Source organism: Enhydra lutris, unplaced genomic scaffold (assembly GCF_002288905.1).
Source record: "Enhydra lutris kenyoni isolate GAN:26980312 unplaced genomic scaffold, ASM228890v2 scaffoldscaffold66, whole genome shotgun sequence".
In the NCBI taxonomy this organism is placed as follows: Eukaryota; Metazoa; Chordata; class Mammalia; order Carnivora; family Mustelidae; genus Enhydra; species Enhydra lutris.
Window position 1 is genome coordinate 760,385 of NW_019154150.1, and position 141,064 is coordinate 901,448.

The 141,064-nt window shown below is 53.4% G+C and overlaps 1 protein-coding gene across 4 annotated transcripts; it reads left to right on the top strand.

Annotated features, from left to right (window-relative positions):
• Nucleotides 1-2,081: 2,081 nt before the first annotated feature.
• On the top strand, nt 2,082-121,645 carry LOC111159140 (IQ motif and Sec7 domain 1). 4 transcript variants are annotated; one of them, XM_022521566.1, is made up of 14 exons: nt 2,082-2,567; nt 76,528-76,822; nt 81,466-82,715; nt 94,868-95,029; nt 97,842-97,964; nt 99,299-99,465; nt 104,531-104,670; nt 105,147-105,176; nt 106,760-106,885; nt 108,331-108,430; nt 110,841-111,002; nt 111,751-111,927; nt 117,337-117,386; nt 118,695-121,645. In XM_022521566.1, the coding sequence occupies exons 1-14, from the start codon at nt 2,500-2,502 to the stop codon at nt 119,253-119,255; spliced, it is 3,411 nt and encodes a 1,136-aa protein (XP_022377274.1). In that variant the 5' UTR covers nt 2,082-2,499; the 3' UTR covers nt 119,256-121,645. The 4 variants fall into 4 exon arrangements, with proteins under 4 accessions (XP_022377274.1, XP_022377277.1, XP_022377275.1 ...); XM_022521567.1 differs by lacking the exon at nt 2,082-2,567 and adding an exon at nt 50,268-50,397; XM_022521568.1 differs by lacking the exon at nt 2,082-2,567 and adding an exon at nt 50,271-50,397 and having other exon boundaries at nt 120,885-121,645.
• Nucleotides 121,646-141,064: the final 19,419 nt, after the last annotated feature.

Below are 141,064 nucleotides of genomic sequence, written 5' to 3' on the forward strand. Positions count from 1 at the left end.
CAAAGAAGCAGGCTTCTGAGAAGCAGACGATGCCCTGGCTGCTGGGGATAGCCGCACCCATCCCTTCCCCGTGCCTTAGTTTCCCCATCTGTGAAGTCAGGGTGGGAAGCCCCAGTGTGCTGTTGTTGGAAAGGAGGGGCACATAGGAGGGCGCAGCCAAGGGGAAGAAGAGAGAGGCCTGGGACCCTCCTGAGGTTTTGGAGGCAGGCGTGTCTTCCAGGACAGGGAATTGGAAGTGTCCCCAACGGGGATCTTGGCCGCCTGTCCTGAAAATGACACCTCCCTCTGAGATCACGTGTTCTTGCTCTTTACCCTGTGGGGAGCCAGGTTCAGCCCAGGCCAGAGGGGAGTGAGTGAGGGGATGGATGGAAGGAAGAGGAGAGGATAGGTGGGTGGATGATTGGAAGGGAAGAGGGAAGGGACACGGGAGCCAGGTATGGATATGTGAATGGAGAAGTGAGTCCTTGGATGCTGTGGATAGACATGAAGGAGACGTAGACACTGCCTCCACCCACAGATGTTGAGAAAACTTCCACCAGTAGGACAGACCAGATAAACTCTTGAATGGAAGTCCCACTCTGTACGGCCCAAGGAAGTAAGGCTCTGCCCCAGGGAGAATTTCCTTAGGTCAGTGGAGGCTCTGGATGGAAGAGCAGCAGCCTTGAGAAGTAATGAGCTTCCCATCACTCAGGGGAGTTCAAGCCAGGGCTGGGCAGCCACCTCCCCAGGGTGCTGTGGAGGAGCTCCTATGACAGGTAGTGGGCCCCTGTGGTGGCTTCTGATGATAAGGAGAGGAGAACTGGTGTTCCCGAGCCCTCCAGGGAGGCCACGGCCTTTGTAGAAGCCAATGCTGCTTTCAGAGAAAAAGTTCTTTCCTGGCTTGGGGAACGGACAAGCATGCAGCTGCTAATCCTCACTGTGGGAATCAGGCTGGAATTCTGGACATCCTGCCCAGACCAGGGCAAGGGGCCCGAGGACAGAGCAAGGCTTTGACCCGCAGACCCAGGCTCGGGCCCAGCACCACCCTCCCTGACTGTCTGTGGGTAGGTGATGCCCCCTCTGAGCCTCAGTTTCCTTATAGGTGAAACGGGGGCCCTGATGGGCACAGGACAGAATGACACTGGCAGCTGCCCGTAGCTATACAGCTCTATACCCAGGGCCTCGCAGGGTTTGAGGATATGGGCCCACCTGACCCTGGGGAACTTCCTGGGGGCTGTGGGTGGGTAGAAGTAGGTTTGTGAGCACTGACCTTGAGCTGTGAGTCATTGTCTCTGGGGGCTCTGCCTGGGAAGCCCCAGCTGCCTGCCCTGGGCGGGCCCAGGAGCAGCTGGTGGGGGGGTGGAGAGCAAGGGTGGGGGCTCCAGCTGGGACCCCAGTCTGGAAATGCCCCAGACCCCACTCAGGCCTAGCCCCCCCGCCCCTCGGCCACTGAGAGGCCCCGAACCCCCTGCCCCCCCTCCACCCAGAAATGCAGCTCCCAGAGCCAGACTGCCACAGCACAAAGCCTGCCTCCCCTGCGTTCTAGGGCTGTGACTTTCCCCATCTGTGCCTCAGTTGCCTCACATATCAAACAGAGCCGATGATCAAAACTATTTCACAAATAAGACCATTGGGGGGATGGGATGTGTTCGTTCAGGCCCTGTGGAGAGCTTAGACCCGTGCCCAGGACTCCATGAGCCCAAAGTGGTCAGGGAAAATTAAGGTCTGTGGGGGGCCAGCCACACACATTGTCTGTCACACAGCAAGGAAGTGGCCTGGCCAGGTCTGGGAACTGTGTCTCTCCCAGCAAATGGAGACCCTCATGGGCCAGCTAGTCTCCCAGGAAGCCGCCGTGACTTTGTTTTTCTTTTGTCTCCTGGTTACCCCCAGGAGCCAAGCCGCCAGAGCAGCCCCTTTCCCTATCCTGGCCAGTGCCTGGCCTGCCACTTGCGGTGGGCCGGGCTGCGGGCGGGTATTGGGTTTAGGCCTCTGGGGAGATGGGGAGGATGTGGGCCCCGCCCTCGCCTCCCCGCCCACCTCCCTCCCTCTCGGGCTCAGCCTCTCCCGTCCCAGGCCAGCCTCTGGACACAGGACCAGCACTTTCCCTCACCGGGCAGACGCCCCTCACCCGCCCCGAGTGACTCACTGTTCCCCTGGCCCACAGCCACCGCTGTCTCCTGGCAGGAGGCAGGCGCAAGGTTGTGCCGAAGCCACGGGGTCTGGTGCGAGAGGGCCACTCGGCCACTTGGCCAGGAGGAGGGTCTGCAAGCAGCCGGACAGGCCGGCGCAAGGGGCTGGCCTAGGGACAGCAAGGCCAGTGGCTGGGACTTACAGTGGCCTGGGGGAGCCAGCACCTCCCCCTCCACCCTGGCTTTTAGCCTTGTCTTTCTTCTTCCCACCATGAAGAAGGAAGTGACCTGAGAGCCAGCAAAGACAGCCAGCCCCCGACAGGGAGGAGACCAGGGTCAGAGGGCCGTGGCCGTGGGTCCCTCAGCCGCTGGCTCTCCCAACTAGCCAGGCATGAAGGGTGGTGGCAGCGCCGTTTGGAACCTTATGTGGAAGTACTGCATCTCCGTGAGGACCCTCAGGTACCTGGAGACGCACATGAGCGCGCGCGTGTGTGTGTCTGTGTGTCTATGTGTCTGTGTCTGTCTGTCTGTCCGTGTGCGCGTGCACACACGCGCGCGTCTACGCGGCTCTACCCAGCCATCTCCTGCTGGGAGGGGAGGCTGGGTACAGGGCTGGCCGGTTTGCTCGGACTCTGAGAGCTCGGGGATAGCTCCAGCTTGGAGGAAGCGGGGATGGAAGGCAGGAAAGGTCATGCCTGGTGCCCTCTGGAGAAACTCAGAGTCTCTAATGGGGAGGGAGGGAGATGGGAGTGTGGAACAGTAGTGGGGAGTATGTGTGCATTTGGCTGGGACCCGACGTGGCCACTGGAGGATGCCAGGGGCAGGTAGGGTATGGCTGGCAGGCTCCCCAGCGAGCACGGGAACAGGCGTTTGTTACATAACGCACAGGCACTGGGCACAGCCCAGTGACCTTGGCTCTGTCCCCTAGCCTCTCTGAGCCTGTTACCCGTCAGTAAAATGGGGCTCCCACTCGTTCCTTCAGTGTGCGGCACGGGACGATCTCGTGCGACTGTCCGGGGCAGTTGCCGAGTGGCTGAGAACTCAGCCTGGATGCAGCCACTAGGCTGCCCAAATTTAAAACTGGCCTTGGCGTTATCAGCAGCTCGTAGTGGCCTCATTTCTGTGGCCAAAGCTTCCCACCTGCAGATCCTTACGGGATTAGTGGAGGCTTAAAGGAGGTGGTGTACAAAGAACAGGGCCTGGCTGGAGGCCCACGCTGGGTAAGTCTCAGGTGTGATTACCGCTGCTCTTGTTCTTGTCCCTCTCCTTTGGCCAGCTGGACGGTCAGGAAGCTGTGCCTAGCCCAGAGCCGCTGTGCACGGCCCAGAGCCGCTGTGCACGCCAGCCCCCGCACCTGCTGAAGGCATTCAGAAGGAGGAGTGGGGAGCTGGACCCTGTGCTGGACCCTGTGCTGGACCCTGTGCAATCACGGGCAAGGCTGGGTCTTGTCTGGAGAGGGGGATTGGGTGGGGCTGCAGCTCATGTGGGAGGGGCTTAGAGGCAGCCGCTTGGAAGGGCTCAGAAGACATCTTGCTTAGATATCACCGAAGGGCCTCTTTGTCACTTTAAGGGGAGGTTTTACAAAGGGTAAGGGATTGGGAGATGCTCTCTCTTTCTTCCCACCCTCATCACGTAGTTTACAAACTATATAAGCTTTCCCTCCTTTTTTCCTCCTTTCCTTTACAAAATATTTGTGACTGCTTATAGGAGATACCTACGATAAATGAAATAAATTGGGCGCCTGGGTGGCTCAGCTGGTTAAGCGTCTGCCATGCTCTGGTCATAATCCCAGGGTCCTTGGATCGAGCCCCAGGTTGGGCTCCCTGCTCAGCAGGGAGTCTGTTTCTCCCTCTCCCTCCCCCCGACTTGTGCACGCTTGCTCTCTCTCCCTCATCCACTCTCTCTCTCAAATAAACAATTTTTTTAAAAATCAAATAAAACATCAGGACCAGGATAAGCACAATATGGAACAGAATGTCATAACCTAGGAGGGAAAAAATAGAATGGGACAGAGCTAAGCAGGGTCCTGAGGTCCTTCTGTGGTGGTGAAAATTGCTGAGTTTCCTGGCAGCCAGAGTGAAAGGGGAAACCCAGCCCCTGAGCCACGCTCACTGTGCTAGGAAACCATTATTACAGTGGTCACAATTGTCTTCACTGCTGGGTGAGAGGGTCTAGAACCCTGGACCTCTGGGCCTGGATAGATGGGTGGGTGAAGGTGGGAGGCATGGCAGGGATAGGCCTTAGGTCTCACTTTAGAAAAAGAGGACAGAAAATGAAGGCGGAGGCATTCTCTTGAACGCGGATGTGGCTGGCTGTGGGAATAGAGAGGGGAAAGCTCACCCCAGGACTGAGTCAGTGGCCATCTGTCCCTCTTTAGACCCTGGGAGAGACCTCCTTGGGTTGGCACCTCGGCCAGGCAGGCCAAGGCAGGGGGTGAGTCTCCCAGCTACAGTGAGTGTGTTGCATGCCTTTCCCTCCAACCTCAGCTGGATTTCCCTGTGTCTCATTCCCTCCTGCGGTTTCCAGGGACAGGCACTATAGAAACCTCAAGGGTTGTTTACAGGACGCAGGGGGCCCAGCCCTGGGAGGCCCTGCCATGCTCTGCCAGAAGCTCGCCCAGCCCAAGGAGGAGTAGCACAGCCTCACAGGACCTGGTAGACCAGCCGCTCCACTGCTGAGTTCCCTGGTCTGCAGAGCAGGGATAATGGCACAGGGGATAATGACCCGTCGGGGCTATGGGATAGAGCCTTGCATGGCTCATGGTAAAGCTTCGAGAGTGTTTTGTTGGCCCGGTAAACCGTCAGCGGTGATGGGCAGGCCTGCATTGCAGAACCGATAGGAACACTTGTGGGGTGGTCGCCTAACCCTCAAAGACACCACCAGGTGGGTGTGGAGCCCATAATTGGCACTGGGTTAGCCCCAGACTCCCACTTAGCACCTTTAACTACAGGGCACCTCCATGCTTGGCTGGGAAAGATGGTGCTTAGGGGGCCCCGGGAGACTTGCTCTGCTCTCTGGACCCACACCCCCTATTGTTGGGAGGCCACCAAGAGGGCTGAGCTGACTCCCCGAGTCATGCAGACAGAGGGATGGACAGAGCCGGCCCTCAGTGGGATCTCAGTTCCCCCGCCCCACCCCCACCAGGAGCCAGGGAAGACCTGAGTCAGCAGGTCTGCAACCTGAGGCGGGGCGCGCGGAAGCCACAGTGACAAATTGGAGGGTTGCAGTCGGACAGCACATAGTTTTCTGCTTGCGTCTTCAGACTCCCCTCCGCCTGAGTCTGTCACCCCTGGCCCAGACCCGCCGACATCTGGAAAAGCAAGAAGTGTGTGTGGGGAGCAGGCTACTGGCCGGCCAGCCCTGGCCCTTTGCCTAGGGGTTCAGTGACTGCAGCCCAGAAGCTGGGGGCACGACACCTGGGAACTGCGCACGGGGGCCCAAAGCCAACGACGGTAGGTCCTATGATGTGCATTCGGGGACGAGTTGCTAAACCCCTCTGGGCCTGCTTCCTCGCGTAACGTGCCAGCTAGGAGGTTCTTGGGAAGATCATGAATGGGTTCCGTTGGCCGGCACCCGTGGAGCACCTCCCTGCCAAGCCTGCCCCCTTCTTCCCGCTGAGTCTCAGCATCACAGGGCTGGAGTAGGGAGAACGCCAGCTCGGCAGCCAGCCCTGCCCAAGTTCGAACCCCAGTCCAGCCTCTTTCTACTGGGTAAGCGTCTTCCAGGGCTGTTGTAAGATTATCGGAGTCAAGGCCATGGGCCTGCCCGGGGAAGGCTAGGTGCCACACAGTGGCTCTGTCTCTAAGCAGACACCTCCAAGCTCCTGTCTGTCACAGGCCTCGGTCCGTGGTATTGGTAATCCTCAGCCTCTGGGGCCAGGCTGGAAAATCACTTTTGCATCTGGTTGTTATTTTGGGAGCGACAGATCGTTTTGTGCCACGGGGGCCAGTGGGGCATTTGAACTGCCTGGTGGGCAGAGGCAGCCCGCTTGGGGTACTGATGGGGGTGGGGCAGGGGGTTTGCTGAGCCAGCCCCGCCCCCCACCCCACCCCTGCTGTGGTGCATCTAGGGAGGAGGGCTGGGGAGCAGCTGGCAGCCAGGCTCTGGGAGCTTCCAGAGAGCTTCCTGGACAATTAGCCATCTGATGCCCTCTGCGGGAGGTTGTGTGCACACACCTCCTGGGACAGGGAGCTCACCCCCACCTCCCAGCCTGGGGAGCTCTGATGCAAGGAAATTCTTTCCCACTTGGAGCTGACACCCCTGTTCCTATGACATGCCCCCCCCAACCGACACACACATAAATGAACACTGCCCTCCCCCACCCGCCCCGGCTCTGCTCTCCCAGCCCCCAGCCCATCTGCTTCCCAGCAGAGCCTGTAGTGGCCAGGATTCCCTGAGGCTGAGGACGGAGTGTTTAGTCCCCTCCCCACGTCCTTCCCCTTCTGGACAGGCCCCGGCTATCTCTGTCCCTCTCTGGGCAGGGTTGGAGCTGTGTATGGGTTGGGAGGGGAGCTCCTAGGCAGGGCTCAGCCAGTTGTCACCACCCCTTGCCTAGGCATGACCCAAAGCACACACAGATTCTTCTGGTGTCTTCTTTACCCTTTCATACGTGGGACTTATGGCCTCAGCTCCTAGGCCTGCTTTCCCCGCCCCCTCCTGCTTGTCCCCCACCCCCCTGCCCCTCCCCATGCTGCTCTATTGCCCATCACCCCCATCCAGTCTCTGTGCAGGGTTGAAGCCTTCCTCTGGCCCTGGCACTGTGCCAGGTGCTTGGTGTCCAGCCTCACATCTAGCCAGCTAATGTCCACTGTGGGAGGGCCACCATCCCACTGCACAGAGGAGGAGCCTGGGGCTCAAGGGCCTCAAGTTATTGGTCCCCAAGCTGGGTCACAGCTGAGGCCTTTCTTGGCGAGGGCAGCAGGGCTCCCCTGAGCTGGGCAAGGAGATCGCATGGGCATCTCGCTGGAAAAGTTTCGTTTGGTTGGCCAGAAAATATTTGCTGGGCCCCTGCTCTGCGTCAGACCCATGCCTGACCCTGGGGATGTGGCAAGGAGTAAGGCAAAGGGCCCAGGCCCCACGGAGCCCACAGTTCGGGGGAAGAGAAGCAGTAAAGCAAGCAAATAGACAGAGGGGTCTTGGGACAGGGATTACAGGAAAGAAGATTAAATGGGGAGGGTGGATTGAGCGACTGGGGCCAAGATGGCCTGTGACCTGGGTGATCGGGAAAGGCCTCTCCCAGCTGCCCACTGGCCACAGAGCACACAAACTGAGTCTGTCCACACAGTGGAATGCTACACAGCCACGAAAAGGAATGGGGTGCTGCTGTGTGGTCCTGGCATGAAGCCCCCTCGGGAACAGTACACTGAGTGAGAGAAGCCGGCCACAAAAGACCACTGAGAGTGAGCAAGCCTACACGGACAGGAAGTAGAGTAGTGACTGCCAGGGGAATAGGAGCTGCGGGGGGCACGAGAAGGGCTGCTTAATGCAAACGGGGTTTCTTTCTGGGGATGATGAATATGTCCGAATCTTAGATTGTGGTGAGGTATGCACAGCTCTGTGAATAGACTGAAATCGTGGTACACTTTGAATAGGTGGATTTTCTAGAACGTGCATTATATCTCAATAAAACTGTTTTAAGAAGAAGGGGGGAAGGCCTGTCTGAGGGAGTAGGGTTGAGTTGAGAGTGGCAGAGAGAAGGGAGCTTACAAAGACCTGGGGGAGAGCATGCCAGGTGGAGGGAACAGCAGGTGCAAAGGCCCTGAGACGGGAGCATGCCTGGTGGGTTTGAAGAACATGGAGGAGGCCCAGCCGGAGTCTAGGAGGGAAGGAACGTTCAGTCCTCAGAGCCTGGCAATGTCAGATCCTCGAGAGGACCTGAGAGTTGACTGGGGTTGGGGAGAGCCCAGGCAGCGTTTAAAGCCCGATAATGACACGATGTGCTTTCTGTTTCAAAACAATCATTGGAGCTGCTGTAAGGAAATGAGACTGCGAAGAGGGAGTGGTGTGGGCTGGGGGGACGTGACACTGATCAGGAGGTAGTGGCCACTGTCTAGAGGAGAAATGATGATTGATACCCAGAGGAGACAGCTTGGCAGGCGATGGCAGTAGGAATTCAGATGGGAACAGATCACTCCGGGCCCGGGGGCGGGACTTCCTGGAGGCGGGGCCAGGGCGGGGCCTCCGGGAATGGGGTGGGTCAGGCAGAAAGGCTTTCCAGGGGGCACCACCAGTATGGGGGTGGGGAGCTGAGAGGTTGGAGGCCGTGGGAGATGAGGTGTAACGTTCGGCCCCTGCCACCCCAGTCCCGGCTGCGCCCCAGCTGCTTTCAGAGGAAGTAGGGCAGCATCTCTCCAGGGCCACCTGTCCAATGCCTTTGTCCTGCCTGCTCTGGCTGGCCCTCAGCGAGAGTGTCAGCACCCCTGTGGCCAGAGCCCCAGGCTGGGCAGGCACTCCTCCGAACAAAACAGCCTCATCAGAAACTCAAGTGGCCTGAAACGCAATCCACCACACGAGACTGACCAGGGAGGGAGTTGTATTATTTATTGACCAAAGCTTCTGGGGCCGGCCTGCTGGGGCCATTCAGACTGGCTGGACCTCGAAGGAGCCCACTGGGCAGTGAGTGTCTGGGGCCCAGCCAGAGGTGGGCGGGGGCCCCAGGGGGCCTGGCACCCGTTCTCCAGGGCGTGGTTTCCTTGATGCTGGCTGAACAGGGAGGAAGTTAGACGTCAGGCCCTGCAGTGGGGAGGGCCCAGAGCTCGTCCCTGGGGGCCGTGGAGGCAGTCAGGGTGCTGGGGCTCCAGGAAGACCTCCTCCCTCTCCCCGTGACACTGTGAGTACCAACCATCTATCCTGGGGGAGGGAGAGGGTCTTGGCCCCCTGAGAAACCTGTGAGGGGTCGCTCCTGGTCAGGGCAGCCTGCTGTGGCAAGGTCTCTGGGGCTTTCATCGGGCTGTTCGATGTCTCTTGAAACTGCTTTGTGACTTGTCCTCACTGCCTGCATGGCACAGAGGCCCACCCCGGGCCCAGAGAACCTCAGGTGTTTCCCCGCAGCTGCCTAGAAAGGTGGCTTCAGCTGTGGGAGGGAAGTTCTTTCACTCCCCAGGGCATTGGCCCAACCCCAGGCCTTGGTGGGGGTGGAAGGTCTAGGGCCCGTCATCACCACTGTGAGAAGCAACCATGCCCATTTTCCAGCTGAGTAAACTGAGGCCCACAGGGGTCACACACTTGCCGAGGGCCCCTGTAGTGTAGTTGGTGCAGTTTCTTCCCCCACTGCTCTCCCCCCCAACACACAGAGCTTAAACTTTGAGCACAAGGTGGCCAGGGCAGAGGGAGCAGAAGCATTTTCCCGAAATGATCCAGAGTAGAACCTTGAGGGTCTGCATATTCCCCCAGGGCCCCGGGGGAGGGGGGGGACTCCGGAGACAGACCCCAGGTAGATGGGCAGCTCTGAACACACAGAATGAGAGAGATTCAGTGAGCCTCTTTGGTGCTGTCCCTTGGGAAATCCCCTTGAGCAACATGGGGAGCCTGGAGCCACCTGCCCCTCAGGGAGATTCCCCACTGAGCTCTGCTTCCCCATCTAAGCTCACTACAGCCCTGGAGAGGACAACAGCTCGCACCCTTGGTTATGCAGGAACTCAGGCACAGAGATGCTGGGGTATCTGTGCAATGTCCCCCCAGCAGGTATAGGTTGGGGAGCTGGGGCTTGAACCCAGAGTGACTCCGAGCCCCTCAGTGCATCATGTAGTCTCTGTCTGGGGTGAATGACCGCATGACTATCCCATCACTAGGTCTCCATTTTTCCATCTGTAGTGGATTGGTCCCCCAGTGCTGAGGAGGGGGGCTGTGTGCCCCACTGGCCTCCGGGAGCTGGGGCTGGGGTCAGGGTAGGCTTGGCCACACGAGTGGTAGCTCCCAGGGGGACTCTGTTCTCAGGTCAACAAAGCCTTCCTCTGACACATCGCTAGACCCCCTGATGATGCAAGTGAGCCAGGGGGCGGGGGGCTGTGGGAGAACCCTGGGGTTGTCAGGCTGCTCAGAACCCAGGGCTCAGGCCTCCAGTTCAGCGGTCTCCAGCATCTACGTGCCTTGGTTGGGCTCCAGGGTGCAGACTGGGGATCCTGGCCGATGGGTGCCAGCTCCTGTCCTGAAGGAAGGCCCATTTCGATCCTGAGGGTAGGGTAGAAAGAGCGGAACCAGGAGCCAGGACAGCTGGGCTCACCTGGGATCCAGACAAGCCCCTTTCTTTCCTGAGTCTTCTGTGCTCACCTGTGAACATCCAGGTGGAGTCAGGAGCCGTGAGGCATTCCGTGACTCTTTGCAGGGTTTCAGGCTCACCATTCATTCATGAATTTAATCATTCAACAGACTTACAGAGCACCTCCTGCAGGCCTAGCACCGTCTTGTCTCTGGGGCTACAGAAGTCATAAACGGGAGGCCACAGGAGGAGGGCGTGCAGGGCCGGGAGCGTACCTGGTTGGTTGGGTGTGTTTTGTTTTCATAGCTACATATCGCCTGTTAGGAAACAAAACCAGCCAGCCTACCAGATTCAGGATTTCACAGATGCCAATGCTTAGGAGGAAACAAACAAAAAAGTGAGTGGATTTGAAGTTGATCTGGAGAGCTCGCGGTGGGCAGAGATCGCGGTGGGCAGAGAGGGCCGGAATCATGCATGCTGGCTGTGGGTGCCTGGGGCTCTCAGCAGAGGCCAGCGAGTGGGGGTGCTGAGCTTTGTTGTATGCCTAGGGGGAGTCTAGGCTTTGAGGAGAGATGTGGGACTTCCAGAAATGTTCCTTCCCCAGAACCTTCTGGAAGTCCCCAGACCAAGTCCCACTTCTAACATGACAGTTTCAGCTTGGCTCTGCTCAAACAGGTCTCTCACAGCCAACAGTCACATTGGAACTCTGCTGACTGTCCTAGTGCCCCCCCCCCCCCCCCCCTACTGTGGAGATGTCAGCGGCCAACAGGCTCTGGTTTGGGTCCTAGCATCACACGCCCCCCTGGGTGAGTCTTGTGAAGCCACAGGCCTTCCCTGAGCTGCCAGCTGCTCGAGCATGAAAGACTGTTTGATGGCACCAAATAAGCTTAGGATGATGGGCCCTCTCCGCCTGCCACACCTTAAAGAGCCTGCATCCTTCTAGGCGTGAGGGTTTTGCTTAGGACTTTTCCAGGGGGATTGGGTTTGGGTGGGACTCAGAGTCCAGGAAGCCAGCTCGGGCCCTCCCATCTCCCAGGGTCCTGCCAGTCTCATCCTGTCGGGAGCCCCCACTCTGGGCTTGGAGCGGGCAGAGGCCATTCAGATCTCCTACCCCCATCATTAGGGAGCTAGAGCAGCATGGCCTTCAGAACCCCAGCACGGATGTGGGGTTACTGCCTAGAGAGGGGGCGCCTGACCAGACATGCCCGTGGTCCCCGAGCAGGGGAAGGGGTCTGCTGAGGACAGCACCTGCACGAATCAGACCGGTGAGAGCAGGCGGGATGGCCCACACTGCGGCCTCCACTCAGGGTCCTTTATGGGCCAGGCCAGTGTGAGGCGCTCTTGGGTCTTCTGCCTGGGTCTGCAAGGGAGTTTTTGTGAGCCCCATTTGAGGGCTGAGCCAACCAATGCCCAGGAATCCGTATCAGTGTGATTTCAGAGTGAGGTGTCCAGGCTGTAACCAGCCTGTGGGGAGCATCAGCGCAGCTGTCAGCTGGGGCTTGGACTCAGAGGGCCATGAGGCAGGCTTCTGGGAAGAGTCAGACTGTTGAAGTAGGTTGAGAGCCTAGACTTCGGTGTGAGTCTTAACTCTGCTGCTTTCTTAGCTATATGACCTTGGATTAGCCTCAGGTTAGCCTCAGTCTGTCAGTGAGGAAACCCTTCCAGTTGCTGGTGAGAGGAAATCCAAATCAAACAGGCTTAAGCAGAAGGAGGGCTTCATTGGTTCATGGAACCGAAAAGTCTGGGGCAGGGGGTAAACTAGCTTCAGGAATGGCTGGATCTAGGGGTTAAATTTATGTAACAGGTTTGGACTTCTCAACTCCCTCCTCCCACTGGCTTCATTTTGAAGCAGGGCTCCTCCAGGTGGGGTCCCCAGCTCTGTGCTTGGCATGCAGGGAATGCTTCCCAACCAAACAACAGACCAGCTTCAGGAACCAGGCTGCCATGAGCAACACCTTATCTCTGTTTTAGGGATGTTGACAGTACCCTGGGGGAGATAGGACAAGAAAAGAGGAAGTTGCCGTACAGGGTGATCAGAGCTGAAACCGGTGTGTCCTCAACACCTATGGGAGACCAGAGGAGGGATGTCAGAGATCACATCTGGATGGGTTCCCCAAAGTCTTCCTAGAAGAAATGACAGCTGAACTAGCTTTTGAAGGCGGAGGAGTTGGTCTGGGGAATGAGAAGTGAGGGAGCAGGAGCCCTGGGGTTCAGTGTGGAGTTCTGGTTGCCTCAGGACCCACACCCAGTGGGGCTGACCAGGCTGTGGAATTCCCAGTGGGACTTAGAGGTCAGACTAGGTGGGGGGGTGAGCAATGGAGGGTGGGAACAGCTGAGCTAACATGTGGGTGAAAGATGGCTCTGGCTTCAAGCCAGTGAGGGTGGGAAAGAATGAGCATTTAGTGAGCACCTACTGTGTGCCTGTAACTTTGCACACGTTGCCTCATTCTGGCTACACGCCAAGCCTGGAGGTACCTCACCCCCATTTTGCAGAGAATGAAACAGGTGCCAGGACAAAATCCCTTATCTAAGTCCATCAAACATATTTCCCCACAAACTTGGAATTTCAGACCTACCAGTTGGCCAGGCTCGGTGGCCTCTGGCTGGCCGCCGAGAGGCTACTAAGATACCACCCATGGCAGGGACATATGGGGAAGTTACAGTGTTCAAAACAGTTACATGTTGAAACACCTTCCCAGCACACTAACCACTAAGACTCCCATTGCACCGGCAGCCGGAAGCAAACACCGTGAATCTGAAACTTGATGTCCTCAAGATAGGAGACACGTCATAGCCAGGGGCCCCCATAGTGAAGCAGGTATGGAGAGTCACTTGTGCATGAGCAACCAGGGGAAACCAGCTGGATTTTGAGCTTGAAGCGGCAAATTTTTAAAACACTTCCGAGCTGCCCCCCACAGTGTGTTCACTTGTAGCTGAGGTAAGCCAGGGAGAGCATGGAATGGGAACAGGAGGACCAAGGGCCAGATCCTAGCTCCCCATTTGCTTGCTAGAACCCTTCTGAGCCTCAGGATATCCCCCTCTGTAAAGCGAGGGCATGCCCTATGCAACGACATAGAAAGAGCTCAATAAATGTCCAGGATTATTATCCCTAAGGAAAAACAGTCATCTTGGTTTGATTATAACATTTTAAAAATTGCTGTTTTTACAACCACAGACTTGAACCAAATGGGAAATCGTTTGGTTCAGACTATGACTCTCCCCCAACCCTCCCTGAGGGCAGGCACCTGCTTGTTCAGCCCTGTGTCTGCTGGTCAGGATTCAAGTTCAGGAAATGCACTTGATGACGTAAAACCAAATTTTGAACTTGTCAAATATTAATTGATCCAAGGTATTCATTTTTAATTTTTTTTAATTCTTTTTAAAGATTGTTCATTTATTTATGTGAGAGAGAGAGAGCAGAAGCAGGGGGAGCTGGAGAGGGAGAAGCAGGCTCCCTGCTGAGCAGAGAACCCAATGTGGCACTCGATCCCAGGACCCTGAGATCATGACCCGAGCTGAAGGCAGACACTTAACCCACTGAGCCACCCAAGCCCTCCCGGGATATTCGTTTTTTATTTATTTGTTTTTATTTTTATAATTTTTTAAAAGATTTTATTTATTTATTTGACAGAGATCACAAGTAGGCAGAGAGGCAGGCAGAGAGAGAGGGGGAAGTAGATTCCCTGCCGAGCAGAGAGCCCGATGTGGGGCTTGAACCCAGGACCGCCAGGATCATGACTTGAGCCGAAGGCAGAGGCTTTAACCCACTGAGCCACCCAGGTGCCCCCTGGGGTATTCACTTTTTAAATGAGATAGTGAGACAAAGCTTTTTGAAGAGGAAAAAGAAAAAAAACCAGAGGCCTATATCCCGGTGATAATAGTTAGCAGAAGGAGGCCAGAGGGAGACGTCATTGACATTTTGGAGTGCTGGAGGGATATTGAGAGGAGATTTCTTGGGAAATGACCTCTGAGCCAGGTTTGGCGTGTGATTGGGAACACTGGGCAAGTGGAGAGTGGAGGAGAATTTGGGGGAACCTGTCGGTTGAGTGTCCATGGTGTGTTTGAGAATAGCCATCAGTCTTGGGTGGCATGGAGTCTGGAAGGATGAAGCCCAGAGTTGAGGTCCAAATGAAGGGCTGGTGGGGCCCAGAGCCCAGAGTGCTAGACTCAGCGGACACAGAGGAGCCCTCCAGGGTTTTATTGTCTTCTACTTCTGTAACAGTAGGGCTTCAGGTACAGTTTGAGTCAGGGGCTAAACTCTCTAAACACCGTCATCTTTTTCTCCTTTTTCATCTCTCACGACTTTGACAGCAGAAACAGTTCCAACAGAACTCCCAGAACAGACTCTCACTGGTCTAGCTGGGGTCACCTGCCCCTCCCTGGACCTGTCACTCTGGCGAGGGGGTGAATTATTCTAGAGTTAGGGACGGAATCGGTGGATACAAACTAGATGGACTAAGAGTGGAGGAGGGAGATTCCCTAAAGAAAATCAGGGTATGTCTCCTGAAGTGAGAAGGAGGCTGGTCAGGCAGAAACATCCAGCATCCCCCCTTCGTGTCAGCCGCATGAGGTAGGATTTCTTATGATCCCTGTTTTACAGATGAGAAAACCAAGGCTTGGGGACAGAGAGTGGCTTGCCCAAGGTCCACCATTAGCAAATGGCCTCAGACCCCAAGTCTGCTGGACCCCAAAGCCTGGGCTCTTAACCATCTCCCCCACTGCCTTGGAGGCACCAGATCTGAGTTCAAAGAGGGTGCCTTTGGAGCTCCAGTGGTGGGTGGAGTGGCAAGGAGGAGACTGGAGGCAGAGGATGGGGCAGGAGGCTGGTGCCACACAGAGGGGAGGGGAAGGGGCCCTGAGAGATAGAGGTGTGGCATGTCCCAATGCACTGTCAGCCCTAGCTTTCACTGTTGTTTCCTTACGTGGATAAAGAAATTGATCTAATCAGCAATATATCACACACACAGCCATTTGTATGTACACAAATTATGTACATTAATGTACACACAGCCATTTGTATGCACACATGTGTATGTATATATACCCACATGTACAAACACACACACATAAGCGTGCAGGTTACTTTGCCTCCTGGTTTCTGTTTCAGGCAATCTTAGCAGGAGGATGCAAGGTGTGGGGCTTCTGAGCCTAGAGGCTGGACCTCTGCTGGGGCTACGGTCACAGGGGCATTTCCTGGGGAATTTCCGGAGGAAGTGGTCGAAGGGAAGTAACCACCCACCTGGCTCAGGGCCAGGGTGGGGAGCGAGTGGGATGGGGAAACAGCCACTCCTCACTTCCCTTTTCAGCCCTAAGGCTTCCCAGGCAAGAGTCCTGCCTCACTGATGACATCGTGTAGGTCAGGGGTCATTCTGCCCATACCTTCATTGCACAAAGGGAAAACTGAAGCAGCCGGGGGGGGGGGCAGAGCAGGCCTCGCCTTTGTCCTCACCATATGGGGAAGTCTGGCAGCCTGAGTGAATAGCCTAAAGGGGCTGCTGCTTTGCTGTATGACCTGGGGCAAGTCACAGAGCTGCTGTGGGCCTCAGTTGTATATGTGCAAAATGGACCTGTAATTACCTCCCAGAGTGGACAAATGAATGGAGTTTCAAAAAAGAGCTGGGTCAGTGTCTGGCAGGTGTCAGTAAATGTTGGCTGTTACAGTTTCTTCCTTTGCACAGCGAACTCTCCTTTGTGTGGCTATAGATTGTAAGAAAGCTGGGCCTAAGACCCAGCTCTCTTTCTCTTTTTATTTTTTTTTCCCCCTCTAAAGATTTACTTATTTCTTTATTTGAGAGAGAGAGAAAGAGAGAATCTCAAGCAGAATTCCCACTGAGCACTGATCCCACGACCCTGAGATCATGACTTGAGCCGAAATCAAGAGTCGGGTATTCAAAGGACTGAGCCACCCAGGCCCCCCAAGACCTGTGTCTAAACTGGGCAGCCTGGGGCAAGCCACTTCACTATTCAGGGCCCCCGGTTGCCTTATCTAGAACATGGATTACTAATTACCACCTCACGGGTTACTGCGAAGATGAACAGAGTGCCCAGCCCCCGGGATGGGATTTCCTGGTGTGTTTCCTTCCCGCTGGGCAGATGGACATCCTCTACCCCCGTGGCTCCTCTTCTTGCCCTGGGAGGGTAGCAAGTCAGTGATTCTATTAATAAATCATTCAGCTAGTATCCACGGAGCACCCACTGTGTGCCAGGCCCTGCTGAAAACAGTGAGGAAGTCAGATGCAGATCTCCTCCCCCTGGAGCTGCGGGGTGGGGGGGCAGGGAGACAGGAAATAAGTAAGCACACAACTGAACAAGATACTTTAAGACATTGCAGTGAGGAAGATAAATGGGTTGATGGGGGGGGTGGATGACTTGGTGGAGGCCCCTTTCAATTGGATGGTCAGCAAGTGGTCTCCAAGGAAGGCACAAAGAGGACAAGGAGGTGATCGGTGATCGGCAGAGATGGGGGATAGGTCTGGTGACAGAGGGAGGAGTGGGGTGGACGGCCACCAGGGAATTCAGACTCAAAGGAGAGAGGGGTCAGGGGCTTCTGGCACCTGCTCCCCAAGAGGGGAGTCTGGGTGGGCCCGTCTGAGAGCCCGGGGGTTGCGGTTGGGGGCTATTCCTTCTCATGCGGTAAGCATTTGCTGGAGGCAGGTATGGCGGAGGCCCACCTGTGAAGGATGATGAGGGGATGATGATGGGGGAGAAAGGGCACGTCCAACAGCCTGGAAGTTGCCAGCCACCTTTGGTGCTTGGCCCTGGAGCCCCAGACTGAGGGTGGCAGGTGGTGCTGGCAGAGGGGGACTGCAAGGAGAAACAGCTGGGGTCGGCCGCAAACTTTGGAACTCTAAGAACCACATAAGTAACCACATTTCATCCTCAAGAACTGTCATAACCCCAGCCCGGACTTCCGTGTGCCCAAGACAGGCCACTGGCCCTCCCTAGAGCCCTGACCTTTCTGGAGACACGGGGACACAAATAATGATATCAGCTGGTTTTGGTGGAGCAGCGGCATGTGTCCAGCATGGTCAGGCCATTTACACAGATCGTGTCATCTTCTGGTGTCTTGTGTTGTCACAGCGGGCTTTTCAGTGCTGGGGGTGGGGGGGGGTCTGTTGGATAGGACTGAGACCTAGTATGGAAAGACTCTGTAGCTGGATTCTAGGGTGACTTTATATAGGAAACACAGACTCTTAATGTAAAAAAAAAAAAAAAAAATTCTGGGGCTGAAATCCTAAAGCTGTCTGTCCCTAAAATGCGCTGTCCTTGTTTGGGCGCTGTCCACGGTGGCTCCTTCGTGGGTGTAAAAAGCAGATGCTGACCGTGGCCCAGAAATCCCCCGACTGAAGGGGAGATGCACCTGCTAACCCAAAGGGGGTCTGTTTTCCCGCAGCACTTGTAACTGCCCCACTTCATGGAGGAGGAAACTGACGTTGAGGTTAAGTCCCTCAGCCAAATTCATTCAGTAATGTCACGAACGGGATCTGAACCCAGGCTGGCAAGACCCAGAGCTCCCAAGGGCTCCACAACGTATCTCACTGGCGAGATCCAATGTGCTCGCAGAGGGACCGGCCCCTTCCTGGTCCACTGGATTTCTGGACAGCTGGTGTCCCCGCTCTCTCGCCTATGGCTCCCCAGCAGAGGTGGCAGAGACAGTCAGAGCTGGAAGGCCTTTAAGAAACCATCAAGCCATTCTTCCACAGGCCAGGGGATCCCGTGAGCGTGGCCGGGAAAGGGGTGTCACGGTGGGTCCTATGGCAAGCTCAACACACTTGGTGGAAGGGGCTCCTGACCAAGGGTGATGGGGTAAGAGGTGGGGCCCCAGAAACAACATGAGACATCAGAAGTCTGGGCTCGGCCCCAAACTTGAGTCAATAACCACATGACAAGCCACATTTCACCTGCACACGCAGATGCCCCAGATAAGCTGGCCACAGCGAGCACCCCAAGGCTGCCGCATGGCACCCTGACTCGCCCGCAGGTGACCCCGGAGTGCACGGGAAGGAGCCATGCGGCCCAAGGAGGCTTCCCGGCAGCCATCAGAATGACATGTCATTCTTTGGATGCCAAATGTGTGTCGGGCCCTACTTGGTGTTCATCAAATTCTCGTAGCAACCCCGTCAACTAGGAATATCCACCCTGCTTTGCAGATGGGGAAACTGAGGCCAGCCAGATCACTTGTCCGTATTCCTTGCTAGCTGGAAAGGGGCTCCCTACCTTCAGGAACTGGAGGGTTGGCTGACGTAGTGGGTCCGATAAGGGGAGAGGCGTTCACGTGCTTCCCACCCCAGGGTCTGCCCTCCTCCCAGGTGGCAGCCGGGACAAGTCCCACTGCAGAGGGGCCTGGGCACCAGGATGGGGGGAATTTGTGGCCATATTTTATAATCAGAGCACATGTATCATTAGGATTTTACTGGGTTCTTCTCTCACAAAGGTTAGGGTGAGCAAAGCAAGTTCTAAGGTCATTGTATTCAAAGCCCCAAACCAGCCTGGTGAATTACCCATGAAGACCCTTCAATGGCCCATAACATACAGGGTTCCTGGTTTGTATACCCAGCGGAAGCGTGTGGTCCCCGAGCCAGACCAGATGAGGGAACCAAGGCTTGCCCCAGCATTCCAGCCTTTGAGGTGAAGAGGGGACCCACAGATCCCTACTGGGAGTGCTAGGGAGTCCAAAACACTGCTCACCTTCAGCAGCCCTGTTCTGTATTACTGGTAAGCCCATAGAAATGCCCTGCTCCTGACGGAAGCCACCAGCCATATGGGACTATTTAAATTTTAATGCTTTCGATGAATTTTTTTTAGATTTCAGTTCCCCATCTGCACTAGCCACGTTCCAAGTGCTCAGTGGCCACCCAGCTAGCAAGTGGAGAGCCAGGAGTCAGCTGGCCTGAGCCCAGCTCCACCCCTTTTGTCCAGCTGCCCTTGTGCCTGCCTTTGTGGTCGCCCAGACCTCGCGCCGGCTGCTTGGGACCCAGAAAGTATTCAGCCTTTTCCTGGTTTCTGCTCTTGAGGGGTTCTCCCGGACAGGAGAACTGATAACACATGGTAACAGGGTGTGAGCAAGACCATCCCTCCAGCCCCAGCCCCTGGCTCCCACCCGCCCTGCACTCAGGTAGCCAGAACCCAGGGTGTGCTGAGCCGGGAGCAGGAGGGCCACCCCGCTCTGGTGCCAGCCCCTTGCTCCAACCCTGTCCTCCCCACTGTGAAGTAAGGTGGGGCGGGGGGGACTCTAGATCCACTCGCCAGGCCTTTCCAGTAAAAGCAGGGTGGCTTTACATCACCAAAACTCGGGAGAAACCTCCCCACCCCCCTGGTTAGTATCCATGGCTAAAAAATGACAATGAGCCACCGAGAACCCATTTCAGATGAATTTGAAGTCTATGAATTTTATTCGCAACAGCTTCTATTTTGGTTTGAAAGATGTTAATGTGTGAAACAGTATTTGTTTGGTCTACCAGCATTGGGTGTGCATATGGGTTGTAAGATCCCCTAAAATAAGTCAGGGGCTCTCAGCTTGGGAATCCCCGGAACTTCCAGGATCCGAATGGGGGGAGGGGGACCTCATGATAGCTCTATGTGGCCAGCACTTGTTCTGGGTTTTGTGGTGGGAGAGGAGTAAGGTTCTCCCTCGACACCCTGTCCCCCACCCCACTCTTACACCCCTCCGCGCTCACAATCTGCAGCCCCCCTCCCTAACAGCCATTCTTCTGATTCTGTTCTGAGCTCTGCCAATCTGAGGTGACCCAGGATTTTTGCCTGGTGCCTCTAGGCTGTGGGCCCCAGTGTCCAAAAGCTGGGATCCTCTCATCTATGGGGACAGAATTTGACTTCCTTATAAACCAGGGGAACAGAGATGATTCAGACACCACTCCCTGCCCTCCAGACTGGGGTCTCAGGTAGAGCTGAGGGGTTTGCACACCCCCTTCCTTCGCCAGCAGGACCCTCCTTGACCCCAGCTGAATGTCAGTGCCACAAGGGGAGGGACAACTGTGTGTGTCCCATCTGATTCCTGGCACATTGTAGACACTCAGATATATGTTGGACGAATGAATTACTGAATTAATAAATGCAAGCTGAGGGGCACACAGGCGTATGTCCCAACCCTGCCCTCTGGCTTCTGGCTGTGTCTTCTTTTGGTGGTGGTGGGGGGCGGGATCTCAGAGTCATGCAATGAGCAGGGAGGGGGCACCCCCTATGGGAGTTGTGTCCACGACTAGATTGGTGCTTTTTCTACCTTTGGGGTCCATGGATTTATTCGCAGGGGTCTTCAGGTTCCACACAATAATTTTTTTTAATGTGTGGATTCTTTAAGAGTTATAAGTTCTTTTGTAATAATTTCCATCTCCAAGAAGACTTGCAAGAATAATACCAAAAACAAAAACAAAAAACAACCTTCTCCCCTGTACCCTTCACCCAAATTCCTTATTACTAATGTTTCACCAAACTTTGCTCTCTCACCATATTTTTCCCCCAGAACTATTTGAGAGATCATCGCAGACATGCAACATGACTTTTACTCCTGAATAATGTTTCGAGGTCTATTTCCTAAAAACAAGAACATTCTGTTACATAAACATGGTTCAATAGCCAAATTCAAGAAGTCTAACTCTGACACCATACTGGGATCTAATATACAATTTATAGTCACCTTTACCAGTCGTCTCAGGAATGTCCTTCATGTCAATTTGTTCCCTCATCCAGATCTCCCATTGCATTCCGTCACTACTCATTCTCTTAAAGCTTTGTAAAGATGTCATTTACATCCCATAGAATCTCCTTGCTCAAGTGATTACTAGAGATATTTACGGAGTTATATAAACATCACAATTTTATTCTAAATTATTTCCAACCCCCTGAAAAGGCCTCATCTCTAGTTTCCATCAAGGCCTTGTCCCCCTTCTAGCCCCTGATAACCACAAATCTATTTTTTGTCTCTAGAGATTTGCCTTTCTGAGCGTTTCATTATAAATGGAATCATGCACTAGATGACCTTTGTATGTGACCCCTTTCACTTTAGCTTCGGGCTATCCTGTTCATCCGTAGAATGTAGCCATGGTTCACCCCTTTTTTGTGGCTGAATAATAGTCCATTGGCTGATGGACATTTGGGTTGTTTCCACTCTGGGGGCTATTATGATTAATTCTGCTATAATCATGCAAGTTTTTTATGTGGACATGTGTTTTCATTTCTCTTGGGTAGCTATCTAAGAGTAGAATCCGGGGGTCATAGGGTAACCCTCTGTTTAGCTTTTTAAGAAACACCCAGCAGTTTCCCAAAGTGGTAGCCCTGTAAGAGGGCTCGGATTTCTCCACACCCTCCCCAATACTTGTCTGTCTTTTTGATGCTAACCACCCTAGTGGTTGTGCGTGCTATCTCCTTGTGGCTTTGATTTGCATTTCTCTGATGGCTAGTGATGGTAAGCATCTTTTCATGTGCTTCTTGGCCACTCCAAATCTCCTTTGGTGAAATACCTATTCAGATGTTTTGCCCATATTTTAAGTGTGTTGCATTCTTATTATTGAGTCACAAGGGTTCTTCTTATATGCTCAATACAAGTCTTTGTGGGATGTTTCATTTTGTTTTGTTTTTCGGTCATATGATTTGCAAACATTTTCTCCCAGTCTGTGGCTTAATTTTTTGCTTTCTTGAAGGTGTCTTTTGAAGCGTAACATTTTTAAATTTTGCTAAAGTTCCAATTTGTCAATTTTTTCTTTTATTGCTTATGTGTTGGGTATCTAAGAAATCATTATATCTAACATTTTTTAACCTATTTTTAAGATATTTTTAACCTAAGAAATCATTTTAGGGGTGCTGGGTGGCTCTGTTGGTTGGGTGGCTGCCTTTGGCTCAGGTCATGATCTCAGGGTCCTGGGATGGAACCCCGTGTCAGGCTCTCTGCTTAGCGGGAGAGTCTGCTTCTCCCTTTCCCTCAGCTGCTCCCCCTGCTTGTGTTCTCTCTCTCTCAAATAAATAAAATCTTAAAAAAAGAGAGGATTAAAAAAATCATTTTATAGTTAAGAAATTATTGCTTAACCCAAGGTCACAACTTTATTCCTCTATTTCTATTCTATTTATTCCTCTCTTTTCTATTTAATTTAACTTATTCTATTTCTATTCTATTTACTCCTCTATTTTCTTCTAAGAGCTTTATAGTTTTAAGACTTACATTTAGATGACTGATCATTTTGAGTTAATTTTTGTGTGTGATGGGAAGAGTCCAAATGCATCCTTTTGCATGTAGATAGACAATTGTCCCAGTCCTGTTTGTTAAAGAAACTATCCTCTCTAGTAAGTTCTCTTGATACCTTTGTGAAAAATCATTTGACTATGATACAGTTTTTTAAATGTCACTTGCATGAAAATGACAACCCCCTTCCATTTTAACAAAATAATTTTCCCAACCACCTGGATGACTTTTTCTCTAAACTACCAAGGGAAATCAGTTGGATATTTTTATTTTGAGTAGTTCATGATTTTTTTTTCTTTTTTATTTGTAAGAACTCTTTATATATTGAGGAACCAAGGGAATAGTATGTGCAAATACTCAATGTCGTGAAATAGCACAGTGTGCTCAAAAGGCATTAAGTAGAGCTTGGCTCTGGAGGAAGCCACTAAAGATGGAGCTAGGCAGAAGGGCAGAAACCAGTTCTGATGCTAACCTGAGAAGAATGTGTAACTGAACCAAAGTGAGTTTGCTCTTTGGTGAGTCAGAAACTACACCAGGTTGAGTTGTCACACAAAGACAATTTTCATTTGTGGTAAATAAGATCATAGGGAATGGTTTCCAGAGCCATGACTCCCCAAGAGAGGGGTAAATGGGTTACATTTGTTTCAGGTTAGGATCAATATTTATATAGGGAAGCCTTGTTATCCTATGTAGTTGTGGGCATAGGTAGCACATGCATCTTGAGGAAACATGCTTATATATACATTGTATGTTATGTAAATGAGCCTGGGGCTCCTCCTTGTGCAGAGATTTTAGTATTATAATGAGGTAGAGGTAATGGTATGTCATACCAGAAGTCACTCCTCGGTCCATCTGCGCAGGGGCAAGTTGAGGGTTTAGCTCAAAAGGTCTGAGTTGTCTGGGCCAGTGAGAGGTCTCATCAGGACAGTCGCCATCACCTGAGGGGTGGTTTGGGGTTTTATTTGCCTAAGTTAAGAGGTAAACCCGAAAGAAGAGTTTAAGGGAAAATGTATGACAAAGTTCAGTGAGTACAACCAGGTGGGCAGTCAAGGTTAGGTCTTGGGGTCTAGCTGGTGACACTTAGACTTTATCATACAGGTCACTGGGCCATTGAAGGGTTTTAAGCAAGGGAATGATGTAATTAAATCTGTCTTGTTGAAATGGCTTTAAATAAGAGACATAATGGATGGAGGGGAGGACTGCAAGGGTAAATTGAGGCCAGAAAGTGCAAACACTTTGAATGTCCAGCTGAAGAGGTCAGCTAGGCTTGGTAGGCAATGGGGAGCCACAGAACATTCTGGGTAATGACTGGGGGCAAACCAGAGAGGCAGTGGGGCTGGAGAGCTGCCTACAAAAGTGGAAAGGACCAAGACTGAGGCCAGGGCTGATCTCTGGATGGGGTAAGAGATTTAGCTTCCCAGCATAAAGCTTTGCCCCCACTGACATCTCAATCCCACATGGTGCCCAGGACTGTGTCATCTGTCCTGGCTCCTCAGAACTGACCTCCAACCCAGACAGATGTGATGTTGCCAGGGGTAACCCAGAGAGGAAATATGAACCAAGAGTTTCCAGGCAGGGCACTGTGAGTGGGAGAAGGAAAAAGGAACAACATATTGGCATGCCAGGAGGGGTCTTAGAAGTCATTCACGCTGCCATCATTAGGACAATTGACCCTTGACCTCTGCTGCCACAGGTCCAAGTGTGGCGAGCCCTCTACCTCCCCACAGCCATTCTATAGCTGGTTGGCTCTTCTGGTGGGAAAGTTCTGGGGCTGGAATGGCATCAGAGGCGTAAGGAGCCTTGAAACTCTTATCTTGAGCTTCCTGTCCACTAGATAAAGGGGACCTTGAGGCTCAGAGGGACACCATCTTGCATTGAGGTCACAAAGGGAGTCAACCCCAGCTTATGTCAAAGCAGGCCCTAGAAACTCCCCACCCAGTTTCACAAATGACTATTTTTTTCAACCTACTTTTCAAAAACCAGTAGTACATGCATACAGCACACACACACACACACACACAAATCAACAGAACATCACAATGAAAAGCCAGTTTCCTTTCCACCCCAGCCCCAACCGTCTCTGCCATTCCTGAAGGCATCGCTGTTCCAGTTTCTTAAGCACACTTGTCAGAGATAATATATGCATGACCAGCATGTGTAGGAGACCCCCTTCTTTTTTACATGAAAAGGAACACACCATACCCTGTACCACTCCTTGCTTTTCCCACTTACCAGGAGTACCTCTGAGGTTGATCATTATCATCCCAGTCCTTCCCAGGACGAAGCCCTGGCTTATGTGTCTTCATGCCATTTCTTGGTCCCCTACTGTTGGACACCACAGGTGTTTCTCTGTTTGCTTACATAGAATACTGTTGACTGTCCTTGTATGTTTCCATTTGCCTGCTGCATAGCTTAAGCCAGACGACCCTTCAGAAGTATGGCACTATCTTACCCCTCACCCAACAGTGACTGCTTGCATTTCCCCCCACTTTCAATGGTAAAAGTGTTACCAAGCTTGTTCATTTTTGCCAACTTGGTCAGGTTACAAAAAGCGATGGGCATGTTATATTTTGATTTGTATTTCTCTAATATGCATTTAATTACAAGTGCGATTGAGTGTCTTCCCACGAAATCCTTGTTCATATCCTTTGCTCTTTTTTTCCTAATTGGTTCATCATCTTTTCCTATCGATTTGAAAGAGCTCTTTCTGTATGAGGAACATTAACGTTCATCTCATTGTCCTTAATTAACTTCTGGCATATGCGCCACAGATAATTTTTTTATTTGCTATTTGCTTTTTTAAACTTTGTGGTATTTCTTATGCTATTCAGGAGTTTTAATTTTTTACATAGTTCAGTTTATCAATATTTTCCTTCATGGTTTCTGGAAATAAAAATACTTACACAGTGCACTTTACACAAGCTTTTTACAAAATATCATGGTTGATCCGCACAGCAGCCTTTGAAGGGGGACAGGGTAGGGATTTTTAGCATTAGTTTCATTTTACAGAAGAATTCAAGTGAGCCTCAGAGCGGTGATGAGACGCACCCAGGTGGAACAGTTTCTAGAACCCTCGCTGTTCTCACTTCCCTCACCTGCCTCCCAACCAGCCAGGTAACTGACTCCTGGCACTGATAACAAAAGGAGGTGGCTTCTCAGGGTGACCACTGTCGGGCTTGCTGTGAGACAGAGTGAGGAAGAGCCACCAGGAGCTGGACTGTTCCTTATTTGTCTCACTGTCACCAGTGCCTCGTATACTCTAGGAATGCCTTAGGTGCTCATTAAATGCTACAAGACAAGAGACTGAGGTGGTCAGGCCCCCATTTACACTGCAGACAGACACTTAGCAGTTGTGTGAGCCTGGAAAGGTGAATGACCCTCTCTGTGCTACACTGTCCTTGTCTGTAAAATTGGGGTAGTGGTTTCTACCACAAGTAAATGAAATAAGCCTCATGAAGTGCTGAGCCTCTGATCTGTCTCTTCCTTCCTGAATCTCCTGTCTACCCCCACCTGGCCCCCGGTATCCAGGGTCATGAGATATCAGAGCTGAAAACCAGGCTCTTCCCTCCCAGAAGCCCAGAGAGGGGAAGTGCCATGCCCAAGGTCACACAGCCCGTTGGTGGCAGGGCGGGCAGAGGCTCCAGTCTCCTGACTCATTACATCACTAAGCAGGCTTCCTCACAGCTGGACCACTGCAGACGCGGCCCTCTCGCCTACTGTCTCGCCCCGTTTTGGGCACCAGGGGGCGCTTCCGAAAACACAGCCCAGACCGCTGACGCGGTTGCTCCAAACTGGTCGGGGGGGCTCCTCGCTGCCGCCTCCTTTTTTTTTTTTTTTTTTTCGGTCTGGTGTTCAAGGCTCTCAGAAGCCGCCTTCTCTCCCCTACACGCTGGGCAATGCGCATTCCCATCCTTGCTGTTTCCTTAAGCACACTCCTCCCGGAGCATACGCCCCCTTCCTGCCTTTTTCAGGCCCTGCCTCTCCTATTTATGCCACTTCTTCCCCGCGGATTGGGTCCGTGTCTCAGACTGTGCCACCCCATTCTCTATGACAGTTGCTACACCACTGAGGCCCATCCCCAGCGTTCAGTTGGTGCTGAGTCAATGTTGGCTGTGGGATAAGGCGCGCAGCCGGCAGGCCGAGATCCCCTCCCGAACTGCAAGGAGCGCTGGTCCTGGAAGGGCCTCAGGAGACGTGGTGCCAGGGTGGGTGTGAGCAGCCCCCACCCGCTGTGCAACTCTGGACCAGTGGCTGCCCCTCTCTGGGCCTCAATTTTCTCATCTGTGAACTGGGGAGGCACGGGGGGGGCTGGGCATTGCCTGCCTGCAGGGCCTGCAGTTAGCCGTGGGAGGGGCCAAGGGACGTGGCTTGAGGCCGCTGTTACTAGGTGTTTATTTAGGGGTCTTGGGGAGTCTGAGGGAAACGCTGGGGTCACAGTGCCCCCTCCAATGCGCCTGGACTGTGTGTATCCCGCTCCCCGGCCCTTCCGCTGCAGAGGCCCCCACAGACCCGAGCGCCCTCAACTCGTCCCGGCTCGGGTGACGTCGGCGGCCGGGGCGGCACCAGTCCTCCCCACCGCCCCCGACACACACCTTTCAAAGGAGGGAAACTGAGGCCGGGTGCGGAGAGGCCGCAGCCAAGGTCACGGCGCGCGGTGGCGGCGCGGGCAGGAGGGACGGCGGCGTTCCGGCTACGGCTCAGGCTCAGGCTGCGGACGCCCCCGGGCCACCGGCCCCCGCCCCCCCGCCGGCGCCCAGCCGGTTCGACGCGCTGGGGCCGCGCCCGCGCTCCGCTCCCGCCGCGGGGACTGCGCGCGCTCGGCGGCTGCAGGCGGACCCGCGAGGTATGAGGCGGGCCGGCGGGGGACGCGCGTGGCGGCTGCCGGTGCGGTGCGGTGCGGGTCTAGTCCGGGGCTGGGGGCGGCGGGGGCCGCGGCCCGGGGTCCCCTCTGCCGAGAGGCCTGGGCGGCAGCTCCGCCCCCGGGACCGCGGCTGCACGGACGCGGGAGCAGCTCTTGGGAGCCGGGGAGGAAAAAGGGGTGATCGCAGGCGGCTTTGCGGAGCCCGGCCGGGGAGGAGGTTCCGAGGCCGCAGTGGCGAGGATGACACTGGTCTCCCGGTTGTAGAGTTGGGGATCGGAGGCCGCCGGGCTCTCGGCTTTGGAGGTCAGGGTTACGCGGAGCGCCTGGGGTGCGTCAACGCCAGTCTTTCCGAGCCCGGGCTCTACGGGTGTCGCTCTCCGGGACTCGAGCGGTGAGGACGCAGGAGATTCTGCCTCCGCGGCTATGCGGGGCGTTTAGCCTTGTGAACGCTAAAGGCGCGATCTTGGGGGGAGGGGAGCTCAGGGCGCTCCATTTCCGCGTCTATGCAGTTTGCTGTCTCCCCCCACCCCCACCCCGGGGCGGGGAAACGTGAATCCAGGCCCCGAGGGTCGTCAAGCGAAGCTGTACCCTACCCTCCAACCACTGCACTCCCTCCCTTCCCTCCCCGCTCCTCTCTGTTCCTGCCTCCTGACGGAGAAATCCCGCCACCGCGTCCAGGGTCCGGAGCCTGCGGGCCGGGAGGTTGAAGCATCTCAGGAATTCGCTGGGAGTCAGATAGACGCGTCTAGGGAGGAGTGAGGAGTTTTGGCTGGACTGGAGGGGCAGGGTCCGAATCCAGTCCTGCCCCTGACCCCTTGTGTGACCTTGGGCGACCCCTCCTCCTGCCCCTACGTGGGCAAGAGGCTGGTTTTTGTTCCAGGGGGCTGCTCCGGGTCAGATCCCAGCGGCCCAGCAGCCGGCACTCCGTGTGGGTGACAGTGCGCAAGGACTGGAACAGCCCGTGGCAGTCTTTGGACCCAGTCCCAAATGGGACAGGAGGCAGGTCTGAGAACTGAGGGGATTGTGTCAGGTGTCAGGATGTCCTGCCCCACCTGCCTGCCTGAGAGGGGATCCTCAGGGGCCAAGGGGCTGCCGCTGTGGAAAATCCCTGCCCTGTCCAGAAGGGCTGCCCTTGGGCAGTTTAGGGGGCAGCACAGCTGGCAGAGGTGAGTCAAGCCTGTCCCCACCCCCACCCCCACTCCAGTCATGGGGAAATCCCCCTCCGAAGTTTCTGCCAAGCAGTTGCTGCTTTAAATTCCCAAGCCCTCAACTGTCACAGCTGATCTGTTCCTGGAGCAAACAGAGCAGAAGATGACGGTGGGTGTCCCCTCCCCCGGGCCTGTCCACAGGATTAGGCTTCTGGGGACAGCAGTCTGCTCTGCCTGGTCAGCTCTGTACATTTTGCTCTGAGCATGCTCTATATTTGGTGGGGGGTGGGGTGCGGGGAGAGAAGCACTTGTTCTGAACTAGGAGCCGGAGTCTGGCTGTGCCCTTTGACAAAGCTGCTGCTCCTCTCTGTGATCAGTCCCTGCCAGACAACCCACATGCTGGCCTGTGCAGCCCCCTCAGAGCAACTCTGAGCTGAGGTGACACAGGAGTATCCCTCTGGTCACTCTCCTCTGCCTCCAGCATCGTGCCTGGCTCCTCTTGTGGGCTGGTAAGGTGGCCAAGCTCCTGAACCCACGTGTGAGAAACAGCCCCATCCCCCCTTTGCCCCACACCCCCATCCCCAGGCAGGAAAAGTTGAGCTAAGAGCAGCCCCAGGTTCCACAATGCCCATAGCCTAGCCACTGAGCAACAGAGCTGGAAGAAGCATCCTAGAGCCCATCCCTTGTTAGAGCTGGAGAAACTGAGGCCAGAGAGAGGCAGGAACGTGTTCAAGGTCACACTACATCCCACTGTCCCCAGCTCTTCAGCAGTCCAGCCATCCTTGAGGCAGCTGCTGCCTAGGGAACACTCAGAGGACTTGGTGTTCCCACAGAGGTCCCTGCAGTGGAGGGACAAGGAAGGGGACCGGTGCCTTCCTCTGCAGGGGACTCTGGCTCCAGCACAGTTTGCAAACATTAAGTAATCTTGGGTCTCATGACCAGAGTTGCCAGCCTCTGTCAAGGTGGCTTTGAAAGGGCCCGTGGCTGCCTGCTCATCCCGCGGCAGCTCTGAGCAGTCTGCCCTTTCCTTCCCACCCGATACCTGCTGGGCCCACAGCAGCCCCCCGCTGTTAGTCATGCCCCTTCCCCATTGTGCGGAGGGAGTGCCAAGGCCAAGACCAGATCTTGGGACCCTTTTTGTCTTCAGCTTTCCTTCCCACCAGCATTCTGACGACTGGGGTGGGGAGTCAGCTAGCCTAAAATTGCTCAGCCAGCTCTCTGTCACCAGTCTATGGTCTCATCACTCGGTGGAATCAGGGGGTAGGGAATGGAATTGTTTGTTCCTATCAGGAAAATGTGTTTTGCATAAAGCAGGCTGGCCAGGGCCCCTCATGTTAGTGAGGTCTGCATGCGCTGGGGTTCCCCCACACTCAGTCCTGGTTGTTGCCACGGTGAAGTGTAACTCAAACGTGTTTGGGGGAGCAGCATCTTCTGTACCCCTTGCCTTCCCTCTGGACCCAGGCTTGCCTTGTCCTAGCTCCCGCAGAAATGCACACACACACACACACACACACACACACACACACACACACAGAAACCTCTGTTCATCCTTTACTCTCATCGATGTCACTGCTGCAGCAAAGCCTTCTCTGAGTCCCTGTGTCCTCCCTGCCAGAGAGTGTGCAGGGGCATAGGTGTGCAGTGAGGTCACCAGGCTGCAGGAAACCCTTCCTGCCCGCCCGGGCCATTCCACTGGGCTACCCGAGCATGTGCCAACTTGGGAAGGCAGAATACAGGCAGCCAAGTTCTCAGTGACTCTTCGAAGAAAAGTGTGTATGTGGCCTTCTGATCTCGCATGATTGCAATTCATACTTGGCCAGCATCTTCAACATTTTTTAAACGTCTCCCGCTTGCCAGAACCTGTGACAGTGGCTCTCACATATATCACCCCACTTCATCTGCAAAACCACAGAGCCATCCGTTCACGTGTATGAAGGTTCTGGAAGCATAATATTAAAACAGTGATGTCAGCCCCTAGGCCAGAGGGAACTATTTGGAATGCCGCACCCTCCAACCTATGACTGATGACCATCCTTTCCGTTCCTTAGGCCCTAGAGCCTCACAGTTTGCCAGTTTGCATGCCTAGATGCTCTCGGGGAGGCAGCACCCCGGAGGGTTCTCAACTGAGCAGAGTCCAGGCTGACCCACATAAATCCACGTGCCATATGTGATGGGGATATAATGGCTCAGACCTCTCATGCTGCCGCTCTGGAAGGTAATCCCAGCCTGGGCTCTGTCCCATTCTTTTGGGATGACATAATCGCTCACGACTGAATTCCCCAAAGGCAGAACTATGGCCAAACCACCTCACTGGCTGATAGAAGTTTCTGTTGTGCTCAACTGAGCTGGGTCCAAACAAGGAACAAGCTGCCTTAGAAGGTAGTGAGTTCCCTTCCCTGGAGGTATGCAAACTGAGGATGGACAGAGGATTTGTTATAGATCAGTAGTATAGGTGCCCCCGAGGGTCATTGCAGCTCCAAGACTCCCAGAGCCAATGACTTTTTTTTTTTTAATTATCATCTGAGGGCTTGGTGAAAGGTATCAGGATGGTAATATAGGTTTGTAAAAATGCTAAGTGCTCCAGTGTTTTAATAAAGCCAGTTGCCTGAGGGTATTCTGGGAATGTTTCATTATCCGGCTCATCCAGCTGCAGAAGTAGGACCAGCTTTTGGACTTAGCCAAGGGGCCTCAGAATCTGGTAGGAAGTAAAGCAGTATGGAAATTGAGTGTCTACTGGCAAATCCCCGAGCCGCACTGGGGTCACTGTTGGTCACATTACCTTGGGAAGCTTGAAGGCAGAGAGCTGGACTCCCTATTACTTTGGACCAGTCCCTTCCCCTCTCTGGGCCGAAGGAGTTTGGAAGAAACCAGAGATCACTTTGGAAGCTGTAACTGGCACCTGAAAGAGGTAGGGGTGAGGGTGGGCGGAGGGGCTGAAGCATGCTGATCCTGATACGGGGATCCTTTCGTGGACCTGCTGAGGGCCAGCCTGCCTCTGAGGCTGGGTTTAAACACGAGCTCTCCACGTCCTAGCTTCCTGGCCTGGGACATGTCACTAGGCCTCCCTGATGAGCCTCAGTTTCCTCCTCCCAAAGATGGGAGTGATGACAGTGCTGGCCACCTAAGGCAGTTATGAAAGTAATTCTGAGAAAGTGTGTCAATGTCATACAGTTATTTTTCATTTTCTCCTTTGGGGATATCACAGGAGCTACTAAGTATTTCTGGGGCCTCCGAGTCCAAATAGAAATGTCAGCTCCGTTCATTCATTCATTCAATAAATATTTATGGAACAAGTATTTTACCACAAAAGCAAAACAGACACAAAAGCCCTTTCCTCCAGGAGCTTGTGTTCTAGCATACGCAGTCCCAAATGAATAAGCAAGTGAATAAAAAATTCCAGAGAGCACCCAGTGCTAAACAGAATGAGTCTGCCCCAACTGGTGATTAAAGGTGGTTTGCAATGGGAAAATTCTTCCAAAAGGAAGAGGAGACAACCCTGGTTTAAGACCTAGATTCCATTTCTGGCCCCGACTTGCTCTGCAGCCTTGGGCAAGTTCCTTTCTGTCTCTGATCTTCCCTGCTTGTCTCGAAAACGAGAGGGTAGAATGAGCCCTTTCAGCTGGGACGTCCCATGTGGCTGTGGTGGCCTCTGTGTTGAGGTGTGGCAGGTGAGGTGAGGGGTGGGTAGCTCCGCAGTCACAGCTCGGGGTCCCCACCTATCCCCCACCCATATGAATGTGTCTGTTTAAATGTGCTGTGAATCCGTCACATAGGAAAGTGAAAAGAGATGTGCAGCCGCCTAAAGAAAAATTAGAGAAATACACAAGAGCCTACCACCTGGGCCGAGAAATGGAGCGTAGTCAGAAACAGCTCTCCCCCCGACCCCCGCTCTGTGTTCCTCCCCAATCATTATGCTTCAAAGAGTCTCACCATTTCAACTTTTCTGATAATAATGCTCTTGTTCTCGCTGTCTTACCACCTTGCTGGACAATTTTTTACAGTATCCTTCCGTTTTTCTGCTTTGCTGCTTTTCAAGCTGTCTGTAAATAGACTGAGACTGTAGATACTTCTCTGGGTCTGGCTTCTTGGGCTTGAAGTCACGGCCGTGTGGCTCATTCAGTCCTAAGATGCTACGGTGAGTCCTTGCTGCTGCCGTATAATATTCCCTCATGTCGCTGGGCCACAGCTGATGTAGCTGGTCTACTGTGATGGACGTGTGGGTTGTTTTCAGTTTGGGGCTGTTGTTCTGGAACCTGTCTATGTCCTAGGGCAGCGGGCATACCCTTCTCTTGCTCATTACCTTTAATTGGGTTGTAAAGTATGCCGCGCGGTCCTTCCCTCTTATCGCGTCCCCTTCTCCCTAGGCCCTGCTAGGCCCTACTAATATCAGTCTTTGCCTTTGTTGCTCACCCGGGGCGGGAGGATGGTTTCTCACTGTGATGTTAGCTTCCAGTTCCCTGATTGACAGTGAGGTCGGGCCATTTTTGTATGTTTATTGGCCGTTTGGATCTCTTCTTTGGTGAAGTGCATGGTCGAGTCTTTTGCCCATTTTGGGCTGTCTTTTTAATTTTCTTGTGGATTTGGGGTGGGGAGGCTCTTTAGGCATTTGAGACTTGAATCCTTGATCATTTACGTACATTGTAGATATCTTGCCTTTTTTTTACTTGTTCTGGGGTGAACGTCTTCATTTCAGAGTTCTTAATTTAAGTCAAATTTAACTTTTCCTTTAGTATTCATGTCTTGTGTTTTAGAACTCCTTTCCCACTCAGTGGTCATGAATATTCTTCTGTGTGTTTTACATTAGATCTTTGATCTGCCTGGAATTGATCGGTGTGTGGTGTAAAAGAAGGGGCTCATTCCAAGTGTGCGCATGCGCATGCACACACATGTTCACACACACACCATTACCCAGCACCGTTTGGTGACAAGCGTGCCCTTTTCCTCATCTGTCCTGCCTCCCCCTCCTCGCATACCCATACCTTTCCCCGGGGAAGGCAGGCAGGAGCCCAGGACCACAGGCTCTGGCCAGGAAGAGCCAGCAGGAGCGAGGTGATCAGGGACAGCCCCCGAGGGCAGGGCGCCGGCTGGGCAGGCCCTCCCCCACCAGCCCAGCTGCCACTCCTGCCAAACAGGTCTGTGGGGCTGTGGGTGTCACGTGTCCCACTGGCGCTGACTAGGGCCCTGGCGGATTAAGCAGGGGCTGAGGGCTTAGGACCCACGCTGGCCACTTGCACAGGCCGGGGAAGGGCTTGAGGGAGCTCACCTACGTGGGCCACCGAGGAGGCCCCAGAGGCCAGCGAGGCTGCGCTGTTTGTGGCAGGGGCACTGGACCAAGGTAAGGGAGCACCAGGGTGATCCCTGGCCCTGTCTTCCCTGCCCAACTCTGGGTGCCTCCGTCTAGAAGATAAACATCCCCTCCTAATCTCTTGGCATCTGGGTCTGTTGGAAGCAGCGAGAGGTAGGAGGTGGAAAGGCCCGGCATGGGACAAGGGCCTGCCAGATCTCAGGCCACTATGCAAGCTCACTCGAGCTCGCACAGCCTCTCAGGCACCCTGCCCACCCATCTCCCAAGGGGCTCTGCGTCCTCTTCTGTGTCCAGGGCGTGCCTGCTAGATGGGAGGGGTCACTGCCAACCTCCAGTCAGCCCTCCAGATCTTGTTGCCTTTCCCTGGGCGGTGGCCACTACCTGGCCTGGCAGGACGCAGCCTCACTGCTCTTGGAATTATTAAGGCAGGGAAGGAGGGAGGAAGTGGGTATAGACTGAGCATCTGCCAGCCACCTCCCCTCGGGGAAGCTTTATTCCTACCAAGCAAAACATGGAAGACTCACCCATTTAATAGACAAGAAAACTGAGATCTCGGTTGGGGGTGGCTGTGGTTTGGCAGGGGCCTGGGCTGAGAGAATGGCCCTGCCTCCTCTCAGCAGCCTGCCTGCGTGGCCCCGGAAGTTGCAGGCTCTACTCCTGCCACCATGGCCACCGCCGCGGGGGGACTCCCCTCACTTGCCTGACTAGGCACATTCCCTCTGGAGCAGTGTCGCTCCTCCCCAGGGCTCTCTGAGAACCATGGGTCCCTACAAGGAAGTTGAGGCCAAGAACAAGACCCAAACGGGCTAGTGGCTAGGATTTTGGGCGATGTCCCCTGGTTTGTGTAGTGGGAGTGACAATAATAGGGCCTGCCTCTTCAGTCACTCTGAGCCTAAAATGTCACCATGCACAAATGGGCCACCGACGCGACCCAGCTCCCAGCAAGCACAGGTAATCTCAGCTTTTGGGTATGTTTGTTTGTTTTTAATGTCTTTTCTTTAAAAATTTTTATTTATTTGACAGAAAGGTAGAGAGAGAAAGAGAGCACACAAGCAGGAGGGAGTGGCAGAGAGAGAGGGAGAAGCAGACTCCCCGCTGAGCAAGGAGCCCCGTGTGGGGCTTGATCCCAGCACCCTGAGATCATGACCTGAGCTAAAGGCAGATGCTTAACTGACTGAGCCACTCAAGTGCCCCTCAGCTTTTGTTCTTTACTGAGAAGGTCAGTACTTGAGCTCCCTCCATCTCTGAAATTCTGAGCTCCTTCTGGCAGCTTCCTTTCTTCCTGGACCTCTTATTTTTGGTTTATTTCTAGGAGGTTACTCTTTGCTTAGGAAAACAGACACTTAGTAAAAATATTCAACATTGTAAGAATATACAATGAAACTGCATATGCCCCCCACTCAGAGCAAACATGAGGAGCATTTTGGGGGTATACGGTTGGATATTCAGGAGATACATCTATATGTGTGTTTAATCCCTGCAGTGTCTTTTAAAGAAAACACCGATAGCTTGCTCTGCCCCCATCTCGTGACTTCCCTCTGGGCCTTTAAATCCACCCACTCGGCCAGAGAGCCTGACTCCCTCCTCCCTCCAGAAGGCACACATATTTGCGGATGCTGGCACCAGATTTTCCTCGTCAGCAGGACTCGAGGGAGGCTGTAGCCTGGCACGGGGCAAACAGGGGGATCGTTGAGCTGCAAAGAACGGTCCCTCTGTGCCCGGTTGAAGGCCCGAGTTGGAGACCAGCTCCCCCTCCTCCCCGCTCCAGCAGATCTGGGTCTGGAGCGAGGGTGGAGCCTGGGGACCTGGCATGGGCCCAGCCTGGCTGCCAGCTGGCCATTGGGTGACCTTGAGCCAGCCCTGGCCTCCTCCGGGTTCCTGAATCAGTGCAGAAGCCCAGGACATGCAGCAGCTTCTCCGGGAGGAGTGAGGATCTGTCTCCTTGAAGACCCAGGCAGGGAACATGTCATTCATCTCACCTGGGCTAATGCCCATAATGTGGCCTGGAGTTTTTCCTGCCTCCCTATTAAACTTTGACGGTCTTCCCATGAGGCAACTTAAGTCAGTGTTGTTAAGTTTTGCTGATGTTTTCTCTGTGGGCCTTGTGATTTCTGGACCTGCTACTGTCTTATCTCTGCCATGTAAATCTCCCAGAGGGCTTTTTCTGGGGCTTTCTCTCTCCCAGGGTCTGAGAAAGGAAGGCAGCTGGTGGCTACATGTGGCCCACATGTCCTGCATGCATAGGTATAAAGCCTTACCAGAAGGGCTCCCTGCCCCCTTGAAGGAAGAGAAGGATCCGCTGCTGGTGTCAGGAGGGCGGCAGGGACCAAGGGTCATAGTCACCCAATAGGGCAGAGCTCCAGGCACCTCTAGTGCACAGATGTTCAGGTTGTGCACTGTGTAAGAGCACTTGGCAAAGAAAGAATGCAGTCTTTCCAAGCAGGAGTCTAAGAGGCTGTGTCCACCAGAAGAGGGCGCCTTTTACAGAGTCACAGGCACAGGGGCCCTGCACACTGTTGGTAGAACCAGCCTTGAGCATGCTCACTGACAATGGAGAGATGCCTAGGTGTGGTGGGTTCTCCTCCCCACTTAGGCAGTCTTCTGTGCTTAGCTTTCTAGAATCTCTCTCCAGAACTCTGTTGGTAACCTCAGGCAAAAGGGAACTCTAACCATTGTCCTCCATCTGTGTGAGCAGCTTGAGCAAACCCAGCTGGGTGAAACCTCAGAGGGAACTGGGCCATATGCCTGGCCTCAGGGGCCACAGGATGGCTTGACTCAAAACAGACATGGGTTCACATCTCAGCTCAAGTTTTTCTGGCTGTCTACTCCTCGTCAGGACATCTGTGCACAGACCCCCTACTTTATTGTCTGTTAATATCCCCCCCCATACCCTCCCCCAGAGCTCAAGTATGAAACACCCTTACCTCTGTGCCTGGCCCCTTGAGACATGAACGTTTTATTTATGAAGGCATTTGGGGACAGCGACTCACTTGATCTAGACATAATTCATTTCTTCCACAAAGATTTCTCAAGCATCCAGTATGTGCTGGGCACGACTCTGGGGCTGAAGTAAATGGTGAGTCCCACAGACGTGCTCCTTATCCTCACCCAGCTGTCTGGTATAGGAGAGGGAAATGCTGTCCTGAACAACATCAGCCAGTTGCTAGGAGGAATTGCTCAGTGGGGCCAGTGAGGAGGCCAGGAAGGGCGTCCCTGAAGGAGCTGAGGCTTGAAGGTGGAGTCATGGTTAAGTAGGTGAAAAGAGAGAGACATGTGTGCTGAACTTGCATTTTCAAAGGGTGGGTGGCAGGAGCCAACCAAGTAGGTAAGAGGCTGAGGCAGAGTAGGGAGGGCAGAGGCCAAATTTGCAGGGACTTCTAGGTATAGCAAGGAATTTGGTGCTTATTTTGTAAGCAGTGAAGAGCCAGATTTTGAAGCGGGGCGATGATTTGTCGTTAGACTGAAATGTCAGTGAAAATGGCTTTGAGTCTTGTCTCTGCTTCCTAACCCAGCTGCCCTCCCTCTGTGCAAGAGGGCTGGGGAGGAGGATGTCTCAGATGGTTCAGGCAGGATGGGAGAGGTTTGAATGAGGAAGCTTAGGGTGGGGTCCAGAAGCTGACTCAGCTGCCCCTCTCTGCACCTCTCCCAAGGCTGGGGTACCATGGGGTCCTGCCGGCTCTCTGTCCTGGGGCTGGGAAGGCCAGGCTGCAGTTCCCCAGAAGGACGATAGGTGGCGCCAGCCCTCCAGTGGTGGAGGGTGGACTGGCCCAGCCAGGACCAGCCTGGTGAGAGGTGGGGTTGGGGCCGCTCTGGTCATGCCAGAGCCCACCACCCTTCCCCCTGCTCCTCACCTCCACCCCAGTCTGATACCTAAACTGCTGGTTCAGTGGCTCCAGCCTATCTTTCCTCCTCTCCAAGGATGGCTCTACCATCTGTGCCCCAAGTTGTCTTTTTAAAACCGATCTTCGTTTGCCGCCAAGCCCAACCTGGGGATGGCTAGGTGGACCCCCACTTTGCAGGGGAGTGCTGGGGTCCAGGTCTCTGCTCTGCAGCCTTGACCAGTGAAATGCAAATGTGAGGTCCCAGATTTACAGGGTGGACAGGACATCCGCAAGCCACGTGTGTAAAGCAAAGAATGAGGGCCCTACAGTTAGTGCAGCCAGAGCTAGACACCCAGGAGGCCTTCAGAGCCTGGGAGTCCCTCCCCTGCTTTCCTTAGCCCCCATACCTTGCCCTAGAGTTAAAGCCTAAGGGCAACCAATGTGTATTGAATGAAGAAATGCCCTTTCTAATCAGAGCCTGCATCCCAGGTGAGACCCTCATGGCTTGGGCCGTCCATTGGTATCAAATCCCAGCTCCCCGCGTTCTGGTGTGTGATCTCGCATCTTGTGCAAGTGTTTTGATCCATCTGGGCCTCTGTCCCTTCTGTAAGGTGCAGACTGTGCTCTCTCTAAGGCTAGGAAGGGATCTTGGGAGAAGAAATGGCGTCAAGGAAGACAACTGGGGGTCCCAGCCCAGCGCCCTCGCTCCTGGCTTCCCTTTCCCATGCACGGCGGGGATTACGCTTAACCAGGGGAATAATTACTGTGGACAGGGCTGACATGTTGAACAAATTGCTGTGTGCTTGTAATTACAAATTGCATTTCCAACACTCCAGGGGTTTCCAAACCTTGATATCTTTGCGATTAACACATAAATTATGCTCATGTACGGAAACAGTAAGAGAGACCAAAATTGTCTGTGGGCTGTGTTGCATAAGGGTTGCTCATTATGGACCCACTCCAGGAGTCTGGGGCGGCCCCATCTGGGGCCTCCAGGTTTACTCTTATTTCATAGGGCCATGTTCCCTTACCAGCCCAAGTCCCACTTGGCATGGAGGGAAGCTCCAAGGCTTTTCCTGCAAACCGTGCGGATTGGAATCCCAGCTCTGCCCACTGCGAGCTGAGCGGCCTCAGGTGTACCACTGAACCTCTGTGTGTCTCAGCTTCCTGGTGGGCTGCCTAACAGGGCTTGATAACCATCCACAGGACAATGTGTGCCAAGCTACAGACAGCTGCCAACTGCCCAGCATACAGGAGGTGCTCCCTGGGGGCCTGGCCTTCTCCCCTCACAATGCAAGAGGTGCACTGTGGGATGGCAGCCAAGTCTTATTCCCAAGAGTATAGGAAGATGGCCTTGACTCCCCCTACCACCCTGCCCCTGCTACCCACCAGGCAGGTGGAAGTGTGAGACTCTGGCCGTGTGAGATGATTCCAGGTGAGCCCCAGACTTGGCGTCCAGGGACCAGGAACAGAATCACATGGGACCTGGGAGAGTGTAACTCTCCTCCCGGTGCTCTTTCAGCCCTGCTAGTTATTCTGAGACCAAAGTGTTGGTCCCTGCTAATACTCCTTTAGCACTCAGAAAAGGGCTTCATTGTATTTTGTTTTTATGGGTGTTGTAGAGTCACATGGTCCAACAATTAAAGATAGAAAAGGCGCACAGTGAACAGCAAACCACCTTCCCAGCCCTGTCAAGTTCCCTCAAAGGTAACCGCTGTCCAGAGGTATTTTATGCTTATGTCAGTGTGCGTGTGTGCGCGTGCATGTCCGTGTCTGTGTGTGTGGGGGGGTGTTTACTCCTCCCCCTTCCTTTTTTACCCAAATACCCAAATTCTCTTTGCTTGCTAATGTCTGCGTTAAACAAACCCAGAGCAGGCCTCCAGCACAGGCCTTCTGCTGATAACAGGATCCAAGCAGGATTTTATAACAGTGTTTTAGTTTGGGTGATTTGTTTTTATGGGAAAATTGAATTTATTCTCAGTGAAACTTTTTTTTTTATTATTGATGGAGAAGATCGAGTTTTCCCCATGTGAAGCATGGTGTTAAGTAATTGGTAGACGTGTCCTTCGTGGTCATTGGGAAAACCAACCTAGGGATAAATCCAGGCTGCTTCTGCCACCGGAAGTCTACCCCCTTCACCCTCTGGCCTCATTCCTCACAGCTCACCCATCCCCGTACTTCACACTCCCCATATATGCAGAACTATGATTATATTTTCCCAAGCTCACCAAGGCTGTGCCTATCCTGTTCCCTCTATCTGGAGTGCCCTTCTCTTGCTGGGCCACCCAGTGAATTCCCATTCATGCCACAGATCCCAAGACAGGCCTCACCTCACCTCCTCCAGGAAGCCTTCCCTAAATGGCCATCCCACCTACTTACAGTCAGTCCTGACCTTGTGCCATCTGGCTCCCATACTGAACTGATGGCCCACTTCAGTGCCCTGGCTGACCCAAGATTCCCAAACTGGAGTAGGCATCAGACCCACCTGGACCGTGGGAATTTGCAATTGCAAAAAAGTCCCAGCTGAGACTGCAACTGTTGCTGTTCCTGGAACCAGCCTTTGAGAACCACCCGTGGAGCAGAGAGAACACAGGCTGAGTGTCAGCATGGGTGGGTACCCGTCCCAGCTCCATGCTTTAGAGGTTGTGCGTCTTTGGATAAATGACTTAGACTCTCCGGGCTTCAGGGCCTCTGTTTCCTTCTGTACCTTCTGGTTCCCCAGTCAGTGCCTGACAGACACAGAGTAGGTAGGAATAAATGTCAGGGGCAGTTGTGGGACACATTCAGGAGTGCACATGTTCTCAGTTATGGATTTATTCAGACATCACACGTATCTCGCATCCATTAATTCCGAATCAGTGGAGTCGGGTCAATCTGGTTGCAGTCTTCATCCCAGCCAGATGAGAGAAGGTGTTGTTTAAATCAATAACATAAAGAAAATTGCAGAGGGGAATTTTTAACCCACTTAAGAGAGGCTTTTGTTTTAGGGGCACTTAGTGGCATCCGTTTGCAAAACAGGCGTCCCTGGCACTTGTCGTAAATGAACTTGTCTGTTCATTAAGGGAGAGCGCCACTGGGGCCTTGCCTTGGCTTGGCACCCCCTCAGTAGCTGTTCTGCCATGGGGACCCATGGCTCAAGAATAAGCAGGCTCCTTCCTTAGTGGCTCCCTGGAAAGACACGTGTCTGAATCTGAAACAGAACGAGGCCTTGTAGATTTCCATATTTCTTCCCCGATGTAGATTTCCATATTTCTTCCCCGATGCCCTCACTTTACCTGCTCCCTTTAATACAGAGGGGCCCCAGTTTAAGCAAAGCTACCAGGAAAGAACCAGATATGTCAAGGATGGTCATTTGCCCTGCTGGAGGGATGCATCTTTTTTTTTTTTTTTTTTTTTAATAAAATCTTTGGCTGATGGTTCCTTTACATACTGGGCACACTGGAGACGAAAATTGGTGTTTTTGAAAGACCATTTCACCCAGCCCTTCCATAATCTATCTATGGTGGAAATAGAGGCGTTGGCTGAGATCGAATAAGACAAGGGTGAGAACGGGGAGCAGGAGCAGGGCCTGCCATTCCCTTCCCAGCTTGCAGGCCTTGCCCCATCCATGTGGTTGTCCCTGACTGAGAACGACTGTGGTTCAGCATGACTCACTCATTTATCAGACAATTATTGAACACGTACTGTAGACCAGGCTCCATCTGGATACTGGGGACACGGTGGTAAACAAAGTCCCTCCTCCACAGAGCTCCATTCTGATGGAAAAGACAGACGATAAACAAGTAAACAAGTAATTAAGCAAGATAAATATAGGCTGAGAGATGGGCTTTGAAGGGAATTAGATGAAATAGAGAGAATGGGGATGGGCTTTACCTGGGGGTGTTCCAGAAGATCCCTCAGAGGAGGTGACGGCAAGCGGGCCACCATCCATTGGAACATGTGTGTGCTGTCTCAGAGCCCTTCACACGTGGGGTCTCTTTCCCAGACTGTAGGCCTGTGGGTGGGGCTTGGGACCACAGAAGTTAATTCATCCCTGGTGGCCCCACTGAGTGTGAGCTGGCCCCATGTGACCATGTGACCCCACCTGGGCTTCTGGGCTGCCTTAGCAGAGCTGGCAGAAGCCTCAAGTCCTTTCCGGGGCCGGCTACCACCATGCCTGCCCAGCTGCTCACCACTCCAGAGGACAAGCGGGGCATCCCCCAGGAAGAGAGTAGGGCAGAGGGAATTGGGATTTGTGACTGGGGACCTGGGAGCTGGCTAAGTGGGGGCAGTGGGGGCAGAACTCTTGCTGAGGGCCCAGCACTGGATATCCCACTAAAGTCTTTACAACATCAGTGATATGCCTGGTTATTCATGCCCATTTTACAGAGGAGGAGACTGAGGCTTGGAATGGCAATGCCCAAGACCACACTGCCAAGAAGGGGACAGAACCAGGAGTCGGACTCCATAGCCAGTGTGGGGCAGTTGTGAGGGGGTTGGTTCTGGATTTGCTTTTATTATTTCCATGATATCAGCTGAGAAGGGAAACTGTCTTCTGCAGAGGACATCTTGGAACTGGGCCTTGAAGACCAAAGAGAACAGTGTTTAAAGCATAGACTTGGGAATCAGACAGCCCTGGGTTCAAATCCTCACTTCCTAGCTGTTTGCCCTTACGCACATTCTTTAAGCTTTCTGAGCTTCGGTTCCTTTCTCTGGATGATCGGATGAGGATAGTAATAGTGGTATGTTCCTGAGAAGGTCATTGTAAGGCTTATTAAATGAATGATACATGTAAAGCATTTAGCACAGAGCCTCATTCAATAAGCCCTTGGAGTTGGGGGAAGACAGGACAGGTCTAGCCTCATGATTACATTCATGGTTTGGGGGTCATATGGATCTGGGCTCAAATCCCTGTCATCCACCTCTAGGTGTGTGGCCTTAAGTAAGTTACTCAGCCTTTCTGAGTCATCATATTTATGTAAAGTGGAAGGTTGTTGAGAATTAAATGCAACCTCTTCTGTAAAGTGCCTGATATAGGGTAGGCACCGGTGAGGGGTGGCCTTGTGGCTGTCTAGAGAGGTAACAGCCCCAAACTTAAGGAAGAGGCAAATAGAGGCAGAAAGGGGGAAAGGAGGCACAGAAAGACCCATCCAGTTGCCCAAGATGCAAGATCAAGCATCAGATGTGGGGGAGCTAGGCTGTGACCCCAACTGGTGTCCCCAGGTGTGAGCATTCCCACTCTGTGGGGACAGTGGTGGAGCAGGGGAAGGACTGCCCAGTTCCGAAGGCCTCCGGGGTACCCAGCCCTGGCCAGGCAATTACAGATGTTCTTGCCAAGCCCCCACACCACTCCTGCAAGGAGGGTTTCCAGATCCATACACTGAGGCCCCAGGAAGCTGGGGGACTCAGCCAGGGTAACACAAGGGGGTCAGGGGCTGAGATGTACGTCCAGACCTACTGGCCACAGAGCTGCCTTTTCACCCTGGGAAAGAGAACCGAGGTGGCCTGGGCTCTGTCTCAGGTATGGAGGGGCCCAGAGGGTCAGGCCAGAGGATCTGGCCAAGCAGCTTCCCTGTGCTACCAGCCAGGGAAAGGGGGGGCTGTGGTGGGGTCACTTTGATTGTGAGCCGGGGCTGGCAAGACCACCTGATGGGAACTGTGGTGTGCGGTATTATTTCGAGGGCAGTGGGGCGGGGTGCGGTCAGGGAAGAGCCCTTCACTGATGAAGGTAGCAGCCTAATTAGGTATTTGCTACTAAATGTCTTCCTGATGTCATCAGGCCTCTCGAATCCTGCAAGAAGACCGGCAGACGGCCACTTCCCATCCACTTGAGTAGAGACCCGTAACTCAAGTAGTGGCACTTAGAAGCCACAGGTCTGTTCTCCACAGGCCCTGCGCCCTAAATCCCCAGGCAAGCAGCTCAGCTTACCTGACTGGGCCCAGTAGGGGGACAAGGATGGAGGGAGGGGGCCCCCAAGAGTGGCCGGACTAAGGAGGGGAGCCATCAGCACCTTCTGACCCATGGCCACCCGCCCACCTTCCTTCACTTTTACAACACCCACTTTATAATCACCCACTGTGTGGCAGGGGTTGCGGTGGGCACTGGGGACCTGGAAACATGGGGTGCTCTGGGGTTGTAGGCTAGGAGGGCTTCTTGGAGGAGGTGATCATTCCTGACCATTTGGTTCACAGTGTCAGTCACTGAGCACCTGTCACATGTTAGGCTTTTCAGAGTTTGTATAGCGCCAGCCAGTACTGGTAAGGGTTTCGATTCTCCTTGCTTCTGACCCTGAGTCCTGACTATGCGGTTCTGTCATTGCAAGCCCTCCCTAAGGATCTTTTCTTCCAGCCTGAGTTAATCCATTGTCAACTGTAGGCATAGTAGCACCTGCGTCTGATTTTTATTGTTCATTCAAAGACCATAGGAAAACATCCTCCTTACACCTCAAACCACAATGGTTCCCTGACTCTGTGGTGTGCTTCCCCAGAGCAGTGGGGAAGGAGATGCGGAAAGGAAGTCAGATGACCAGGTCTTGGCCTGGCCCCAGAGTGACTTTGGGAAGTGCAACCCCCTCTTGTAGGCCTCAGGTTCCCCACCTAATGGGCAGGCAACGCTGGGTCATGGTGACTCCTTCCAGCCCTAAAATTTAGGATATGCAAACATTAAAGCCTCTTCAATCTCACTGTCACGGTCTGGGTCTTGGCCAGCCCAAATAGCACTGAGTTTTTATGGTTGGGACTCAGCTCTGCTGGTAGCTGGTCATATGGAGCAGTGGCAGTGTCTGAGTCCCACCACCAGGAGAGTGGACAAAGAGCCATTGTCCCTGCCCTTGCAGTGCCCACAGTCCAGGTGAGGGTTTCCCTCCCCACCTGGGAGACAGTACTGGGAGGGGCTTCGAAGAGAATGTGACCTTTGGGCTGAGTCTTAAAGGCTGAGTAGGAGGTTGCCAAGCAGATGAAGAGGGTGGCCTGGGAAGTGGGAACCGCATAAGCAAAGGCACTGGGACAAAAGAGGGTGCCGTGCATTCTGGGAGGAGCTCTATTGTAGGGATGGTAGCTGGGAGTGAGGCTGGAAGGCAAGGTGTCAGGGACTAGATGACAACCAAAGTACTATCTGCGCAGGTGATGGCCGTATCGACTAGTTCACGTAAACAGTCCTACACCCCCTCGGGGCCACCTCCAGCCTCCCAAAGTAAGTTATCCCAAGGTCATTTACTTTACTTGGTGTAGTGCAATTAGGGAAGCCTGTGATTTGCAAGTGGTTTATGTGAAAATGATTGAAATTTTAAAAAGTAATTCGGCACTTTGGAGCAGCTGGATTCATCTGGAAACTTTCTGTCCTGGGGGACTGACTGCCTTCTCTGAGATACCATTTTACACAATTCTGCATTCTGCACAGCTGCCTCTGGTTTTCACAGCATCCAATGCTCCTAGGAAGAAGTTCCATTCTGTAGGGAGCCAACACCCCCCTCCCCAAAGCCCAGCTGTATGCTGGACTGTGGGGTACTGCGGCCTGGGAGGCAGGGTGCCTGGACCAGTGTCAGTGTTCCTAGTACACAGCCCAGGGCACATCCCTTTTTCACTCCAGGCCTCAGTTTCCCTGTCTGTAAAATGAGAACATGGGCTGCAGGGATGATGACAGAGCTCTCTCCCGCGCCTGGCATCCCGGCTGTGCTGTGCTGTAGGGATGTTCATTCGGTGTTATGAGAGCAACAGAGGAATGATCAACACTGAAGAGGGGAGTCAAATGGGCTCCCACTGATTTTCACGCTATCAGTAAGACACAGCCTACTCAGAGGCAAAGGAACCCGAGTGGCCCAAGAGGTAACTTAAGTACCATCTGGAATTTGGGGTCTTTGGGCACTGGCTCTGGAGGGCCTCAGGGTCTCCTATAAGATGCTAGAAGACCTCCAGTCCTGTAGGTTGCCGTGATTGTATTGATTTCTTCATTGCACTGGCTTTTTCGGTTTGTTTTTAAGGGAACAAACATGTTTAAAATTTTGAAAACTATAAAAGGGCATAGAAGGGCGCCTGGGTGACTCAGTGGGTTAAGCCTCTGCCTTCGGCTCAGGTCGTGATCCCAGGGTCCTGGAATCAAGTCCCACATCGGGCTCCTTGCTCAGCGGGGAGCCTGCTTCCCCCACTCTCTCTGCCTGCCTCTCTGCCTACTTGTGATCTCTCTGTGTCAAATAAATAAAATAAAATCTTTTAAAAAAAGGCGGGGGGTGGTGGTGCATAAAGCAAGAAGTCCTCCCTTCTCCTTCCCAGCCCTGTCCCAACAAGACTTCAGGCTTAGAGGGCAGAGGCCCATCTCCAGGAATCTCTGGAAACCCCAGTTTCCCTTCCCAGAGGCAACCACTGGTCCATGTTTCTTGGATCTTCTTTAAGAAATAGTCAACGGTTATATGATGCTATATAAGCACACTAGTGTTCTATATATCTTACTATAAGTACATATGATGATTTATTGGACTTTTAATCACAGTGTCCCATCTCAGATCATTTCCTATGTGTATGGTGTGCCACCATATTGTTAACACAGAACTCCAGTGATGGGCATATGGCCGTGTACCCACTGCCCAGTCCCCACTGAGGGACATTGTATGTCTCCTCCTCCCCGTTCCACTGTTACAGTCAACTAATATCCTAAGTCTTTGTACACACAGGCAAGGAGCTCCGTAGGAGTCATTTCTAGCAGTGGATCGTCCCATCATGTGGCTATCTTGTCTGAAGGTCACTTGGCCCGGCCCTATGTTTTGTTTTTGTTTTTGTTTTAAGATTTTATTTATTTATTTGACAGACAGAGATCACAAGTAGGCAGAGAAGCAGGCAGAGAGAGAGCAGGAAGCAGGCTCCCTGCTGAGCAGACAGCCCAATGCGGGGTTCGATCCCAGGACCCTGGGATCATGACCAAGCCGAAGGCAGAGGCTTTAACCCACTGAGCCACCCAGGTGCCCCCCACCCTATGGTTTTAATCACCACCTTCCCCCATGACATTTGGATTCTGCTCTTCCAGATCTTGTCCGTGGTGGGCCTGCGCAAGGGCACTGGAGGTCTGGCAGGACAGGCAGGGTAGCTGGTGCCAACAAGAAACTCCCCCAGAGGACCTTCATTTATTGCAGGGTAGACGACCTTTTCGTGCAGAGGGCTAGGTATAAATATTTTAGGCATTGTGAGTCATCTATCGCATTTGTAACTGTTCAGCTTTGTTGTTGTAGCCCAAAAGTATCTGCAGATAATACATAAGTGAATGAGTGGGACTCTGTTCCAATAAAACTTTATTTTAAAAAAGCAAGCAGTGGGCCGGATTTGACTCTCAGGCTGGATTTATTCAACTGCTGAGCCCCTCCGTGTCCCAGGCCCCCTAGTAGGTGTAGGGAATGCTGCGGAGAACAATACAGCCTGCCTGGCAAGAGCAGTACAGCTCACTGGTGTAATGGGAGAGCAGGTGCAGAGTAAACCCAAGAGTGTCTACGAGGAGTGTCTAACTTGGACTAGGGGCTGGTCAGGGGTGGCTTTCTGGGAGAGGAGACATTGTAAGCTGAAATCCAAAGTCTTAGCCAGGAGCCAGGCACAGCAGGAGTCTGGGGCTTTGAAAGAAGTTTTGTACTACTGGAGATATGGCGTGTGTGGAGGGAACATGATAAGTGGCAAGGGCTGGAGAGGTGAACCTCGATCAGGGCACACAGGCCTGGAGGCAGGCTGTGTGGAGGAGCTGGCCTTCATCTTGACAGCTCTGGGAGAGGGACTGCAAAAGTTGGCCTTGGGGGGGTGGGGCAGGGTGCTATATACGTGTCTGATGTCAGAAGCCAGGGGGATAGGGATGAAGTTGGGTCATGACACGTGAGACAGGTCAAGGCAAGCAACTCAGGACTGAAACCCAGGACGGTACAGTGGAACTAAATATTTTCATGACTTTCTTGAATCCTGTGCCCCTATAGATGGGCTCCTACTCATCCCTCAAGGCCCCATCCCAAAGCCCCTTCATCTATGGAGCCTGTTATGAGGCAGACTGACAAGCTCCTTCCTCCAGATTATTATAACATCATACTGAGGGACACTTGTCACATCCCACTGAGGCCTCAGATGACAGGCACAGAGTAAGCACTAATAAACGCTTACTAAATTAAATTAAACAGGAACATGAATTCTCCAGGATAGTTGTGGTCCATGAGCCATACCTTACAGTTGAGAAAACCAAGACTCAGAAGGCTAAGCAACTTGCCCAAATGGAACATGTAAGAATTCTGCCCAGTCTAGTCGTTTTAGCAGAAAAATTGGCTTTCTCTGCCTTTCCAGGCTGGAACTTTGTTGTTTGCCTCACGGTTCCCTAAATTATTAATCTGCAAGGCAGTTAACTGAGCAGAAACAAGAGGCACACTTTGTAGAAAGATAAAACAAGAGAATTAAGAGGCATTTGGTTTCCAGGGACTCCATCCTCTGGTATTCCAAATGCTAACAGGGAAATTCAACCCCTTCTTCTAAATCCCAGCCGGAACAATGTCGCCAAGACCATCCTGGCAGGCGGCTAGGCCGTGGGCCTGGACTAGTGCCTGGAATTCTTGGAGAATCCAGGTCGTGAGGCTGTTGGTCAGAGCCTGTGTCTGGAGGGCTCCAGCAGCTGGGCTGGGGGAATTCTTTTGGCTCCATTTATTGCAGCCTATTTTTAGAGGGCTGTTCAAGCTGGGGTGGGAGTTTTCCACCACCACCATCCCTGCAACTGGACAATTTAAAGCCTATCCCCTCCTGGGGATATACCATTACCCCCAACCAGGACGCAGGACATGGTAACAGGCTTTGAGCAGTACACGTCTGAAGTCGTCTCCTTCTGGAACCCTTGTGTGTAGGTGCTCTTGTCCATCTCCCTGATTCTGGCCATCTTGGTGGGTGTGAGGTGCTCTCTCATTGTGGTTTTGACTTGTATTGCCCAGATGATTAGTGGTGTTCAGCATCTCTCCATCTGTCTATTGGCCATTCATATTCCTTCTCCGGAGAAATGTCTGTTCAGATCCTTTGCCCTTTTTCTAATTGTTCCAATTATCAATTGTTCCAAAATTGGGTTATTTGCCTTTTTATTGTTGAGATGGAAGAGTTCGTTATATGACATGGATACTAGACTCTTATCAGATATGTGATTTCCAAATATTTTCTCCCATTATGAGCATTTATTTTTAATGTAGCAAAGACAGCATCAGAAGTAGAGAGGAGAAACGTGGAGATGGGCAATGAGGGGCACTGGATTCCTGCTCAGCCTGTTGCCTGGGAACCCTGGTACACTAAACTGGATCTAGGGACGGCCTCTTCTGGTGCTACCAGCTGGGCCAGCCCAGCCCTCTTCCTTCATTGTCCCCCACCCCACTCCAGTTTCCCCATCTGGGAAAGCACTCATCATTAGACTCTCGGCAACTCCAAATGGAAGACTCAAAAAGGCACAAGACGATGTCCCTTCATTAGTGGCTTCCTACTTCTTCCTGACTTCTGCAGATGTGCCAGCTGCCTGGCCCTCCAGGAGATAAACTTGCAGCTGGGGCAGGTGGGGTTTTGATTGTGTCTGTGTCTGCTTGATGTCTCCCAGCGACATGTGGGCATTTCACAAGTGTGGGTGCTGGGCCCTATGCCTGCCTTCATGAAGCCCAAGGACAGATAATAAACAAGTAAATATGCAAATTGAGAACAGCAAGCCAGGATTGCTTATAGTAGGGAGAGAGGAGCAGCCTGGAAGAGAAGTGAGGGAAAACCTCTTAGAGTTAACCCAGTTAAGGTGAGCCTCAGTTTCCTCTTCCGGAAAATGGGGCCACCAATAGCTTCACCTATATCACATGTTGTCTTGAGGACCAAGTGTAGGTAAAGAGCTCTAACAGCGAATCAGGATTACTCCAAGCCAGCCGTGGGTGTCTGAAAGTTGTCTCTGGGTGAGGGAAGAGCAGGGCTGTTGAATGGGGTTAGGGAAAAAGAAGCTGCTTTCATCAGATCCTCACCCAGAAGTCCCCAAATGGGTGTCCCCAGCCTCAGGATGGAACCCATTTTTTTCTCTGGGGCAGAAACATCAGAACCGCAAAGTCACAACATCCCGGGAGCAGAGGTCTCGTTTTATAAGCTGAGGCCAAAATCAGGATTGGCAGAGATTGGCGCCATAAACAGAGTAGGCTGCAGTTGGCTGGTTTGGGTTTTATATTTGCTGTGCTTATGCCTTGAGGAGCCAGATATGTATTTGGGGGGACTCTGTTTTGGAGGGAGTGCACAGCCCTCCCAGAGAAGGGCCTAGCTTGCAGGTACAGGGGTGCTGTTGGCCAGCTAACCGGCGGGCGGCGGAGACGATCCTGCCTACTTGGCTCTGATAGCCCCGCCCCCTTCGCGCTTACCCCACGAGGCTCCGCGCAGCCCCGCCCGCCCGGCGCAGCCCGGCCCTCGGGCCCGCCCCTGGCCCCGCCCCCTCCCGGGCCACATTCCTCCGGCCGGGCCTCGCTCTGCGCCAGGCGGGCGGGTGGCGGTGGCGGCGGTGGAGGGGAGGGCTTGGCCGGCCTGGGGCTAGGACTAGAGCCGGGAGCAGCGGGAACCGACGGGCACCGGGCCGGGCGACCCGAGGTGGTCGCGAGGTGGGTGGTCAGGTCTCTCGGTGGTCCGGTGTCGGTCCCGGGATCTGCCGCCCCAGCGGGAGTCGGCAGCGCTCGGCGGGGCCTGGGTCCCGGGCGCTCGGCGCCGTCAACTCCCGCCGCGGCCGCCATGTGGTGCCTGCACTGCAACTCCGAGCGGACCCAGTCCCTGCTGGAGCTGGAGCTTGACAGCGGGTAAGCCCGTGGCCGGGGGTCTGGGGGATGGCGTGGCGGGGGCGGGGGGTGGCGCCGGGGCTCAGGCGAGAGGGCCTTGGGGAGGGGCTTCACGGAAATGGCCTGGCGGGGCAGGGTGGGGGTGCCAGCAGAACCCCAGTCATTGCACGGCTGCGGGCGGTATGTTGTGGGTTTGTGAGAGAGCCGGGTCCTGTGTTGTTGTGCCCCGGTTCGTTAGAGCCTCCTGGGGCTCTAAGTGTAAGTGTGTGCCAGAGAGGCTGCGGGGATGGGTGTGCCGGGGTGCGTGAGACTGTCAGGATGTGTGTGATGAGTGCCTGTGTGTGAGGGAGGGAGGAGGGCTGACGGGGTGGAGTGTGGCTGTATAGTATGTGTGCAACCAGCGCAGGGACCTGAGTTTGTGTGTGTAAGAAAGAGACGCTGTCAGGACAGGAGTGTGTGTGTGCGCGCGCGTGTGTGCATGTGCACACTCGCTCCCAAGTGAGTGTCGGGATGGGAGCTTGTGTGGGGGTGAGTTTCCATGGGAGAAACCGTGGGTATCCGGTGCCAGGCAGGAGCCCGTGGACTGGATGGAGTGTGTGAGTCGGAGTGTGGCCGGCAGGTGTCTGGGTGTCTGTGCTTGCATCTGGTTGGGGCAGGCTGAGACTGCCAGGGAGTCTTTCTGGGGGCCTAGTTATGCCAGACCCTGGGCCTGTGTCCAGGGTTTTGCGTCAGCTCTGTTGGGGAGACCCTGGGCAAGTGTGTGGGGGTTCGAGGGATTCTTTCACGGATTGTGCACAGGTGATCCAGGTGTGCTTCCAGGAGGGGGATGCGGAAGAGGGAGGACCCAGGAGGGCACTGGAGAGCCTAGAGCCCTGGGGGGGTTGAGATATGTGTGGCTGCTGCTGTTGTGTTGAGTGCGGCTGGGAAGGGTCTGCTGGTGTGATTGGGTGTATGCGTGTTTTTAATGCGCCTGGTGTGGTCAGGGATGGAGTCTTGGTGAGAGGGGTGGAGGCGTGGGGGTTTGAACGTGTGTCCCAGAGACCAGCGCTTTTCTGCTTTGGGGCCTGTGGGTGGCTGCCTGAGTGTCCAAGGGCCTGTATTTATGGAGAGAGAGTGTGTATGTGCTGGGAATATCGATTTCCTTGCACTGCTCGCCAGCACAGCTGCCCCCTGAGCTGTCTGCAGGCCCCTTGGAGGAGCCAGGCTGTGGGGCGGAGAGGATTTGTTGACAAGCTGACTTGGCTTGTGTCGGGCCCCCTGAGGCTTGGGGGGCAAACCACCTGCAGCCGTTTGATCTCTGAGTTCAAAAATTCTGCAGCGTGTGTCTGGCAGTTGCACTGAGAACATGCATATGTTCCCCTCTGGCCCAGTCCTCACCCCAGGGGCCTGGGACTCTGGGCCTGAGGCTCCGTGTGGGGTTGTGGGGGTGTGGTTCCCAAGAACCCGTGGCTTCTTTGTGTCTGGGGGGCAGAAGCTGGGCAAGCTGCAGCTGCAAGGCCAGCTGTCTGGGATCCGTGGCATCAGTCCGAGAATGGGGGTCACGATATTCATATTGCACACATGCTACTGTCTTATGCAGCTGTCCCACCTGGTATCGCATTTGCATTCTTATCCTTGTGGCTCCGGCGTCCCCATATTGCAGGAGAGCAAACTGAGGCTGAGCATTAAGTTTTGTCGGCACCAGGGCTCTGCGGTTTATGGAGCAGCTGCTGTGAGCTTTCCCTGTCTAGGCACTGGAGACATAGCAGTGAGCAAAACTCAGAGTGCTCATCCCTGTAAGGCCAGCACCTTGTGGGGACACAGTTGGCATGCTCAGCAGGCGATGTCTCTTTTCCCGCTCCCAGCTGAGAGAGACTGCGGGGTGTCCCCGGTGCCCCTGCTTGAGACCTCTCCAGTGTCACCCTTCCAGTTGGGATGTCCATAGGGACCGCTTTGGCATATTTCCCAGTCCTGCATCCCTTCTTATTGGAAGTCCTTCTTCGCATCTACTCTAAACCTTCTAGCTGCAGGGAAGCCTGCTTGAGTCCTTTTGTTGTCAGAGTTGGTGATGAACAGCTGCTCCCCCAGTCTCAGAGCACAGACCAGGTGTCCTCGAGATTGAGAAGCCCTTCTGCAGCACAACCCAAGGTTCACCCTTCGGCCTCAGAGCAGGTGGAATCACATTTGCTCCAGAGTGCCTGGTATGCAGTTCCAAAGAAAGCGGGGTGGTGGGGGGTGAGGGGCAGAGAATCAGCCTAGCTCCTGACCTGCAGAGGCTGGCCAGCTTGCCCCCAACCCAGAGCCCTCCCAGCTGGCCATCTCTCCCTCTCTAAACCCAGGAAGTATCCAGCATGCTCCAGAGACCTCAGGAGACCCCCAGTCTGTAACAGGTCTAAGATAACCCCTCCAGGAACAGCCACGCCACCCTGACAGCACAGGTGGCCCCCTTCGTATGGCGGCACTGAAGTGCCCTGCTCTTTGAGCTTCGACGCAGCCCAGGTCTCTCCCCACCGTCCCTTTCTAAATGGGCACGTTAAGATAGGGAATCCAGTGACCTGACCAGGCTGTTACCAGGGGAGCCTGGAGGAGAACCCACATGTTCTGCCGGAGGGCCTCTGGAGGGCCCCTGCCAGCCCGGCCAGGATTTTCAGGCTTTCGCTCAAGGAAGTCGGACTATGAACTAGCTGTGCTAATATTTACACAGCTTCAGTTCAAAAACATGGACAAGACTGTCAGCTGCACCGTCAAACCGTGTGATGACTGGGCAAATAGGTGTTTCTGGAAGGGACTGAACAGCCCCCCCACCCCCACCCCAGGCTCTGGGAGCTCAGGTGCACATGTGTGTGGGTGTTAGCTGGCCAAACTCTGTGGGACGAGGGATCTTGGTTTGCCAGGACAATCTGTGAGGCCAGTAGCAGCTCAGGGCATCAGCAAAGAAGGGAAACAGACTGCGTTTCAAATCCCAGCTCAGCTTTGTGACGTTATGCAAGTTACTACACCACCTCAGAGCCTCAGTTTCCCCCTCCTTGGAAGGGACTGGTACCCGGCTTCACAGAGATGCAAGAGGACATGTCTGACAGCCCTCGCCATGCTGGCCAGCCCCAGGCCTCCGGTCCGAGCTATGATTGTCCAGGTCAGCACTCTGCTCTTCCTGCTGCCAGTGACCCATGGGATTTTCTTCCTTCCCCTTTTGTAAATTTCCTCTGAATTGCGATGACGCGTGGAATGTCTGCCCAGTGGGCTTGCAGCAAGCCAGAGGCCCAGGGAGAGCGCCGCAGAGGTGGACCAGGTCCCCAGTGGAAGTGTGTGTATGTGCCATGGGCGGGGGGGAGGATGCGCCAAGGCTTTTGAGTGTGATTTTTCATTCGTCCTCAAAAGCAAATCCTAATGACTTCAAAGGCCATTAAGGCTCTTGAAGAATTAATTGGTGCAGGCTTCGAGAATCTGGCCACTTCCACTGTCTGAGCTACTCCCGAGGAGCAGTGGATGGTGATTATGGTGGGAAACATGGCACAATGACCCCTGAACCTACCACTCGGCTGGCTGCTGTGGCTGTCCCCCTAAAGGGGCAAGTGCCCCTTTAAGCCCTGAGGCCTGTGTGCTCCAATGCTTGCCCAGCACAGCGCCTGGCCACGTGGTAGGCACAGCCAGGCAGCAGCAAGTGACTGCACCCGCGGCTGCATGCGTGCTCCCCTGGGCATGGGGGTGCTTTGTTCTCAGGAGTGATGCGTGGGACCCGTTGTTCCTCTCTTCACTCCCTAGCTACCCCACCCCTGCTCTGTGCCAGGCCCTGGGCTAGATGGAGAGGAACCAAGGTTCGTCATGTGAAACCGTGTATCACAGAACCCGGACAGGTGGGGTCCCACAAGGCCTACTCTGCCTCTCCCCAGCTGTGTGGCTTTGGTGAGGTGGCCTCCCCCGTCTGAGCCTTGATTTTCTCATCCATGAAATGGGACTAAGAATTACCTCCCCGCAGGGGATATGCGGCTTTGCCTGGTAATTCACACCTATTCCATCCCTGGCCCAGTAGCCAGTAGCCAGCAACACCAGCCTCATCACCACCTCTTCTCTTGAGAAGTGACTACTGAGTTAAAGTCACAGTCGTCTTTTTTGCTGGTTTCTGGAGCTACGTGGCTTTTTGTGAAATCTCTTTTCCTTGAAGGAGCTAAGGCATGATCCTAGCCTCTCTGACTTGGATATCTTTTTATGCTTTCTTTGAACATAGCTTTTGCTTCCCTGCTCCTTGATGGAAAGGGTCATTTTTTCTGTTTTATTGCCTTGCTTTGCGCCTTCCTAACATGGCGAGCATTTAATGTGAACCGGAGGCCCAGATGTAGAGCCATAGCAAAAGTCCCCTCCTTGTCTGTCTGGGTGGGGAAACTATGACCACATTTGTTTTTTCCTCTTTGTTCAAAGGTCAGTATAATAATAGTAATCACAGTGGTTGCCATTCAGCTCTGCGCAAAGGACTTAATTCTCAAAGCAATCTGTGAGTAAGAGCTTCTGCCCCCACTTGGGGGAATAGTTGGGGGACAGTTATGTGACTTGCCCAGGGTCACTGGCCAGTAAGCCTCGGAGCTGGGATTTGAACTCAGTCCGCCTGGCTTTGGGGTCTCTGCTCTTCATAGCCAGGCTGTGCCTCCTCTGGGGTTAAGTAATCTCTAGCAAAATCTGTCACCATCATAAATGGAGCCTTTCGTATCTTTCCCAAGCCATGGAACAGGTAGGTGCCTAGGATCCCCTGGTGTCAGCATTTCCAAAATGTCCCACCTTTAGGCTGGTTTGAGGACCACCCTCGGTATCCTGTTATCGCTCCTGCCAGACCCCACAGGCCCCAAGAGCTCCTTCCCCATACACTCCGGTGGAGTTCCGAGATAGTGCCCTTTGGCCCTGACCACTTGTGCATTCTGAGGATAACACACTTGCCCCAGGCCAGCCACAGCAAGGAGCAGGGTCTCGGCGACAAAAGCCAACCATCCCCAGACTCTCTGCAGGCCCCTTGCAAACATAGCCAGCTTCTGCATGGGGAGGAAACCCAAGGCCAAGGCCTTTGACGTCATTAGAGGACACACATGCGTGTGGGCTGCTGAACTTGCTCCCATGAGAGAGAAGGACTATTAATTTGGAGGAGTCCCCAGCTACGAGGCAGCCTCCCCATTAAGGCTCCCCAGAATCGCCTGTTGGCTGAGTTGGTCCAGGTCTGTCCACCAACATGAATACTTTCTCCCCAGTGGCTGTTTTAAAAGATGGAAGCAAATGGTGTTTGCTTTTCTATTTCTGGCTGAGAGGCTAGGCTAGGTGGTACAAGAATGAAATGCGTTAGTACACATGAAACATTTAAAACGGTGCCTTATTGTATTATAGTGAGTGCTCAATAAATGTTAATTATAGTCACTGTAGTTGTCACTATTTATCCTGATTATTACTAAGCTTGGAAGGTCTCTCCCTCCAGAGGGCTGAGAAGAGCTCGCTCTAACTAGTTTTTGGCATTCAGCCTCCCTAGAAGCCCTGGCATCAGTCACCTCCTCCTATCCCCTTCCTGGGCCTCAGTTTCCCATCTGTGAAGGGGGGTGAGCTTCGTGACACTTGTGGTCATTCGCTGAGGGAGGGTGTTTGACCCAGTGTTGTGGGGAGTGGGACAGATTCTGTCATCAGCCTGCCCTTAACCCTAACCCCAGCTTCTCACACTCTCCGTGATCTTGGGCAAGTTCCTTGGGCTTTCTGTGCCTCGGTTTCCCCATTTGTAAACTGCCAGTGACAGGAGGAGCTCATGGAGTTGTTGTTAATCCGCATGAAGTGCTTAAAGGGTACACAGTTAATACCTGAGAGGCAGTAGATTTTAGCTGTGACATCAGGGCTGCCAAGTCCAATTGTGGGGAAACTGGACCATGGTACTTGTTCAAGAGAGATGTGTTGCTAGACAGGAATGCATTGTCTCTCCTTCTGGCCACAGACAAGGCCAGGGGTAAGAGCACGAAGGAAGAGGCAGGGTGGTAGTTTGGGGGGAGCCAAGTGAGGGTAGGGTGTTGCTCATGTGCGAGGTGGTGGTACCTGGGAGTGAGACAGGTCGTAAACTTGGTGACATGGGACTAAAGCCCATGGTCATGTGCATGCGCTTGTAGCCTGCTAAGAGAGGGTGGTCCAGAGTGTTTTAGAAATCATTTTGCCCATGGATTGGAAAAATTGCAAAGTAAGGGGACTTGGCTCTTAGCTGGAGTGAAGATTTCTTTGGACGGGCAAGCAGCCTACACCCAGGGCAATGGAGAGACCTGCCTGGAGACACTGAAGCTGATGCTTCAGCCCCGTAGTGCCGAGGTGGGGCAGGGTGGCAGTGCGTCCGGAGTCCTCAGCTGGTGGCCGGTGCTGAGCTCTGGTACTTAGGCAACTCTGGCATCCTCGTCCCACTGGGGCTGCTTCTGGCACCTAATGGGGCTAAGAGCTCTGGAGCCCTGCCTCAGGACCCTCACTATTCTGCTCTGCCCTTCCCAGCCGGCTCCAGCCACCAGACAGAGAGGCAGCTGGCTACAGTGGAAAGATGGTAGCGTTTGGGCTAGAGAAACCTGACCTGAGTCCCAGTTTTGCCCCTCTCTGAACAAGTGGCCTGGGCAAGGTGGTCCCCTCTGTGAGCCTTATCTGCCAAGTGGGGATCCTGGCAGGAGAGGCGGTTGTCGGTAGCAGACACAGCAGGTGCCTAGTACATGCTGGCAGAAGGGGACGGGGTTCAGCTGGCTTTGGGCGAAGCTGCAGCTGTTTGTGATGGGTCTGGAGTTGGCACGGGTTTGATACTAGAGCTGGAACAGGCTACCGAATAAAAATGATAATATCTGACACTTGGGTGGCCTTTGAATTTTACACATACTTACCTTATTTGAACCCGCCCCAGACACTTTACGATGTTGTTGGTATTATTCCCACTTTACACACAAGGAAACTAAGGCAAAAATGAAAATCATGTCTGAGCTATGCAGAAAGTAGATTTGGTATTCTGGTTCACCTGTCTTTCCTGCTCCCTGACTTTGTTAGGGGGTGGGAGGTTGTGGGCCTTAGAATGGAGGGAGAAATAGGGGCGGGATGGTAAAAGAGTGGAGAGAACCTGCAGGGCCCTACCAGGCGCCAGCCCTTGGATGGGCGTAGCCGTGTGTTGTCACTTGACAGAGACCACAGAGGACACCCTTGGAAGCTCTGGCAAGTGACCTTGAATCCCAGAAACAGTATGTGCCAGCCCCAGGAGGTCCTCTGGGTATAAGAACTGTCCTCCACATTCCCTAGGAGGATTTTCCACAGAGAATACGAGAAAGAAGGAACTAGAACAGTGCTGGGCTTATAGGTGTTCAGTAAATGCTGGTTGTTCCTATGATTCTTACTGACTGCTATCAACTACAGTTGTTTCTGCCATGATTTCCTGGGGTAGGCCCTGGACTGGATCCCAAAGTGCAGTTAGTCCCGTGCGGGGGGTTGGAGAGGAAGTGTTTGGGGAAGCGGCTCTTTCCTCTGCTGTTACCAGAGGAGGGCCGGGGGGTGAGGGGGTGTTGTGCAGCCACGCAAACTCCAATTCTCTGTTCCTTTGGGGTCATTGACTTTTCTAAGAGCCATAATTTAAATGGGCAGGGTTTGCAATTTTGTTTTTGTTTTCCTACTTAGTAAGAAATGGCAGAATGACCCGGGAAAGCCTTGAGGAGGGCAGTGGCTTCTTAGCACTATTTTGAACTTTTCCTTATGGACTCTTATTTTCTTTATTATTTTTTTAATATTTCATTTATTTATTTGACAGAGACAGACACAGTGAGAGGGGGAACACAAGCTGGGGGAGTGGGAGAGGGAGAAGTAGGCTCCCCCCGATCAGGAAGCCCAATGCAGAACTCGATCCCAGGACCCTGAGATCATGACCTGAGCCAAAGGCAAAGGCTTAATGACTGAGCCACCCAGGCGCCCCTCCTTATGGACTCTTTGAACCGTATACAGAAGTAGAGAGAATGGTAGGGTAACCCCCATGGGCAATTGTATTTCATTGATCCCATGTTATTTTAAGACACATACCAGATACTTTGATGTTTGTAATCAGGGACCTGTCCTGTGGAGGTGGAGATGTCAAGTTGCTGGGGTTGGGTTCCTGGGACAGAGCCCTTAAGTTCCCTCAACAGCCCTTGGCTGTGTGGCCCAACTGGGGAAGTCGGAGCCTGGTCCAGTTTCCCAGCTTCGTAGACCAATAGTGCCTACTGCATTCAGGGAAGTCTGTGTTGGAGACCATGTGTCTGCAGGTGGCCAGGGGAGGCCAGGCCTGTGCCATCCCCCTCATGCAGGGCTTTCCTGGGGGAAGGACTGGTTTCAGGTCAGGAGTGCCTAAGCCATCTGCCTTCATGCCTAGGCTCTCTGGGCAGGACTGGGGCTGCTGAGTGTCCCCATGGGCCCTGCCTCTACTCCCCTTATTGCCCCTTGCCTGCCTGGTAGTAGAGTCAGGCAGTGACACCTGCCTTTGCCCCGAGACAGGTTGGCCCCTCAAACTCACTTGGCCTCTGGACACATACTCAGAGCAGTCTTCTCGGCTGAAGAGACCAGGCCCTCCCATTCCTCCCCTGACACTGTGTCTGCACTGTGCTTCCCTAAAGCCTCTGCCAAGGCCATCTTTCCTTCTTGCCCTGTGGTCTCTTACATCCACAGCTTCTAACGATGCTGCTTTTGAAGCCTGGCCCATGACAGGTGCTCAGTAAATTTTAGTGGCAATAGCTATATTAGTTCAATAGTATTCTAATATATTCTTAGGAATATTATTATTACTACCCCTAATGTCTTACACAGTGCTTGGCACACATAGGGCCCTCAACCAAGTTTAGGTAAAAAAAAAAAAAGAAAAGAAAAACAGGCAGCGGGACTGAGTCCCACCCCAGTCCTGCTCTGAGCAGTGACTAAGCCCTGTCCGCTCACCCCTCACTGTCCTCAGGTGCAGACGCTGGGGTTAGGCCAGGTGGGCAGGTGCCTACCTTCTGAACAAAGGGTGCTCCTTGAGGCCTTTTCCCACTGTTGCATGCTCACAGCCTTACAACCCCTCGCTTCACCCCCAGGGCCCCCATGCATTGTGGGGAACAATGGTCCTATGTTGTGATAGTAACATCTACCTGAGCCCTTCTGGGTAGCAGGGCCCCGGCTGAGGTTTTGTGTCTGCATTATCATTTGTGACATAGACAATACTCCCCATTTGATGGCTGAGAAACGGAGGCACAGAGAAAAAAAGGGCACTTACCCAAGGTCACACAGCCCCTCTCTGCCACATGCCAGATGGGCAGTCTACAGGGAAGAGCTGTGTGTCAAAGCTGCAGGTGCAGGAGGGTGGAGGGCAGGAGGCATTCCCTACTCTGGGCCTTTGTCCTCCCCCCAGACCCTTTCTGCATGCCTGCTGTGGCACGGGTTGCAGATGGGGGCCAGTCCCGGGAATGCTGTGGTGCTATAGGTCCTGAGAGTGCAGGAGGAGGGGGGTGGGCAGCTGGGGTGGGTGCATTTTCCCTGCAGAGGGGAGAGCATGCGGAGGTTGGGGGGAGGGATGAGTGCTGGGCCCAGGGTCCTGCTCAGCCTGCCCTCTCCTCACACCACCCCCCTGCCCCATGTGAGTGGCGTGGGCCTCAGTAATTTACATGACCCTGCTGCGTGTCAGTTTCTCCATCCCCAAAATGGGGAGAGGATTCCGCATCTGTCTCAAATGGGGGTTATCTGTAACACCCAGAGGGAACCCTAATGTGAACTGTGGACTTGGGGGCATCCTGCTGTGTCAGCGGAGGTCCATGGATTAACAGATGTACCACAGTGTGGGTGGGGGTATTGAGAGTGGGAGAGGTTGCATTGGGGAGAGGTGCACAGAAAATATGCGAAATCTCTACTTTCTGCTCAGTTTTTCTGGGAACCTGAAACTGCTTTAAAAAATAAAAGTCATCAGAGGATGCTAGGAGATGGTTCGGTGCAAAGTGCTCGGAGCATCTGTTGTTGTCATTGTAGCATTCTTTGCACCATCATCAGATTGTCCAGTAATTGGGTCAGTCACTTCACACATGGATTTGAACTCCTGGGGACACAAATGCTAAAATGCACCCCTTCCCGGGGTGAGCTCGCAATTGGGCAGTGAAGTCCTGGGGGCTCTCCTGGGCTCCTCTCCCTCTGCCGTGGGGTACCATGTGTTTCGGGAGGGGAGCAGTGCACACTGCCACCGGCTGGAAGTCACAGCACCACACTGCTGCTGCATGGGGGTGGTGGGGGGCCAGCAGGACGGACCGCAGGCTGGGAGGTGGGCAGGGAGCCTGTGGGAGGAGCATGTCGGCACCACATGCAGAGGTCTGGACCATGAAAACAATTTGATGCCATAAAAGACACGAATGATTTGCATTTTAGAATGTGCTTTCTGGAAGTTAAGGGTGGGCGAGGGCAGCATCCCCCCACACCCGCCGCCGCCCTGTGAGGACAGTTTAGCATCGGTGCAGGTCTGGGGTGGGACTGGAGAGCTGGGCCCAAGGTTGTCCCAGGCTTTGAGAGGCCTGCATGCCTGACGCTGGCCAGCAGGGTGGGCCGGAGGCAGCGAGGCCAGCACGACGGGCATCTTCTCCTCTCTGCCCACACTCTGTCCTGGAGCCAACCTCCCCAGCCTGTGCCTCCCGCCCGGCACTCCCAGGGCGTCCCTGGGGCCTGGCCCAGCCCTGTCTGCTGGAGCCTGCCACAGAGAACTGCTTTCTTTGAGCCCATTTTGTGCGTATGGAAATAACTAGAGGCCTCTGTATTTAATTTGGCTCAGCCAGGAAGATTTTTGGCTCTGTGTGCGTGTGTGTGTGTGTGTGTGTGTGTTCTGAAAAATCTTTCCAAATGAGCCTCGGGGTTGGAAGCTCTGGTTGTCTTTATGCACTCAAAACCAACAAGGACTGCCCTGGCTTAGCTGGGGTGATGGTCTGGCTGAGAGTGGGCTATAGGAAATGGCAAAAAAATAAAACAAACCAGAAAAAAAAAAAAAAAAAACCAGAAAAAGAAGAGAGTGATGCCATACACAGATGAGATCATGGTCAAGGAAGCTGTTTTGTAAACTTTGTTGCTTGAGGCCAGGTGAGCAGTGGGTAGGATGAAGGGGAAGGGGCTTCTGAAAGTATAAAGCTCCATACAGATACACGAGAGACATTTCTGGTTTCCTGAGGAGGCAGTGCCTAGTTTGGTGTTGGGCTGGAGAACACTCATCCTGAGCCCCTCTTTTTGGCCTTGGCAATCCCAGCAGTCTCTCTCCATCAAGCCCTTCTTCAGTGTGTGGCCCACAACAGAGACAGCTCCACATGTCTACACAGGGCTTTGCCGATGGCAGAGTGTGCCCCACCAAGACCCACATTCCGGTCACACCAGTGGGGCAGGGGAGTGAGATCCACTGCAAAGATGAGACAGCCAGAAGCCCAGAGAGGTGAGGTAACTTGCCCCAGGTCACTCAGCCCTAAAGTGGCCACCTGATCTCGACCTGGTCTGATCTCCAACCAGAGCTTCCCCACATCCTCTGTAGGCATGCCTGGAGCCACCAGGACATTGTTCCAGATGCAGAGACGGGCAGAGGGGACTGCCAAGGAGGGGCAGAGCTGGGCTTCCGACCCCAGGAAACCACCTACAAGTCCGGTCTGGGAATATCAGATGGCTTTTCAGATCATGTCTTGGTTGTATGGACCTGAGGAATAAAGACATCTGGGAAATTGGGGCTCGGTGGCTATGATGACTGTGGGCTTTTGGATTGTGACCAGTGTGGTGGTGTTACTTCGGGAGAGTCTCTTAAAAGTTAAACGGAAGGAAAAAAAAAGTTAAAAGAAGGATACAGCAGAGTGGAAGGCCTTGGCATTCCCACTAGTTATGCAGAGCTGTAGGAAGGCTTAGGTCCTGCCCCTCAGGACTTGGTGTTCTAAATCAGGTTCCTGGGGAACGACTGAGCCCAGAGCTGCAGATCAGACCGCTGTTCTTTGAGAAGGATCCTCTGTGAGCTTTGCAAGAAGAGCAGATGCCTTCAATAGGCAGGAAGGTGACCTGTGGGGAGGAGTAAGCAAGAGTGGCGGGTCCTAGGGAGTGGTGAGGACTGGGATGGGGTAGGGCCTGGGCCGTTGGGTGTGGCTGTCCCCAGCTCTGTCTGTCATCAAGCAGGACGATAGGCCCCGTATGGCCAGATCCTGAGCTGTTTCTCTCCCCAAGAAAAGTCAGAAGTCTGACTTTTCATTATAAAAAAACATCTAGTGTTAAATATTGGTGGTTTCTTACAGCTGGGTGGAGCGGAGCAGGGGGATTGGTGTTGTTTGCTTTTCTAAATACTCTTTGGGCCTGGGGACCTTGGGAGTCCCTTGCATGTGGACACTCTGTCTTCCAGAGAGCTCTGTGAAGTCTACAGTGTCTGTTTGAGGAGTGGTGGGGTGGGCACTGGGCCTCCCACCCAGCTATCCTGGGGATAGGACCCCGGGGTCCTGGATGGGTGGGCCTCACCCCTGCCTTGGTCCTGACCCAGATAGCACTGGGGAGAATAAAAGGGCTTTTTCACAGGCTGTCTGTGGAAAGACTGCCTGTCCTGGGTTTGACTGCAGGCCTGATGATCAAGGCCTGGTTTTGCGCTTGGTTTGGGCCTTATCCCTGGTTTGGTGCTCCGGTCCCCAGATGTAGGGTGAGATCCCAGGCAGCTTGAGGAACTCTCTGGGACTAAAATGAGCAGCCCCTTCCCAGGCAGAGGCCCCGGCTGGGTTTGATGGGATGGTGTTCGCGCCAGCCCCCAGCCCCTGCCCTCAGGCAGAGCATCGTGGCTCCCCTCTGCCAGCTGGTTTTCAGCCCAAGTAAGAGTGCGCCTTTGCCAACCTGTGGCATGAGAGCTCCCGCTTCCTGTCTGAGGCCCCGCCAGTGCTGGCCTGGCCCCACAGGCGTCCCGGGGCTGTGGGAGGTAGGCCCAGGGTAGCTGAGCCCAGACGTCCCTGAGGGGTGAGACTACATGGGGCCCCTGTTCCTTTGTGACTCAGGGTCTGGAGACCAGTGCTCTGGGTGTCGGTGACATATCTGTATCTCGGAGAAACTTGCAGGTTTCCGCAGCCATGAGTACTTCCAAGGCCCAGCTGCCAGGCAGGGGAGCGAGTGTGGACACAGGCCCTTGTCACGGCTGTGCCATGTGTCAATGACCCAGCAAGGCTCTCTCCCCTCTAGGCCTTGGTGCTCCTGCTCACAGATGAGAGGGGAGTGAGCCCTGCCCCTGGAGGGGAGTGAACCAGGGGCCCAGGTGACGTGCCAGGGGACAGTGGGCTAAGGGGGTCTGAAAGGAAATCAGGAGGGGTTCAGTCCTACGGCTCCTGGTCCAGGGGAGAGGTAAGATAGGCACAGTTGCGGGGGTCAGGGAAGTGCACCTAGCACAGGGCTCTCCATGTGTGAATGCACAAACAAGTGAGGGATGCTGCTTCCCCAGTGCGTGTGGGCTTCTTAGTCCCCAATAGCATCGCTCGTTCACTCCTTGGTTCGTTCATTCATTCACTCACCCAACAAATACTGAGCGCCTGCTCACACCGCGCCCTGTTGGCGGCCCTAGGAAGGCCTGGTAAGACACAGAATCAGCACAGGCAGCCACACCTCCACCCTTCCAGATCCCACTCTTTCCTGGTGGGAGATGGACTTAAAGATCAAAGGGAAGAAGGTGGTCAGTGAGACGTGCTATGAAGGGACCCAGGAGTTCAACAGGACAGAGGCAGTGGAGGTGGCATCATAGACCCAGAACTACCCCTTTCCCCCACATCTGCCATTCTCCAGGCTCCGGGGGACACCCTGTGCAGGCCCCTGCACACCACGAGGGGCCTTCCCTAGCTGCACACTGGGCACCATGTTTCTGCACAGCCAAGACCCTCTTCCCGACAGGAGCCCCCCAGTGTCAGGAATATTCCAGGGTGATCTGCTTGCAGGTCCTTGGGGCTTCCCTGCAGCCCCTCCCTGTCCCCAGGATGCTGAACTCCAATCTCCAAAGCCCACTCCAGTCCTCTGGGCTGTTTTAATGGGAGTGACTCACAGCTGCGCCGTGGAACAGTCCAGCTCATCTCCAGCAGGGGCAGACAGATGTTCTTTATGTTCAGGAGTGAAGCCTGGGCTGGGGAGACTGGAGCTACCACCTTCCCGGGGCCAGAAAGTTGACCTTGGAAAACATGTGGACAGGACAGGGCGAGGGCCTGGCATATAAACTGGCTTCTCGGGACAGCAGACATTCCTTCCTCCCTCTGGCTGTGCGCTGATGAGAACAAGCCCCACCGGAGGACGAGCACTGCTGAGGGCCCTCCTGGATAATTCCCTCTAATTAGGCAAAGCATTAGCTGTCTGCAGGGCTCCTTGCCAGGGGCACCGCTCCCCCCACCCCCCGCATTGCCTCAAAGTAGCCACCTGCCCCCTGCCTCCGACCCCAGGAGGGTGGGAAATTGAGGCTCAGGGAAGCTGGGGCTAGAGATTCCCACTGTCCCTCACATTCAGCATCAGAATGGAAAGTGACTTACAGCGGGCAGGGCACTCAGGGTCAGAGGGCAGTGAGCGAGTGTCTGGCCACCACTGTGCGCCCTCCTGCTTGGACAAGGTGCCACTCGGCCCCTTTCTTGCTATGCTCGAGCTGTCCAGGAAGACCCCGCCACTCCGAACTGCCGCCCGCCCCCCCGCCAGGGGCTGCTGACAAGCCGGGGGAGGCTGGATGTTGGTTCAGTAAGCACAGCTCTAAAAAGAGCCTCCCGCTTCGAGAAGTTCATTGTTCGGAGTCCTGTGTTTTTATACCTATATAAAAGCCACTCCTGGAGGTCTGAGTGCTGGCTAATTAGGGATAATGCTGTAGCCGGGAGGGGCATCTGGGCCAGACCTTATGTCGGCCTCAGCAGGGCAGGGCTCAGGGTGAGACGTTAGGAGGAGGGGGTTTGGCCCGGAGGTCAAAAGGCAGTCAGCAGAGACGCAGCCAGGCACCCATGGTGCGGTTGCTCTGGGAGCAGCTGTTCTGGGCTTAGGGGCCCCCTGAGAGGTCAGAGGGTCACAGAAGCCAAGACACATGGGTGGGGATGGAGACCAGAGGTCAGTGCTAGGGGCTGGGGCCCCACTCCAAGGCTGGAGGGAACCTCCCATTTCTTCTTGGTTGAGACCTCTGACTCCTGAAATTTGCCCTGCCTCGGCCCTGGCTTGCTGGTAGGAGGGCTCTGGCCCCCTCAGCAGCCCACTGGTCCCCCTCCTTGCCCCTCAGGAACTGGTGGGACCCCCAGAAGAGAGGCCCCAGCTGGCTACGCCTTCTGGGCCTGTTGAAATCTCAGTGGGCCACCCCTCTTCTGTCGCCGTTCAGATAGGCTGGGGCTGTCCCAGCTTTAAAACCAGTCTTCCAGTCTTGCGGCCCCCCAGTCCCCTTCAGCTGTCACTCCAAGCCCCCTGTCTTCTCTGCCACTGTCCTTGAAGGCTTCTTCTGCTCCAGCTTCTTTTCCTCACCCTGCCACAGCCCAACTTCCGACCCCACTCTGTGCCAGCCTTGTGTTGCCCTGTCCCTGCTCTCTGCTGCCTCAGCGGCTCGTCGGTGACTCTGGCCTCACCAACTTGGTGGCATCAGGACCCTGAGGATGCCTGTCCTTCCTCTCATTCCTCCCACAGGTGTCTTGTGGCTTGTCACCAAACCCCACATAGATCTCTTCTCACTGTCCCCACCTGGCTGCCGACGGTGCGGGCCCCCAGGCACTGCCATGTCCTCCCTGCCTCCTTCCCCTGCTCTCAGCCTGCGGGTTCTGGGCCTGCCCGCCCTCCATGCAGGCCACGCTGAACTCCTCCATCCCTGTTGACACTGTGGACACCCACCTCCCTGGCTCTGTCTTCGCCCTCACAGCCACACGGCTCCTCCCTGGGTCCTGGCTGAGGCTGCATGCCTCCTAGGAAGCCTCCAGGGCACAGGGCTCCGCTGCCTCCACCCTGCAGCCCTGGTCGCTTCCTCTGTTCCCTTCCCTAGCACGGCTGTCATTCTGAATTAGTTGCATCCCCCAGTGTGCCTGCGAGGACAGGGCTGTGTCTGTCTGTTCACTGCCATACTCACAGTGCCTGGCAGGGGTCGGTCACCTAGTTGGCATTCGGTATGTGTTCCCTGAGTGAAGCGCCAGAGTTCTGTGTTGTAACGGAATCAGTTTCCCATCCTAGAGGGGAAGCCCCAGTTCTCAGGGCCGGACATGCACACGGTCACATCCCCACATGTAGTGGCACCGTTGAGCGCTGTAGAGGGAAATGAAGCAGGGAAGGATAAGGGTGGGCCCGGGAGGGGTATGGCTTTTAAACAAGGTGAGCCAAAGGAGGTGAGGAAGTGAACCCAGTAGCCATCTGAAAGAAGAGACCAGGCAAAGGGGAAGGCATGTGCAAATGTCCTGAGGCAGGAGTATGCGAGGGGTGTAGAGTAACAGTGGGGCCTGGGTGGGGTGGCCAAGAGGGCATGGAGGGAGGAGGGGGTAGCAGGAAGAATGTTCGTTCAGGTGTTATAGTCTTCTGGGTCACTCTGAGGATTCGGGCTCTGGATCCCAGTGATCTGGGATCAGAGGAGAGGCGTGGTCAGGGTTGTGTTATAACAGGATTCCAGCTACTGTCTGGGGAAGGGGGGGAAGGTGTAGTAGAGAGGCTGTGGCAGCAGCACAGGGAAGAGGTGATGGCAGTGAAGACCGGGCTGGTGGCAGGGGACAGCCCTGTGGGTCAGAGGTTGCCTCTGCTCTGAACGCAGAGCAGCCAGATCTGCCGACAGATGGGAAGTGGGGTGTGAAGAAGAGAGACTTGCCAGGAGTTACTCTCAGATTTTTGGCCTGAGCCGCTGGAAGGATAGCATTGCTCTCAGCCGAGGTCAGGGAGGCTGCCGGAGGAGCTGGCCTAGGGTTGGGGGGAGCACGAGCTCCGTGTCCATCCTGCCGTTGAGAGGGTCTACTTGTCATCCAAGGGTGGTGCTGGGCAGTTAGATGTTGGGGTTTGGGGGGGGTGCTTCTGTGATTACTGTGTATCTTCCTTAAAGCAAATTTGGTTAACTTGTTAAAGCAGGAACCCACCTGACTCCCCTCCCCACACCCGCCAAGCCCTTCAGGGGTGGCTCTTGGATTATCCAAGATGAGGGAAGACGGTGTGGAGAGCCTCCCTCACTTCCCTGGGGAAGTCTTCTCTGTCCCCTTCTTGCTGGGCATCCCGGCTGTGTGTCCCTTTACACACTCACTCTTACCTTGAAATGCACCCACCTGTGTCCTCGTACCCTGCTCCTTGCGGCCAGGCCAGCCCTGGGGGGCTGCCTCCTGGCCCAGGAGTTTTCACAGAGTGCGAAGGACTAGGAGAACATCATACAGCTGAGTCTTGGCTCTGCTCCGAGCTCCGCAGTCTTGGGCAAGCCACGAATCCTGAGTCTCCTCGATGGGATCATTGCAGGGATGAAATACGTGGACATGGTTTGTGCAAGGCTCCCGTGTGTCATGGTGGGGGAGTGTATTTGGGCGGTGATCCACCCTGAGCTGCAGCAGTCCCTGAAGACTGGTTTTCTAGACCCTGCTGGAACACCGGCACTATCCGCTAAGGCAGCCCCTTCCCCAGTAGATGAACTGCTAAAAATCTCTATCCACTGAAGCTGCGGGGCTGCCTTCACCCTGCCTCTGGTTCCTCAGACCTGCCTGCTCCCATTGCCCCCTGTAGAGATCTAGGGGTTGTGGCTGGTCCCAAGGCTGCCTTTCCCCAGCTGAGCCCTCCCTGCTCTGCTCAGAGGACATGGCCTTCTTTTCCTTCCCACACTTACCTCCTCCCTAGACACTGCCCTAGTCTGTCTGCATCCCTCTCCGAGGACCTGGAACAGAGCAAAACCATCCCCTTCCCTGTCCTGAGTGATAGACCTCAGTTAATATGGCCCTGGGCAGCAAAGAGCTGTAGAAGTCGCACAACAGAGCATGTAAGGGCTGGGAAGGAATTGTCCCTGCCCCGGCCTAGACTCCCTTTCTGGAAATCAGAAGCCCTGGGAGCAGAGCATGGGGGAGGCCACAAGGCATGGAGGCATGAGGGCATCCGTATTTCGGGAGGCTGTTTGGCTCTGGCGCACGCAGACTGCCAGCAGTCTGTGTGGACCAAGGCTCCTGGCATGGGCGTTTAACCCAGGAAGGCTTTCAGAGCCCTCCTTCCTGCAGCAGAAGGCCCAGGCCACTCTGAAGAGGGCAGCTACGCCATGTGATAGGACCTTAGCTGGCCACATGCAGCCCAGGCGTATTTCTCTTGTGACCTTACACAACCCCAAGACCTCTAGGCTCTGGACCGCAGCCCCGGGCCCCTGGCATGTCAACTGCATGATTTTCCTCTGGGCAGCTGGGTGGCCGAGGAACCCACTTGGGGTAAGTGACTTGGCCCCACTGAGCCCCAGAAGGCACAGCTCCCTTCTAGCTCCCAGGATGGTAGTTGGGTCACAGGCTGTGTTTGAACACTCAGTACAACACCTGTACCCAGCAGGTTCCCAGGAGAGTCACTGCTGCTAACCCACCCCGTGTGTGTGCATGTGTGTGAGTGACTAAGAAGTCACATAAGCCCAGTGAGTAAATGTTCAGACTCAAGCCACACTGTCTGGGTTCCAGCCCCATGACCTTGGGGTTGAGCTTAACCTCCTCTCCGTGCCCATAGGGTGGTTTGTTAGAGGATTAAGTGAGTTACTTAGAATGCTTAGAAGACCGCTGACTACGTAAACATTAGCTGTAACTACCATCAGCATCATCAGTGTTGGGGTGAACAGCCAGCCCCCTAACCAGAGGGTCCCTGCTTCCCCCTGTCCCCCCTTGCCTCTCTGCCCGTAGAGAGTGCCCTCTGACTAACATTTTTCTTGAGAAAAGTAATTCATGACTTCACAGGCCATAATTAGAGACATCCGTGACCCGAGTGGCCGAGGGCCCCCGGCCCTGACTCACTCCCCGGCTAGAGTCAGGATGTGGCATCTGGGCCATGGGGCCCGGGTCACTTTCTGCGACTCTCCCGCCCCTCTCTAGGGCCTCGTCACCAGCGACTACAGCCCATGGCCAGAGGAGGTTGTCCGCGTAGAGAGAGGCCCCACAGCAGGCAGAGGCGGGTGACCTTGGCTCGCACACTGGGCCTGTCTGCCCCCCCACTTCTAGCTGCCGGGATGTGTAGGTTGGGCCCTGTCCATCAGAGTAACCAGAGACGGCAATTACAAAGTGCCTTTTATGAGCCAAGCAGTCTTTTAAGGACTTCTCTGTGATAACTCTGTTACGCCTCATAGCAGTGGCATGAAGTCGGCCCTCTGTCCCCATTTTGCAGGAAAGGAAACTGAGACATGGAAGTATTCCCACCCAGTCACACAGTTGATAAGCCGCAGAACCCAGAGCTCTGACTCAGAGGCTGTAGCAGGGAGCCCCCTCCTGCCCCCTCACCTGGTGGAAAGGCCACAGGGATGCTGCCAGGGAAGAGGGGAACTTTTCAAAATGTGTTCTTAGTTCTTAGGTGTTTTTCGTCATCCTAGGGCAGTCAGAAACTCTAGATGCTGTTTGTAGTGATCCAGCCATTCCTCCACGTAAAACACACGCACCAGACTCCGGCAGAGGAAGGCATGTTGGGAAAACTGGAAGAGGGGAGGAGGTGGTTGGGGACACTTTCCGGGGACTCAGGGCTCCGAGTGCCCAGGCCAGCAGGGGAAGACTGGGGACACATCCGTGTGTAGGTCCAGCTGTCATCTGGACGGCTGTGCTGGGCCAGGCCCATCTCAAGAGCCCCATTGTGCACATGTGGAACTTTGTCAGGAAGGAGCCAGTCTCAGTCATTGATTTGCAGGAGGCTGGGGCTTTAAGGGACCCATCCCTCATGGAGCAGGACTCTGGGAGGGCAGGGAGTAGACCCTCTCATACTGTCTCTTTCTCCAGGTAATCTACACAGTGACAGAGTATGGGAATGGGGGCCACACTTGGGGGAGGGGTGGCCCCGTGCAGGAAGTAGGCTTTGAGCTGGGACCAGAGTGTGGCCTCTTAGAACCAGATTACTCCCAAGTGAAGGGCAGTGGGGAGCTACAGGGTGAGGGTCTAGATTCAGACAGTCCAGAGCAGCTTTTAGCCAGTAGGGGAGTCCTTTTGCTCTATTTCTGACAAGTGTCTGACCTGCTATAGCTTGCACACCTCCAGTGACAGAGAGCTCACCACCTCCTAAGCACCCCTAACCATGTGAGAGTGTTGTCAGGTTGGGCAGACCTGGTCATGGTCTGTCCATGGAAATCTGTTCCCTCTGCCTCTTGTCAGTCTGTCAGAGGCTTGATGGTAGACATCCTCGCTTGCTCCCCTCTGGCTGCTTTTCTCCTGGCCAGGCAGTCCAAGCTTTTGGTGAGAGGTGGTTTCCAGACCTGGAGGTTTATTCCTGGTATACTGTAATTTGGGGGTTGGCAAGTAGGGTTCATGCCACGTGCCAGCTGGGGTCAGTCACGTGGAACTCGGCTGGAAGATGTGCAGGAGGGAGTCTGTGATCCATTAGCGATGTCGGCCAGCCGAAAGTGGGACGAGCAAGTGTCCCCGCTTTGTGATCTGCACTCTCGGGCTCCAGACAGCCCATGCAGCACTGAGACACAGTCCTCTGCTGTGTTCTGACACCTGTAGCGGCTGCAGGGCTGTTGTGGCTTCTGGTTTTGTATTAAATCGTGGTGGTGACTGGCTTCCCAGCTGCGTCACAGCATCGGCTCATGTTAAACTTATAGTCAGCCAAAAAAATCTTGTCTTTCTCCAAAGAACAGCCATCAAACTGATCTTCCCCCTGGGCTTGACATTGTTTCCATTATATGGATATATAAGTAATTTAAATCAATCCCTGTTGACGGGCATTTAGATTATTTCCAAATGTTTATAATTAGAACCAACACTGCGGTGAAATTCCTTGTATTTATCTCTTCGCAGATCCACTCGTTTCCTTAGCGTGAATATCTAGCAGGGGGATTACTAGACCAGGAGCCTCTTCGGAGAGTGCTGGGGAGTGGCCACCTAACTGTCATAGAATGTTCCAGAAACTCTAAACTGTCAGGGACTGTCAGGCCCTTGGAACGGGTGCCCGCCCCACTCCCTGATTTGCATATGGCCCAGGCATCTGAGAGAGACCCCCGAATGCTGTTGTGTGGCGTAGGACCCACTACAGAGTGTTGAGGCCTGGCTGATGGATGCAAGTTGTGGAAGAAGCTTCCGCAGAGGAGCCGACCTGGTGATGAGACATTGAGCTGGAGCTGGGAAACCACCGTGGTGAAGAAGCAGTGTGCAGGGTGGGCTGCTGGTGCAGGAGGCTCTGTAGGGGTGGAGGGCTGGGCCGGGGCTGGTGGTTCCCTGACCTCCAGCTCCCTGCTGTGTCAGGCATGGACATCATATAAAGCAAAGATCTCTGAGGTGTCTGATCTGCTGTGGGGAGGGAGAAAAGGACTGTTCTGTTCACACTCCCCAGTGAAGGAACTGGGGTCACAGCTGAGTACTAAGCAAGAGTGGGGCAAGGGCTTCAGGGTGTTGCTGTACGTAAAGCATCTTTACGGGTTCTTCCAGAGTTTCCGCCGCATCGAGTGGACTCAATCACTGTTTCTAGCTAGTACTCTGAAAAAGTTACATCAACTTAAACTTCTGAAATGCCTGTGGCTGCCCATGCCCGTCAACCCTGGGCATTCTCACTTGAAAAAAAAAAATGATCTTTCTGTGAACGAGCTGTCTGGCTCGGATTAAGAAAAGACTCTCTTTTTATGTCTAATAGCATGTAGCTTCTGATTATCCTCTGGCTTACAGCAGGTTCTTAAACTTCATGCAAGCACTCACACACTTCTCACTTTTGTCCACTCCTGTACCAGAGGGCAGTGTCCGTGGCGGGGTCATTGCTGGCTGCAGGAGGTTGGCCTGGCCATTTCGGTTCTGATCAGGGTGGTCTGAGGCTGGTGTTGATTTTGGTGGGGGGGGGAGGCCTGCCCCACGCACCCGGCAAGGGGATACTGCTCGTGTAGATCTCACAGGACTTGGTGGCAGACTGAGTGGGACAGGGCCGGAGCTGGTGGTGTGGGAGGGACTGAAGAGATGACAGCCAGGATCCTGGCTTGGGTCACTGCGTGAGGATGGAGAAAGATAAGGAGTTTGGTTTGGGGCACATAGGAGGTCTGGTAGGGATGCTTTAAGAAGCTGTTCCAGGACTCAGCCAACAGCAGGCATGGGGAAATGCCTTCCCTCACTTGGCAAGTATTTCCTGAGCACTGTTAGCCAGGCACATAAGTCGGCACTTGGGAAACATCAGTAAGCAAAACAGAAAAATTACCTTCACCCTTGTAGAATTTATGTACTGACATGGGAGACAGCCACAAACCAAAAAACATGATAAGTATATTATGTGTTTTGAAGTGATGATCATCATCGAAGATTTAAAAAGAAAAGAAAAACAAAGCAAAGCAAAGAAAGAGACCAGGAATCTTCAGGGGGAGGGAGCTGTGATTTTAAATCTGGCGATAGCAGAGACATGGAGAAGAGTGTTCCAGACAGAGAGAACAGCCAGTGCAAAGACCCTGAGGCAGGAGTGTGCCTGACCCCTTTGAGCGGAGAGAAAGGAAGCCAGTGAGTCAGGAAGTCAGAATGAGCAAGGCGTGGGGGAAAAGAGCCGAGATGAGAGCAGCCAAGGTCAGGCGTTCAAGGACATTGCAAGGACAGCGTCTTCTAAGTGTGATGGGACCGAGGAAGGAACGCGATATTCTGGGGGGTTTTTGTTTTGTTTTGTTTTAAAGATTTTATTTATTTATTTGACAGACGGAGATCACAAGTAGGTAGAGAGGCAGGCGGTGGGGGTAGGGGAGCAGGCTTCCCACTGAGCAGGGAGCTGATGCGGGACTCGATCCCAGGACCCTGAGATCACGACTGGAGCCGAAGGCAGAGGCTTAACCCACTGAGCCACCCAGGCGCCCTTGATATTCTATTTTATCAGAGTCACTGTGGTGGCCATGGGAAAGAGAGAGGCAGGGGGACTGTTGAGGAGGCTGTTGTGATAATCCAGAGAGCAGTGATGGTGGCCTGGACCATCTGCTGAGAAGTGGGAGAACCTGGGGATGTTTGGACGATAGGGCTGATAGGAGAGAGGATACTGGAGTTGGCGTCATGGTGAAGAGAAAGGCTGCAGGTGACCATCAGACCCCTTTCCTTGGCTGTGAGGGGAGGCTTGGCCCTCTTTCCTTCCCTAGGATGTTCTAGAACCTCCTGCCTTAAGAGAGTTGGGAGCAGAGTAATGCTCAAAGCCAGAATCCTGGGACTGGCACAGCCTAGAAAGTGCTTGCTTCCCCAGCCACCTATGTCCCTGTCATGCCAGGACCCAAGCTGACATCCTGCTTGTGACCCCAGCCATCGAGATAGCCAGGCTCTTCCCCGCTACCAGGCAACATACAGCCCTTGAGTTCAGTAGCATCTCATTTGCTTCTCTTCCCTCAGCCCCTTCTGCCCCAAACCACAGCCACCAGGGAATGACAACAACCTACCAGATTCACAGACTGACCCCCGCCCCGTCCCCACTGTCATCAGGAAGAATGCTCCTTTGCCTGTTCACTGTTACTCTGAGGCCCAGAGGGCAAGGCCTAGGTAGAAGGTTGGATCCCCCACAGACATGAGAGGTAGACGCTGCTTCTTTATCCCAGGGCACATCGGGGCAGCACAGTGAGGGTCCCGGCCCACTGCTCCCTGACGGAGCCACCGTGAGGCACAGACAGAAGGGCTTCCTGCTCTGAGGACCTGCACGGAGACCACCCCTCAATCTCCCTGTGTTTCTGTAAACTCGGGGTTGTGAGACTGTTTTAAAACCTTCTGACCAGAGCCCCAGCTGCTCATCTTCAAGGATGAGATTTTGTTTCCTGTCAGCCTTTTGCTCGGAAAAACAGACTCTGCCCCTGACTGAAGCATTTCCAGTATGGGGGCTGTGAGGGTGAAATACTTCCTTATGAGATGCTCACAGGGCGCCCAGAGAAGATGAGGCAGGGAGACGCCCTGGGGCTGGAGTGAAGGCGGGGGCTTTGGGCTGCCTTTCTGTGGGTGGACTTGCTTTATTAACTGCCTACAGGTCTGACAGGGGTGTCCCTCTCTCTTTCATACAACCATGGATCAAGCCATCAAGTATTTATTGTGAAGTGTTGCTCAAAGTTTTATCCGAAGAATGGGAGAATTTTTAGCTCTGCTGGTCCCCATCCTTCTCCCCCTCCTTCTCCCCCTCGCGGATACACGGGCCCAAAGGAGACTGCTCTTGGGTAACTGATGTCAGGAGAGTCTTAAAGGGTGGGTATTCCTCTGACACCTTAAAAGCATCTGGTCCATCCCACATGGATAACGGACAGGGAGATAGGCCTTGAAACGAGGGGCGACCCACCCTGATTTGCCTCCAGATGAAGGCAGAACACTCAGAGCTCTTCCCCAAGGAAAGACCTTTGTCACACTTAAGCTTCTGGGGAGCAGGAGGGGCCGTCCTCTGTCACAGGATACCCACAGCCTGTTCTCAGAGGCCAGAGCCAGTTGGTGGAGCGGAAGTCCTGTACTATTCTTGAACTACAAGTTGGAAGGCAAGTGCAGGGATTTGCAGCCCGTCCCTGGCTCGGGGCAGAATTGGAACCACAGGGCAGGCTACTTCCCTCTGCCCCCACTCTGAGTCTGCCTCCCCCAGGAGTCTGTGAACAGTCCCATTCGACACTCACAGGGCGGCACTGCCAGGCCTTGTGACGTTGACTGGAAGCAGAGCTGAGCAGGGGGTAGACACTTGTCCCAAGGCTGTCACACCCAGCATGTTGCCATTGGTCTGAAGACCGGACCATGGAGGAAGGACTGCAGCCTGGGAAGGGGAGCTGTGTTCCCTTCTCTCTGCTGGGCCCCTTCCAGAGAGACCCCTGCCCTGGCCCCAGGGATCAGAGGGTCTTTAAAGGTTGAATGATACCCTGCAAGGACAGGAAAATGGCAAGGCTTGACCAGAGAGGCTGCTAGATGCTGTGTTAGACACAGCCTTGCCTCTTTGTGCTATACTGAAAAGCAGTCTGCGACAGGAGCCCATGTCTGTTTTCTGAGTTCCTGAGTTTGAGATGAGTAAGCCAGCCAGTCCCTCTCTGTCCCCCTAGTCTAGCGCTTGGAATGTTGAGAGGGAAGTGTCTGCGTCCTGGGGATGAGGCTCAACGAGGTGGAGGGGTGCACACACACCCCCCCACCAAATCTTGGAATCCCACAACTTGGGCTTTGACCTCAACTCACCCACTCACTACCTGTGCAGGCAGGTCTCTGTACCTCTGTGGGCCTCAGTTTCCCCACCTGGAAAAGGGGGGCTAGTAGTTCTTTCTTTGCAGACTAATTTAAGGTTTTAAAAAAGAAAAATGTACGTATAACACTGTATTCATTCCCAAGCCCACCATAACAAGGGCCACAGACTGGGCAGCTTAAACAACAGACATTTATTTTCTCACTGTTCTGGAGGCCCCAAGTCCAGTATCAAGGTGTCGGCAGGGCTGGTGCCATTGAGGCCTCTGTCCTTGGTGTGCAGATTGGCCGCCTTCTCCCTTTGCCCTCACATGGTTGTCCCTCTGTGCATGTCTGGGTCCTCATCTCCTTCTCTTCTTAGAAGGACATCAGTCTCGTTGGATTAGGACCCCAACGGACCTCATTAACCTATCTCTTTGAAGACCGTCTCCCCCACATTCTGAAGTACTGGGTGTTAGGACCTCAAGATATAAATTCTGGGGGGACACGGCTCAGCCCCTAACCCCCCCCCCCCCAGTGCCTGACCCCTAAGTAGGTATGTAGTAAGTAGTCACTATTATCAATGTCTTTTTAAAATAAGAACAGAAGGTACAAAAATCAGTGGTTTACTTAAGTCAGGTGGTGGGAATGAGGGAGAGAAGGGGACCGGATCCATTTAGCTGCTCAGCAGATTTTCACTGACCCTCTCCTGCCATGGACCAGGCCCTGCTGTAGGCACTGGGGTTCATCAGTGCACGTGATGTGTCCAACCTCTGCCCTTGCAAAGCTGAGGTCCTCACGTAGGAGACGGACAGTGAGCAAAATCAATCAGTGAAGTATGTCAGAGGCCAGCCATTGGCGTGGGGAACGCTGTGGGGCTGCCTCCTGCCTGTGGCCCCCTCCCACCTTCCGGCTCCCTGTCGGGCCCCGGGGTCTGGTCTCCCACTCACAGGAGGCCTCTCTCTCGTCTCTCTGTCCCCTGCAGCGTGGAGGGCGAGGCCCCCAGCAGCGAGACCGGCACGTCGCTGGACAGCCCGTCGGCCTACCACCAGGGCCCCCTAGCGCCTGCTTCCGGTCTGAGCCCCGAGCGCTACGAGCACGCGTCGGTGGGAGCCTATGGGCTGTACTCGGGGCCGCCGGGGCAGCAGCAGCGCACACGGAGGCCCAGACTGCAGCACTCGACCTCCATCCTACGCAAACAGGCCGAGGAGGAGGCCATCAAGCGCTCGCGGTCCCTGTCTGAGAGCTATGAGCTCTCCTCCGACCTGCAGGACAAGCAGGTAGGTGGGGCCGGCCTTGGGAGCAGGTGGGGGGCTGGGGGACAGGCAGCCAGGTGGCTCTGGCTGGAGAGGGGTGCCGGGGCCTTTGCTGGGCCAGCCTGAGGCTGCAGGAGGCTCAGCTCTCCCACAGACTGACGTCCACTCAGGTGCACCTGTGCTATGAACTTGGCCTTCACCTCCGCCCAGGGTTCCCTTCTTGCTCTGCCCGACGCACGGAGGCAACCTGAGCGAAGGGACTGAGGTGTCAAGACTTGGGTCTCTGCCCCACTCCCTGTCCCCATGGCCATGCACACAGGTTCAGTGGCCAGACGCTGAGTGTCTGAGGTCCCAGGGGACACCTGAACCTTAGATAGTCCTCAGGAGGAGTGTCTGAGGAGAAGGGCAGGAGGTCAGTGTACAACATAAATAGATCACGCTCCTAAAAGAACACCAAGCCTGTCCACAGCCCATGGGCGAGGTTGCTTTATATCCCCTTTGGGTTATAGTCTGTGTTCTCATGGGAAACGGCCACACTGAAGGCCTGCTTCCTGCCACAGACCCACCGTGGGGTTGGGTCCATGTGCCAGGAGGGCGAGGAGGGTGCATGGCCTGCCCGCCTGGCTGGGCTCCAGGGAAGAACTAAAGATAGCCTCCTGGGTTGAGGGAGAGGCCTGTCCCAGCTGGGTAGGGGGTGGGGAGCAGAGGGAGTGAGCGATCACTGGGGTGGGGGACAAAGAGCATCGCATTGAGGACCTCCGGAGTACAAGCCCCCAGGAGACCCTTGAGTAAGAATTCTTGGGTGAAACTGAAGGGACGTTTTTGGCTTCAGGAGACCCTCACGCTATGGCAAGCAGCTGTGTAGATGTACGGGGGCTGGGGGGGTCAGGCTTATCTGTCCAGCTTCCCCCAGCTCCCGGGCCATCTCCTTATGAGTCCTAGGTGGTCACATCGACCCCTCACCTTGCCACCCTCTGTTTGCCCCTATTTGCCTTTTGCGGAGCAGTGGTCTGGGCCTGTCATGGCACCTGACTTCCGGGAACCATGTGGGTACTGCCCAAGGTGGGTCTTTCCTCCTCCCAGCCCTCTGCCCCCAACAAAGTCTCCTACCAGCCCCCTCCTCTCCCTGTCCTCAGGCTACCTATCTCACCCCTGATTCTCTCCATCCTTCTACAGATGGCCCCGTTGGGCTGTGGGAGCAGAAACTGCCCCCACCCCCCTACCCATTGTGGCACTTGGCTCCATGGCCAGGCCCACCACAGGGGAAGACCACCTCTGTTCCACTGATCACTTACACCCACATCCAAAGTGAATCAGAAGCAGTTGATAATAAAAGACCTCCAGCAGAAGCGTTGAGAAACAGAAGTGAGGAAGTTGAAGACCTCACAGAGGCCTATGGAGATAAACCTTGGGTTCATATGGCCTTACTGGGGCCACAGCTGGTCATTCTGATCCCACGCATGTTCGCCAAATATCCAGTGTGTGCCAGACGCTGTGCTGGGTGCTGGGGAGTCCGCAGTGGACAGGGTGAGGCCCCAGCTCTTGAGCTGACACTTTGGTCCAGGAGATGGTCCCACAAGTTAGCAATAAAGACGGTTTAATTCCAGAGTGTGATACAAACCCCAGAGATCACGAAATAGGGGGAAGAAGTGGTGGCTGTGGGAGGTGACAGCATTGGATAAGGGGAGTGGGGAAGGCCTCCTCAAGGTGGTATCTGAACTGAGCGTTTGAAGGAAGTGACCTTCCAGGAAGCAGTAACCCCAGGTGCAAAGGCCCTGAGGCAGAACAAGGGTGGCAAGGAAGAGGTGGTGAAAAGATGAGAGGACCACTGAGCTGTTGAGCTTCCCGGCAATGAAAGCAAGAATGGGAACAGGACAGATTACATGGGAACTGCCCAATGAAAGTAGGGTACACAATTCCACGAAGATTAAAGCCGAGTAAGCAAAGTCCTGTTTAGTGAAGGGAGCCCTTTGGCTTCAGGGCCTCTGCACCTTCTGGTGGTTTCCTATCAAAGAGAGCAGGAGTCCTGAGTCATCAGAGCTGCTAGTTCTGCTTTGTGGAAGGGTGTTCCTCTCTGTTCCCTGTCCCTCCCCCGCTATTGAGACGCATCCTTTTAAAGGGAGAGGGAGGGCTAGGGGTCACCTCCGCGTCACATTACTTCCCAGAGCCTCTGTCCTCCGAGAAGGGGGATCCCAGGGCTACTCTACAGGCTGGAGGTCCTGTGAGAATCGGGTGAAGGCGACATACAGCAGGTGAGCACATATAAATTGGATTCCCTCCCCTGCACCCCAGTAAACTTCCAGGCTGGGCCTCGGGTCCGTTGTGGCCCAGGAGGAGGAATGACCACCATGAGTCTGGGGACTGTGTAAGAGCAGGCCTGGGTCAGTGTGTGTCCTCCAGGGAAGACCAGGAAGGAGGGACTGAGGGGGGCTTTGATGACAACACAGAGCCAATTCCTGCCTTTCCAAGGTCCCTCTTCATCCCCCCTCACCCTTCCCCCAAATTTGGGGAGCCGGTCTCAGACAAACAGCGTCACTGCCTGATTGTCTAGGCCCCCAGTCAGCAGGAGAGAAAGAGCCCTGAGTGAGCCCTGGGCCTACGCTGGTGGCCCTGGTATCATGACTCTGCCCCCGAAGGCGACATGAGGGGGGCCAGGCTACCGGCCTTGAAGGGTGGAGGAGGGGGGCTTCCCAGAGCTCAGCCTTGGGCCCTTTATCGGCCCCGTCGGCTTTCAGAGCTCCACTCAAAACCCCCAAAAACAGTCTGCTTACAGATGTGGAAGTGAGGTCATCTCTTTGGATGGTGTTTAGTAACTTCAGGGCAAGAGAAAAAACAGACCCACCCTGGCTGACTCTGGGCCCAGAAAAGTCATTTTGATCCACCCCCCCTCCCCGCACATGCACACACACTACCCTCTCCTGCTATGAAGGGAGCTGCTCTGCCCAGCCTGCTGCTCCCTCTCCCACGGGCCCCAGAGAGCCGGCGCTTTCAGTGGCCAGGGGGAGCCGGCGTCCCTGACGTGGGTAGCCTCCCAGAGCCAGGAAGTGAGGGGACCAGGACAGGCACCAGGGTACATGAGGCCCCAAGCCCTCTGTTCCTGGCCCGCCCCACAGTGGCTCTGAGTGACCCTCTCCCCCAACTTGGGCCATAGTGTGGATTTGGTCGGTGTCTGTTTGGTTTTCTTTCAGTTAGGTGTGTGTATCTCTCTGGTTCCCTGAGGAGAGGGACCTTATCTTCACTTCTGGAGGGCAGGGACCTTATCTCTCTGTGCCACCAGCTTTGGTGTGATGCCCGGCACAGCATAGGCAGGTGGGATCTAGACAGGCCAGGGGGTGGTGTTTCGCCTCCTTGACGCAAGAGTGCCTTCCTCCTGAAGGCCCCAGGCCTCTCCTGGCCCCTTCATCAGGCACCCCCTCTGCCCAGCAGCCCAAGAACCCTGGCTTGGTGGAGAAGCCAGTTGCTTATCTTAAATTTTCTTTGCTTCCTACAGGGTAGCCTCCTACTTTACAGGGCATGTTTTCACTCAGGAGCAAGGCACAGGGAGCAGTCCTCAGGGTTGTCCTTGATCACCAAGGGCTGGAGTGAGCCTCGGGGCTTTGGGAGTCTGGGTGTCACACGGGGGAGTCTCAGACAGTGCTACCTGCCTATAGCCCAGCCCCGTCTCTGTACCTCACCACGAAGAGGGGCCATCGGAACCTGGGGTGGCAGAATGAGTGCTTGCTCTGGAGTCTGGAGGCCTCCGCCTCTGAGCTGAGTCACTTCTCTGGGCCTCAGTCTCCCCATCTGTCCAGTGAGGGGAGTCGAGGACCCCCCAAACCATAAACATCTTCCAGGAACTGAGGGTCTTCTAGGCCCAGCTGTCCCTGTGCTTGGCATGAGCTAAGCTGTTGTGGCCTTCTCATCAGGTGCTCATCACAGTCCTACGAGGTAGGGCTAAGTACCGTCCCCACTTTACAGATGAGGAAACAGGAAATGCACGGCCCCAAGGCTTGCTCAGAGTGGCACAGCTAACGAGGGGCAGGGCCAGGCTTAGAGCCCGGTCATGTGACCTTGAAGCCTGCTCCCTACTAAGGTGATTATTTCAGGCCTCCCTGAAACTCAGTGACACCCCCCACCACCACCTCCACTAGCTGGTAAGAGCACGAGGTCATTGCTGTAAAGAGGAAGTAAGTCCCGAAGCCTGCCACCAAGGGTCCGGGTCCAGGATCTCACTGAAACCTTTGGCTGGTCCCTTAACCTGCTCATGCTTCGGGTTCCTCCCCTCTGGAGGGGCTGCCTGCTCCTCCTCCAGCATCTCGCTAGTTTCATTAAAGCCCAGGCCACGAGACATGCTGGGGCCAAAGGCTTCTGTGTCCAAAGAAATTTGGAAACGCTCCACCTTTCAAAGGTTCTGGGAGGTCATGCAGGGAACATCCTTGCTTTCCCTTCAACAGGGGGTTTCTCCATCTTCTTGGTCCCAGGGAACCCCTGTTCTGGGTGACCCCACAAGCTTGCCTCCGTGGTTGTCATAACCAACTTCGGGATGTGCCAAGGCCTTTCTGGCTGCTGCAGCCACGGAGCTGGGTGGCAGACACGACCGTGGGTGGGCGTGGTTCTGCGCTGGCGCTGCACGGGGCTGAGCGCACACGGGGCTGAGCTCACTGATGTCCTGTCCTGCCCCCAACCAGGTGGAGATGCTAGAACGCAAGTATGGGGGCCGCCTCGTGACCCGCCATGCGGCCCGCACCATCCAGACGGCCTTCCGCCAGTACCAGATGAACAAGAACTTCGAGCGCCTGCGCAGCTCCATGTCGGAGAACCGCATGTCACGCCGCATCGTGCTGTCCAACATGAGGATGCAGTTCTCCTTCGAGGGCCCAGAGAAAGTGCACAGCTCCTACTTCGAGGGCAAGCAGGTCTCCCTGACTGACGATGGCTCTCAGCTCGGGGCCCTGGTGCCGCCCGAGTGCGGCGACCTTGGCGAGCCTCCCGCCCTCAAGTCTCCCGCCCCATCCAGCGATTTCGCGGACGCCATCACGGAGCTGGAGGACGCCTTCTCGAGGCAGGTGAAGTCCCTGGCGGAGTCCATCGACGACGCCCTCAACTGCCGCAGCCTGCACGCTGAGGAGGCGCCGGCCCCCGACCCAGGGCGGACCCGGGACGCCGAGCCCAAGCCGGCCCTGCACAGCGTGGACCACCACAAACTGGACGAGATGACGGCCTCGTACAGTGATGTCACCCTGTACATCGACGAGGAGGAGCTGTCACCGCCCCTGCCCCTCTCGCAGGCGGGGCACCGGCCGCCCAGCACGGAGTCGGACCTGCGGCTGCGGGCTGGGGGCACCGCGCAGGACTACTGGGCTCTGGCCCACAAGGACGACAAGGGGGACACGGACACCAGCTGCCGGAGCACACCGTCGCTCGAGCGGCCAGAGCAGCGGCTGCGGGTGGAGCACCTCCCGCTGCTCACCATTGAGCCGCCCAGCGACAGCTCCATGGACCTCAGCGACCGCTCGGACCGTGGCTCGCTCAAGAGGCAGAGCGCCTATGAACGCAGCCTAGGCGGGCCGCAGGGCAGCCCCAAGCACGGCCCTCTGGGCGGCCCCCCCAAGAGCCTCCCCCGGGAGGAGCCGGAGATGCGGTCCCGGCCCCCCCGGCCCCTGGACAGCCACCTGGCCATCAACGGCTCAGCCAACAGGCAGAGCAAGTCAGAGTCCGACTATTCGGATGGGGACAACGACAGCATCAACAGCACATCCAACTCCAACGACACCATCAACTGCAGCTCCGAGTCGTCGTCCCGGGACAGCCTGAGGGAGCAGACACTCAGCAAGCAGACCTACCACAAGGAGACCCGCAACAGCTGGGACTCCCCTGCCTTCAGCAATGATGTCATCCGCAAGAGGCACTATCGCATCGGCCTCAATCTCTTCAACAAGTGAGTGCCTGCCGGCCCTGCAGGAGCACATGGGAAGGGCCTTGCTCTTGTGCCCTAGGGCCTTTGCACACACTGAGGTTTTAAAAGCGTATGTGTGAGGGTGGGGCCTTGTGCTAGCGGGGCCTCTAGCAGCATCTAGCACAGTGATGCTGTCATAGAGGAGATTGGAGCCTGGTGAGCAGTGGGCCTGGTCCCCCCACCTGAGGGCCCTGTCCTGGGGAGAGCAGAGGCTCACAGGCTGAGCAGCAGCCAAATGAGGGGTTTCTCTGTGACTAGAGCAACACAGGGACAGGAGTTGAGGGCCCTGTGAGCACCTAGAGCAGCACCCAGCGCACAGTAGCTTCTCAGGAAACGAGAATGTGAAGGCTGATGGCGCTGCGTAATGTGCCCGGTTGGGAACACCAGGCTCGGGGGTTTGGATTGGCTTCGCTGGGTGACGAGGGACACGAAGGTCTTTGGGCAAGTGTGTGATGGGGTCCATGTCTGAGCAAGATCTCCCAGGGCTGGGGCAGGCTTAGCTGTCAGAGGCACGCATCGGGGGAAGCAGGACAGACACCTGGTGCTAACAGAAGTCTCAGCAAGGTCCCTGTGGTAGATGTGTGAATTGGGTCTGTTGAGGGACTGCTCCCTGCTGGGAGTTCTAGAAAGGTGCTGTGGGGGCAGTCCTGAGAGCCCATTTAAGGAGGGAGACGGGTATTTAAAGCAGGCTATTCTTAGCACGGCCGAAAATAGCAAGCGGAAGGGGAGGAGGGCCGCACACTCCCTTGGAAGGGACGCCGGCGGGCTCTGGTTATTAAACATCATATTTCACATCATTTCCATCCACAGGGCCTCTGGGATTGGGGCTCATTGGACGTCAGCCTGGCGCTGACTCCTCCAAGGTTGGGGATACGGCCAGACTGCCCGGTGGCAACTGACAGGCATCCGCTGTACTTCCCCGCTCTCTGCTTCCTCTTCGAGACGGAGGGAGGCTTGGGGGGCACTTTTGAGCCATCCCTGCTACAGGTGGAAGTGCTGCACTGTCTCAGGGGACTCAAAGAGGCCTGTCTCTGGAGGGAGGGTGTAGGGAACAGGACGTTTACATTCGAGCAGTCAGCAGGCTCTGGGTCGCTGGTCCTCACTCAGCTGAGAACTTCGAGTCTCAAGGACCTTGCATCTGCCTGGGAGCTCTCTCCTGAGACCCCCATCAGCTCATGGCTCACGGCACGTAGGGACAGCCTCACCACTGCACGATCTGTGGCCAGCCAGCACATTAGCCGAAAGGACCATATTCTGCTGAGCCCATCCTGAGCTCTGTCCCAGAAGTCTGCTCTCATCCGCTTCTGGGCACGGCCAGCTCCCAGGTCTTCAAAGACCCAGGCCAGGGCCCTCCTGGGCAGGGGGCTGAACTGACCTGGGGGCTCCCTTAGTGCCCAAGCCCACCACATCGCTGATTATGGGGGTCCCAGCCGTGTCGACAGGTGGAGGCCAGAAAAAAACAGTCTTTCCACCAACCAGCGTTGGTCTGTGTAGATGCTCTCTAGCTCTGTTTTTAGTTATGGGTGCAGTACGGGACTATATTCCCCGTGGAAAATGAAAGCCTTCCAGTTAGGATAATGTCCCTTAAGCTCTTGTCGTTTTTGGAGTCTCTCCTCCCAGGATCTTCACTCCATGCATGTGTGCGCTCTTAGGAACTGCAGACAGCCATGGCTCAGAGCACAGCTCCCAGGCGAGACTGCCCGGGCCCACAGCCTGGCCTTCCGTCTGTACAGTGTTTCTGGGCCCAATAGTGTCCACCTCACAGGGTGTGAGTTGTAAGGAAGCAGGTATATGAAGTGTTTGGAGCAGCGCCTGGCACCGAGGAAGCCCTTTCCAAGTGTTAGCTGCTGCCGCTGTGGCCTTGCTGACATTATCTGGGGCCTGGGATTGTGGACGTCATCTTACTAGGATATTACTGCACGGCTTGCTGGTGGAGAGCCAGCCGCCCGCCCCACCCCAACCCGTCAGTGTGCATGGGCCACCTCCCTCCCTCCTGCTGCTCTGTAGTGGTTCCTGGTGTGGGGCTAGCCATACGATTGAACTGGCCCCTTGCTTCCACTTCCTCGTAATTACCAACTATAGAGGACAAGGAGTGTCTTTACATACACTCTCAAGAGAGTCTATAGAGAAGCTAGCTAAAAGCAGAATTATGGAGGCTTAGGTAGGCACATTTTTCACTGGAAACTTATCCTTTAAAGGGGAGCTCTATCCATTTCCTCTCTCTGCTGCTGGATCTCAGAGGTCTTTCTCCCACATGCTTGGCAACATTGTGTTCTCTCCCCACCCCCAATCAAAGGGTAGACATGGTAGTCTCTTGGTCTTTTTAGTTTGCATTTCCCAGCATCTAAAATGGAGCAATAGAGCATCTGTGTCTCTTTTCTTTTTTAAGTAATCTGTACACCCAACATGGGGGTTGAACTTACAACCTTGAAATCAAGAGTCACATGCTTCATTGACTCAGCCAGCCAGGGGCCCCCAGTTCATATTCTTGGCTCGTTTTCTTCTCTCAGGCTATTTGTCATGTTGATTTACCAGTAGTTCTTTATTTGTTGTGGATACTGATACTTTGTAATTACAAACATTTTCTGTCATTTGTCTTTAAAATTGTTTTCTTTTGAGCTATAATTCACAGTATCCTAAAATTCACCCTTATAAAGTGTACAGTTCAGTGATTCTCAGATATATGTCTTTTACCTTTGTGCTTTTTCATCTAACAAAAGTGCTTATAATTTGTTGTGTTTTTAAAATTGAGATCATTGCCATCCAACATCAGTTTCAGGTATACTAGGTAATGATTCCATTTTTTATGTATATTGCAAAATGATGACAAGAGGTTGTTACCATCCCTCACCACACGTGGTTACAATTTGTTTTTTCCTGCCATGAGACTTTTAAGATCTACTGTCTTGGCAACTTTCAAGTAAACAATCCAGTATTATTAAGCACAGTCATCATGCTGTACAGGAAGGTTTTAATTTTAATTAGCTAAATTCGTATTTTCTTGTTTCATTTCTTTGGCTTTTCATGTTATTTATTTTAAAAAGGGCTCTGCCCAGGGACACCTGGGTGGCTTAGTCGGTTAGGTGTCCAACTCTTGATCTCAACTCAGGTAACAATCTCTGGGTTGTGAGTTCAAGCCCTGCATTGGGTTCCACGCTAGGCATGAAGCCTACCTTAAAAATAGTAATAATTAAAAGGGGCCTTGCCCCAAATCATCAATACAATGATAATTACAATAATAAAAATTAAAAGAGGCTCCGCCCCAAATCATAAATAGCTTTAAAAAAAATTTTTTTTCAGTGTATTTCCATGCCCTTTAGGACTTTAAGCTGAAATTTGTTTTGGAGAGGAGAACCACACAAGGTGAGGGGTCCAACTTTTTTTTTTTAAGATTTTATTTATCTGTCAAAGAGGGACAGGGAGCACAGGCAGGGGGAGCGGCAGGCAGAGGGAGAAGCAGGCTCCTTGCTGAGCAAGAAGCCCGATGCGGAACTCGATCCCAGAACCCTGGGATTTTGACCTGAGTTGAAGCCAGGCGCCCAACCATCTAAGCCACCCAGGCGCCCCCCAACTTCTATTATTCTGTAGAGCTTAGCCAGTTGTTTGCAAACAATTTATTCAACAATCTGTCCTTTCTTGGTGGACTTGAAGTCCCATCTAATTCCTCATGAATGGGACCTTTTCATTCATTCAGCAGCTATTTCTTGAGCGCCTGCCACACACCAGGCTGTGTTTCAGGGGCCCGGACAGATCAGGGAACAGAACGAAGACGCTTGTAAAGCTCCATGTTAACCGTTCCAGGGCCTGTCTGTTCCTCCACGAGCGGCAGACTTGGGGTCTCGTGCGTTTGCTTATTAGGGCAAAACCCCTTCCTTTGGGCTTCGTAAAAATTGTCTTGGCTGTTTCGGGCGGGGATTCTTCCACATGGATTTTGGAATCCGCTCACTAAGACCCATGAGCAACCCCGGCCAACTTGTCACCAGTGTTGCCTTCAGCTCCGAGACTCACTTGGGGGAGCCTGTGTGTTTCCAGTGCTGCAGTCCAGCCGCAGAGGGGCTACTGAGGTTAAAGTTCACAGAAACATAACACAAATCCAGTGCCCCCGGCGTGCACTAGCCATGGCACAGGTGCTCACGGGCCACATGTGGCCCCTGTGCCTGACAGCACAGATCTGGCGAAGTTCGGCTGCCCCAGACTGTGCTCGTGGACAGCGCTGGTCTAGAGCACTGAGGGACAGGCAGCGGCAAGTCTGGCTTCACACAGGGCGTGGGGCAGAATGGGACGGGCGGGCCCACAACGCAGGTGCTGATGGACATCATGGGAAACATGCCCCCAGCCTCCCCCCAGGCCCACCCCACCCTCCGGATAGCTGTCAGTTCCCACCCTCTTCCCGTAGTAGGCTTTCCCGACACAGAACCTCAGCCACCTCCCATCCCCAGATAGGGCATCAAGGATCTGAATGAGGAACCCAAAGTGGGCAAGTGGGGAGGAAAAACAAAACTGGAGACCCGAGAACTTGAGGGAGGTGGGCAGGGAGGGGTATCCCTGGGGCCCCTGGAGGAGGCAGCAGTCTGCCTGACATCCAGATGTTCCCCCAAGCACCTGCTCTTCATAGGCCCCAGGCTGCTCGTGGAGCTCATGACCCCAGAGGGAGGGTGGGGGTCCAGGAACTAGAGGCAAGAGCTTTTCAGCCCCAGCTCTGCTACACACCAGCTTCAGGAACATGGCAACTCCTTGCACTCTTGGAGTATTGCCACCTACATCTGGAAAATGGGTACAAGGTTCCTGCCTCCCAGGGCCTGGTGAGGATTAGAGGAAGTGGAACCGAGAAATTTTCCTGGGGCCCACCGACAAGGAGGAGCTTCTGGGTCGCAGCTGGGGCTGCTGTGCCCAGAGCAAAGCGTTGGGGGCTTCCAGGAACACGGGCTATAGGAGGACCCTGCAGGTGGTTTGGTGGACAGAACAGTCAGAGGTCATGGCAGTGGCTGATAGTTCCATGTGCTTAGCATGTGCTGGACACTGTTCTACAAGTTGTCTTGCTGGGGGGTAGAGACTCTTATTAACCCCACTGTACAGATGGGTGGACTGAGGTCCCAAGAGGGTCACCTGTCTGAGGTCACACAGCCAGCAGGTGGGCCAGCAGGAACTCTCTCCGCCTCACCCGGCTCCATGTGGGAATGGCTGCTACTTGTGTGGCCCCATGCCCCCCCATCAGCTCACTGGGCCACAGAGGTAAATGGCGAGCTCAGGAGGAAAAGCCACACCACCCAGAGGAGGCCACATGGCCCTGGAGAGGTCATCGTTGGGCCACCACAGCGCTAGGAGCCCGGGTCAGTACCCCAACAACCCTAATAGGGTCCCCTGGTCCTGTGTTTCACACATGTGCTCAGGGATATGGGTCTCCTTGCATCATTCTCCTCTTTCATGCCTCTCTCACTCTGACAAGAGCCCAGGCGACTATAGCCCAAGCCAGTTTTGTCCAGGTAGACCTGGCCAGACCTCTCCTGCCTCTGAAAGAGTGTGCTCATCCCCAGAGCTCCCCTGTGATTAAACAGATACTTCCATCCCAGGAGTGATCACCCCGTCTCTGAGGAGCATGTAAGTTAGGGCCTCAACAACCACTTGGTGTGACAGTGTACTAGGACTCTTGCTTGGGCTGGGAGCTGTTCAAGGGGCCCTCAGAGGTCCCTTCCACTTATGGCCCAGCCCCTGGTGCCTGCCAGGTGCTCCCATGGTGTCATTCCTTTCTGCAGAGGGGAGGAGGAGAGCCCTAGTATGAGTCTGGGGTGCTCCAAGATTTCACCCTTCCTGCATCCCTGGACAGTCACCTGTTCTCCACCTGCGTGGGAATCAGGCTCAGAGGCTACAGAGCTGGGCCAGCCTCTCTCAGTGAGCAGAAGAGCTGTGGATGGGCTCCTGATCGGTAGCCCCAACTCCGTGCTGCTCATGCGTGACGTGTTTCTTGTGAGTAATGAGAACACCAGTGATGACAGCCAGCCCATATAAACGCATATTGGGTCCCAGGCGCTGCGCGAAACACTTCATGTGCATCAGCTCACTGAATCCTCACAGTGACCCCATGACACTTGGCTCTAGGGAGCCAGGGCTCAGAGGTCAGGTGCTAGCTCGAGGCCACAGAGCCAGACATGCTGGCTCCAGGGTTCCGGCGAGCTATTCACCGTTGCTGGTAGTGCTGACAGTTGACAGATCAGCTCTCTTCGGAGCACTTTGAGCTACTAAGAAGGAAGCCGGCTTTCCATTCCCCTGGAATCCAGTCCGTGGCCCTCACCACTCTCCTGGCCCTAGCGGTCCCTAGCTGCCTCCTGGGTCTGGGGTATCTGGTGCTCAGTTTCTTGGGAAAGAAAACCAAGCCAAGGCAGGCCCCACAGGGCAGCCAGCCATGATGGAGGGCGATTCCTCCACCTTCTCTCTGCAGTAAAGACAAGCCCCATTCAGCTTGGGCTCCCAGCATCAGGAAGAGCTTTGTAAAAACCAGAGCTGCATGAAATTGTCTGATGAGGTGGTAAGCTTGCTGGCCCTGGAAGTATGTAAGCAGAGGGAAGGTGGTCATTCCTTCATAGGCCGCTAGGGGCATTTGAGCCCAGATCGCTGAATTGAAGGGTGCTTCCAGGCACACAGGGGTCCAACTACCAAACTTGGTGAGTCCCTCCTCCCGTGGTCAGCTGAGACGTTACGGGGACGGCTCGGCCCCCTGACCGCAGAGGATCTGCGGGCCCGCAGGTAAACAGACCCTGTGTTGGTCTCTGTTTATCAGGGCCTTCTCTGCTGCAAGTGACAGGAACCCAATGAGACGGGTGGAAGCAGAGGTCTTACTGGGTCTGGATCTGGAAAGCTGTTGGGCATCTCCTGGCCATTTTCTCCCCAGAGCTCCCTGCCAGTGCCCCACCAGGGCAGGAGGCCTGCCAGCTATCCCCAGCCCAGGGTCCAGCCTCACAGCAGCCCTGGCAGAAAGAGAGCTGCTCCTCTCTCGTCAGCTCCTGCTGGCTTGCTCCAGACTGCTCATGGTGGTCAGCAGGATCAGGGGCTCTGAGTGGCCAGGCTGGGAGTGAGGTCAGCCCATAGGCTCAGGGGGACAGAGTGGGTGGGGTGGGAAATCCGGAGGCCGGCTCGCTGCCGACCACTCGCATTTCTCCACGATGGCTCGGGTAACTAGAAAGGACAGGAGAAGCCTGTAGAGCCCTGCTGGGATGAGAGCCTGCAGAACACTCAGCTGGGGCTCCAGCAAGTGGATGAACTGTGAGCACGGTGCCCGCCCTGTAACCGCCCTCCCTGGGGCCCCGCCAGCTCAGTGTCCCCACTGACTGCTCGAAGCCCAGGGACAGGAGGTGACCATGAGAGTTGCCCCTGGTGGGGTCTGCAGGCGCTTGGCTGGCACAACCAAGTCTGAATCAGCAGCTGACGTGGAACAAAGCCGGCCCCGCCTGGCGGCCCACAGTAGGGCCAAGCCTTGGCGTCTCCCACTCCAGCCTGTCCTGCTAAAGCTTTTCAAGGACGCGTTACAGTGGGGCCCAGAGCGCAGAGGCAGGTCAGGTGCAGATGGTGCAAATGTCCCCCTCAGCACCTGTTGACGCTGGGCCCTTAGAGAAGCAAGCTGGCCCGGCAGCCCGACAGACGGGCTTTGCAGCAGCAGTGGCGGGGGAGGGCAGAGTGAAACTTTGCAGAGCTTCTTGGAGCAGAGGAATGGGTTGAGACTCCTGGCACGCTTTCTGTCGCCTGGCCTCCTGGAGGCCACTTATTTGACCTTTCTGTGCCTTCTTTGCATTATGAGTCAAATATGGCTTTTGTGTTGGCCATTCTTTCTAGCGGGGTCCCTCTTCCCAGCTCCCGGTTCAGTGCCAACTCCCCAGGGAGACTGTGCCGGGTCATCCCTCCCGCCCCTTCCAGCTGAAGTCCACGCCTTCTCCAGGTCTCCGTGTACTGCTTTGGTTTACTTCTGCCTGTTGCTCACCCTCCTCCTGGAGCCATAGGACTGGCAATATTTTTGAAGGCTCAGGGGCATTGACTCATTTAACCTTCACAGTACCTCCACCGTCTGCACCATCACTGGCCCCATTATTCAGACAGGAAAGCTGAGGCGCGGGGAAACTAAGTAACCCGGCCCGGGTCACCCAGCCTGTAAGTGGAGCTTGGGTTTGAGCACAGGCCTCTGGCTCCAGAGAACATACCTGTGATTCCTGTGCTGTGAGTATTTTGGGGAGTTTACGGGAGTATCCTGGGAGTTTATGTTCCACCTTTACCACGCTCCAGCTAGGGTGTTTTTCAAGGATGCGGACTATGTTGGTTTTTCGTGGGGTTCTTGGTGTTTGTTTGTTTGTTTGTTTTATAAGATTTTATTTATTTGCCAGAGAGAGAGCACAAGCAGGCAGAACGGCAGGCGGAAGAAGAGGGAGAAGCAGGCTCCCAGCTGAGCAGGGAGCCCAATGCAGGGCTCGATCCCAGGATCCTGGGATCATGACCTGAGCCAAAGGCAGACGCTTAACTGACTGAACCACCCAGGCGTCTCTAGGGATGGGGACTTTGGGCCACAGACCTGCTAGCACAACCCCAGGCCCAGAAGAGGTGCTCGATAGATGTTTGTGCAATGAATGAAGATGTGAATCCAGGGGCAGAAAGCCCGGATCTTGTCCTGCAGGGTTTGCGAGGCCCTGGTAGGTTTTAAAACGGTGCTGGTGATGCCGGCAAAGGCATGCCTTCCCCGGGGCACGTTTTGTTCCTCTTCTGTTGGGAGAGCTCTGTGTAAGCCAGGCCCTTGCTGGACCCAAGGATAGGAACCAGGTGATCCCAGTCTGTGTCCTTTTCAGTACCTAGGGCCTGGGGTTCCAGACAGAAGTCCCGCAGCACCCTCATAATGAAGGGAATGGAAAGCCACAGCTGGGGACGGAGACAGAGCCCCACCACTGTGTCTGTGCCTTGGGGTGGAACCAGATTCCCTGGGACCCAGCTTCATAGCCAGACTCCCCCTTCTTTGCCAGTCTGGGTGGGCTCTGGCATGCTGACACAGCACAGCTTAATTCCTCTGTCGCATCAGCATCTGTCACAGGCTGGCCAGGTGCTGTGTGCACCAAGTCTCTCAGGGACTAGAGAGCAGAGGAATCATTTCACAGTGGGCTCCCTGGTTCCCTATGGCAAGGGAAGGCACCATAGAGATCACACGGCTCCCAGAGGAAGAGCCACGCATCCCTTCTTTCACAGTGCATTGGCCGTGGTATGTCACCTGGTCCCCTAAGTGCCACAAGGTTGCGCAGCACTAATGACTCCTCCCATTGCCCCCCTTCACCCAGCAGGTCACTGTGTGACATTTAGCAAGACCTAGGGCACGTTCCCCTTGAGTCAGCATGGAGCTCTGCAAGGGAGCAGGTGGATCTAGGAGGCCTGGCAGGGCCCCCAAGAGCACACTCGGGGCCTCACTGCACTGTTGAGGTAGACGGGACCAGCAAGGTCTCCACAGGCCGGGAACTCACATCCTCGGATGTCCAGCGCACTGCCTGAAGAGGATGGTGAAGGCCAGACCACTCACCTTCATAAAGCCATCCAGAGGCTTCCTTGGAGAACCACGTTCATCCTGACCTTGGACCCCCAGCCTGGACCGCACCCCCAACCCCAGCTCCTTAACTGTACCTCCGGCCACCCCATCCTTTGCCTCAGTTGCTGGGCAAGCTCCTGGTCAGTGGTCAAGGTCCAATGAGTTCAAATTCCTTTCTCCTGTGACGTCATGGTGAAACCTGCCGGGTGGAACCAGTCCCTCCCACCTTTGGTTCAGACTTGAAGCAGGAGCCATCAGGTTCAACCTCGGATCCACCAGTAATTATTGTCATCTCTACCCTCAGGCAGTGTTGGGAAACTGGGTGCTTCTCCCCACCTCCTGCCCTGCAGCCTGGATGCCTGTGGGAGGCTCCTCGCTGAGCTCACACTTCAGACCTAGCCTTGCCCTTCACAGAGCACAGACGTCAGGTCCCATCACTGCCCGATTCGGAACACACTAGGGCTTCTCCTCTCACTCAGAGGAAAACCAGATTCCCCCTGTGGCCTGCACAGCGCTGTGGGATCCGGCCCACCCACCCTGCTGCTCTCCTCTCACCTCCCCCAAAATCCCTCCTCTTAGCCACCCCAGATAGCTTTCTGGTCCTGGATCCTGCAAAACCCTTTGTCACCTCAGGGCTTTTGCGTTCACTGTTGCCTCTACCCAGAAACCTCTTTAAGAACTTGGGTCACTGCCCAGTGTCACCTGCTCAGAGAAAGCGTCTCATTTTCCTGCAGAAACCCCTCCCTCTCCTCCAGCTATCATTGATTCAGTCCTTTTGTCCTTAGACCAAGGATTAGAGCCTGCCATTGTGGGGTATTCCTGACCAGCCCCCATCACTGCTGTCATCCTGAGCAGTACCTAACAAGAAAGTAGAGTCTAGGTACTTAATCTGTGAAGAATCCGCATTCCCATGGCCGCTTGTAAGACTCTCCTTCCTGCCGTGTGTTCCACTCCCCTGCTGTGTTCTGTTCCTCCCAGGCGGAGGAGCCCGGATCCTGAAGTCCGAGATACTGTGTGACGTTGGTGTGTAAACACAGGAGGGGGCCAAGTGGGGATAACAGCCAGCCCCCCAAGGAAGCAGGCCAGGACTGGATCTGGGCCCCCAGGCGAGGGGCTGACGGGATGCCTGAGTGGCGTGGCCCAGCCCAGCACTCTGGTCATGGCCACACAGGAGCACAGGCCGGGGAGTGCCAGCTGGCCTGATTTTTCAAGAGAAGCTGGAAATCTGGATTCTAGATTGAGCTACCCCAATTTCTGTGTGTTCACTAGAATCCCTACTGTTAACATCGTGTAAGCTAAAGAAAAGACATCTGTGGGCTTGCCGGGGTGACCTCTGACCTCGAAGATGAGGAAGAGGGAAGTGGGCATGGGCTGGGGCCCCCGTGGGTGCTGGCGTGGAGCAGGGCCGTGAGGGAGCGTGAGCAGCCGAGCAGCTGGAGAGGCTCCTGGTTGGCTACACCAGAATCCTAGGGAGGAATGGGGTCTGTGGAAGGAGTGGGGGAGCCGTGCCAGGGCCCAGCTGGCCAGCAGCCACTCCCAGCTGAACGCCTGAAGGTGATGTTAGGGTGTGTGGTCATCCTGGGCTAAAAATAGCAAGGTCACCTTGCAGCAGGGGCCCTGTTTTTGCTTGCAGGTGGAAATACAGTCTGTGTTGGATGCTGCTGTCAGTCAAGAGCCACATGGTTTATGGGGACAGGTGGATACCCGCTGCTGCCACTGGGCTGCTCGGGGAGATCAGAACTCTGATCTCCACCTGCCGGGCCCAGCGGGAGGGCCCAGCTCCCCTCGCCACCCCCGCATGGGTGCCGGGTACACTGCCAGGGTTCCATAGCTCCTCAGGCCCATCCGAGGCTCTGGGATTGTCAGAGGACATCTGCCTTCCAAGAGTGAGAGGTCACCCCCTCGCACCACGCTAGGAGGTCAGCCAAGCCTCGTCCATGCCACAGACCAGCAGGGGGACAGAGGCCCAAAGGGAGGAAAGGGCCAGCCTGGGCCCCTGCTGAGCCCGTGAGGGGGCCTCCCTCCACCACAGCTCAGCCAGGCCGCATGGCTCCCGGTGCAGGTGGACTCCCTCGGCCCTGCAGAGCCAGCCCAGCCTGTCCCAGAAACTCTCTTTGCTCAGGAAGGGTCAAGGCTGCAACTTCACTTCCTCTCCTCTCAGCTGGGGCTAGTCGTGAGAACCTTTCATGGTGCTTCATGCACGTGTGGTTCCAGGCACCTGACTGTGTTAACTCAGGAAGTCCTTACAGAAAACGTAGTTTGCTATCGGTGGGGCGGAGGGCCGGCCAGGATGTGCTGGGCAAGGGGTTCCAATCTGCCTGGAAGTGAAACGCGGGGCAGTGACTTCTACACCAAGGGGTGTATGGGGCAGTGCAGAACACGGGGGCGGTGGGACGGTCCCTGACCCGGCACCCGCAGCCCCGAACCGGCCCATGGCCCAGTCCCAGCCTCCGCCTGGTGCAGGGTCTGCAGAGTTCTGGGTCCCTCCGACGGACCAGGGCAGGGCACCCAGAGTCCCCAGGGAGGAGGGCCAGCCAGGAGGGGCTGGGGCAGCCACGGCTGAGCCTGTCTCTCACCCCACCCTCACCAGGAAGCCTGAGAAGGGCGTCCAGTACCTCATCGAGCGCGGCTTTGTGCCCGACACGCCAGTGGGGGTCGCCCACTTCCTGCTGCAGCGCAAGGGCCTCAGCAGACAGATGATCGGCGAGTTCCTGGGCAACCGGCAGAAGCAGTTCAACCGGGACGTGCTCGAGTGAGTTCCAGGGCCGGGAGGTGTGGGGGTGGGGGTGCTGACCTGTGCTGCTGGAACACGGCCCAAATCTACCCCTTAGCTCTTCCTTGCTCCTAGATGCACACAGACACCCCACGTGGTCTTGCACATCACCCCCTACCAGGCGTACACACGTGCATCCACCCTCTGGCGCTACAGCTCACACACCAACCCTACAGGTCCCCCAACGTGCACCCTTGACCCCTCCATCCCTCTCCAGCAGGGCCGAGCCACCACCATGCTCAGGGTGGGGCGGGTGGGGTTGGAGGTCTGAGCTCACTCCCCCAGCCTGACTGCCAGCCATCCTGACATGCCCTTGGGCTGGGGGGTGGAGGGATGCGGTGTGAGGAGCCCAGAGGGACCCCCTGTGTCTCTCTCCTGCCTCTCCCGGCTGGGAGACCTAGAGGTAAGAGTCCAACCAAGGCTGGCAACCACCACCTTCCCAGCTACTTGGAACTCTGCAGAAAATCCGTTTCCTGCTCCCTGGAAACCGCTGACGGTTTCGAGAACATGTACCCCAAATCTCTCCATTCTTCCTTGAGACTGCCCTAAGTAGAAAGGCCCCCAGTAGCTGGACCCTTGGGTTTATACTGTGTTCTGGCCCTGCGTCATCCTCAAACACACGGGTGTGGGTGTCGGGTCTCGCTTAAGCCCCTTTCACAAAGGAGGGGTCAAAGCTGTGGGATAGGACGGACTAGCGGGGCTCGGGGCCTCTGGGGGAGCATCTCCAGGCCTGTCATTGAGGGTATTTCTGACCAGGCAGCTACACACCAAGATGTAGACCAGGAGCAGAATCAAAGTGGGGTAGACAGCAAACCATTAGTAACAAGGGCAGTGCCTTGCATCTTCCAGAGAACAAAGCCAAGGGGGTGGGCAGTGGGCCTCCTGGGGCTGGGTGTCTTCGCTTTAAGGAAGAGCCCGGCCACGGCCACCTGTGTGCCTGTGTCTGCAGCCGCCCCTGGGAGGAGGCGGGCAGCTGCCTGAGGCCTCTTACAAGTGAGGAAACCCCGGGCTCAGGGAAGGGCTGGCCCGGGTGCTCCCCACCCCCACATGCGTAGACTTCTAGGCACACGTACTTACTCAGTCACACGTATACCCAGCATGTGCACAGACGCACAGGACGCAGTGAGCCACAGCCTTTGGCAGCTGCTCTAGCTAGTACCCAGCAGAATGGCGTCTGTGCCCTTCCTTGGCCAGGCGTGCCCACCTGGGCTGCCTTCTCCCCACTTGCCATTTCTTTTCTGGCCCTTAACCGGGGTTGGGTGGGGGGGCGGGGGATCTGCTGCTTTGTTCGTAGGGTTAGTGCCTCCTCTCCTGCCTTTTAAACCAGCCTCAGGAAGCAGTTCAGGGGGAAACAGATGAGGTTCTTAGTGGCTTGGTCCTAAGACAGTCTTGGGCCAGCCCCCCACCCCCTGCAGCCATTCCTGTGCTCCCCCCAGGCTCTCCCCAACCCCCAAGCTAGCTGCTGGTCCGTAGGAAATCCGTGCATTGTTCTCCCCCATCAGAAAATAGCAGCACCCTCCGGAAGCAGCGATCCTCGCCCCCCCACACCCCCGACCCTCCACACCAGGCGTCCAGCTCAGAGGCTAGTCAGCAAATTATGCCCTGTGTGGCCCCTGCCCTCCCCCACCCGCTCAGCAGCAGCCTTGAAGGATGGCTCCTCCAGAGCCATGAGCTCTCAGAAAAGGTCGGGGGCACTACTGTTTATGTCCAAACCCATCGGACCCAGCAGAGCAAGGGCCCTGGCAGCAAGGATGAGGCTCCTCATGGCCGAGGCCTCCACAGTGCCCCCAGGGGTGGCCACAGCTTTGTTAAACATAGATCCACTGGACACCACAGCCTGCTGAGTGGGTCCCTGGGACAGACACCACCTTCTTTGTTCAGGGATCTGGGTCAGAGGACAGAGCGCGGCGTTCGGGAGGGCAGGGCTAGGATGAGGGGAACCAGACAAAACCCAGTTACCAGCCGATTCTGCAGGCTCTGCTCCCATTGGCAGGTTGGCAGATGAGTGTGGCACAGGTCCTCCAAGGGGCCCCTTGAAAGACAGCCGGCAAAACCCAGGCAGCTCTCCCCAGGCCCTTTGGCATGGGGATATGGGCTCAGTGCACGGTCACTGCCTGACAGGCCAGCAGCCAGCCTCTGCCTCCTCCTGGAGGAGATGGGAGCACATGGCTGGCATCCCTCACAGACAGCGCAAGAAGACTCAAGCAGGGACGGGCATGCTGGGCCCTGTGTGATGTGCATGCTGCAAGCCGTTTCTGCACGGAGGAGAGACCACAGGCTTTGGCCCTCTATAGAAAATTACTCACAGAGGGGTGCCTGGGTGGCTCAGTGGGTTAAGCCTCTGCCTTTGGCTCAGGTCATGATCTCAGGGTCCGGGGATCGAGCCCCTCATCAGGCTCTCTGCTCGGCAGGGAGCCTGCTTCCCCCTCACTGCCCCCTCCTGCCTCTCTGCCTACTTGTGATCTCTGTCTCTGTCAAATAAATAAGTAAAATCTTTTTAAAAAAAATATTACAGAGATTTTCAGCAACATTTTCCTATAGTTTCCGGGGGTCTGTAGACTCCCCCAGAAGCATGGTGGGGAGGGGTCTTTGGCCTGTAATCTGAAGTGTTCCGTGATTGGAGGAAGCCAGGCAGAGGGCCCTTCTAGACAAGAGGCGGCCAGGTCCCCTGGCTCTGGGCAGCTCACGGCCTGCCCTGCATGGGCTCCCATGGTGCTCTGCCCCCAACAGGAGGGCCGGCAGGGACTGTGCGGGCAGCAGACCCTCATGGGGCCTTGGTCTCTCGTTTCAGCTGTGTGGTGGATGAGATGGATTTCTCCGCCATGGAATTAGATGAAGCCCTCAGGAAGTTCCAGGCACACATCCGGGTCCAAGGGGAGGCTCAGAAGGTGGAGCGGCTCATCGAGGCGTTCAGGTTGGGGGCAGGGCAGGGCATGGGTGGGTGTCAGGAAGAGGAAGGTTCCGGGCTCTGAGGCCCATTGCTCAGGGCCCAAATCCCCCCTCCAGCCCTGTCCCCAAGGCAGATGGCCCTGAACTTGCCTGGGGGATGAGGTAGTAAGTAGCTCCTTCTGTATGCCAGGTCCTACGCTGGTTATCTCTAGAACCAGACTTTTGGACAGTCTGTGTCCCTCCAGGTCCTCATGAGCATCACCGATTCATCAGTCTGTGTCGTCACTGGCTGCCCATTCACAAAGGGCAGCCCATCTCACACAGTGACTCAGAACACAAGCTGCAGAGCCGATTGGCCTGGCTCTAACACCCACTGTGCTACTTACTTACTCTGTGACTTTGCACGGGTTACTTAATCTCTCTGTGCCTCGTGTCCTTGCCTATAGAGTGGGGATCACAAAAAACACTTACCTTAGAGTGGAAGAACTAAACCACTTTGGGTGTGAGTGCACACTTAGCCCAGTGCCTGGCACAAGAGAGAGCCCACAGTCAAGGTCGGCTACCACCCCATACTCATTCTTCCCAGGACTGTGTGCACAGTGGCTGAGCAGGATCCCTCATGCCCGAGCAGGGTGTGGGAGGCAGAGTCAGCCACTGACCCAGCCCTCAGGGCTCATCACCAGCGGTGGGGCCAAGGTAGGGAATGAGGACACAGCAGGAGGACAACCCTGGGGCCCTGGGAGGGGATCGTTCAGGTACTTCCTTCCAGGAGGACTTCCTGGAGGTGGCGGCATTAATGGAGAAGACAGGATCGAAGCCCGGGTCGTCTGAGCTCCAGTGGCTCCTGCCTTGGTCATAACATGCCCTGGTTCCTCTTCTCCAGTCTGCCTACCTCACCCACCCCCTCCCTGAGCCAGGCTCCTCTCATCTCAAGGTCCTAGATAGCAGGTCCAGCACACACCATTGCACCCCCATTCCAGGCAGGGAAGAGAGTGGACTCTGCCCTTTAACGTACAGCCTTAAAGATGCCCACATCCCTTCTGCTCATATCCCACTGACCGGAACTTTTTCACCTTCCGGGCTGCTTCCAATTCCGAGGGAGATGGGGGGCTGCAGTCCTCTCCCTCAGCAGCTGTCGCCAGGTAGAGGACAGGTGGCTGAAGTGTATGTAACTATCGTAAGGAGGAGCGGGTGTTACCCCCATTGACCAGATGGGCAAACCGAGGCTCCTAGCACAGTGACCAGCCTCAGCTGTTCAGCATCGGCGCCTGAGCAGCGGCGCTGTCCTGAGGCAGGGGCAGACCCACGTGCAGCCCTGACTGAGGAGGTCCTGATCCTGCTCCTTCTCCCGGCCTCCAGCCAGCGGTACTGTATCTGCAACCCTGGGGTGGTTCGGCAGTTCCGGAACCCCGACACCATTTTCATCCTGGCGTTTGCCATCATCCTGCTCAACACAGACATGTACAGCCCCAACGTCAAACCTGAGCGAAAGATGAAGCTGGAGGACTTCATCAAGAACCTTCGAGGTGAGCTGCCCTGGGCCCTGGGCTCCGGCATACAGTTGTCCCTCTGACGCCCTCTGAGTGCATGCCCAGCTAGGCACAGCGTAGAGCCGGGGGCGGGGGGCTGGGCTACCACATACCCCGTCTTTGCCACGGGGACCCAGGGTGAGCCTTGGTTCCACAAACACAGCACAAATGACCCTGAAGAGGGCTGACTGCTGTAACAGTGACACACATGGTGGGAGCACAGACTGGGTCTTGTGGTGCTGCAAACCTCACTTGTGAAGAAAGTGACATTTTCAGCCTGTTCTGGAAAGATGCATAGGGGTTTGACAGATAGAGGTGCTGGGACGGAGGGGGCCAGGCCTAAGAAACCTCGACCCAGCACGGGACGGCCCACTATGGTCCCCAGAGGCCAGACCAGGGAATGTGAAGGAGCACAGTCGGGAGCCCTGGTGCTGGGTACCCCGGGCAGGCGAGGACCAGGCAGAGGGGTTGACACATGCTGTCCCCATCACTGCTGTGCCCCTCTCTCCTACGCTTGATGTTCCTCATGAAGCGGACCTGCCTCAGTGTGTGTGTGTGTGTGTGTGTTTTAGAGGAACTTTCCAACATCACTATAAACAGGAAGCCCGTATCCTTCACTGCACTTAGGCAGTCACTATAAAAATTAACTCAGTGGACAAGAGCACCCGAGCTGCTTCTGGCCAGGCCCCAAGGCTAAGGTGCTAAAGTGGGCAGGGGGAAGGGAGGCCTTCCTGGTATCATTGTGGAGGAAAGGCATTGAAAAGGGGACAGCTTTCTCCCAGGGGGCACAGTGTTAGCTGATAGCATGTCCTCATGTGCCTGGAGTCCCTGGAAGGAAGAGGAGGGTCTGTGTCTCTCTCCTGGGGAAACAGCAGCTGCAGCAGGCCGAGGTCCCCTCAGAAAGCGTGTCAGGTACACGGACATGTGTATATGTGTATAGATAGACACACGCACAAGTACATACATTTTTTTAGAGAGGAAGAGGGAGGTAGGAGCAGAGGAAGAGAGAGAGAATCTTAGCCAGGCTCTGCGCCCAGCGTGGAACCTGACAGGGGCTCAGTCTCACGACCCTGAGATCATGACCTGAGCCAAAATCAAGAGTCAGTCATTAACCGTCTGAGGCTCCCAGGCGCTCCTGAGGGTGTCGTGTTTTTAAGAAAGGAAAAAACTGGTTTAAATCAAGTCCAACTTTGTGAGCTTGTTGAGCCATTTAAATGTACTTCTCTTGTCCTTTTTTTTTTTTCCTGCAAAGCCCCCCTGCTCTGTCACCCCCTCTCCTGGGACAGGAGGACCCTCCTGGGATTTGAACTGTCCTCGAGCGCCCCCTGGTGGTGGGCACCCCTACAACACTCCGGCTAAGGGGACGCCCACCCCTAGCTGACGGGTCTGCCCCTTTTTCCCAGCTAGGGCGTCAGGGAAGCCCAGGGGCTGGGCTCCGTTCAGACCACCCAGGCTATGGCCATTCCCTGCACTGAGCACTCAGGGTGTGTGGCCCTCTGCTAGGTCAAGGGGGATCCCTGGGCCCCAAGGAGTTCAGGTCTTAGCTAGAGTTTCTAGGAAGCTAAGGAGTCTGGGAACTTACTTAATGTCAAGTCAGCCCCAGAGCGCACGAGCTCGACCAGCAGATGCTTTGATGAGGCAGCGATGTGTGCTCCTACATCGGCCCTAGACCTCACTCCTCACAGGGCTGAGCCTGAGTCTGGTCTTCACAGAGTCCCATGTGGCCCCAGGACGCAGGATACAGGCTGTACGCTATATGCTGTTGGCAAGCCCAGGGGGGTTTAAGGGTCTCATGACTGGACTGTGACTATTTTTCCTGCCTGGAAACCTCACTCACATAATTGGGACCCCCTCCCTGTATGGGGAACAACAAGGGGAGCCAGAAATGATTAGCCCAGAGGAAAGAAGGCCAGGGGAGAGACGGGGTTCCTGGGTCAGATACTGCCAGACAGCCGCCCTCATATCAGTGGCTTTGCGTTGTATATCCACCCTTGTGCCTGACCATCCCCAGCAGTCTTGGGGTTTGGGGGGGGGGGCGTTATCATCTCCCTGCTCAGCAGAGCAAGCTGCTGGTTCTGTCTTCTAAGCCCAGGCCGTTCCCACCAAATCCCATCTTTCCCAGCCAGGAACTCAGGAGTGTTCTGTTGCATCTTCCTTATATTCCAGAAGGGTAACCGAGGCAGAGAGAGAGGGCATCTGCCCAAGATCACACAGCAGGTGCATGTCAGAGGGGGCAGGACTCTGGTCTCTCCAAGCCCACCTGGTACACTGCACTGGGCAGACATCCAGCTTGTTCTTTGTAGAGGAAGCCTTCCCCTGCCCCAACATACACTGGACACATTTGCTCTCTGGAATTGCTCACCCCAGGTCACCCAGTAGGTCCAGCAGCAGGAGCACTTCTGGGGATTGGAAGATGGGTGGGGGAGGAATAGCTCACCAGCATGGAAGCCAGACGAGCACTGCTTTTATTTTATTGATATTTATTTTTAAATTCTGTAGCTTGATTTTTTGAATGGGTATTATCCTCCCATAGATAGAAAAAAAAGCAAACAGAAAGTAATGCAGTCTAGCATTCACGTTCCTTGGTATTTACCCAAAGGAGTTGAGAACATGTGTCCACACAAAATTCTGCACATGGATATTTACAGCAGCTTTATTCACAGCTGCCAAGACTTGGAGGCAACCAAGATGTCCTCTGGTAGGTGAACGGATGGGTAACCTGTGGTTCATCCAGACAATGGAATATCATTCAGTGCTAAAAAGAAATGAGCTGGGGCGCCTGGGTGGCTCAGTGGGTTAAGCCTCTGCCTTCAGCTCAGGTCATGATGTCAGGGTCCTGGGATGGAGCCCCGCATCGGGCTCTCTGCTCAGCGGGGAGCCTGCTTCCCTCTCTCTCTCTCTGCCTGCCTCTCTGCCTACTTGTGATCTCTCTCTCTCTGTCAAATAAATAAATCTTTAAAAATAAAAAAAAATTAAAAAAGAAATAAAAAGAAATGAGCTATGCAGCCATGAGAACACCTGGAGGAACCTTAAAGGCCTATTACTGAGGGACAGAAACCAGTCTGAAAAGGCCCCATACCATAGGATTTCAGCTATGTGACATTCCAGAAAAGGCAAAACTATGGAGATGTAAAAGATCCGTGGCTGGGAGGGCAGGAGTTGTAGGGAAATCCCTGTGCTTTCCCCTCAATTTTGCTGTCAACTTAACTGCTCTAAAAATCAGTTCTAGAGACACCGGGGTGGCTCAGTTGGTTAAGTGTCTCCTTCGGCTTCGCTCATAATCCCAGGCTCCTGGGATATCCGGCTCCCTGCTCAGCAGGAAGCCTGCTTCTCCCTCTGCCCCTCCCCTTGCTTGTACGAGTACTCTGTCTCTCTGACTAATAAATAAAATCTTTTAAAAACACACACAAAACAAAAAACAGTTCTAAAAAAACAGTCTGGGGCGCCTGGGTGGCTCAGTTGGTTAAGCGACTGCCTTCGGCTCAGGTCATGATCCTGGAGTCCCGGGATTGAGTCCTGCATCAGGCTCCCAGCTCCACCGGGAGTCTGCTTCTCCCTCTGACCTTCTCCTCGCTCATGCTCTCTCTCACTGTCTCTCTCTCTCTCTCTCTCAAATAAATAAATAAAATGTTTAAAAATAAAAATAAATAAATAAACAGTCTGTTTAAAAAAAAAGTAGGAAAGGTCTGTGGCGGAGCCCCTCCCATCCCTCCCTGTGCACCCAGGTTGTTCAGTCCCTGATGTACTGCCTGCAGCTTCCCTGCTCACACACGTACCAACGTGCACGACTGGTTTTACCCTCGTCCCTTTGGCACCTTGCTTTTCTCATTTAACAAATCTCAGAGAACGTTTCCACGTCGGTTCCCTATGGCCTTGCTCATTTTCCTGGCAGGTGTGTGATATTCCATTGCCCTCCTGTGTGGTGATGGCTTAACTGGTCTCCTGTGAATGGGTAAATGGGTGAATTCCGGTCTTCAACTATTTGGAAACCATGCTCCAATGAGTCACCTTGTCTGTGGAGCCTGTCCCACGGGATAAATTCCCCCAAATGCAATCAGTGGCCCGGAGGGTTTTGAGTTTATAACTGTGATAGCCAGTGGCAAGTGGTCCAGGGCAGGGGCGGAACCAGGCCCCCGTCCCACCCGCAGTGTGTGAGGCCCCTTCCCACAACTTCACCAACAGTGTCCGATACCAAACCCCCGGATTTTCACCAGCCTGCAGTCTGAGGACTGGTGTGGGTTTGGGTTTCTCTCCTGAGTGGGGCTGTTCTCCTCACAGCAGTTTTTCAGGATTTAGCAGAAAGGGTACGTGCCTGTTGTCAGAACAACTCAGGTTCAAGGCCAGGCCTCCAGCTTCTGTGCCATGTGACATGGGATGACAGCTAGCAGCAGGTGCACGGAATTTGCACTTTCTGGGAAATACCAGGGCTGCTCTGGCCTCCTCACAAGATCTCTGGGAAGCCACCAGTGCTCTCGGTGGCCCACTTGAAACAGGACCCCCAGCTCAGGGACTCAGTCATGTGGCTTGTCAGGAACTTGGGAACCAAGCAGGAACTTGAGCCTAGGCCTGTTACCAAGCTGATATTCATAAAGCCTTGGAGCCTGGCTGTGCTGGCTTGGTCCTGGTGGAAGGATTCTGAGACACTTTGTAATGGACTGAAGATGTTCGAGGCTGTGGGTCCAGAGAGCCTTTAGTTCTGCTGAGGACTGGGGAAAGGGATCACTCTTCTGATTGGGTTTAGAAACTGGTAAATGGGGGCGCCTGGGTGGCTCAGTTGGTTGAGCCGCTGCCTTCGGCTCGGGTCATGATCTCGGGGTCCTGGGATCGAGCCCCGCGTTGGGCTCTCTGCTCAGCAGGAAGCCTGCTTCCCTTCCTCTCTCTCTGCCTGCCTCTGCCTGCTTGTGATTTCTCTCTGTCAAATAAGTAAATAAAATCTTTAAAAAAAAAAAAAAAAGAAAGAAACTGGTAAATGAGGGGTGAGCCTGGGGCCCGAAGCAGAGGGGTGCCCCCGCCACCTAGGCCCCGGCCTTCGCTGACACCTGGCGGCTGCTCTCCCACCCAGGTGTGGACGATGGTGAGGACATTCCCCGGGAGATGCTGATCGGGATCTACGAGCGCATTCGCAAGCGGGAGCTGAAGACCAATGAGGACCATGTGTCCCAGGTGCAGAAGGTGGAGAAGCTCATCGTGGGGAAGAAGCCGGTATGTGGTGACCCAGTGTCCCTGGCTCCCCCACTCCCACCCACCCCTGCTTCATGTGACCCCAGGCCCACCTCACTGGCTGCGGCTTTGGACAGCGGCCCTGATGCCATTTGGAACCCAGCGCCTTAGGGGGAATTACTGCAGGTGTAGGGTGGCTCCTGCTATTGGGAGTAACAGCCATTGGTTCTGGATTCTGTTTAAAAAAGAGCCTGTGGCTCTTAAGAAACCAACAGCCAGAGTCGTGCGGTGGTCCCTTGGTGGCCCAGGAATGCCTTCATTGCTGCCTTAGGGTTCTGGCAGCGAGAAGGTCTCCCCAGCTACTGTGTGGGGCATGTCTGGACAGAGGACAGAGGATGTGGGAGCCACAGGAGGGGTGCTGACCTACTTGGATGTCGTCCTGTTAGCTCTCTCCAGGCCCAGGTGCATTTCTTCAATCATTGGTGTCTTTTTTTCTTTGTTTCATGTTTCCTGCTTAGATTGGATCCCTGCATCACGGGCTTGGCTGTGTGAGTATCCTTTTGCTTTTATATTCTGGCTGATAGCCCGCCGTGGGGTTGGGCCCCGTGTCCTTTGTTCAGATCATTGCAATCTCCTGGCTCCCAGATCCACAATTCTAACTGCTTGAATTAATTTCTGGAGCGATGAGAAATTTGATTTGCATAATGATCCCAGCCTTGAATCTTTGCAGGCCCAGAGACTGCGGGCCCAGGGGGAGGGTTGGGCCAGCAGGCCAGAGCACATAGTCTCCTTCCCTCTCCTGCAGGCAGAGCTCTAAAGCCAAGGCTTATCCCCAGACCCAGAGGCACTGTGCCTGAAACAGACGACCCTTACCACCCCACCCATGCTCTGACCCCTGATACTCCACTGCCATGGCCTGGAGCAAGTGTGCCTGCTCACCACAGGAGCACCTGGAGACACACCAGCCTGGCAGGCACATGGCACATGCCTTACGTGTCTGTCTCTCCCTCTCAGCAGGCAGCCCCGGGCTGCGGGAGTCAGTATCACAAAACTGTCCTCTCCCCGCTCTTGCCAGCTTCCCCCAGAGAGGGTCCACTGGATACTGACCAATCCTCACCCACCTCTCCAGCCCCACCTCCCACCATCCTCTCCTCTTCACACTTTTGCTCTGAGCAGGGCCACTCCCTGAGCACACCAGCCTGGGCCATGTGTCCCCTCCCCGTTCAAGGACTGGGGAAAGGGATCCCTGTCCTGACTGGGTTTAGAAACTGGTAAACGAGGGGTGAGATGAGCTCGGGCATCCCTGCCCCAGGGCATCTGTTAGCAGAGTGGACCCTCCTTGCCTGCCATGACAATACCCAGCACATCCCAGCCCTTTTCTAACTTACTGTCTCTTGCGTGAGCTGGGGGACCCTCAGAGCCGTGACTGGGCGTCCCAGACGGCTTGTCACCACAGCCCTTAGACACCATACAAGTTGCCCCTGGCCTTGAGAGTACTCTGGGCTTCAGCAGGGCGGGGATGCACATGAACCCATAGTAGCCATGTTCAGAGCAGAGGCCCAGGCCAGGCCCCACAGAGCTCTGGCAGCTGGCTCAGGATTTGGGACAGGGCTTTTCAGGCATCAGAACCATGAGGATTCTCTAGAAGGGGCCCGGAAGCTGCTCCTGGCTCTGTGCCTTCCCAGCTGTGTGGCTGAGGCAAGCTGCCCAACCTCTCTGTGCCTCAGTTTCCCCCTCTAGAGTAGACACTCTCTGGAGAGAACTTTACAGAGACTTACGGGCTTATGTCTGTGACAGGCACTTTTTGGGGACTCAGGGATGGTGAATTTCTCACTGGGGGGAGGAGGGGACTACGACTTGAGCGTGATGCTTTAAGAAGTCTGGGACCTGCCTGAAGGAAAGGAAAGGAGGTATCACTAGAAGCAGGGGCGCTTTCCACAGCCCTTCAGGAGAGCTCCTGAGGAAGAGTGGGGGAGAATTGCTAGGAGGCCAAACGTGTCTGTTCTGTTATGCACGGTTGGTGGGAGAGGGCATTTTCAGATGCCAGGCGCACAGGCTGGGTTTCAAGTGTGCTGCCCGGGTTCCTGCCGAGGGGCAGGGGGCTGACGGCAGGGCTTCCCTCCCCACACAGGTGCTCTCTCTGCCCCATCGGAGGCTGGTCTGCTACTGCCGGCTCTTTGAGGTTCCAGACCCAAATAAGCCTCAGAAACTCGGACTGCACCAGCGAGAAATCTTCCTGTTTAACGACCTCCTGGTGGTACGTGGTTCCCCACAGTGGGCCGTGGCTGGGACTGAGACTCAGGGCACACTTGACCTGCAGCTGTGGTCTCCGTCTGGCCGCATCTCTGGAAGAGGCACACTCGGGGGTGGGGTGTGGGTGGCAGGGATGGAGTTAGCCCCACGGTCTTTGGGTTCACAGAGGCAGAGTCTAACTCATGGCTCTGCCAATGAACACAGGGCTTCGTTGGCTTCTGAAAAAGCCCAGAGGAGTCTCTGGGCCTTCAGCCCCAACTATTCCCAGAGGCTCAAACTGTGTCAGCAGGACTCCTTGTCGGGCTGTCTCTCAGCTGTGCAGGCTTCCTCCTCAGGCAGCCTCTGTCCAAGAAGGGAGTGTCAGCCTTGGCAGCTGCAGGCTTCATCCTGCCCCGCCCCTGGGGCCTCCCTGGCATCCCTGGCCACCAGTGGGATTCTCTTCGTAAGAGTCCAGGCCAAGGTCTCATTGCTTCCCGGGCCTGTGCCCGAGCCACTCCCGGGCTCCAGGCAGGGGCAGTGCTGTCTTACTGGCTAAGCCTGGGTCACTGCCCAGCCCCAGGACCACCGGACTAAATGTGGCAGAAAGGAGATTCCCCAAAGGGAAACTGAGGCACTCCTGCCTGGAAAAAAAGGTGGCATGGGTGCTAGCCACTGGGGATAAAGATGCCCCTGCAGGTAGCAGGGCGAACCTATCCTTTGGGTCTCTGTCTCTCCCATGCCACAGGTTTCTCGCTAGAGGCCCTTGCCCCATATCCCTACCTGCCTGAGACCCAGCTGGTCCTCTCTGATTACCGAGGTTAGAATCCAGACCTGTGGGTTTCAGATCCTTTGTTAAGAGTCCCTGACCTCAAGCAAGTTCCTTCAGACTTCTTTTTTTTTTTTTTTTAAGATTTTATTTATTTTTAAATAAAAAAAAAAGAAGAGATCACAAGCAGGCAGAGAAGCAGGCAGATAGAGAGAGGAGGAAGCAGGTTCCCCGCTGAGCAGAGAGCCCAATGCGGGGCTCCATCCCAGGACCCTGAGATCATGACCTGAGCCGAAGGCAGAGGCTTTAACCCTCTGAGCCACCCAGGCGCCCCTCCTTCAGACTTCTGAGCCTCCGTTTTCTCCCCCAAAATTAATCTTGCAGACAGAGCACTCAGGAGGGGTCCTGGGCCTAAGCATCTGGCCTGGCACCTTTAGGGTCCTGGGGGATGCCGTGCCTGTCACCTCTGTGCTAGCCTGACGGGCGTCATTCCCAGCCAGCATGACACCTGGGACTTGTAGCAACAGAAGCCAGCACTCATGTCAGGATATGCATGAGTGCGCAGCCCTTTCCTGCCCCAGAGGCCGCTCTGACCACGGAATAGCTGAAGGGGTTCTGACATTAGGCCCACTTCGAATCCCCAGCTCCCAGAGCTGCGCCTGGGCAGGTGATGGGACTTAGCCTCTGTCTCCGGATCTCCGCAGGTTACCAAGATCTTCCAGAAAAAGAAGAATTCCGTGACCTACAGCTTCCGACAGTCCTTCTCCCTGTACGGCATGCAGGTCTTGCTCTTCGAGAACCAGTGTAAGTATGTGCGGGGAGGGGAGGCCTGCCACGGCCAGGCCACGAGCATGTGGCCTGGAGTGCTCGTCCACGCGTGGCCACAGCACTGTGGGGCGGGAGACGGCATCACAGCTCTCACCCTGTCATCAGGAAGCACAGCGCTCCCCAGTGATCTCCCCTTCTGCCTGGTTCCCCGAGGACAAAACCCCAGGGTAGCTCTCCTGCGCATGCTCTCAGGCCTGTGTCACCTGCGGAGAGCAGCGTATAGGCCAGGGGTCTGATAAGCAACAGTAACGGGGAAGAATTTAGTGACATCGTACACAGTGGTTATCACATTTACTTTTCCTGTTCTTTCTGCTTACGGCTGGTGAGATTTCTTAATTTAGAGCAGAGTGCATTTACATCAATAAAATGTTGCAGGGGAAAACCTCAAGTTAAACGGCATAGGTGATATACCAGCGTAAGTGAACTAATAGATTGAGGTCATGCCTGAGGGGAGGTAGAGGAGATGATTTCAGCCCCGGGTGGAGAGCCTGGGAGCCAGCGCTGCTCTCGCTCTAAGCGGCTCTGTGGCCCGGCTCACGTAACCTCTCTGGGCTCCATTCCCTTTGTCTATAAAATGGGCTGATAGCTCATAGATTTAGCTGAGTGCATGCACATGAAATACTTAGAACAGCTCCTGAAACGGAATTTACGCTTAGCTGCTGTTGGAAAGTCTCCTCTGGGTATGAGTGGTCTGTGGGGCCTAGGGAGTTTGGCGGGGAGCTGACACTCCTGACTTCTTCTTTTGATCTCATCCTTCTCCATTACTCAAGCCCTTCCCTCTTCCTCTCTCCCTCTTCATCCCGTCCTTGTTGGAGGTCCCTGAACTGCAGGCTGAGCCAGGCCTCCTGAGATGAGGGGTAGGGGCTGGGTCCTGCTGCCTGCACCTGTGGAGTGTCGTGGTGTCTCCAGCATCAGGGAAGCCCTCATCCTCTCGGACAGGTCACCAAGCCACCATCTATCTGATCAGCTGTCCATCTGCAGGTTAAGAAAGTTCCAGGGACTTGAGGCTGGGCCATCCCAAACCCTGGGGCCTGAGGGCTTACATTTGGGGCTCTTTACCCCTTCTCTGTCCTAAATGGAACTGGCGCCCACTGTGTCCCCGAAGAGCCCAGGACGCCGACCGTACCATCTCCCTACCTCCTGCTCTGCCACGTCCCAGGCCAGGAACCCTGCCTTGCCCCGGTTTTCACCAGGCAGCCCCAGGGAGGATCCCACATCCTCCTGAGGAGCAGGCCCCCGCTTGGAAGGAATGGCAGTGGCCATGATGCTCACAGCAGTGGCCCCACCAGACTGAATCCTCAGGCAGAAGCTGCCCCATGATCATTTTTAGATTCCCAGGGCTCAGCCCTCATCCCTGGACACAAGGCACTGGCAGGAGCCCCAGAGCTGACACTGGCATTTCTACGGGACATGACTTCATACATACCATGGATCTCAGAGTGGTAGCCATGGGTCAGTCCCAGGTCAGTTATGTTATATCCCATTTATACATTTATTTTTTAATTTGTTGAGGTGAAATTGAAATCTTCATACGAAACTTGTGGTTACTGTCGACTTCTCTTAAGAACTGGGATTTGGCATTGCTAGGCCCGCATTCCCGTGTGGTGGTCTTGGGCTGCATGCCCCTCTCCGCACTCGCTCTGTCGCACTGAGGTCTCGTGGGGTCTGCTTCCTACATTTAGGGAACATGTTTGGACCTCTAGGTGTTTGAGTTCCCAGCGTTGACCGAGGTCTGAGCAAGAGTGGGATTGGTATTTGAGCCAAGAGCCTACAGACACCCATTGAAGAGAGAGGCGCTGCCGGGGGCCAAAGCCACAGGGACCCCATGAGCTCAGAAGTGGCACCAGGCAGGTCTGAGCAGAAAGATGCTGCCCTTGGCGTAGTGCCTTGAGCATAGAACGCCCATGATGCATGCAAGGGAACGAGGGTCTGGAGGCCATTTGGCAGAGAACAGAGCTCAGCGTACCCTGAGAATTGTCCAAGGTGACCAGATAAGACTCCCCACCCAGCACAGGACACTACCTCTCACTCCCCCTGGACTCCAGCCCTGGCCACTCTCTCAAGCTGCAGGCAGTGACCAGGGACCTTGAATTGAAGGGTCCAGGCTCCATGACCTTCAGGCTGAGGAAGAATGGGGGCTGTGGCTTCTGCCTAGATCAGCCAGATCTGACCCTGACTTACAGATGGAACAACAGGGACCCAAGTCGGGAGATGGGGATTTCCTGGCAGTCCCTGTGGTCTGCTCTGCGGATGCCTTTCCTTCCCGGCTGGACATGTCCGCTGAAAGCCTGGCTCTTGGACTTCTTAGTATTTTCTTGACCGGGAGAGAGATTGCAGAGATCACACAGGGACCCATGGGTTCTTCTCCTCTCCTCCTCCTTTGCAGACTACCCCAATGGCATCCGGCTCACATCTGCTGTCCCCGGGGCAGACATCAAAGTGTTAATAAACTTCAATGCGCCCAATCCTCAAGACCGGAAGAAGTTCACTGATGACCTGCGGGAGTCCATTGCCGAAGTGCAGGAGATGGAGAAGCACAGGATAGAGTGTAAGTTGCGGGCCCCCTGGAGAGGGACAGCCAGCAGCCCCGGCTTATCTGGGAGGTCTCGCCCGTCCTTCCCACAGCCCTATGACAGGACAGCCCACCTGCCTGAAGCCAGAGGAGGCTGCATGGCGGGCAGGGCGGCAGAGGCCTCCCTGTGAGAGCCGGGGCTTCAGTGGCCCAGGCCCATCCTGCTGGTGGGACCACACAGCATGTCCCTCGAGGGCCCCGGTTCCCCGGTCATCCCACAAGACCAGCTTTCCCAGCATTCCGGAGCTGAGCTCTCTGCACTTTGGTGTGGTGATTATTTGTCTTCCACGTCAGGGCCCAACTGACCAATGGGGTCAGAGCCAAGCCTATCCCCTGGGTTCCAGCAGAGCAGATTATAATCCTTTCCTTTCCTGACTCCAAGCCTCGATCCCTAGAGGCACATGGCTATCTCCACCTTTGGCCCCCCCCTCCCGAGCCAGGCTGGGTTACCCCTTGGTTTTCCTCAGACCAGGCCCGTCTCCTCGTCTGCCCTGAGGCCTGCAAAGTGACTGTCTTTCCTGCAGACCCCAAGGCCCGTGCCCCTCCAGCCTCCTTTCCAGCTCCCTTTTGTGAAAGGCGGCATTCATACCTTCTCTTTCCCAAGACAGCCCTGGGCCCTGACTTCTCCCCAGGGTGCGTTGCTATGCCTGCCCGGAGGGCCCTGGTCCCATGCCTGCCCCCGAGGCTGTCCCCTCTCACCAGTCCCTCGCCTCCTCTGTTTCAGCGGAGCTTGAGAAGCAAAAGGGCGTCGTGCGGCCCAGCATGTCCCAGTGCTCCAGCCTCAAGAAGGAGTCGGGCAATGGGACGCTGAGCCGGGCCTGCCTGGACGACAGCTACGCAGGCGGGGAGGGCCTCAAACGCAGTGCCCTCAGCAGCTCCCTGAGGGACCTCTCCGAAGCGGGTAAGAGCCGGGCGTGGCCCCCCCTTCCTAGCCCAGCGCACACAGGACTCAGACCGGGCCGCTGGGGCAAGCGTCATGTGCCAGCAAGGGCCTGCGGTAGCGGCCAGTGGCGGTGGCAGGGTTCCAACCGAGCACTTCCCTGTGAACGTCCCCAAACCGTAGCAACACCTGACCACGCAGAGCCGGCTTCTCTGGAAACAGGACCCACTGGTTAAGGCAGAACAGCCAGGAGGTTACCCCCATTCTCCCTTTCTCCTTCTAGGGGTTTCATTTGTCCTTTTATTTATTTTCCGGAAACTGCTCTCACACAGAGCGAGCCAGGTCCCGCTGATGGATGTGTCCCTTGTCCTCTGTGCTGCTGCGTCCCTGTGTTTTATGCTGATGAATGAAATGGAGTGAAGCCCTCTAAACTGTGTCTGGAGCCCCCCTCCCACTGTCCCTGGTCTTGCTTCCCTCACACAGGTCTCCCTTCCTGGGGAACCCAGACCCCCCCCCATCCAGCCCCGAGGTGGTGGCCACGGCTGCCCCTGGGACATCAGGGGAGAGCCCTGGCGGACTGTGGTTTTTGTTGTTGTTTCTTCGTTTCTGTGTGTGTTTATTTGCTGCCAGCCTCTTAACACCCAAGCCAGCAGCATCACTAAGCCTCCCAGATTTCCCAGGGTGGGGGGTGTGCCTAGAGAGCCTCAGGGAGCTTCTGCTGGCAGCCCTCGCCCGGCCAGGTCCTCTGAGCTGAGGCCAGCCGCCCGCGAGTGTTGCTCCAGCCCTGCCTGGCCTGCATCGCTATCAGAGGAGCTGTGGGTGACAGGCCTTCCTCCCTATCCCCGTGTTCCCCAGTCTACCCTGTCCCATCTAGCCAGGCAGCTTCTCCTGGGAGCCTGATTATAGGCCCTGGCTTGTTGGAAGAGACCCTGTCAGGCCGAAACCGGCCCCCTCCCATCCCGAGGGCTCACCCAGCCCACCCTGCCTTGGGCACTACCTGGTGGCCAGCTCTGGGCCCCATGACAAGAGCCTGCCCGGGACCCCATCCCATCCCTGTCCCACCAGCAGTCCTGCCTTCCTGCGGCTTAGCCATTGCCCAGAAATTTGGGTTGTTGTTGTTTTTTTCTTTCTTTTTCTTTTTTTTTTTTTTTTAGTTGGACTTTTTTCTTTTGCTTTTTTTTTTTTTTTTTTTTTTTTTTGTCTTGTCATATTTTTTTTTTCCCATGGTAAAAATCAGAAATCCATTGCCAGCATGAGGGTTAACCCAGAGTTTCTCAACCCCAGCACCCTTGACATTTGGTGCTGTGGGGGGCCGTCCTGCGCTCTGCGGGATGTTTAGCAGTGGCCTTGGCCTCTACCTACGGAAGTCCAAACCTACCTCCCCCAGTCATAACAGTCAGTAATGCCTCCAGAAATTTTCAGGTGTCCTCTGGGGAGAAGGGGGCAAAAATCACCCCTTGTTGGCAAAACTGCCCCTGGTTGAGAACCACTGGTTTTCCCTATAGCTTGTTAAACCCAGCTCAACAATACCGGACTGCTCTGGGCCTCTGCAGGCTGGGGGCTGGAGCCTCTGTTTGAGTTTGTGCAGTGGGTAAGTGGGTAAGCCAGGACTTACCTCTCTTGATCCCTGATGGAGTGCCTAGAGGGCTGAGGGGCCTTGTGCAGTCCCTCAAGTGACTGTGGCTCTGTTGAAACTGAGGCTCCCACCATGGCCAGAATGGTCTTCACGGCCAGCCACGTCTCTTCCAGCTCCTGGGGATCAGGGAGAGCTGCGTGCCCAGGCCCCTGGCCACGGGACAGACAGAGCTCTGAGGTTTGGCTACTTTCCGTTTATTGTTCCTGTTGCCACTGTCACTGAGGCATTCTGAACTAAGAAAACCTCTAGGGATAGAGTCTTCCCGTGAGATAATGAAAAAAGTCTCCAGGGAAGAAAGCACCCACTACCCAGGAAGCCGGGAAGGCGAGGCACGAGGTGCCGGAGTGCTGGCGGCCGCCATGGCCCCAGACTAGGAATGGGCCACTTGGGATCTCCTGAGGGAGGCTGGCCAGGATCGGCAACCATCCCAGAAAATGCTGGGCTCTGCACCTGGAGACAAGGAATTCCATGCCCTGGACTGGGACTGGGTCGGGGTGCCGCTCTCCAGAGGCAGCATCACTCCACCCACCACGGCCCTCAGCAGGATGAGCTCATGGAGAAGAGGCAAGGTGTCAGGGGCACTGCCTCCCCTCAGGCAAGCTAGCACTTCACAGTTGGCGTGGCACCTCTCTTGAGAGTAGCTGTGATCACACATCATTCCAGGAGACGACACACCTCAGATGGAGACCTTGGAGACCCAAGAGGCAGTTATAGCTTGACCTCGAGGAGACCTCCAGGAGCCCCTGACATTCTGAGAAGTAGAGGGAGGGGCCTGAGCTGGGAGGCCCCACCCAACACTCTCCACAGGGTCTTCCTTCGCCTGGGACCCCGTGCTCATTTCAGAGTCCTGCCAGCCTGAAATCAAGGACCTACGAGGACCAGGGACACAGGTGTGACTGGGCCTTAGCCCCTGGCCCAGATCAGTCAAGTCATGGTTGACACTCCCTGCCAAGTGCCCCACGTCCTCCTGCCCCTTCCCGGTCAAGCTACTCAACACCAGTCTCCAGGAAGAGGCTGTCTCCCAGAGGCTGTCTCCCACTTGCCCCTGTCATTGCTCCTGGGCTTAGCTGGAGACCTGCCATGTCCTGTGCCAAGGCAGCCCTCCCAGGGGAGAGCTGGTGGCTCCTGGTGGCCAGTGTCCAAAGCAGCACCGGCTCAGCCTCCAGCATCGTTAAGGGCCGTGGGGTGAGACCCTGGGTCGAGAGCCCTTGCTGTACCCTGTGCTGACACTGAGAAGCAGGGGAAGGATGTGGAGAGCCATGCTGGGGGCGCCTTCCGGATATGGTTCCTGATCCTGGCCCTGATTGGCCTGGCAGGGCCTGATCTGGCTCTAAGAGAGACACCAGGTGGGGTGGGGCTCACCATGGCTGCTGTAAGATCCCCAGAGAGAGGGAGGGTACCTGGAGTTTGGAGTGCAGGTGAGGGATAGTGTGGATGCAGGGGCGAGAGCCACTGTCCTGGCACACAGTGCCTCCATGAGTACATGGGGTGTTCTGTGTGCACTCCCCCGAACCCGGGTCTACAGTGAGCAGGTGTCTGTGGGGTGTGCCTATAAGTAAGGGGCTCTGGGACTGGACTGCCGAGAGCTCTGTAAGGATACCCCACATCTCGTGCTGATTCGGAAGTTGAAAAGGTGAATTCCAAGAAACTTAACATCACACAAAGACATCCAAGATAAAACCGTCCTGAAGCCTGGCCCACCGGGGGCAGGAGAAGGAAGAGAGGAGGGTTTTGTCCTACTTCAGACCAGATACCATATGGAGCCCTCAAACCTAGCTCCAGGCCCAGCTTGAGTCCCAGTAGGAGAAGCAGGCCAACTGGAAGACATTGCTGGGCACCGGCAGGGGGGTCGGGGTAGGCTGGCTTTCCTCTGTCCCCGGTTTTCAGTCAGGGGAGCCCTCTAGGCTTAGAGGGGCCAGAGAGCTGACTTTAAAATCCCAAAGACAGTAGAGACCTGACTCTCTGCATTTCTGCATGGTGCCATGATACCCTGAGTGTCTGATGCTCATGTCCAGCCCACTCGGAAGCAGGGGCATGCCCATTTCACAGATGCAGAAACCAAGGTAAAAAATCAAAGGAGCGCCAGGTGGAATCACCTCTCCAGCCAAAGGGCTTCCTCCTGCTCTGTGTCTCTGGACTGTCGTTTTGAGACAAAAAGCAGGAAGGGAAGAAGGTCGGCCCATCTTCTCACACCAGCCAGGAGATGAGGATACGTGACCTTCATATTTTTTCCAGCTAGGAACAAGGGCCAGGTCCTGTTTGGTTCTCCCCAGTCCTCAGAAACCGGTAGAAAACCCTCTTGCCCTAATCTTCTATGTGGCCCTGTCCTGAGCGATCTCTGAGGCTCTCTCAGAGCTCACTCCCAGAGTCAAGCAATCTCCCAGCTGGAACTCAGGTTTGGGGGTTGGCAGGCAAAGCAAAGGGACCAGATGTGCCCCGAGTCTGCTGTTGTGTGCCCAGGATCAAGGTTGTATCCCAGGCACGGTCCAGTACACTTGGATGCCACAGACCCACAGAGGCATACTCTCCACCCAGCACATGGCTAGGGTGTGGGCCACAGAGAGGCAGGTAGCAATCTTTCCATCTTCCAGGCTCCTAGGCTCAGCCTAGGTTCAGCTTAGAAGGCAGCATGGCCAATCTTCCCAGCCCCAGAGGTGGACAGGCAGACCTGAGTGTGAATCCTGCTCACAGGAATTGGGCCAACCAGAGCATCCGTCTCCTCCTTGGCGCGGATGCCTGACCTGCGTGGCCCTGGGACTTGACCAAGAACAAACATGCTTGGCTCATGGCCAGGTCTGCACAGATGGAAGCCTACAGAACGTCAAGTGGGAGGCCCTTCTCTGTTCCTTCCTGAGAGTCCGTTGGAGACCAGACCCCAAAGCTTGGGCACCCAGCCATTCCTGCCAACCTCAGCGTCCTGCCAAAATCCATGGAGATGGCCTCCGGAGGGACTAGGGAGGCCAGGGTGAGCCCTGGGCCTCCAGAACCAAGAAGGAGACCCAACCTTCCTTGGACACAGCCAACGCGTATCGAGTGCCTGCTATGCACCCTGTGCCGGGGATATTTAAAGCCGTTGGCAGGGAGCACTCACAGCTGATGGAATGCTTTGTAGTATCCTGGGATTTGAGGAGGGGTGACTCACAGGAAGCACAACCCTGGGCTCTCCCAGCAGCCCTGCCCCTGTCTCCCGCCCCTGGCCAGGGCACTGCACAAACCAAACAACAGACTCCAGAGGCACGGGCACCTTTGAGCTTCCCAGGAGGAAAAGACAGGACGCCAAGCATAGTTTCCTCCTAACCATCAAGCCCACCCTGCCTGTGAGGTGGGCAGATGTATATGTATATGTAAACGAATATGCATATACATGCGTGTATGAAATCCACGCCAAGTCACGGCTATGCAGGACCACGTTTTGTTTGCTTTGAGCCATCATAGGAGCTGCCCCTGTCCGGTTGTCCCCTCCTGGCAGGTGGCTAGGGTCCCAGCTGCGCGCGTGCCTCGGCCCACCTGGAGGCACCCCCTGCCCCCAGCGGACTGCCAGTCAAGCAGAAGGGGCATGAAGTTGGGGCTGGTTGGAAAAACATTTCCTTTTTTTCTTTAAACACCCACGCACCCCCCCCCCCTTTTTTTTTTTAACTTGCTACTGCCCTGCCGCCAGCTTCCCGGCAGAGCCTGTCCTCCAACCCTCACCCTGGCCGGCAGTGGCGGTGGCGGTGGCGGCAGCTCAGGGCCAGGCAGGCGGCGGCCCGGCCTCGTGTCCGTGTCTAACCTCTGGTATTGCATGTTCTGGGCAGGGAAGCGAGGGCGTCGCAGCAGTGCGGGATCGCTAGAGAGCAATGTGGAAGTAAGTAGGAAGCGCCTCCGTCCAGCTGGCTGTCGTGTGTTGCCTCCCCAATCCTTGGTTTATATCTGTTGTCTTTTTTTTTTTTGTTTTCGTTTTGTTTTGTTTGCTCTTCCTTCCCCCTACTGCACAGAGGCGCAGACACGCCCGCCCCCACCCCCTGCCTGCCTCAGCCTCAGTGCATGCCAGCTTCTCCCGCCCAGAATCGCCCGTGCCTCTCACCGCTTGTTTGGGCTGGACTGGTGGGGGGTGGTTCTGGATTCCGTGTTTTAGTTCCCGCTTAACCCTGTCCCCAGTGGCTCCGAGCATGGTTAACATCCCGGCTTCCCGGCACTCCCCCCTCGGGGTCCCCGCCTGCCGGCACTGTTCCTTGTGGGGGAGGCACCACCACCAGGCGCCCACGCACCCTCCAGCCACGCTGCCCTGGGGGGAGGTTTGCCGGTCTCTTGACTTCCATGCTCCGCCATCCCCATCGCTTCCTTCCTGGAGTTTCGATTGCTGTGTGTCGGCAGTCAGGGCACCATGGACTTGGCTTAGCTAGCTCGGGGGAGGAGAGCCGTGAGAGCAAGAAAAATTCCGTGTGGATTTCATGAGATTTCATTCATCTTCCAACCATCTCTATATTACTGTTCACATCTTAACCTCAGCTTGCAGACCTTTTTGTTTCCTTCTTTTTCCTTGTTTGGTTTGCAGTAGGTAGCTGCAGTGAAATGCCTAGGCAGCCCCCCCCCCCACCCAGAACAAGGGTCCCAAACCCCCCTCCTGTCCCTACCACCAGCTTCCCAGAAACTTCGGGGCCCACACAGGCAGAAAAGTTGGCCCTTGCACCACCTGTGGAGAGGACCCAGGAGAGCGTAGGATGCAGTTTCAGCAGGAACGGGGTCCTTCATGCACACCAGCCCACCCCACTCCACTCCGCACATGCTGCTCACAGGCACCCCCAGGCCAATCGTTCTGATCCAAAAGTTCAGGCCGCCTTCCGTGTCAGGACGGGAGCAGAAGTCACACTTGTGCTGCTGCTGCTGCTTTGACCAGACCGGAGGAGGGTCCCTCATGCCCTGGCCCTCCCCATGTCTCTCAGTGGAAGGCCGCTTCTGAGTCCCTGCCGGCCCCCCAGTAGTAGCATGAGCGGAGGCAAAGCTCATGCAGCCTCACCCAGCCCTGCCCTCGGCAACCAGTAAGTTGAACTAAGGCCTAGCAGTCAGTGGGTGGACTTTTTACATTACAAAAAAAGAAAAAGAAAAAAAAAATCATTCTGACATGAGTGCTTTAAGATCTTTTAATTTTGATTTCTATGAATTTCCTTTTTAGGGGTCCATCATTAGCAGTCCTCACATGCGCCGGAGACCTACATCAACACGAGAGTGTCCATCTCGCCCACACCAGACTATGCCTAACTCATCCTCCCTCCTGGGTTCCTTATTTGGGAGTAAGAGAGGGAAGCCCCCTCCCCAGGCCCACCCGCCCTCAGCCCCTCCCCAGCCGCCGCCCCACCCACCGGGCCTGCCCCACCCGCCGCACACGGTGGTGGCCAGCCATCACCAGGGGCCCGTCGAGGGCCCGCTGCCAGCCTCGGTGCACGGGCACCACAGCCAGTACTGCCACATGCAGCAGAACCCGCCCCCCTACCACCACCACCACCACTACCACCCCCCCCAGCACATCCAGCATGCACACCAGTACCACCACGGCCCCCACGGGGGGCACCCACCCTATGGGGCCCATGTGCACAGCCACCCACCGCTGCCCTCGGCCCATGCCGGCCACCCGGGCCACCCGGGCCATGCAGTGCACCACCACGGGCAGCCGCCCGCCCCGCCGCCCCCTACTAGCAGCAAGGCCAAACCCAGCGGCATCAGCACAATTGTGTAGACAGCCTGGGACGGGGTCCCAGACTCCGCGGAACAAGTGCACACCACACAGTCACGCCCAGGGGCGGTCCGCCTCAGACCAGACCCAGGGCCCTTCTCTTTCCACCTCCTCCCCCCACAACCCCCCATTCCCCGTGGCCTGGATGGAGCCCCCTGAGCCCACGGGGCTTGCGCTGTAGGGAACAGAGCTCCCGATCGCACTTAGCGTGGGCGTCCCAGGTTCCATCCACTTCGACCCCGGGGTGGGCCTCAGCCACCATCAGCCTTGAAACCGGGGCCACCGGCCACATAGATGTCGAAATGCCCCCCCACCCCAAAGCAGCACTCAGCTCTGCTCCCTAATTGTACACACATATGAAAACCCAGCCTAGGAAAAGAAGAAACGAGACACAAAAACCAGAGACAGAACAAAACAAAACAAAAAAACCCAAACTTGCTGCATTTATTGCTCTTTTATTGACAATGGGCAAAAAATTAAGTAGACCTGATATGGTTGATGAAAATAACGTAAGTAAACTTTATATAATATAAATATATAAATATATAAATATATATATATATATACTGTATAGGTAGTATTTGTGTGTGAAAGGAAACGTCTCAGTCCACAAAATTAGCAATATAGACTTTATGAGGAGCTCCACTTACCTGATAGGAAGACAGTACCTTACATGAATGTGTGAGAGAGAGTAAACCAAAAACGTAAATGCTAGGAATAAATTCAGATACTTCCATATTTTCATAAAAAGAAGAGAAGTCCCTCCAGGACTGGCTAAAATCTTTACGCAATCATTACTAACTGTGCCAAGTAACATAGCATCTAACTGTTTAAAAAGTCCAATATTGCTTTGTATAAATCCTTATTTTATTAACAGAAAACTATCCTAAGTACTCAGTATTATAACTACTCTGTTATTTCAGGTAAGCAAATAGATAAAAATGCAGTAAATCTACAGTAGCAACTCGGGACAACTAGTTAGGAACTGGTTGTTCGAGGATATTGGTGACACAGATTCTTAGACACTTTAATGGCTGCGATAACTGTGAATTCCCATGATCCATATTTCTTTTGTATGCATATGATTTAATGCACACTCATTCAGAGCCCTCCGAGGGGGGGGGCACCCATCCACGGCAGAAGTGTTCATCTCCAACATGAAAACGGCCAGCTCCCATCCTCGTCTCCCCAACACCATAACTTACTCATCCTGTCTCAAAACCGCAACAGGCACCAGCCCCCGAGCGAGTTTCTGCCGGGAACCTCTCAGAGCAAGCCCGAAGGCTGATTCTAGCATGTAGCAACCCAGGGCGGTGTGTGTGTTTCCCATTTTGTTTTCTGAGTGGTAGCCGTGATCATCGTGATTTCATGTGGCCGTGTGCTAGCACAACCCCCCCCCCCGTCATCACCGTGGCCCCCCACCCTGACCCCGGCCAACAAGTGCCGGCCCTCGCCAGTGACGCCCTCCCCCCTGCTGCCTTCTCATGGTCCAGTTAGCTGCCAGGGCATCACATGACTCTCAGCTGTGCTCTTGTCGCTTCCATGTTGTGGTGACACCATCCGCTCCTTCGGGGCCGGGCGCCACATGCGTCCGGTTCTGTGACTGAGTCACCCACGGGCCGTACTTTGTAGTTTCAGCCTTTCGAGCCACTGCAGCCGCCAGTGCTGTGCTCCTAAGCCGTGGGACCCGAGGACTGCCCCACGGCCCCTGCCCCGGTGGAGAGCCCTTTCAGAAAGGGCGAAGCTAGTGCGGGACTCTGCGGGCCCCGGGCTCCGCGCTCCGTGGATGGCGTGGTGTGCCGTGGCCAGACGGCAGGACGACCAAGGGGAGCTCACCCGGCGGGCCGACCGGGGCGGGGCGGGGGGGTTCAGGGTCCTGCCCATTTCCCTCCCCACCCACCCCTTTGTCATATCATTGGGGTCACCATACCAGCAAATCTGCAAACCGAGCACTTTGTTAATCTCCACAGAGAGCAAATACAGCAATCTAGAGTTTAGCCTTTTTTTTTTTTTTTTTTTTTTTTTTTGAAGTGTGACTTTAACCTGCCCACCTTTATCTTCCCATCAGTGTCATGTTTCTCTCCCAGGCCTCTGCCTGGAAGGAGAGAAGTAAACAGCACGGGTGTGTCCGATTTGGTCCAGGCCGGGCTGGTGGGAGGCTCCCCGCTCCCGCTCGCCCCTAAATTCTTAGGTTTTCCTGCAGAGTCAGGCTCCCCGAGGCATTCTCTGTCTTGCGGTTTAAAGGATGTTGTTCTGACCAGGACAAGTCGAGTTGTACTGCATGCCACCCGGCGCCAGTCCTGCGAGGCCACACTCTATGTATTGTGTATTTGCAGACTATATCAGTGTTACTGTTGACAAATAGTTGAAGTAAAGTGATAACATATGAAATATGTCGGCTTTTCTTCACCCTCTGTACCAATAGTAAAGTCTAACTGTAAACTCGAGGTTGTTCCAGAAAAGATACAGGCTGTTTGGCACCAGATTACCCTTTCCGAAGGGATGACCACGAATGAAGAAGAAGAGGGCAAAGCCGATGGCAAGGGAGGTGGGGGTGAGGGTGGTGCGCTCTGTCCATCGCCGTCCTTCGTGCTCCACGAGCCGTTCAGAACCCTCACCTCCAAAGCTATCATCCATGTGTCCCGAAGCTTTGTTGGGGCGTCCCAGGGCCGGATCTAGCAAAAGGGTGCTTCCGGAATGAATTCCGTTTCTCCCCGTGTTTCCAACTGGACACAGTGTGTTGGGCTCAAGTCAGTGATTTTCCTCACTGTTTATGTTATATTTACAAACTTATCATGGGAGATGCTTCCAGAAGGTACATTGTTCTATTAAGGAGGCTGGAGCCACACTGCCAAGTCTCATTTGGGCAGCAAAAGCCTCTGAAAAATTGCTGGGCCCCCCCAATCCCCAGTGTTGCTTTTATGGGACAGTTCCTTCTAGACATGGCCCTCCACAGAGTCGCAAGTGTGGGGGCCTGTCGTCCACCCCACCCCCACCCCTGGGATAGGCTGCAGGATGTGTGTGTCATCCCTCGCCACTGTCAGGACACACTTGGGACATTTTTCTCAAGTTGCACAAATCGTTGCAATTGAACAGTCCTTTGGGCAGGAGCAGGAGACCCTAGCAGAAGTGGCTGAAGATCTTTTCTGGGACAACAATCAAGTCATGTCTTTGTATTTTTTTTTTAAAGTTTATGAATGAATTGTACAACAATGTAAAAATAAAGTTCATCCTAATATGTGCACATCTCGCTTAAAAATGTCTTCAGTCATCCAGTGTAGAGCGATTTTTCCATCCCCACGCTGCATGCAGCAGAAGCCTCTTGTTTTTCTCTAAAATAAAACGAGCTGAAAAGAGACAGTCAGCAGATACTTAAACATGACCCTAGGTGTTGACTCAGCATTCCATATGAAGCTGTGTCTCTACAGGTAAGCATGCATCTTACAGTTTTTGTTGTAAAATACCATCACCCTTTCTGCCCGCGAAAGGAGTAATTCTGTAAAGTGTCTTCAATCACAACAATAAACAAGGAAACAAATCCGGTGTAAAGTGGGGGTGGCGAAAAGGGACAGGCGGGAGGAGCTGTGTACCCCTTACCCGGTGGGCGCGCCCATTAGCCTACCTGCGGCCATATCAAGGTCCCATGCAGGACCCATCTCCTCCTGGGAACTGTTGTTCACCTTCTAGTTGTTTTAAACGCTTAGCATCAGGTCTCGAACACCGACCGCTCAGAGACTTCGAGAGACAGACACACCGCTCCCACGAGGCCCAGCACCTGCTGTGTAACTTTGGGCAGGAAAGGATTGCTTTTGTTTCAATATGCATTCTGTTTGTGAGTAGTAGCAGACTCTATTGTAAAACCATAGCTGTGATCATGTGGAGAAATCGAATAAATCCTTTAAAACTCTCGGGTTTTTACTTTTTCTGAAAAGTCTAGCTGTTTCTCTGTTGAGCAGACACAGCTCTCCAGTTGAGCCCTCGGCCCCGTCCTTGTCAAGACTGCTGGCAGCAGTAGCTTTCTGGAAGACCCAGGACTGACTTTAATCGAGGGTGCAAGATAAAGGTATGCGTCGCAGCATAGGCACAGATGGAACTTTTCAAAGGGATTTATAATTTCCAGCCACTTTCCACACATTTGGTAGTTCCATTGAGTTAGAGAGGAGCTGGCTCCTTTGGAGTGTTGACGTGGACTGGGAATGCCATGGGGGGAGCCCGCCCCCAGATGCTGGAGGAGAGATGATTTTATGAGGTCAAAGCAGCCCGTTTTTCCATGCAATGTGCAAAACCCAGGGAGGTGTGTTCTGGTGAGCCTGTGAGAACACGTCGGGCTCGTATGATTTCTCCTTTCCCAGAACCAAAATTCAGCTCCAGAGAATATTGTCTCAAAGTTAATATTTTTGTACCATAAAGTAAAGTAAAACTGGAAGATCTAATTTGTGGAACCCAAACAAGGTTAATTTTAGGGACCAAAATGAACTGGGGCCCACCCCTCTTAGAGAAGTGACTTGGGACCAAAAGAGGTTCTCAGATTTCTGCGGCCGGGCACTCCAAGGCTCACAGAAATTCCCAGAAACACTTAGCTGTAGTTTTGTGTCTGATGCCACGACTCCTGCACGGGGCCACCCTCACCAGCTGCTTGGTGTAGGTGAGCGGCTAAGATGGCACTTGGAAGCGATGATTGTCTGGGTTTTGCATTTGTCTCCCCCGACCAGATTGTGAGCTCCTTGGGGGCAAGGGCTGCATCTGACCCACCTCTCTGCCTCCAGTGACCAGCGCAGGACTGGTCTTGTCAAAATGCATGTGAAAATGAACTGGTGGTTGCAAGGGGGTGTGGGAGGGCACAGCAAAACTGATCTTAGCGTGTGTAAATCACCACCACCCTCAAAAATGTATGGAAGCCTGTTTGCTCAGCCCTTTGCTACCCTTGACATTAAGAAGTCTGGCTGAGGACAGACACGACACAGTCAGACTTCTGCAAGAGTGGTTCATACTGGCCGTTTCCAGCCCCCACACGCTGCACATTTTTAGCCATCATTTTACTTGACCTCTGAGCAGCTTTCAATTCTGTTCACACATAGTCCTTTTCTTCAATTACTTTTTTAATTAACATATAATGTATTATTTGCCCCAGGGGTACAGATCTGTGAATCATCAGTCTTACACAATTCACAGCACTCACCATAGCACATACACCCCCCAGTGTCCATCACCCAGCCACCCCATCCCTCCCACCCCAATCCTCCATCAACCCTCAGTTTGTTTCCCGAGAGTAAGAGTCTCTTATGGTTTGTCTCCCTCTCTAGTTTCATCTTGTTTCATTTTTCCCTCCCTTCCTCTATGATCCTCTGTCTTGTTTCTCAAATTCCTCATATCAGGGAGATCATATGATAATTGTCTTTCTCTGATTGACTTATTTCACTTAGCATAATATCCTCTAGTTCCATCCACATCATTGCAAATGGCAAGATTTCATGTTTTTGATGGCTGCATAGTATTCCTGTGTGTGTGTGTGTGTGTGTGTGTGTGTGTGTGTGTGTGTGTACCACATCTTCTTTATCCATTCATCTGTTGGTGGACATATATGCTCTTGCCATAGTTTGGCTATCGTGGACATTGTTGCTATAAACATTCAGGTGCACGTGCCCCTTCAGATCACTACATTTGAATCTTTAGGGTAAATACCCAGTGGTGTGATTGCTGGGTCGTGGGGTAGCTCTATTTTCAACTTTTTTGAGGAATCTCCATGCTGTTTTCCAGAGTGGCTGCACCAGCTTGCATTCCCACCAACAGTGTAGGAGGGTTCCCCTTTCTCTGCATCCTCGCCAGCATCTGTCATTTCCTGACTTGTTGATTTTAGCCATTCTGACTGGTGTGAAGTGGTATCTCATTGTGGTTTTGATTTGTATTTCCCTGATGCCTAGTGATGTGGAGCCGTTTTTCATGTGTCTGTTGGCCATCTGGATATCTTCTTTGGAGAAATGTCTGTTCAAATCTTCTGCCCATTTCTTGATTGGATTATTTCTTCTTTGGGTGTTGAGTTTGAGAAGTTCTTTATAGATTTTGGATACTAGCCCTTTATCTGATATGTCATTTACATATAATCTTCCATTCTGTTGTTTGTCTTTGGGTTTTGTTGACTGCTTCCTTTGCTGTGCAAAAGCTTTTGATCTTGATGAAGTCCCAATAGTTCATTTTTGTCCTTGCTTCCCTTGCTTTTGGCGATGTTTCTAGGAAGAAGTTGCTGCAGGTGTGGTCGAAGAGGTTGCTGCTTGTGTTCTCCTCAAGGATTTTGATGGATTCCTGTCTCATGTTGAGTTCTTTCATCCATTTTGAGTCTATTTTTGGATGTGGTGTAAGGAAATGGTCCAGTTTCATTCTTCTGCATGTGGCTGTCCACTTTTCCCAATGAAAATTTGAAGAGACTGTCCTTTTTCCGCCAAATATTCTTTCCTGCTTTGTCGAAGATGAGTTGACCATAGAGTTCGGGGTCCATTTCTGGGTTCTCTACTCTGTTCCATTGATCTAACACATAGTCCTTTTTGAAACACTGTTTCTGGGGCACTAACTGGCTCAGTGGGCTAAGCGTCTGCCTTTGGCTCAGCTTATGATCCCAGGGTCTTGGGATTGAGTCCCACATCCAGCTCCTTGCTCAGTGCGGAATCTGCTTCTCCCTCTCCTTTTCTGCCTCTCCTTCTCCTCCCTTTGCTCCCCCTGCTTTGTGCTCTCTCATTCTTTCTCTCAAATAAATAAAATCCTAAAAAATAAAATAAGAAGATCCTTAACAAGGTCTTCATGAGGCCTGTGTGATCTGGCAAAACCCTCACTTTTCCCTTGCTTTCCGGCCTTGCAGTTGCCCAGACAAGTTGGTTCCTTCCACTGGGCCTATGCAAGTATTCTCTCCCTTCCCCCAATGGGGGGCTGCTTTTCCTCCCATCTTCATTTAGTTAGCTCCTACTTCATCCAACAAGCTTTAGTTCAGCCATTACCCCCTCTGAGATTCATCCCTTGTGGTTATATATTCTACAGTGTGATCACTTGGCGACAGCAGACATCCCAGGTTGGGGCAGTGGTGTCTCTTATACATCTCAACACACGGGACAAGCAGAACTGCCAGTAATGTTTGTTGGATGAACAGGTGAACTCCTAGGACCAAAGATGTAATTTAGCGCTGAAATACACGATGTAATTTAATGGCTTAAAATGAGATCAGAGATCTAGAGAAGCAGCATGGGCCCAGGGTGCTGGGGAGCAGCCAACCAGTCCTACTGGGATTCCTCATTACTTCCAGGAACAGTGGGACAGTGGTTGGAGGCTTTTAATCATTGTGTTTTAGCTTTCACCGAATGTGTTCTCACATTTAGAGCATTTGGAAAGAATAGATTCATACAAAGCAGGGGAAACCCTCACCTACAATCCCACCACCCAAAAGCAGTTATAATTATTAGGACTACTTGCTTTCCATCTTCTCTTCACACATAGTCTCAATTGCCTGGTTCAGATCTTCCATGTATGTCCCAAAAGGTTTATAAGTGTTCTTTGGTGCCTATCATGAACAAATAGTTCACAAGCAAAAACATGTAGAAAATGTCAGATTAGACGAAGTTAAACTGGTTTTTTACTACAGGACTTCTCAGAGCCTTTGAAAAGATGATGTGCACTATGAATTTCTGAAGGGCAGTCTGTGCCATGTTTCCCAAACTTACTGAGCTGTGGACTCTTGCACTCTACAACTTACAGTTTAGTACAATATTGTATGTGTAAATTTTATTCTTTTGCTCCCCTTAGTATGAAAGACTCAATTTATAGCATCTGCATAATGGCCCATCATATGGCTGTTCCATGATGTACTTGACATATGGAGAGTGTCATTTGGGTAAACAAAGAAGAAGCAGAAGGAAATCCTAGAGCTTCTGAGTGGATTTGGTGATTCTGGTAAGGATATGAGACCTGGAGAAGTTGGACACCCTTGAATGTAACCTTAGTCCTGAGTTCCTGGGATGAACCTCGACACAAGTTTGGCAACTCTGGGTAGCCTTGTGTCAGTGAGATGCCACTCATTCGGTGTGTTCAAGTCAGTGCTCACGTCCCAAGGGAACCCATACTACCTCTCAGCACAGAATGGGCTATAATAAAGACTTATTGGCTGGCTGATGGCAGCAATGTCATGAAGGCTAATTTTCCCCATTTCTAATGTGCAGCTTTGTGATTATTGAGGCATTTCTAGGGGAATTTTTTCTCCACTTCCTGTTGTTCACAACCATGCTCCATTCTCACCTCCAGTGTGACCACTGCTACTTCTCATCTCCCATGGAGTTAGTAGGAAAGAAAGCATTCTAAAATAAAAATGCCTGAGGTAATCATGGTCACCTCAAGTGGAATTTCTCTCCACATCCTTTAAGAACTGTTCAGGAGAGGGAATAGTCCAAGATGGTGGAGGATTAGAAGACCTTAGTTTCCTCTGGTCCTAGGAATTCAGATAGATAGCTATCAAATCATCCTGAACACCTGCAAACTCAACCGGAGATTTAAGAAAAGAATAGCTACAACTCTACAAATAAAAAAGCAACCGCTTTTGGCAAGAATGATAAGACAGAAAAACTCACCTCTAAAAAGAGAACAAGAGGCAGTACTGACTGCCAGGGACCTAACCAGTATGGACATAAGATGTTGAAACTAGAGTTCAGAATAATGATTTTAAAGATACTAGCTGAGCTTGAAAAAAGCATAGAAGACAGTAGAGAATCCCTTTCTGAAGAAATAAAATAACTGAAATCTAACCAACTTGAAATCAAAAAGGCTATTAATGAGGTGCAATAAAAAATGGAGGCTCTTGGGACGCCTGGGTGGCTTAGTTGGTTGAGCAGCTGCCTTCGGCTTGGGTCATGGTCCCGGTGTCCTGGGATCGAGTCCCACGTCGGGCTCCTTGCTCAGCAGGTAGCCTGCTTCTCCCTCTGCCTCTGCCGCCACTCTGTCTGCCTGTGCTCACTCTCTCTGACAAATAAATAAATGAAATCTAAAAAAAAAAAAAAAAAAAAAAAAAAAAATGGAGGCTCTTACTGCTAGGATAAATGAGGCAGAAGAATTAGTGATATAGAAGACCAAATGATGGAGAATAAAGAATCTGAGAAGAAAAGAGATAAACAACTACTGGATCATAAGGGGAGCATTTGAGAGGTAAGTGATATCATAAAACGAAACAATATTAGAATAATTGGGATCCCAGAAGAAGAGAAGAGGAGAGAGAGAGGCAGAAGCTATATTGGAGCAAATTATAGTGGAGAACTTCCCTAATCTGGGGAGGGAAGCAAGCATTCAATTTCAGGAGACACAGAGAACCCCAGCTCAAAATAGGTCAACACCTTGACATATGATAATGAAACCTGCAAATCTCAGAGACAAAGAGAAAATCTTGAAAGAAGCTTGGGACAAGAGGTCTGTAATCTACAGGGGTAGAAACATAGGCTGGCAGCAGACCTATCCACAGAAACCTGGCAGGCCAGAAATGACTGGCATGATATAATCAGGGTAGTAAGTGAGAAAACTGTGCAATCAAGATTGCTTATCCAGCACAAAAACAGATATATAGATCAATGGAACAGAATAGAGAACCCAGAAATGGACCTTCAACTGTGTTAACTCATCTTCGAATGAATCCATCAAAATCCAAGAGGAGAACACAAGCAGCAACCTCTTCAGCCTCAGCTGCAGCAACATCTTGCCAGACACGTTTCCAAAGGCAAGGGAAGCAAGGGCAAAAATGAACTATTGGGAGTTCATCAAGATCAAAAGCTTTTGCACAGCAAGGGAAACAGTTGACAAAACCAAAAGACAACTGACAGAATGGAAGAAAATATTTGCAAATGTCTTACCGAATAAAGGACTAGTATCCAAAATCTATAAAAAACTTATCAAACTCAACACCAAAAGAACAAATAGTCCAGTCAAGAAATGGGCAGAAGATTTGAACAGACATTTCCGCAAAGAAGACATCCAAATGGCCAAACAGACACATGAAAAAATGTTCCACATCACTTGGCATCAGGGAAATACAAATCAAAACCACAATAAGATAACTACCTCACCCTAGTCAGAATGGCTAAAATTAACAACTCAGGAAACAACGGATGTTGGCAAGGAAGCAGAGAAAGGGGAATCCTCTTACACTGTGGTTGGGAATACAAACTGGTACAGCTCTGGAAAACAGTATGAGGTTCCATACTGTTTCAAAAAGTTGAAAATAGAGCTGTCCTATGACCTAGCAATTGCACTATGAGGGATTTACCCCAAAGATAAAAATGTAATCCGAAGGGGCACATGCACCCCAATGTTTATAGCAGCAATGTCCACAATAGCCAAACTATGGAAAGAGCCCAGATGTCCATTAACAGATGAATGGGTAAAGAAAACATATATATATATGTGTGTATATATATATACACATATATATATGCATGCACACGCACACAATGGAATACTATGCAACCATCAAAAATGAAATCTTGTGATTTGAAACAATGTGGATGGAACTAGAGGGTATTATGCTAAGCAAAATAAGTCAATCAGAGAAAGACAATTATATGATCTCACTCATATGTGGAATTTAAGAAACGAAACAGAGGATCATAGGGGAAGAGAGGAAAAAAAATAATACAATATGAAATCAGAGAGGGAGACAAACCATAAGAGACTCTTAATCATAGGAAATAAACTGAGGGTTGCAGGAGGGTAGGGGGGTATGAGAATGGGGTAACTGGGTGATGGGCATTAAGGAGGGCACTGAAGTAATGAACACTGGGTACTATATAAGACTGATGAATCCCTGACTTCTACTTCTGAAACTAATAATACATTATATGTTAATTAATTGAATTTAAATAAATTTAAAAAAAGAATTGTTCGGGAAAAGGACAGATAAAGTCACCGATGGCTCAGAACTACAGTTTACCAGGCAAGAGCAAAAACCATGCATTTCAATGAAAAGTCAGTGGGAACATAAACATCTTTGACTAGCAGAGCTGACACAGAGTCACAGACCAGAATACACATCCAGGGAGGGAATTCAGGGAAAAGAGAAAATGATATGGTCCTAATGGCAGTAGAAACAGGTAACATCTAGGCTCATGCCCATAAGGAGAGAGACCCACCCTGCAAGGACAAATGCCAGAGGAGAACTGAGAACTAGTGGAATCAAAAGGAAAAGCTGTGGAAAGGTTTGGAGTCAGAGGTGGTAGAAGGCACTGTTGGAGAAGAGGGGGCAATAGATTTCCTTTGGACGCTTGGTGGTGAAGGGAAAGAAGGAACTAAGACAAGACACTGTCAAAGAATCAAAAGACAGACCTTTAAAAAAAAAAAAGTGTTGGGGCACCTGGGAGGCTCAGTGGGTTAAAGCCTCTGCCTTCGGCTCGGGTCATGATCCCAGGGTCCTGCGATCGAGCCCCGCATCGGGCTCTCTGCTCGAAAGGGAGCCTGCCTCCCCCTCTCTCTGTGCCTACCTCTCTGCCTACTTGTGATTTCTGTCTGTCAAATAAAATCTTTTTTTTAAGTGTCTTATTAAAGGAAATGAATAAATGAATTAAAGGAAACTGATAACTAGCCAAAACTGACCTCAGGAGAGAGAGAAATCTTTTTTTTTTTTAAGATTTTATTTATTTATTGGACAGAGAGAGACACAGCAAGAGAGGGAACACAAGTAGGGGAAGTGGGAGAGGGAGAAGCAGGCTTCCCGCTGGGCAGGGAGCCCCACGGGGGGCTCGATCCCAGGACCCTGGGATCATGACCTAAGCTGAAGGCAGACACCTAAAGACTGAGCCACCCTCCAACAACTTGCATATAAAATGAAGGGGGGGGGTGGAGAAGGAGAAGGAAGACAGAAACTGCGTAAGCCTCCTACAGAGGACAGGGAAAGGCTACCATGCACAAGGCTACCACAGTCCTCAGTTTTGGAATTGATCACGAGGCTGCTTCCTTCTGTTACCCATTCCATGTTTCCCCATGAAATCTTCTCCAAGATTTCAGCTGGTCAGAGTGGAATAACAGGCCATCCTTCCCAGATGGCCTGCATCTTCAAGTGTCCTACCAGTTTGGGTTGCTGTATTTTCCCATTAAGCATTGCTAAGAGGTGCCCAAGAGAACCCCTTGGGTTACACACACAATCCTTCCTGCCCCACTGTGTAGCAGCAGCTCAAAATCCCCCCAGGGTAAATTAGGGACAATTTTTCTAGACAGCAGAATAAACCCTTTTGCCTCCTGTTGGTTCAGTGGCAATAAGGAGCCCCAAATGGCCTGGTGAAAATCTCCTCTTGCTATTTAACAAAATCTGCTCTCTTTCCTTTGGTGGAAGCAATTCCTCCTTGGGAGTGAAGACCCCCCCAAACCAGCAGAGCTCAAAGTTGCTGGGACAGAAAGGGACATTTCTGTGCAAGGGTTCCGTGCACGCAGCCCCCCCCTTCTGCTCCTTCCTGTCCGCACCTGTGTATTCTGACCATGGAGGAGAAGCCACCATGTCGTGGGGTCTGGGTTCAAAATACATCCTGTATCCCGTAGCACAGAACCTGTCCTTCCAAGGTAGTGTCCCCTGACTGGCTCTGTAAATTTCATGAAGCCGTTTCATCTCTGAATTAAGCCAGCTGCTCCTTGGTAACGGTGGCTATACGGCAAACCAGTTAGTGTTTGCTTTTTTTTTTTTTCTTTCACTTTTTTCATTTAATTTTATTTTGGACACATGAAATACATGGTTCAAAAGTCAAAACCGCATCAATTTTCAGAAAATCTCACTTCCATGCCATTTCCTCTATCCTTACTTCATTCCTGGCTTTAAAATTGTTAACCATTTTTACTAGTTTCTAGGTATATCAATCCAGTGTTTTATCGTGCAAAATTAAGCAAAGATGCACTTAATTTTCCAGGCTTTCCTCCACAAAAAATAACACACCATGCGCACCGTTCTGCATCTTGCATTTTCACTGACGATCTCTCCGATTTACCGACTCAGCTCTCAATCCACCCTTCTTGCCTTTGCTCCGGGATAACGGAGCTAGATTCTGCATTTGCCACCTGGCGTGATGTTAAACTTTGTCGATAGAGGGCGCTGGAGGGGCACTGCCCGGTGTTGGGGATTTCTTCCAGGTTCTGATGAGTTTCTGCGTTATTTGCAGGGCAGGTGACTCAGTTTTTCCTGCTTACAAGTGCAGCTGGCAGTGCCCTGCCTACATTCCTTAGCATCAGCACCCTCGAGGGGAGTTTCCTGATTGCTATTCTTGGCCCAAGGTTTGCTGCCCACCAGGTTCTGCCCGTCTGCTCCTTGGCGGGAGTTGTTCTGCTTGCCACTACCTGTCTGTGGTTCCCTGGCTCAGGTTGGTAACTGCAGGGAGCTCTGGTCCCTGGCAACCCAGTGAAATGTGAAGGACAGTGTTGGGAAGTCTGTTCCTACCCCCAGGTTTGTTTCTTCCTCAGACATCTCTTTCAGCCCCACAACATTTTTTGAGAGTATGTTTTCTGTCTCTCCTTAGCATTTGTAACTTCTAGTTACAAATTCCTTATATTAAACCTTCCCTGGCCCCAGGGATTGCTCTGTGGTTTCTGCTCCCAGGACTGTGAGGACACCAAGTTGGTGCCTAAATAGTGCGAGGGGGTAGAGCCACCACGATGGGATTTGGGAACTGGTTGGATGGAGCGTGGACTTGAGTGTAGTGCTGAGCACCTTGCCAACGGAAAGTGGGGCGGTGGCCATCGGTGGTCCACAGTGCCGTCACAGTTGGTGACACTGTCGTCTGTGGTGGAATGACAACTGAAATAAGTGCCTTGGGAGCCCACCTGAGGGTTATGGCAGTAATGGTGGGCACAAGGACCGTGGGGCGGGTGGGTTTTCCTGCGTGCAACACTGGACGGTCCAGAGAGAAAATGGTAAGCCTGGATTCTTTTTTTTTTTTTTTTTTAAGATTTTATTTATTTATTTATTTGACAGAGAGAGCAAGATAGGGAACACAAGCAGGGGGAGTGGGAGAGGGATAAGCGGGCTCTCCCACTGAGCAGGAAGTCCTACATGGGGCTCAATCCTAGGATCCTGGGATTATAACCTGAGCCGAAGGCAGACGCTTAACCACTGAGCCACCCAGGTGCCCCAAGCCTGGATTCTTTAACTCCCAACTCAGGGTCTGAGAACTCGACAGCTTTTGTGACAGCCCTAAAAAAAAACAAACCCTCTCATTTCGTATAGCCACGGGGCTAGCATTGCTGAAAAGCAAGCTCAAATGGAACTGTGTGTGTTGCTGGGTTTACGGCAACCATTGAATCCACAATCTTAAAATTTCTTATGTGAGGGTTAGGGCACTCATTGGGAAAAGATAGGATCCTGAAACTTAGAATGGGGGCATCTGGTTGGACCTAGATGAAGCAGATTCTTGAATCCTCGTATCACTCTGAGCCTCCCACACCAGTGGAAGTGTCTTCCCCAGCTCCCATATCTGAGGAGACCATCCTTCCTTTGCCTGAGAGCCCTGATACCCACCTGGGGCACATTAAAGAGATGCTCATTTTCCCCCAGACCCATGATAACCACCACCTGTTACCATAAGACCCACAAGGAGGGTCATAGCTGCTGAACCTCTTCCTGGGAGACAAGTACATTTCATGACTCAGGAGGATGTTGCTTACACATCCAAAGAACCACAATAAACACATTTTGTTTATCTATTCATCTGCTGACGTTTGAGTTCTTTGCATCTCTAGACTATTGTGAATAGTGCGGTCGTGAGCATTCATGTACCACTGTTTGTGTTTCTGTTTTCATTTCTTTTGGATATATAGCTAAGAGTGGAATTGCTGGATCATATGCAATTCCAAGTGACTTATGAACCCATTAGTTTGACCTTGTATGCTCAGTGGGATGTAGTCTAAGGACAAAGGGAATTGCAAATAAACCTTAAACTTCACTCAGTTTTATTATAGTAACATGGTTATTGTAAGTTGAAACTACTTTATGTACATTATTAGATAAAGCAAGTAAGTAAATATATTAATCTTAATAAAAGTGGTATTTTAATATAAGTAGAAAATACAAATATATCAAAGAAGTTCAGGGGTGCCTGGGGAGCTCAGTTGCGGAAAAGCAAGCTCAAATAGAACTGTGTGTATTGCTGTTTACAAGATCCTTGGATCGAGCCCTACATTGGGCTCCCTGCTCGGCAGGGAGCTTGGTTCTCCCGCTCCAGCTCCCCTGTGCTTGTGTTCCCTCTCTTGCTATCTCTCTCGGATAAATAAATAAAATCTTATTTTAAAAAAAGAAGTTCAGAAACATTCTATAATGTAAATTGAATTTGTAAGTATTAATATTTAATTCATGATTTTAAAAATAGATATTTCTAGACCTGTCCATTGCAGGAACCCCATGGTGATGGACTGAAATTGGATATATTGGAGTGTATTAGTTATTTTTTTAAGTTTTATTTATTTAAGTTATCTCTATACTCACCGTGGAGCTCAAACTCCTGACCCTGAGATCAAGAGTCTCATGTTCTGGGGCGCCTGGGTGGCTCAGTGGGTTAAGCCGCTGCCTTCGGCTCAGGTCATGATCTCAGGGTCCTGGGATCGAGCCCCGCATCGGGCTCTCTGCTCAGCAGGGAGCCTGCTTCCTCCTCTCTCTCTACCTGCCTCTCTGCCTGCTTGTGATCTCTCTCTGTCAAATAAATAAATAAATAAAATCTTTAAAAAAAAAAAAAAAAAGAGTCTCATGTTCTCCTGACTCAGCCAGCCAGGAATTTATTTATTTTATTAACTCAGCCAGTTATTTACTGTTGTAGAAAAATTACTCCCAAACTTAGCAGCTTCCAACAGTACATATTTATTATCCCATAATTCCTGTGGGTCAGAAATGCAGGAACCCCTTAGCTGGTGGTTCCAGCCCAGGATTCTCACTAGGTTGCAGTCATGGTGTCAGCTAGGGTCACAGTCCTCTCAAGGCTTGACTGCAGCTTTCAAGCTCGCTCACGTGGCTGTTGGCCAGGGGATTCCACTCTTCACCATGTGGCCCTCTCCATAGCACCGCTCCCAGCATAGCAGCTGGCTTTCCCCTACAGTGCGTTATCTAAGAACCAAAGCAATGCCGCATGGTTTCCTATGACCTAGTGTCAGTGATACAGGGTCACTTCTGACTTATTCTGTTCATCAGAAGCCAGTCCCTAAGTGCAGCCCTTATGCAATGGGTGGGAATTACAGTAGAGGAAGAATGGGGACCATCCTGGAGACTGCCTAGCATCATCTACCCTCTAGTCTCCAATAATTCATGTCTATCCCACATGCAAAATATGCTAACCCCACTTCCGTCAGCTCAAAGTCCATGATCTTGTCATCCAGGTGCAGGCAAGGCTCTTTGAACACAGTTCACTTGTCTCCTGAACTGAAGAAACAAGTGATCAGCACCCCCATCCTCAAAGCACACACACTGATGTACAACTGTGAGATAGGCATAGGATAGCCAATGTAGAGCTATTCCTAAAGGGGAAAAATGGAAGGCACACAGCAGTCCATGATCCAAGGCAGTTTGAAATGCGGCCAAGAAAATGTTGGAAGCTTATTGACTGGGACTTGGTCCTATTCCTGCCCTGGAGTGACTCCCCATTGCTCTCAGCTCTTCCCTCTGGGTCGTCCTTCCTTTTCCATGGAAGGTGGTATGTGTTTGCAACAGTGTGATTTTCTCAGCCTGTTTTCTGCCAGTATAATTTTGGATGTCCAATGACCTCTTTTCATTTCTTACAGTCTCTGTGCCTTTCAGACAAGGGCATGAATCCCAGGAGGCGGAGTCATGGGACACCATCTTGGAGGCTGGCTACCAGTTGGTGTAAAGTCAAGTTTTTCAATATAGAAAGAGAAGTAAATATGTCAGAAATACATACATTCCCTAACTGTGTTCACTAAGCAGAAGTGGGAGCATTGAAGATCTCAGTCGCCATGAGTGTACCTAGTGCCCAGATCTTGGCTTCTGAACACTATTCTCCATGGACATGAACCAGAGCTCCAAGGAGTTATGGCTGACTCCAGGGCAAGGGCAGGAAAAATACAAGATGAGTCTGGAGCACTTCGTTGTGCCAGAAAGTAAGGACATGCTCAAAATGGTACAGAAGCCAGCTTGAAAGGGTTCCTACTAAACAAGTATGGGTTATTTTGAGTTTTAAAATAAGTAATTACAAATTTATTGTTATAAATAAGTAATTATTTTAAAACAAAGTATTATGTTTATATGTATTATATTCATTATTATAAATATTGTTATTCATTATTGTAAATATCATTACTTAAATATATATTACAGTGTTATATATGTTATTAATATATATTATTAAATATATAGATATTTATATTATACAAATATTATATTATAAATATAAATATTATATTTATATGTGTTATATTTATTATTATAAATAAGTAATATAAATTATAAATTAATTTTTACATTTATAAAAATAAATTTATAAAGATTTATAAAAATTTATTAAAATAAATTATATTTATTTTAATTTATTTAATTTATTTTAATAAATCTTTATAAAATTTATAAATTTGTATAAATTATTTATGTAAAAATTTTTAACTTTTATATATAAATATGAATTATGTATTAAAAAAGGAATCCATATTACCAAGTTAAAAATGAACTAATTAAACATCTGATACAGAATGGGATATTAACATAGTTCAAAGTACTCAGGGCACCTGGCTGCCTCCATCAGTGGAGGTGTGACTCTTGATTTCAGTTTCATGAGTTCAAGCCATGTGTTAAAAGAATGTACCTTCCCACCCCCTTTTTGTTTGTTGCAACATTATTTACAGTAGCGAAGATAAGAAAGCAGCCCAAGTGTCTGTTCATAGATGAATGGATAAAGAAGATGTGGCATATGCACACACACCACACACACATACACACACACACACACACACTCTAGAGACAGTGGAGTATTACCCAGCTATGAAAAAGAATGAAATCTTGCAGTTTACAACAACATGAATGGATCTAATGGGTATCATACTAAGCAAAGTACTTTCCCACAACAGCCTTACAGATCACAATGGGAAGAAGACCAACTCGTCAATAAAAGAGCCTGGCAGATACCACCTAAATCATGTATACACAGAAAAATGCAGTGAGAAGAGCACAGCGTTATTTCTGTGATATTCTTGCCAAAGATGCTTGCTCTGAATCTAATGACGAAGCGTCAGATAAGCCTACCCTGAGGGACGTTCTACCAAGTAACCAGTCCATAGGCTTCAAAAATAGGAAAATAAAGGGCGCCTGGGCGGCTCAGTGGGTTAAGCCTCTGCCTTCAGCTCAGGTCATGATCTCAGAGTCCTGGGATGGAGGCCCGCATCGGGCTCTCTGCTCAGCAGGGAGCCTGCTTCCCCCTCTCTCTGCCTGCCTCTCTGCCTACTTGTGATCTCCCTCTCTCTGTCAAATAAATAAATAAATTTTTTTAAATAATGGGATTAAAATTTTTAAAATATTTTATTTATTTATTTATTTGACAGAGATTACAAATAGGCAGAGAGGCAGGCAGAGAGAGGAAGGGAAGCAGGCTCCCCGCTGAGCAGAGAGCCTGACTCGGGGCTCGATCCCAGGACGCTGGGATCATGACCTGAGCCGAAAGCAGAGGCTTTAACCCACTGAGCCACCCAGGCACCCCAATGGGATTAAATTTTTTTAAAAAATAGGAAAGTAAAAACAAAGTGATGAAAAGCAAAAGAATGGCTGGGGCACTTTTCTAGGTTGAAAAAACTAAATGCAACACAGTTTGGGGCTTCATTCTTTTTGTTGGAAAGGTCTTGCTGGGATGATTGGGGGAAAAAACCTGAAGAAGGTCTGAGGTTTCGCTCATGGTAATGCCTCTGAGTCCGCATCCTTCTCTTGGCGGCTTTATTGTGGCTCCGTGATGTCCGCAGGAGCTGCAGGCTCTGAAGCCTGGAGGAGGGGCTGGGGGACCTGCCCCTGAGCTCCGTGAAGCAGCTGTTGGCCAGAGGAAGCTTCTCTCCCTCACTCACAAGGGTCTCCATAGGGCTGGGTGTCCTGTCGTGACACACAGCTTCCCCCAGACTGTGTGATATACCATGGGGAGAGAGCGCAAGTTAGGAGCTGAAGTGCCTCCAGCCTATGGGTCACACAGACCCAGAGTGGTACACTGCAGGAGGGGGTGACACACTGCTGTGAAGCTGGGGACCATTGGGGGCCATCCTTGGAGGCCTCCTCCACACTCCCATTCCCTCTGTTCTCCTTTGAGGGGCAAACATTAATCATTTAAAAAGCAACTTTTAGTTGGATGGAGTGATTGTTATTTCTTAGTCGTAAATAACTAGATGGCCAGGGAAATTCTTGAGGCACAGGAAGGATCCTATTTTCCAAATTTTCCAAGTTAAAGGAAAGAATGGCAGAGAAGAAGAGCATGGTACCTGTTAAAAGTACTCCTTTGGATCTTGCAGATGGTATAAAAGGGTCTCTCCCCACCCCTGCCCCGGGCCCTGTGCTGGCTGCTTTCATCCTTGTCACCCTTACCTTAGAGGAGGAAAGTGGCTCAGATAGCTTGTCACTTGTGCAAGGTTACAGCATTAGTAAGCCAAGGAGCAGGAAAAGAAACCTACTTCTATGAACCTCCCCATATTTACAGATTTCCCTAAGGACAGAACCAGCAGCAGAAAATGCTTTCTGTTTATTGTCGCCCACTTAGTGAATTCATTGAATTGGCTATCCCGCCCACCTTGGCGACACAGCCAGAATGAATGGCCTGCGTTAGAGTTTGTGGGAAATAATAAAATAACCTGGCAGGTGATTTTGTAATCATGTCCTCAAGAATTCGCATTGGCAGAAATTCCAATCAAGTGATTATGAGTGACAAGCATGATTTTTAAAATTTTTTATTATTTTTTAAAAAGATTTTATTTCTTTGTTTGACAGAGAGTGAGAGAGCACACTCACAGAGAGCAGTAGAAGGAGAGGGAGAAGCAGGATCCCCACCAAGCAGGGAGCCCAAAGCTGGGCTCGATCCCAGGACCCTGAGATCATGACCGGAGCCAAAGGCAGAGGCTTAACCCACTGAGCGTCCCAGGTGCCCCAAGCATGATGTTTTGTTTTGTTTTGTTTGGAAGATCTATTTTAGCTCATTAATTTATTTTGAATAAGTAATTCATGTACATGGTACAAATATCAAAAGGAACAACAACAAAAATCAAACAGTAAAATTGTCTTCTGTATTCCTCCTTCTCCCCAGCCTGCCAAATCTCTCTCCCAAGACAACTATTGGCACCAGCGTACTGGGATCCCTTCCAGAGATACTCTCGCAAACAATGCATGTGAGAATTCCTCTTGTTCAGGTAGGTTGATATTTTATTCTAATATAAAATCTATGAGGATCAGGGGCATCTGGGTGGCTCGGGTCATGATCTCAGGGTCCTGGGATCGAGCCCCACATCGGGCTCTCTGCTCAGCAGGGAGCTTGCTTCCTCCTCTCTCTCTCTGCCTGCTTCTCTGCCTACTTGTGATCTCTGTCTGTCAAATAAATAATAAATAAAATCTTTAAAAATAATAAAATGAAATAAAATAAAATAAAATCCACCCTTGGGGCCCCTGGATGGCTCCGACAGTTGGTGGCTGCCTTCAGCTTGGATCATGGTCCCAGGGTCCGGGGAACGAGTCCTGTATGGGGCTTCTTGCTCAGCAGGGAGCCTGCTTCTCCCTCTCCCTCTACCTGCTGCTCCCCCTGCTTGCATGTGCTCTCTCCCTCTCTCTCTCCGTCTTTATTTATGAATAAATAAAATCTTTTTTTTTTTAAAGATTTTATTTATTTATTTGACAGACAGAGATCACAAGTAGGCAGAGAGGCAGGCAGAGAGAGAGGAAGGGAAGCAGGCTCCCCGCTGAGCAGAGAGCCCGATGCGGGACTCGATCCCAGGACCCTGAGATCATGACCTGAGCCGAAGGCAGCGGCTTAACCCACTGAGCCACCCAGGCGCCCTGAATAAATAAAATCTTAAAAAAATAAAAAATAAAAAATAAAATATAAAATAAAATAAATAAAATATTTTAAAAATTTAAAAAATAAAAAAAATACTAATAAAATCCATCCTTGGGGTGCCTGGGTGGCTCAGTCAGTTAAGCATCTGCCTTCAGCTCATGTCATGATCCCAGGGTCCTGGGATCAAACTCCACGTTGGGCTCCCTGCTCAGCAGGGAGTCTGCTTCTCCCTCTCCTCCTGCCCCTCACCCTGCTCTCTCATAAACAAAATATTTAAAAAAAAAGATAAAACTCATCCTTTACCCCATAGTCGTCCTTCTTGCTTTTCAAGTTAAAACCCAATTCATTTATTTGGAACTCAAACTAAACTCATTATCCTTAACACCCATAAGGAAATAATGTACTTTACAACAACCTATCATGTAAAAAAAAATTTTTTTTAATTTTGGTATTCACAGAAAAAAATGTTGGTGCCTGAACCTACTGCTTATCTCACTAGCTGAATCCACGCACTTCGCTGAATTTTGTGTTCAAGTCAGGGAGGTAATTCACATGTGGCAGGCACAGAGAAGAAACAAGCCTTCATTCTAGGGAGTACTTCTTAGTCTATGGCACCCCAAATGACCCTTTCACTGTGACCTGGAATCCCAACCCCGATGTCTGACAACTTTGGCTGGACATCCTGAAACCCCATGTTGTATGACTTTTGTAGGGCAGTGCTGGGCATTTAAGAATTTATAGACTACAGTCTGGCCAGCAATAGAATATTGAATCTCCAGGAATAAAGGGGAAAAAAAACCCATTAATTATGATGTATTG

Excerpts from the sequence above, each read along its gene's own strand:
- LOC111159140 (XM_022521566.1), top strand. The coding sequence starts at position 2,500 with ATGAAGGGTGGTGGCAGCGCCGTTTGGAACCTTATGTGGAAGTACTGC. Across the intron at positions 2,568-76,527 it reads ATCTCCGTGAGGACCCTCAG|CGTGGAGGGCGAGGCCCCCA; the intron begins GTACCTGGAGAC and ends TGTCCCCTGCAG. Across the intron at positions 104,671-105,146 it reads TCATCGTGGGGAAGAAGCCG|ATTGGATCCCTGCATCACGG; the intron begins GTATGTGGTGAC and ends TTTCCTGCTTAG.